Below are 144,179 nucleotides of genomic sequence, written 5' to 3'. Positions count from 1 at the left end.
TGTGTCTTTGCACTCCCCAGGATATGGCAGTGGGCAACCCACCCGCTGTGGAGACTTGAGAGACTGTGGCTTTGCACTCCCCAGGATACATCAATGGGCATGGTGCCCCGTCGTGGATCTGGCTTTGCACTCCTCCGGCTGAGGTGCCCCCCCCCCTTCCCTTCCCCCTGAGGTGCCTGTAGTATTTCGATCTGATGCCCCGGCAGTGTTCTCTCAGTGTGTGGACAGGTATCTTTTGTGGGCCTCGCCCATGTATTTTTGGACTAGTGGTGCACAGAAATTGATATGTGCATATCTGCACTACTTTTCGGAATGTATATACTTTTGTATGATTTTCTAATATATCTGTATATTTTTGAGACATGTATATTGATACATTACAATGTTTGGACTGATTTCGTTTTGTCTTTGCATTCTTCTGGGGGGGTTGTGGGTTGTTACTGTGATTTTTGTGAATGCATTGGTGTGTGTGTTGTAATATGCGAGGGTGGGGTGGGGGTGGGGGTGTTGCGTGTGTGTCCCCCTAACTTTTGCCTCCCCCCTCCCCTATGTCATAGGTGCAGTACTCACCGTTGTCGTCGCCGGCGCAGGCGTTGCTCTTCGTAGATGAGTAGGAATACAAGGGCCGGTAGGATTTGGAGTTCCGGATCCATGGATTCCTCCTTCCTCGTGGGATGTGTTCAGGTGAGCGTTTTTCCATTGCAAAAGCTGTTTCCGCCGTGTTTTTATCCACAGTGAATCCGCCCTGGAAAAGGTGGCGGATTGGCGGGTTGTGATACTATGGGCGGTACATTGTCTTCCGCCTGTCTGTTGGCGGTGACCGCCACGCTGCTTGTCTGTACCGCCGTGGTGGGCGGTGTGTTAAAGTGGCTGTCTTTGTTGGCGGTTTCCGCCAGGGTCATGATTCCCTTTTTTTGGCCGCCGGCCTGTTTGCGGTATTACCGCACCTTTAACACCGTCCGCCAATGTTGTAATGACCCCCTTAGTGTCATATTTAGCCAACTTTAATCGTCTGGTCACTGAGACATCCTGGCCAGAGGAAAAACAAGTGGCCTTGTTTTACAAGGGACTCAAAGAGGAGTTAAAAGACATCTTGTAGAAATCGACCCCCAACCTACAGACTGTCAAGAATTAATAAAGCTTGTCTTGAGGCTTGATCATCGTTTAAATGAGCGAAGAGGAACGTGTAAAAAGACAGAAAAATATTCCTGGCGTGTTCACGATAACAGAGACTCAAGAAATCTGAAAGAAAGAACGCCTGAACCGATGGAGATTGGAACCATCAGGAGACCTTTGACCAAAGAAGAAAAGGACCTACGCAGAAAAAATGGACAATGTCTCTATGTGGGCGGAAAGGTCATTTTGTCAAAGACTGCTCAATCAAACCAAAGAACAAGCGAGGTCCAGTTCAGAAGGTTGCAGCCCATGCATCAGTCAAGTCAGAAAACGAAAACACCTAGGATGCAGAGAAGGGTTGCTCTTGGGTGTCACTGTGGACCCTTCACAATCTAGACATCTAAAACTGGGAATAAGAGTTCAGGTTAAGAAAAATACCTATTTCAAGAAGGCTCTAGTTGATTCTGGTGCTACCGGTAACTTTGTTGACGCCCAATTGGTTTGTGCATGGGGGATCCCATGTATTGAAAAGAAGACCCCAGAAATCATCCAGGCAGTCTATGGAAAACTCTTGACTGGAGGTCCGGTAACCCTTCAGACTGTCCCCTTGTCGGTGATTTGTGAAGATAAAAATCAAAGAAAGAAACATAAAGAGAAACTTATCCTTGACGTGATCCATGCTCCCCTGTATGGAATTATCCTTGGCTTGCCATGGTTAACTCATCACAATCCAGAGATTATTTGGGCAGAACGAAAGGTCATGTTCTCATCTGTGCTATGTAAAGAACGATGTCTCCAAAGGTCTCAAGAATCGGAAGTTCACAACTCTTACATAGCTGCCGCCGCAGAGAAAGAAGTTCAGTTGCCCAAACAGTATTCATCGTATGAAGATGTATTTGATGAGAAAGAAGCAGAGAACTTACCTCCTCATAGATCTTATGACTATGATTGTTCAAATTGATCTAGTCCCAGGTGTGATACTTCCCAACTGTCCTGTGTATGCCCTGTCAGAACATGAAAATCAAATTTTACGAAAATACTTGGATCAATTCTTAGAGAATGGTTTCATCCGCCCTCTTAGTCTCCTGCAGTTTCTCCTTTGTTTTTTATTCCGAAGGCGAATCGAGAGCTTCGAACTTGTATCGACTAGAGGGGTTTGAACTAAATCACCATCAAGAACAAATATCCTTTGCCTCTAATTCCGGTCTTACTGGAATAAGTAAAGAAAGCAAAAATCTACACAAAGCTTGACCTTCGAGGTGCTTATCACTTGGTCAGAATGAGAGAGGGTGATGAATGGAAAACAGCATTCAAAACAAGATATGGCCTTTTTGAATACACCGTCATGCCTTTTGACCTGTGCAATGGTCCAGCAGCATTTACATTTTTCCTAAATTATGTTCTTAGAAAGTACCTCTATATCTTTGCCACAGTCTACATTGATGACATTTTGATCTACTCAGACAATGAAAATGAACATGTCCAACATGTCAAGAAAATTCTGGCAGCCCTTTGTAAACACCATTTATATTGCAAACTAACCAAGTGTGACTTTCATGTTACCACAGTTGAGATTTTAGGGGTTATCCTTACCCCTCAAGGTATGGTGATGGCAAAAAAGAATGTAAAAGCCGTATCTGATTGGCCCACCCCAAACACTGTTCATGATGTACAATGTTTCCTGGGGTTTGCAAATTTTTACCGGAGGTTCATAAATCATTTTTCCCAGACAGTGGCTCCAATTACTACGCAATTAAGAAAGAAAGAAAAATTTGTATGGTCCCCAGAAGCTGACCAAGCCTTTTTAACTTTGAAAGAAGCTTTCTCCACTGCCCCAGTCTTGACTCATCCAGATGCGGATCGACCTTTCATAGTGGAAGCTGATGCTTCAGATGTGGCGATAGGAGCAGTCTTGTCACAACAAAACAAAGACACTGGTCAGCTTCATCCTGTAGCTTACATGTCTCGGAAGTTGAACGAAGCCGAACAGAACTATGTCATTGCTGAAAAAGAGCTTCTGGTGATTTGTGACGCTTTTAAAGAGTGGAGACATCATTTGTTGGGTGCCAAGTACACTGTCACAGTATATACTGATCATCGCAATCTCCAGTTCATGAGTTCCGCCAGACTTTTGACTCCTTTGGCAATTACGCTGGATGCTGTTTTTTTGCTAAGTCTGATTTTGTAGTAATCTTCTGGCCTGGTAAAGATAATCGCAAGGCTGATGCCTTGTCCCCTCAAGAGTCTACCACGTTGCCTGCAGTTCAAGCCTCCAGAGCTATCATTGCTCCTGACAAGGTTCTATGTATCATAAAAACAGAAGATTTCTTTGAAGACATCCGCATTTCATTCACTGTTGAAAAATCGCAGACGTGGGCCCAAGCAGATCCCAAAAGGTCAATCAAGCAAGGATTACCCTTTCATGATGCTCGTTTGTTCGTGCCCACTACCAAACTTCGCAAGATAGTGTTTCATTGGTTGCATGTTATACCTGCGGCAGGTCACCCAGGTACTCCTAAAACTCTTGAATTAATCCAACACTATTTTTGGTGGCTTACCTTAACAAAGGGTGTAAAAACAATGGTAAACAACTGTGAAGTCTGTGCTTGCACTAAAACAAGTCATTCAAAACTGAAAGGGTTGCTACACCCACTCCCAACCCCAAGTCGTCCGTGGGAGCACATTTCTTTAGACTTTATTACAGGTCTGCCAGTGGTTCAACAGCATTCAGTAATTCTGGTGGTAGTAGATAGTCTCACGAAATATGGACATTTCATTGCCTGCAAGCAATTGCCCACCTCTAGTGAACTGGCAACTATCTTACTGAATAGAGTGGTTCGTTATCATGGACTGCCAAAAGTGATCCTCTCTGATCGGGGGTTGCAATTTGCCTCCAACGTCTGGAAGACATGGTGTAAAACACTCCAAGTGACATCTACACTATCTACTAGCCACCATCCTCAAACAGATGGTCAAACGGAGACACTAAATCAGACTTTGAAGCAATACCTACGTGCTTACGCTGAAAAAGCACTTCATTCTTGGACATCAATGCTCTGGTTAGCTGAGTTAGCCTGCAACAACTCCTTCCACACTTCTACTGGCGTTACACCCTTCTTTGGTTTGTTTGGCTATCATCCTGACACCTTGCCCATCACAATTCCTCAAGATAGTTCTCTTACTTCAGCTGTGTCAGAAACCATTCAACATTTGCATCAAACCCAGAAATTGATTCAACAACATTTAGAAAAAGCCAAACAAAAATACAAAAAGCATTATGTCAAGAAACATTGTGAGGGACTGCAGTATCAACCAGGTGACAAAGTGTGGCTTCCCACAAAACATATAGGGGGTCATTACAACATTGGCGGTAAAAGGCGCTTACCGCCGTGCAGAAGACCACCAATACACCGCTGCGGCGGCAGTAGTCCGCCACAGCTATTATGACACACATCTCGGAATCCGCTGAAATACAGACACCCACACAACTCCGCCACACTAAAGGTCAGAGTTAAAGTGGCGAAAACAAAACCTCCACTTCCACGCCAACAGAAACATGCCCATGCTATTACGACCCACGAATCCACGCGGCGGTCTTTCCACCACGGTATTCCATTGGCGGTACACACCGCTGCGCTCAAAATACACACACATCTCCAAAGCACCGCCACATTGGACAATTCAAAATACACACACCTGATACACATACAAATATCACTCCCACACACCCAACTCTATATAAAACACACCCACATCACCCACAAACCCCTACGACCAAAAATCAGAAAGAAGGCCAGAGAGAGAGCACAGCCAAGACAACACCACCATACAGAGGCACACAACAACATCACCCACACCACATCCACGCACAAAACACCACACACCACTACACATCACCACACACATCAACACTCACACCGCCCCACACATCACACACATCACCCCATGTCACGCCAAAGACACCCCCGCTTCTCCGAGGATCTTAACTATCATATCCCCCACCCTACCTGTATGCCATCACACGCCCCAACCCTCATCCCCTCCCCTATCACCCAAAATCCTCACTAATGTACTAAGAACACAAACCACCCATCCCAACACCAAGCCCTGCATGACCCAACTAAGCATGGACACCCAGCACTAAAGCATGCCCACTGCACATAGCCAGAACAACCCCCTAACCATCATCACACAAGCCCCCACACAGGAATGCCTGCACTGGGGTACACAGAAACCCACCCATTGCACACCATCACACACACAAATGGATTAATCATGCTCTTATGCCCCTGCAGGAACCCGAAGGACCGTCACCACATCAGAGGGTCCAGACAACACCACTCCACCCCCAGAAGAGGCCCACAGTGACGATAGCAGCTCTGCCCTACTGGATCCTGATGACCAGCCCGGACCATCGTGGGCCTCGGGACAGTCGGTTCCCCTTGCACAGGCACAGCCCAACACTGACCTTCAACCCTCTGGTAACACCAGCACAGCACCCACCTAGCGGGCCCAAACCTCCCTACCCAGGACAGGTCAATCAGCGGTGTGTCCACCACTACAGGGAACCCAGGATAACCCACCACCCCAAAAACAACAGGGACCTGGGGGCAGTGGTAGTGGGCACACAGTCCAGGGGACGGAGGCCCAGGAACACAGGGGAACTGGGAGGGCTGCTGTGCGACAGGGGGCGGACAGGCCAAGGGAACCTACTCTCCACGAGGCCCTATCCTCCATCATGGGAGCATACCACCACTCCCAGGAGACGATGGCGACGGACCTGGCCAAGTTTCAGGAGACCCAGCGCCTGCAGGAGAAACAGTATTTGGGGTTCAGGGAGGAGCTCAGGACCATCAGCTCAGCCCTAGGCACCATCGTAGGGGTGCTGAAGGACATACAGCAGACCCTGAGGGACATCGTGGCATTCCAAGGCGCCCCTGACACTAGCATGGATGATGAACTGCCCACCACCTCCGCCGGCGCAAGTGGACAGGACGCCCCGCCACAGGACCACCACACCAGCACCCCACCCCCTGCAGACGGACAACCACCACGCAAGCAGTCCCTGAGAGCCAGGAACAGGACAGAGCAAGATGGCAAGACCCCCGCCAGGAAATGAGACCACCCTGATTGTCCTCCCACTGACCCACTTTGTTACCCTGTCCATACTTGAACTGCCCCAGCTCCACTTCCTATGCCCAGATGGGCAGTGCACCTGTGAGACTAATATACTGGACTCTGCCATGGACATTCCTCCGCCATCACCCATCCTCATTTTACAACCCCCTCCCATTTCTGAGCACTTCAATAAACACCCTTGAAACACAAAACAATCTGGAGTCAGTCTGTGATATTGTAAATATGTATTATCAATGACAGAGTCATAATGCGTTTCCCATTGTAAAGCCAACATACCTATGTCACACATCACAAGTCCTTGAAGGATGCAAGCAGATGACACACGTTGGTAACCACACCTGTGAAACCGTAATGGAAAGGTACAACTCAGTAACCAAATACTGCTTGAAATCGACAGACAGGATAGAGGTAGACGTGTGAAAGTTAATGTAAAGGTAAAAATTAAAATATTCTCACCTGTGTCTCACTGGAAATATTGCTGTATGACTGACTCCTTGTTGTCGTTGTCTTCTTCCTCAGCTTCCTCCTCATCACTGTCCACAGGCTCCACAGCTGCCACAACACCGTCATCTGGACCATCCTCCTGCAGAAAAGGCACCTGGCGTCGCAAAGCCAAATTATGAAGCATCGAGCAGGCAATGATGAACTGGCACACCTTCTTCCGTGAGTAGAATAGGGAACCACCTGTCATATGGAGGCACCTGAACCTGGCCTTCAGGAGGCCGAAGGTGAGTTCGATCACCCTCCTAGTCTGCCCATGGGCCTCATTGTACCGTTCCTCTGCCCTGGTCCTGGGATTCCTCACTGGGGTAAATAGCCAGGACAGGTTGGGGTAACCAGAGTCCCCCAATAGCCATACACGGTGCCTCTGGATTTGAGCCATCATATCAGAGATGCTGCTATTCCGCAGGATGTAGGCGTCATGCACTGAGCCAGGGAACATAGCATTTACCTGGGAGATGTACTGGTCTGCCAAACAGACCATCTGAACATTCATGGAATGATAACTCTTCCTATTTCTGTACACCTGTTCACTCCTGTGGGGGGGGACCAGAGCTACATGGGTCCCATAAATGGCACCTATGACGTTGGGGATATGTCCAAGGGCATAGAAGTCACCTTTAACTGTAGGCAAATCGTCTACCTCAGGGAAAATGATGTATCTCCTTACGTGTTTCAGCAGGGCAAACAACACTCTGGACAAAACGTTGGAAAATATAGGCTGGGACATCCCTGTGCCATGGCTACTGTTGTCTGGAATGACCCACTTGCAAGGAAATGGAGCACTGACAGCACCTGCACGTCAGGGGGGATGCCAGTGGGATGGCGGATTGGTGACATCAGGTCTGGCTCCAACTGGGTACATAGTTCCTGGATTGTGGCACGGTCAAACCGGTAGGTGACGATGACATGTCGCTCTTCCATTGTCAACAGGTCCACCAGCGGTCGGTACACCGGAGGATTCCGCCATCTTCTCACATGTCCCAGCTGACAGTGCCTACGAAGGACAACAGCGACGAATCAGTAATTTTTCCTCCAGGTATGTACCCACAGTTACACACAAGACTACACCAATCACAAAACCCTTCCTGTATGTGTGTTGAGTGTAGGCCTAGCTATGTGTGACGCAGAGGTAAATCAAGCCATGTGGGCCCCTGAAATGGTGGCTGCCTGACCTCTAAACTGGGAAAATGGGATTGTGGGGTAACAGCGCTGGCGTTGCACACCGTGGCGGTAGGCGGTCGTAGACTGCGGCGCAATGCTGCATTGGTTAACATTGGACCCTATGGGTCCCAGGAGCCAATGAACAGGTGCAGCGGCGGTGATGATGCGCACCACCATGGACGTTACCGTTGCGGACGTCACCGCCATTTTCTATCTGTTCAATCACTAGATACCTGACCTTCGACAGGAGAGGACCTACACTGCAAGTGCTGCTGTGACCTTGTTCTGGAAGTGACGATGGTTGCTGCGTCTGGGGAAAGGGCCCCTGCCTTCACTGCTCAGGAGTTGGTGAAACTAGTAGACGGGGTCCTCCCCCAGTACACGCTACTCTACAGTCCTCCAGACCAACAGGTTAGTACACAGGGAGCACGTTGTATGGGCTAGGCCTGGGTGGAGAGGGCTGGTTGGAAGAGGGAAGGGGGCAGAGTTCATAGAACATTAATGCATGTGAATGAATGGGCCACATGGCCAGAGTAGGGAGGGGGCCACTCACATCGACAGTGCAGTTGGTAATGACTGTTCCTCTTCCCTTGTGCATGTCATGTAGGTCAGCGCCCACCAGAAGAGGGACATTTGGCGTGCCATTGCAAAGGAGGTCCGGACCCTGGGGACCCAACAGAGACGGGGCACCCACTGCCGTAAAAGATGGGAGGACATTCGCCACTGCAGCAAGAAGACGGCGGAGGCTCAACTGGGGATGGCCTCCCAACGTGGGAGGGGTGCCCGTCGCACCATGACCCCCCTGATGTTCCAGATCCTGGCGATGGCCTACCCGGAGTTGGATGGGCGTTTGAGGGCATCACAGCAGACACAAGGGGGTGAGTACAACCTCATTCTGCTGACTTTGCGCGCAGTAGATGGGTCTGGGTGGGGGAGGAGGCCTGTGGGTGTACCTAGGCTAGCTAGAAACACAAAGACTAGGCCCCTCTGTAATGCAGCACATGTGGCACTCTACCCCACCTCAATATAGTGCCAAGTCGAGGTATAGTTGCCCCTGTGGCATCCATGTGTGCAGATGTCCACCATTGCCATGTAGGCCATATCCCAGAAATTGCATATGCAGAGGGCAGGAGCACGGCGTAATGCAGGGGGCTTCTGTGTCTGTCTTGTCTGCCAACGGTAGCGCTATGCCATGCACTCAACCTGCCTTTCTTCTGTCCCCCCCCCTTTTTCCACTCTCCCTGTTCTTTTGTACATCAGCATCATCAGGCGGAGGTACAGTGGCACCCGAGCACGAGGGAGCTGCATCCCACATGGCCATGGAGGGCCACACCACGGACTCTGAATGCACCAGTGGGACGGAGGGCGAGGGGAGCTTCACGTCGGCCACCGGATCACCAACCAGCGACACGGACTCGTCCACCGATGGGGGCTACCTTGTGGTGGCGTCACCATCTGTGCGCCCCACTTCTAAAGGTACAGCCGCCACCTCCCCTACCAGCACCGCCCTCCCAGCAGCCCCTCAGCGTTCGCCCCGTGCCCGCTCACCCAGGAGGGTGGGCATCACCTTCGCCCCAGGCACCTCGGGCCCTGCCCCTGTCATCCCTGCTGCCCTCAGTGAGGAGGCCATTGACCTCCTCAGGTCACTCACTGTTGGGCAGTCTACCATTGTGAATGCCATCCAGGGTGTAGAACGAGAGTTGCAACATGGTAATGCATTCCTGGAGGGCATTCATTCTGGTCAGGCTGTCCTTCAGCGAACCCTGCAATCTCTGGCCTCAGCACTGATGGCAGCCATTGTCCCTGTGTCTAGCCTCCCCCCTCCAACCTCCTCCACCCAGACCCAATCCCCTGTACCCCAGCCCATCCCAAGCACACCTACAGACCAGCATGCACACAAGTCAGCACACACAAGTAGCTCAAGCAAACATAGGCACCACACAACCCACAGGCACTCACGCAAGCCTCACCCACATACAGACACAGCAACATCCACTGCCTCCACTGTGTCCCCCTCCTCCTCTTCTCCCTCCTCCCTCCCAGTCTCGTCTACACACACACCTGCATGCACCACATCTACAGGCACCATGAATCGCACAAGGACACCCAGCACCCCAAGCCGCTCACCTGCACTCACCACCTCCACTCCCATTTACACGTCCCCTGTGTCCTCTCCCAGTGTGTCTGTGATGCCCCCTCCCAAAGTACACAAACGCCGGCAACCACACACCCAACATCCATCCACCTCACGACAGCCTCCAGTACCTGTACCTTCACCCAAAACACCTAAAGTGACACCTCCTACAACCACCTCCTCTTCCTCCACTCCCAGACCCCCTCCAACTACCCATCCCAATGTTCATCAGAATCTGTCCCTCTGTAAAGTTGACCTTTTTGCCCCCACCCCCCCTCCAATTCATCAGTCCCGTCGTAGCACCTCAGCCAAAAAGCCTCCAATACCAGTGGTGCCTGTACAAGGTATGTGGAGTGCACTGGCCACCAGGGCAGGCAGTGTGACCCGGAGCCAAGGCATGGCAGCCCACCCCCTGTAAAGGCTCTGAAATTGGAGAGTGGACGACGGGACCGTGTGACGACTCCTGGTGGGAAAACAACTCACATGGGTTCCAAGGGGATTGGAGAGTCAGCTGTGACTCCACCAAAGGTGGGGAAGGGCCAGAGGAAGTCTGCCCAGCCTGTTGTGAGTATCACGGCGGAGAAGGGCGGCATCGTTCCCGGCAGTCGGGACGCCACCGCCAGCACCGTCGTCACTGGTCAGGAGACCGCCGCCAGAGTCATAGCCCAGGAGGGCCCAACTATCGTTACTGGTCAGGAGACCACCGCTGGAGTCATAGCCCAGGAGGGCCCAAGTATCGTCACTGGTCAGGAGACCACCGCCGAAGTCATAGCCCAGGAGGGCCCAAGTATCGTCATTGGTCAGGAGACCACCGCCAGAGTCATAGCCCAGGAGGGCCCAAGTATCGTCACTGGTCAGGAGACCACCGCCAGAGCCATAGCCCATGAGGGCCCAAGTATATTCATTGGTCAGGAGACCACCGCCAGAGTCATAGCCCAGGAGGGCCCAAGTATCTTCACTGGTCAGGAGACCACCGCCACTGCCGGAGTCAGTGCCCAGGAGGGCCCCGGCTGCCACAGCCCAGGTGGGCTATGAGGGAACGTCATGCCACACACCAATGCCCAGTCTAGGTAACGTCATGCCACACACCAATGTCCGTACCAGAACCGCCATGGCAAAGCACCGCTGAACAGGGCAAAGACCGCCATGGCAAAGCACCGCTGAACAGGGCAACGACTGCCATGGCAAAGCACCGCTGAACTGTCCAGAACCGCCATGGCAAAGCACCGCTGAACAGGGCAAAGACCGCCATGGCAAAGCCGTGCTGAACAGGGCAAAGACCGCCATGGCAAAGCACCGCTGAACAGTCCAGAACCGCCATGGCAAAGCACCACTGAACAGGGCAAAGACCGCCATGGCAAAGCACCGGTGAACAGGGTAAACACCGCCATGGCAAAGCACCGCTGAACAGGGCAAAGACCGCCATGGCAAAGCATCGCAGAACAGGGCAAAGACCGCCATGGCAAAGCACTGCTGAACAGGGCAAAGAACGCCATGGCAAAGCACCGCTGAACAGGGCAAAGACCACCATGGCAAAGCACCACTGAACAGGGCAAAGACCTCCATGGCAAAGCACCGCTGAACAGGGCAAAGACTGCCATGGCAACCCACCCACTGTAGAGACTTGAGAGACTGTGGCTTTGCACTCCCCAGGATGGTCCAGTGGGCAAGCCACCCACTCTATAGACTTGAGAGACTGTGGCTTTGCACTCCCCAGGATGGTCCAGTGGGCAAGCCACCCACTGTATAGACTTGAGAGCCTGTGGCTTTGCACTCCCCAGGATGGTCCAGTGGGCAAGCCACCCACTGTAGAGACTTGAGAGACTGTGGCTTAGCACTCCCCAGGATGGTCCAGTGGGAAAGCCACCCACTGTAGAGACTTGAGAGACTGTGGCTTTGCACTCCCCAGGATGGCACAGTGTGCATGGAGCCCTGTTGTGGATCTGGCTTTGCAGTCATCCGGCTGAGGTGCCCCCCTCCCCTTCCCCCTGAGGTGCCTGTAGTTTTTCTATCTGATGCCCCAGCAGTGTTCTCTCCGATTGTGGTCAGGTATCTTTTGTGGGCCTCGCCCATGCATTTTCGGACTAGAGGTGCACGGACATTGATATGTACATATCTGCACTACTTCTCGCAATGTACATATTTCTGCCTGATTTTCATATGTATCTGTTTATTTTTGCAAGACATGTATATTGATACATTACAATGGTTGAACGGATTTCGCTTTGTCTGTGCATTATTCCGGGGGGATTGTGGGTTGTTACTGTGATTTTTGTGGATCCATTGTTGTGTATGTTATAACATGCGAGGGTGGGGGTGGGGGTGTTTCATGGGTGTCCCCCTAACTTTTGCCTCCCCCATGTCGTAGGTGCAGTACTCACCATTGTCTTCGGCGCCTACGTAGATGGTGGTCGTAGAGGAGCAGAAAGACAAGCGCAGGGAGTATTTGGAGTTCCGGCTCCATGGAGTCCTCCTTCCTCGTGGGATGTGTTAAAGTAAGCGTGTTCCCATTGCAAAAGCTGTTTCCGCCGTGTTTTTATCCACGGTGAATCCGACCCGGAAACGGTGGCGGATTGGCGGGTTGTGATACTATGGGCGGTACATTGTCTTCAACCTGTCTGTTGGCGGTGACCGCCGCGCTGCTTGTCTGTACCGCCGTGGCGGGCGGAGTGTTAAAGTGGCTGTCTTTGTTGGCGGTTTCCGCCAGGGTCATAATTCCCTTTTTTTTTCCGCCGGCCTGTTGGCGTTATTACCGCAGCTTTAACACCGTCCGCCAGGGTTGTAATGACCCCCATAGAAAAAAAGAAGCACATGTTCAACCCCAAATTTATAGGTCCTTACACTGTCCTTCAGCAAATCAATCCTGTGACCCATACACTGCAATTGCCCTGATCATTACGGATTCATCCAGTGTTCCATACTTCCCTCTTAAAAAAGGCAGTCCAAAAGGTCCGCCCTCATCCAGCTCCTGTTCTAGTACAGGGGGAAGAAGAATACGAATTCAAGAAAGTGTTGGATTCTAAATTGAGAGGGGGTAACCTATGGTACTTAATCTCATGGAAAGGTTATGGTCCTGAAAGTAACTCATGGGTTGCCGCATCTGATAATCATGCTCCAGTACTTGTGAGATGCTTTCATCGTCTCAATCCAGACAAACCAGGCCCTAGAGCACGCCTGGAAGAGGGGAGCACTGTCAACACAGGACAGTGCGCGCTCTACGGGCGACTAGAATGCAAAAACCCAACACTCTCAAGATAATGTAATTTATGCATTGTACTGATATGTTATTGTTTAACCTTTTGCATTGCAGAATTCAATCCAGAAGATTCATTCTTAAGGTGATTATAAATACTGTTCATTTGCAATGTATTGCTGCAGGTTTTCAGAGTGAGTCAGGGTGTGGTCCCTTTCCAGGGCCTTCTAGAAGCTTTCCCTGCAGCATGCCTGGGTCTGGTTGTGGGCTGGGCCAAGACTCTATAAAAGGGAGTCAGCCCAGCTCCACGTGCTCACTATTCAGAGGTCCCCATGCAGAGCAGCAGCAACTTCCTGAGCTCCTGTTCCGTGGCCTACCTTAACCTTCCAGGCCTCTGCGCTTCATACTACAGTGGTGATCCTTAGTCAGGGCGGTAAGACGGAGGTTGGGTTGGGCCCCCGACCCCGTAATGGAATACAATTGAATTCCTGGGCCTAATCCTTCATGTTAAAACAATTTGCTCTTGCGCGTGTAATTATGCGTTTTGGATTTTTCATGGTATTTGCATGCTCGCATTCGATTCGGAAAGCAGCGCGATTCTTTCCTTGTGAGTAATTCTTGATATTTATTGTATGCTACCATTTCCTTGGCAGTTTCATGGTGGCATTCGAATCAGCAACACGTGCGATTCTTTCCTTGTGTGTAATTCTTGATATTCATTGTATGCTACCATTTCCATGGCAGTTTCATGGTGACATTCGAATCGGCAAGACACGCGATTCTTTCCTCGTGGTTAATTCATGATATTCATTGTACGCTACCATTTCTTGGCAGTTTCATGGTGGCGTTCAAATTCGCTTCCTAGTGACTTAACGCCCTACTAAAGAAACCTACAGCTGACCCGAGCGACCTGAAAAACTTCCGCCCCATCTCTCTTCTGCCTTTCCCAGCCAAAGTAATAGAGAAGACCGTCAACAAACAGCTGACCACCTTCCTGGAAGACAACAACCTGCTCGACCCCTCACAAACCGGATTCCGAACCAACCACAGCACTGAAACCGCCCTCATCTCAGTCACAGACGACATCAGAACCCTGATGGACAACGGTGAAACAGTCGCCCTCATTCTTCTCGACCTCTCGGCTGCCTTTGACACCGTCTGTCACCGCACCCTAATCACCCGCCTCCGCTCCACCGGGATCCAAGGCCAGGCCCTGGACTGGATCGCCTCCTTCCTCGCAAACCGCTCCCAAAGAGTTTACCTCCCTCCGTTTCGCTCAGAACCCACCGAGATCATCTGCGGCGTACCTCAAGGCTCATCACTCAGCCCGACACTCTTCAATGTCTACATGAGCCCCCTCACCAACATCGTACGCAAGCACGACATCATCATCACCTCCTACGCCGACGACACCCAACTTATACTCTCCCTCACCAAGGACCCCGCCAGTGCCAAGACCAACCTACAAGAGGGTATGAAGGACGTCGCAGATTGGATGAGGCTCAGCCGCCTAAAGCTGAACTCTGAAAAAAAGGAAGTCCTCATCCTCGGCAACACCCCGTCCGCCTGGGACAACTCCTGGTGGCCCACGGCCCTCGGCACCGCCCGACCCCCACAGACCACGCCCGCAACCTCGGCTTCATCTTGGACCCTCTTCTCACCATGACCAAGCAAGTCAACGCCGTGTCCTCCGCCTGCTTCCTCACCTTCCGCATGCTCCGCAAGATCTTCCGCTGGATACCCGCCGACACCAGAAAAACCGTGACCCACGCCCTCGTCACGAGCCGCCTGGATTACGGCAACACCCTCTACGCCAGGACCACAGCCAAACTCCAAAATCGCCTGCAACGCATTCAAAACGCCTCAGCCCGCCTCATCCTCGACGTACCCCGCAGCAGCCACATCTCCGCACACCTGAGACACCTGCATTGGCTCCCAGTCAGCAAAAGGATCACCTTCCGACTTCTCACCCACGCACACAAAGCCCTCCACGACAAGGGACCGGAAACAGACGCCTCAACTTCTACGTCCCCACCCGCCTCCTCCGCTCCTCTGGCCTCGCACTCGCTGCTGTCCCTCGCATCCGCCGCTCCACGGCGGGTGAGAGATCTTTCTCCTTTCTGGCGGCCAAGACCTGGAACTCCCTCCCCACCAGCCTCAGGACCACCCAGGACCACTCCGCTTTCCGGAGACTCCTAAAGACCTGGCTGTTCGAGCAGCGATAACCTCCCCTTTTCCCCTAGCGCCTTGAGACCCGAACGGGTGAGTAGCGCACTTTATAAATGTTAATGATTTGATTTGATTTGATTTGACTTAACCTTTGATTTTCATTGTGCGCTACCATTTTTTGGCAGTTACATGGTGGCACTCGAATCGGCACGACGTGCGATTCTTTCATCGTGCTTCATTAATGTTATTTACTGTGCTCTACCATTCTAAGGCATTTTCTTGGTAGTATTCGAGTTGACAAGTCGCATGATTTAGTCCTTGAATCTACGTTGTGTGATTTCATGGTGCACAATCCTTCTATGGTGTTTAATTCATATATAAAAACCTGCAATGTGCACAATTCATTTTTTAAGAAAGTACTTGAATCTGAAAGTTTTATCTAACTTCTTTTGTTTCCTCCACAGGTATTCAGTCATCTAAAAAGCCTAGTCATTTTAAGACTATTCTAAGGTTGTTTATGTTTTAAGAATGATGATGCTGAGAGTCATAGCATAGTACTGATTTCATGAGATGTAATTTGGATGTTGTGTGTTTTATCCTTTTGCTTCCTACAGGTCTCCTTCCCAGCTGTTCCCTTCCTAATCCCCTTTTCCCCACTTGGACTCTCTTAGACTCTGTGACAAATCTAATCAGAGTATTGGAGCTGTCTTGTGGTGGAAGTGTTGGGAACGTACACAGACCCCGAGGATCTGGTGACTCTGACAGTTTGTGGTCTGAATGTGTATACCTGTGTACTGCCTAACTGTGTCACTGAGGCTCTGCTAATCAGAACCTCAGTGCTCATGCTCTCTCATCCTTTAAATTTGTCACTATATTTACCAATTTCAATTAGCATACTGGAACACCCTTATAACTCCCTAGTATGTGGTACCTAGGTACCCAGGGTATTGGGGTTCCAGGAGATCCATATGGGCTGCAGCATTTCTTTTGCCACCCATAGGGAGCTTAGACAAACCTTTACACAGGACTGCCATTGCAGTCTGAGTGAAATAGCACACACGTTATTTCACAGCCATTTTCACTGCACTTATGTAACATATAAGTCACCTATATGTCTAACCTTCACTTGCTGAAGGTTAGGTGCAAAGTTACTATGTGTGAAGGTACCCTTGCACTAGCAAAGGTGCCCCCACCTAGTACAGGGCAAATTCCACGGACTTTGTGAGTGCGGGGACACCATTACACACGTGCACTACATATAGGTCAATACCTATATGTAGCTTTACCATGGTAACTTCGAATATGGCCATGTAACCTAGGCCTATTGCATCCTATTGTATTCTACAGTGTTTGCCCTATTTTCTGACTGTTTTACTTACCTGATTTCGTTAGTTGTGTAAATTTTGTGTATGTGCCTTACCTCCTAAGGGAGTATATCCTCTGAGATATTTTTGGCAGATTGGTGGTCATTACAATCCTGGCGGACAGTGTTATAGCTGCGGTAATACCGCAAACAGTGCGGCGGAAAAAAAAATGGAATTATGACCCTGGCGGAAACCGCCAACAAAGACAGCCACTTTAACACACCGCCCGCCACGGCGGTACAGACAAGCAGCGCGGCGGTCACCGTCAACAGACAGGCGGAAGACAATGTACCGCCCATAGTATCACAACCCGCCAATCCGCCACCTTTTCCGGGGCGGATTCACCGTGGATAAAAACACGGCGCAAACAGTTGCTGCAATAGGAAAACGCTCACCTGAACACATTCCACGAGGAACGAGGACTCCATGGACCCGGAACTCCAAATACTCCCTGCCCTTGTCTTTCTGCTCCTCTACGAACATCATCTACGTAGGCGCCGAAGACAACGGTGAGTACTGCACCTACGACATGGGGGAGGGGGAAGCAAAAGTTAGGGGGACACCCACCAAACAGCCCCACCCCCAACCTCGCATGATACAACATACACACCAATGCATCCATAAAAATCACAGTAACAACCCACAATCACCCCAGAAGAATAAAAAGACAAAGCGAAATCCGTTCAAACATTGTAATGTAGCAATATACATGTCTTACAAAAATATACAGATATATACGAAATTCAGTCAGAAATATATACATTACGAGAAGTAGTGCAGATATGTACATAACAATGTCCGTGCACCAACAGTCCAAAAATGCATGGGCCAGTCCCACAAAAGATACCTGACTGCAATCGGAGAGAACACTGCCGGGGCATCAGACAGAAATACTACAGGCACCTCAGGGGGAAGGGAAGGGGGGGCACCTCAGCCGGATTACTGCAAAGCCAGACCCACGACGGGGCTCCATGCCCATTGATGTATCCTAGGGAGTGCAAAGCCACAGTCTCACAAGTCTCTACAGTGGGTGGGTTGCCCACTGTGCCATCCTGGGGAGTGCAAAGCCACAGTCTCATAAGTCTCTACAGTGGGTGGGTTGCCCACTGCCATATCCTGGGGAGTACAAAGCCACAGTCTCACAAGTCTCTACAGTGGGTGGGTTGCCCACTGCCATATCCTGGGGAGTGCAAAGCCACAGTCTCTCGAGTCTCTACAGTGGGTGGGTTGCCCACTGCCATATCCTGGGGAGTGCAAAGCCACAGTCTCTCAAGTCTCTACAGTAGGTGGGTTGCCCACTGCCATATCCTGGGGAGTGCAAAGCCACAGTCTCTCAAGTCTCTACAGTGGGTGGGTTGCCCACTGGACCATCCTGGGGAGTGCAAAGCCACAGTCTCATAAGTCGATAACATTCTCCACTGGTTCTGGGGGGGACTGGTGCCCAGACTGGATGAGTCTCCCTGTGAAAGTTCCTGTCCTGTCAATGTCCCAGCTGCACATGGGATAAGGATGCCTGATGTGGTGGTCTATTCATTCCTACCCGGTGCATGCCCTGTTCAGCGGTCTTCACCACTGCGGTCTTTGCCCTGTTCAGCGGTGCTTTGCCATGGCGGTCTTTGCCCTGTTCAGCGGCCTTCACCATTGCGGTCTTTGCCCTGTTCAATGGTGCTTTGCCATGGCGGTCTTTGCCCTGTTCAGCGGTCTTCACCATGGCAGTCTTTGCCCTGTTCAGCGGTCTTCACCATTGCGGTCTTTGCCCTGTTCAGCGGTCTTCACCATGGCGGTTTTTGGCCTGTTCAGCGGTGCTTTGCCATGGCGGTCTTTGCCCTGTTCAGCGGTCTTCACCATTGCTGTCTTTGCCCTGTTCAGTGGTGCTTTGCCATGCCGGTCTTTGCCCTGTTCAGCGGTCTTCACTATGGCGGTCTTTGCCCTGTTCAGCGGTCTTCACCATTGCGGTCTTTGCCCTGTTCAGCGGTCTTCACCATGGCACTCTTTGGCCTGTTCAGCGGTGCTTTGCCATGGCAGTCTTTGCCCTGTTCAGCGGTGCTTTGCCATGGCGGTCTTTGCCCTGTTCAGCGGTCTTCACCATGGCGGTCTTTGTCCTGTTCAGCGGTGCTTTGCCAGAGCGGCTCTGGTACGGACATTGTTGTGTGGCATGACGTTCCCTACACTGGGCATTGCTGTGTGGCATGACGTTCCCTACACTGGACATTGGTGTGTCGTATGATGTTCCCTACACAAGGCATTGGTGTGTGGCATGATGTTCCATCATAGCCCACCTGGGCTGTGGCAGCCGTGGCTCTCCTGGGCACTGACTCCGGTGGTGGTCTCCTGACCAGTGACGATCCTTGGGCCCTCCTGGGCTATGACTCCGGCGGTGGTCTCCTGACCAGTGACGATACCTGGGCCCTCCTGGGCTGTGACTCCGGCGGTGATCTCCTGACCAGTGACGATACTTGGGCCCTCCTTGGCTGTGACTCTGGCGGTGGTCTCCTGACCAGTGACGATACTTGGACTCTCCTGGGCTGTGACTCTGGCGGTGGTCTCCTGACCAGTGACGATACTTGAGCCCTCCTGGGCTGTGACTCTGGCGGTGGTCTCCTGACCAGTGACCATACTTGGGCCCTCCTGGGCTGTGACTCTGGCGGTGATCTCCTGACCAGTGACGATACTTGGGCCCTCCTGGGCTGTGACTCCGGCAGTGGTCTCCTGACCAGTGACGATACTTGGGCCCTCCTGGGCTGTGACTCTGGCGTTGCTCTCCTGACCAGTGACGACGGTGCTGGCGGTTGTGTCTTGACCGCCGGGAATGATGGCGGCCTTCTCCACTGTGACACTCACAGCAGGCTGGGCAGATTTCCTCTGGCCCTTCCCCACCTTTGGTGGAGTCACAGCTGACTCCCCAATCCCCTTGGAACCCATGTGAGTTGTTTTCCCACCAGGAGTCTTCACAAGGTCCAGTCGTCCAATCTCTAATTTTAGAGCCTTTACAGGGGGTGGGCTGCCAGTGCTTTGCCTCCGGGTCACACTGCCTGCCCTGGTGGCCGTTGCACTCCACAAACCTTGAACAGGCACCACTGGTATTGGAGGCTTTTTGGCTGAGGCGCTACGACGGGACTGATGAATTGGGGGGGGGGTGGGGTGGGAGCAAAAAGGTCAACTTTACAGAGGGACAGTTTCTGACGCACACTGGGATGGGTAGTTGGAGGGGGTCTGGAGTGGAGGAAGAGGAGGTGGTTGTAGGAGGTGTCACTTTAGGTGTTTTGGGTGCAGGTGCAGGTACTGGAGGCTGTCGTGAGGTGGATGGATGTTGGGTGTGTGGGTGCCCGCATTTGTGTACTTTGGGAGGGGGCGTCACAGACACACTGGGAGAGGACACAGGGGACGTGTAAATGGGAGTGGAGGTGGTGAGTGCAGGTCAGCGGCTCGTGGTGCTGGGTCTCCTTGTGCGATTCATGGTGCCTGTAGATGTGGTGCATGCAGGTGTGTGTGTAGACGAGACTGGGAGGGAGGAGGGAGAAGAGGAGGGAGGGGACACAGTGGAGGCAGTGGATGTTGCTGTGTCCGTACGTGGGTGAGGTTTGCATGAGTGCCTGTGGGTTGTGTGGTGCCTATGTTTGCTTGAGCTACTTGTGTGTGTTGACTTGTGTGCATGCTGGTCTGTAGGTGTGCTTGGGATGGGCTGGGGTACAGGAGATTGGGTCTGGGTGGAGGAGGTTGGAGGGGGGAGGCTGGACACAGGGACAATGGCTGCCATCAGTGCTGATGCCAGAGATTGCTGTGTTCGCTGAAGGACAACCTGACCAGAATGAATGCCCTCCAGGAATGCATTACTGTGTTGCAACTCTCGTTCTACACCCTGGATGGTATTCACAATGGTAGACTGCCCAACAGTGAGTGACCTGAGGAGGTCAATGGCCTCCTCACTGAGGGCAGCTGGGGTGACAGGGGCAGGGCCTGAGGTGCCTGGGGCGAAAGTGATGCCCACCCTCCTGGGTGAGCGGGCACAGGGCGAACAGTAAGGGGCTGCTGGGAGGGCGGTGCTGGTAGGGGAGGTGGCGGCTGTACCTGTAGAAGTGGGGCGCACAGATGGTGCCGCCACCACAAGGGAGCCCCCATCGGCGAACGAGTCCGTGTCGCTGCTTGGTGATCCGGTGGCCGACGTGAAGCTCCCCTCGCCCTCCGTCCCACTGGTGCATTCTGAGTCCATGGTGTGGCCCTCCATGGCCATGTGGACTGCAGCTCCCTCGTGCACCAGTGCCACTGTACCTCCGCCTGATGATGCTGATGTACAAAAGGACAGGGAGAGCAGAAAAAGGAGGGGAGACAGAAGAGAGTTTAAGTGCATGGCATACCGCTACCGTTGGTGGACAAGACAGACACAGCAGCCCCCTGCATTACGCTGTGCTCCTGCCCTCTGCACATGCAATCTCTGGGATATTGCCTACATGGCAATGGTGGACATCTGCACACATGGATGCCACAGGGGCAACTATACCTGTACTTGGCACTCTGCTGAGGTGGGGTAGAGTGCCACATGGCCTGCATTACGGAGGGGCCTAGCCAAGGAAATCGCCCTAGCCTAGGTACACCCACAGGCCTCCTCCCCCACCCAGAACCCTCCACTGCACGCAAAGTCCGCAGAATAAGGTTGTACTCACCCCCTTGTGTCTGCTGTGATGCCCTCAAGTGCCCATCCAACTCCGGGTAGGCCACCGCCAGGATCCGAAACATCAGGGGGGTCATGGTGCGACGGGCATCCCTCCCAAGTTGGGAGGCCATCCCCAGCTGAGCCTCCTCCTCTTCTTGCTGCAGCGGCGAATGTCCTCCCATCTTTTCCGGCAGTGGGTGCCCCGTCTCTGGTGGGCCCCCAGGGTCCGCACCTCCTTGGCGATGGCATGCCAAATGTCCCTCTTCTGGGGGGCGCTGACCTACATGACATGCACAAGGAAAGAGGAACAGTCATTACCAACTGCACCGTCGTTGTGAGTGGCCCCCTCCCTACTCTGGCCATGTGGCCCATTCATTTCCATGCATAAATGTTCTATGAACTCTGCACCCTTCCCTCATCCACCCAGCCCTCTTCACCCAGGACTAGCCCATACAACGTGCTCCCTGTGTACTAACCTGTTGGTCTGGAGGCCCGTAGAGTAGCATGTACTGGGGGAGGACCCCGTCTACCAGTTTCTCCAACTCATGTGCAGTGAAGGCAGGGGCCCTTTCCCCAGACGCAGCAGCCATCGTCGCTTTGAGACCGAGATCACAGCAGCACTTGCAGTGTAGGTCCTCTCCTGTCGAAGGTCAGGTATCTAGTGATTGAACAGATGGAAAATGGCGGTGACGTCCGCGGCGGTGACGTCCACGGCGGTGCGCATCATTACCGCCGGTGCACCTGTTCATTGGCTCCTGGGACCCATAGGGTCCAATGTTAACCAATGCAGCATTGCGCCGCAGTCTACGACCGCCTACCGTGACGGTGTGCAACGCCAGCGCAGTTACCCCACAATCCCATTGTCCCAGTTTAGAGGTCAGGCAGCCGCCATTTCAGGGGCCCACATGGCTTGATTTACCTCTGCGTCACACATAGCTAGGCCTACACTCAACACACATACAGGAAGGGATTTGTGAGTGGTGTAGTCTTGTGTGTAACTGTGGGTACATACCTGGAGGAATAATGACTGATTCTTCGCTGTTGTCCTTCGTAGGCACCGTCAGTTGGGACATTTGAGAAGATGTTCGAATCCTTTGGTGTAACGACCGCTGGTGGACCTGTTGACAATGGAAGAGCGACATGTCATCGTCACCTGACCATGCGGACTATGAGGGTGATCGAACGCACCTTCGGCCTCCTGAATGCCAGGTTCAGGTGCCTCCATATGACAGGTGGATACCTATTCTACTCACCTAAGAAGGTGTGCGAGATCATCATCGCCTGCTCCATGCTTCATAATTTGGCTTTGCGACGCCAGGTGCCTTTTCTGCAGGAGGATGATCCAGATGACGGTGTTGTAGCAGCTGTGGAGCCTGTGGAGCCTGTGGACAGTGATGAGGAGGAAGCTGAGGAAGAAGACAACGACAACAGGGAGTCAGTAATACAGCAGTATTTCCAGTGACACACAGGTGAGAACATTTTCATGTTTAACATTACATTAACTTTCACAGGTCTACCTCTATCCTGTCTGTCGGTTTCAACCACTATTTAGTAACTGAGTTGTACCTTTCGATTACTGTTTCACAGGTGTGGTTACCAACGTGTCATCTGCTTGCATCCTTCAAGGACTTGTGATGTGTGACATAGGTATGTTAGCTGTACAATAGGAAACGCATTATCACACTGTCATTGATAATACATATTTACTAAATCACAGACTGACTCCAGATTGTTTTGTGTTTCAAGGGTGTTTATTGAAGTGCTAATTATTGGAGGGGGTGGTAAAATGGTGAGGGGTGATGGTGGAGGAATGTCCATGGCAGAGTCCAGTCTATTAGTCTCACAGGTGCAGTGCCCATCTGGGCATAGGAAGTGAAGCTGGGGCAGTTTAAGTATGGACAGGGTAACAAGGTGGGACAGTAGGAGGACAAACAGGGTGGTCTCATTTCCTGGCGGGGGTCTTGCCATCTTGCTCTGTACTGTTCCTGGATCTCAGGGACCGCTTGCATGGTGGTTGTCCATCTGCAGGGGGTGGGGTGCTGGTGTGGTGGTCCTGTGGCGGGGCGTCCTGTCCACTATTGCCGGCAGAGGTGGTGGGCAGTTCATCGTCCTGGCTAGTGTCAGGGGCGCCTTGGAGTGCCACGGTGTCCCTCAAGGTCTGAAGTATGTCCTTCAACACCCCTACAATGGTGCCCAGGGTGGAGCTGATGGTCCTGAGCTCCTCCCTGAACCCCAAATACTGTTCCTCCTGCAGGCGCAGGGTCTCCTGCAACTTGTCCAGGACTGTCGCCATCGTCTCCTGGCAGTGGTGGTATGCTCCCATGATGGAGGATAGGGCCTCGTGGAGAGTGGGTTCCCTTGGCCTGTCCGCCTCTGTCACACAGCAGCCCTCCCAGTTCCCCTGTGTTCCTGTGCCTCCGTCCCCTGGACCGTGTGCCCACTACCACTGACCCCAGGTCCCTGTTGTTGTTGGGGTGGTGGGTTACCCTGGGTGCCCTGTAGTGGTGGACACACCGCTGATTGACCTGTCCTGGGTAGGGAGGTTTGGGCTCGCTGGGTGGGTGGTGTGCTGGTGTTACCAGAGGGTGGAAGGTCGGTGTTGGGCTGTGCCTGTGCAAGGGGAACCGACTGTCCCGAGGCCCACGATGGTCCGGGCTGGTCATCAGGATCCAGTCGGGCAGAGCTGCTATCGTCACTGTGGGCCTCTTCTGGGGGTGGAGTGGTGTTGTCTGGACCCTCTGGTGTGGTGATGGTCCTTCGGGTTCCTGCAGGGGCATAAGAGCATGATTATTGCATGTGTGTGTGTAATGGTGTGCAATGGGTGGGTGAGCATGTACCCCAGTGCAAGCATTCCTGTGTGGGAGCTTGTGTGATGATGGTTTAGGGGGCTGTATGGGTGTGTGCACTGAGCATGCTTTGCTGAGGGGTGACCATGCTTAGTTTTGTCATGCAGGGCTTGGTGTTGGGATGTGTGGTTTGTGTTATTAGTACATTGGTGAGGATTTGGGGTGATAGAGGAGGGGGTGAGGGTGGGGGTGTGTGATTGCATGCAGGTAGGATGGGGGATATGATAGTTAAGATTTGACTTACCATTGTCCCATCCTCCACCGACTCCTCCGAGGCCCTCTGGATGCATGATGGTCAAGACTTGCTCCTCCCATGTTGTTAGTTGTGGGGGAGGAGGTGGGGGTCCGCTGCCAGTCCGCTGAACCGCGATGTTGTGCCTGGAGACCGTTGAACGCACCTTCCCTCGTAGGTCGTTCCACCTCTTCCTGATGTCCTCCCTATTTCTTGGGTTCTGTCCCACAGCGTTGACCCTGTCCACGATTCTGTGCCATAGCTCCATCTTCCTGGCTATTGATGTGTGCTGTACCTGTGAGCCAAATAGCTGTGTCTCTACCCGGATGATTTCCTCCACCATGACTCTGAGCTCCTCCTCGGAGAAGCGGGGGTGTCTTTGTCGTGACATGGGGTTGTGTGTGTGATGTGTGGGCTGGTGTGAGTGTTGATGTGTGTGGTGATGTGTAGTGGTGTGTGGTGTTTTCTGCATGGATGTGGGTTGGGTTATGGTGTTGTGTGCCTCTGTATGGTGGTGTTGTCTTGGCTGTGCTGTCTCTCTGGCCTTTGTCTCGAAAATGCGGTCGTAGGTGTTTGTGGGTGATGTGGGTGTGTGTTTTATATTGTGTTGGGTGTGTGGGAGTGGTGTTTGTATGTGTATCAGGTGTGTGTATTTTGAATTGTCCAATGTGGCGGTGTTTTGGAGATGTGTGTGTATTTTGAGCACGGCGTTGTGTACCGCCAATGGAATACCGCGGTTGAAAGACCGCCGTGTGGATTCGAGGGTCGTAATAGCATGGGCGTGTTTCTGTTGGTGTGGAGGTGGAGGTTTTGTTATCGCCAGTTTATCACTGACCTTTGGTGTGGCGGTGTTCTGTGGGTGTCTGAATTTCGGCGGATTCCGAGATGTGGGTCATAATAGCTGTGGCGGAATTCCGCGGCGGCGGCGGTGTATTGGTGGTCTTCTGCACGGCGGTAAGCGCCTTTTACCGCCAATGTTGTAATGACCCCCATTGTCACTAAAATAAAGTACCTTTATTTTTTAGTAACTATGAGTATTGTCTTTCTTATGATATAGTACCTATATGATATAAGTGGTATTGTATGAGCTTTGCATGTCTCCTAGTTCAGCCTTGGCTGCTCTGCTATAGCTACCTCTATCAGCCTAAGCTGCTAGAACACTACTACACTCTACTAATAAGGGCTAACTGGACATGGCGTAAGGTGTAAGTTCCATTGGTACCCACTACAAGCCAGGCCAGCCTCCTACAGAGTGTTTTTTTTCAAGGAAGTTGACACTAGGTTTAGTGGTGGAACGTCCACATCTGATATTACTGCGATGTGCATTAATGCTAACCTTCACTGGTCTAGTGGTAATGCCCACATATCGTAAAAGGCAGAGGCATGTGATCATGTAGATTCAATTACGAGTATTACAGTTAGTATGTTTCAACAGGCGCCATTTGCCAATAGGTTCCAAATCGAAGGTATCGACCCGCTTGGTCAATGAATAGGCATTGCATCTACCACATGGGTGATGGCCTGATACCATGGAAGGTGCCAGAGAGTCACCTGACTGTGTCCTGAACAGACTGTCCTAGGGTGGGTGTGGACTACTAGATCCTTGATGTTGGTAGTGTTTTAAGGCAAAGTGAGGTTTTTGTATTGCCGCTCCGCCACTTCTGAGTATAGACCATCGGTTGTTAATAAGTTTCTTGATAGTATTCAACAATGGGGTTATGTGGAGACGCAAGTTAAGCGAGTATCAGAGTTCACGGGTTCAGTTGTCAGCAATGCCTCTCTGTGATTATTGTATGTGTGTGTAGTGTAGTGTTAATTACTTTTCGTGGATAATGTCTTTCTTGCAGCTTGGCTGAGAGGTCCTCAGCTTGTACTGCAAAAATTGAAAAGCCACTGCAATTGCAACGTAGTCGTAGAAACAGACCATAAGGTAAATTGTCCCGTAATGCCTTCAGATGGTGAGTCTCATATAGTAATTGACTATTGTGTTCAGTTGTCTTCTGATAGGTGCGGGTCTCCAATTTGCCCTGGTTGATAGTAATCATGAGATCCCATACACAGAAACAGTTGAAGTGAACCTTAGGCCGTGAATAAATCGACCTTCTGTATCTGACCCTGCCAAATAATCAAAATGTTGTTGATGTATCAACACCACAGTCTGATGTTGTCAGCAAACGGATTGGTGCTGTTGAGTATAAACCGTTGTTCAAAATGATACATGTACAGGCAGGCCAGGCTAGGGGCAAAGGTGCTGCACATAGAAGTCCCGTGTATCTGGTGATACAGCTGGTCCTCAAAATGGGAAAAATTCTCAGTCAAGGCCAAGGATGCACATTGCATGATAAAGTGAACAGATGTCGGGGAAGTCCATGTACTGCTACACAGAGCTTCTTCAACCACCCGTAGTGTAGCTTCTTAGGTTATGTTAGTATGTAAGGCCTACACGTCAAGACTTATTAAGGCATTCACGTGTTCGGTGGCATTGATTGAATTGATAAGGTTAAGGACATCTTTGGTGTCTTTAAAAAATGTGGAGGTCTCCCTTACTAAGGCTTGGAGTAAGTGGTCACAGAAGGTGGAAAGGGGTTCTAGGACAGATCCCATTCCTAAGACAATGGTACATCCAGGTGGGGGCAACCCCAAGCTTAGACTGAGAAGTGTCTTCATGCCTTTTTTCTTTCTTCCTCACAGACACTAGAACTGAATTCTACATGTGTGAGCCCGATCTGATTTGATGAAGTGAATACCTCCTACTGCTGATACTATGTGTGACCATCTCTGATACACTGAATACCTATTATGCTGATACTAAATATGACCCTCCCTGATGCATTGAATGCCTACTACCGCTAATACTATGTATGACCCTCTCTGATACATTGAATACCTCCTACCGCCGATACTATGGTGGTCATTCCAACCCTGGCGGTCGGTGTTAAAGCAGCGGCAAAACCGCCAACAGGCTGGCGGGAAAAAAAATGGAATTCCGACCCTGGTGGAAACCGCCAACAGAGACCGCCACATTAACACACCGCCTGCCACGGCGGTACAAACAAACAGCGCGGCGGTCACCGCCAACAGACAGGCGGGAGACAATGTACCGCCCACAGTATCACAACCTACCAATCCGCCACCTTTTCCGGGGCGGTAGCCCCGCCGATAAAAACACGGCGGAAACAGCCATTTCGAAGGGAAAACGCTCACCTCCATACACCCCACGAGGAATCAGGACAGCATGGAACCCGAACTCCACATACTCCCAGCGATAGTCTTCCTGCTCCTCTACCAGGAGCACGAATGCCGGCGCAGAAGACAACGGTGAGTACTGCACCTACGACACAGGGGAGGGTGGAGGGAAACAATTACGGGTACACAAATACACACATCAATGCATAGGAACACATCAGCGTTACACCCTCCAAACCTCCCGGAAGAATGCAAAGACAAAAGGAAATGATTCTAAACATTGGAATATATTGCAATACTGGCAAATAATTATATATACACATCAAAAACTCTTATATACAGAAATGTACAAGTCCGAGCATTGTAGAAGGCATTGTTCGTGGACCACTGAGCCCAAATCACATGGGCAAAGCCCACACAGGATACCTGACTCTAACGGAGAGAACACTGCAGGGGCATCAGATAGCAAAACTACAGGCACCTCAGGGGGAAGGGAAGGGGGGGCACCTCAGCCAGATGAGTGCACGATGCCAGATCCACGAGGGGCCTCCATGGCCACTGTTCAATCCTGGGGAGTGCAAAGCCACAGTCTCACAAGTCCAGACAGTGGGTGGGCTGCCCACTGTTCAATCCTGGGGAGTGCAAAGCCACAGTCTCACAAGTCCAGACAGTGGGTGGGCTGCCCACTGTTCAATCCTGTGGAGTGCAAAGCCACAGTCTCACAAGTCCAGACAGTGGGTGGGCTGCCCACTGCTCAATCCTGGGGAGTGCAAAGCCACAGTCTCACAAGTGGATAACAGTCTCCACTGGTTCTGGAGGGGGCCTGGTGCCCAGAGTGCCTCGTGCAGCCCTGCGCGACACAGATGCGGGCCAGCCCCTGCCTCTCATGGGCCAGCGGTGCCTGCAATGGAGTGGCCAGTTCAGCGGTGCTTGAGACGGCGGTGCCCAGTGCAGCGGTGCTTGAGACGGCGGTGCCCAGTTCAGCGGTGCTTGAGATAAAGGGCCCAGTGCAGCGGTGCTTGAGACCGCGGTGCCCATTTCAGCGGTGCTTGAGATAAAGGGCCCAGTTTAGCAGTGCTTGAGATAAAGGGCCCAGTTCAGCAGTGCTTGAGACGGCGGTGCCCAGTTCAGCGGTGCTTGAGATGAAGGGCCCAGTGCAGCGGTGTTTGAGATGAAGGGCCCAGTGCAGCGGTGCTTGAGACGGCGGTGCCCAGTTCAGCGATGCTTGAGACGGCGGTGCCCAGTTCAGCGGTGCTTGAGACGGCGGTGCCCAGTTCAGCGGTGCTTGAGAGAAAGGGCCCAGTGCAGCGGTGCTTGAGATGAAGGGCCCAGTGCAGCGGTGCTTGAGACGGCGGTGCCCAGTTCAGCGGTGCTTGAGACGGCAGTGCCCAGTTCAGCGGTGCTTGAGATAAAGGGCCCAGTGCAGCGGTGCTTGAGACGGTGGTGCCCAGTTCAGCGGTGCTTGAGATAAAGGGCCCAGTTCAGCGGTTCCTGCCATGGCGGGGAGGTCATTTGCCACCTGTCCTGTGGCTGGCGGGGCCCTCCTGCCCATCTGTCCTGTGGCTGGTGGGACCCTCCTGGGCAGCTGTGCCGAGGCTGTTGGTGGCCTCCTGACCACCTGGGATGGGGCTGGCTAGGCCCTCCTGGCCAGCTGGGCTGATGGCGGTGTTGTTGGGCGTGCTGCCCTTCCCAGCCTTCCCTGATCGCCTGTGGCCCTTCCCCACCTTGGGTGGTGTGCCAGCTGTCTCTACACTCCCTGCCGGAGCCCTGGTAGGGGTTTTAGTCCCTGGTGTTTTCACCCTCTCGCGCCGGCCACTGCCTGTCTTTGGATGTTTCTCCGGGGGGTGGGCTGCCCGTGCCTTGGCTTCGCACCAAACTGGCTGCCCTGGAGGGTGGGGCACTCCACAGTCCATGGCAGACTGTGATGACAGGGGCCGGTTTTGTCGTGGCTGAGGTGCTGACTGTAGTCCTATGACATGGACGGGGTGGGGGAGTTGGTGGAAAGAGGTTGAGTTTAGACAGGAAAAGCTTTTTAGGAGCAGTGGGACGGGTAGGTGTAGTGGGTATGGGAGTGGAGGAAGAGGTTGTGGTTGTAGGAGTTGTAAGTCTGGTGGCTTTGGGTGCAGGTGCTTGGGCTGGAGGCTGTCGTGAGGTGGATGGCTGTTGGGTGGGTGGCTGCCTGCGTTTGTGTATCTTGGAAGAGGGGGTCACAGACACACTGGGAGAGGATACAGGGGACGTGTAAATGGCAGTGGGGGTGATGACTGCACGTGTGTGGGGGGTTCTGGTGTGTGTGCTGCTGAGGGACGTAGTGGCTGAAGATGTTGTGCATGCAGGTGTGAGTGGAGACGTGACAGGGAGGGAGGAGGGAGACGAGGAGGAGGGGGACACAGTGGAGGCAGTGGGTGTTGGTATGTCTGTATGTGGATGTTGCTTGTGTGAATGCCTGTGTGATGTGTGGTGCTTATGTCTGGCTGAGCTTCCCTTAGGTGTTGAGGTGTGTGCAGGCTGGTCTGATGGTGTGTCTGGGATAGGCAGAGGTACAGGTGATAGGGTATGGGTGGAGGAAGTTGGAGGGGGGAGGGTAGAGACAGGGACAATGGCTGCCATCAGTGCAGAGGCCAGAGTCTGGAATGATCGCTGAAGGGCAGCCTGACCAGAATGAATGCCCTCCAGGTATGCATTACTCTGGTGCACCTCCCTTTCTACACCCTGGATGGCATTCAAAATGGTAGACTGCCCAACAGTGAGCGTCCTCAGGAGGTCAATGACCTCCTCACTGAGGGCAGCAGGGGTGACTGGGGCAGGGCCTGAGGTGCCTGAGGTGCCTGGGGCGAAGGAGATGCCCACCTTCCTGGGTGAGCAGGCACGGGCCAAACGCTGAGGGGCTGCTGGGAGGGCGGTGCTGGTGCGGTGGGTGGCGGCTGTACCTGTTGTTGCGGGGGGCACAGATGTTGCCGCCACCACAAGGGAGCTCCCTTCTGAGGATGAGTCGGTGTCACTGATGTCTGCCCGAGTCCCCGCTGTTGAGCTCACCTCGCCCTCCGCCCGACTGGTGAATTCGGAGTCCGTTGCGTGGCCCTCCATGGCCATGTGGGATGCAACTCCCTTGTGCTCCGATGCCACTTCTCCTCCGCCTGATAATGCTAATGCACACATGAACAGGAAGACCACAAAAAAGGGGGGGGGAGAATAAAGACATGTTGAGTGCATGCATTGGCGACACCGTTTGCGGACAGGACAGACACAGAAGCCCCCGGCACTACGCAGCGCACTTGGGGACGACTACTCAATCCGTGGGACATGGCCTACAAGCCTATGAACAACATCTGCACACATAGATGACACAGGGCCATGATTAGCTGTACTTGGCACCCTACAGAGGTGGGTGGCGGGGGCACAGGGCCATGCCTTACGGAGGGGCCTAGCCTACAGAAATCGCCCTGGCCTAGGGATACCCACAGCCCTCCTCCCCCACCCAAACACCTCCACTGCACGCAAAGTCAGCAGAATGAGAGTGTACTCACCCCCTTGTGTCTGCTGTGATGTCCTCACGCGCCCATCCAAATCGGGGTAGGCCACCGCCAGGATCCGGGACATCAGGGGGGTCAAAGTCCGACTGGCACCCGTCCCACGTTGGGACGCCATCCCCAGCTGAGCCTCCGCCGTCTTCCTGCTCCAGCGGCGGATGTCCTCCCATCTCTTTCGGCAGTGGGTGCCCCGTCTGTGGTGGACCCCCAGGGTCCGGACGTCCTTGGCAATGGCACGCCAAATGTCGATCTTCTGGTGGGCACTGAACTATATGAAATGTACAGGGGGAGAAGAATAGTCATCACCTTCTGCATCCTCAATGTGAGTGGCCCGCCATCCCTACCCTTGCCATGTGGCACATGCTCTCACCGTCGTTTGATGCATGACTCAATAGCTCCCCTCCCCCCCATCGTTCATCCACCCCACTCAACACAGGCATAGCCCATAAAGCATGCTCCCACTGTATTTACCTGTTTGTCTGGAGGACCGTAGAGTAGCGCGTACTGGGGGAGGACCCCATCCACAAGTTTCTCTAACTCCTCCGCAGTGAAGGCAGGGGCCCTTTCCCCAGTCGCATGAGCCATTGTCTCTTCCAGACCGAGGTCACAGCAGCACTTGCAGTGTAGGTCCTCTCCTGTCGAAGATCAGGTATTGAGTGATTAAGCAGTTAGAAAATGGCGGTCACGTCCGCGGCAGTGCGTGCCATTACCGGCGGTGCACATCGTCATTGGCTCCTGAGACCCATAGGGTTCAATGTTAACCAATGCTGCATTGCGCCGCGGTCTTCGACCGCCTACCGCCACGGTGTGCAACGCCAGCACATTTACCTCACATCCCATTGTCGCACTTTACAGGTCAGGCAGCTGCCATTTCAGGGGCCCACATGGCTTACTTTTTACAGCGTCACACATACCTAGGCCTTGCATCAACACTCATACAAGCCATTCTATGCATTGAGAATCGTGTTCTGTGCAAGCTGTGGTTATGTACTTGTGGGTTGATTGACTCTGTGCTCGCTGTTCTCCTTCATAGGCACCGTCCGCTGGGACATGCGAGGAGATGGAGGCATCCTCCGGTGTACAGACAGCTGGTGGACCTGTTGACAATGGAGGAGAGACATGTCATACTGACATACAGGCTTGACAGTGCCACTATTCAGGAACTGTGTGCCCAGCTTTAGCTTGACCTGTTGTCAGCTATCCGCTTACCCACAGGTTTCCCCCCTCAAGTGCAGGTGCTGTCAGTGCTCCATTTCCTAGCAAGTGGGTCATTTCAAACCACAGTGGCCATATCATCAGGGACTTCCCAGCCTATGTTTTCCAAGGTGTTGTCCAGAGTGTTGTCTGCCCTGCTGAAACACATGCGGAGCTACATCGTTTTCCCAGAGGTGGGGGATTTGCCTACAGTGAAGGGTGATTTCTATGCCCTTGGACATATCCCCAACATCATAGGTGCCATTGATGGGACCCATGTGGCTTTGGTCCCCCCCCACAGGAGTGAACAAGTGTACAGAAACAGGAAGAGTTATCATTCCATGAATGTGCAGATAGTGTGTTTGGCAGACCAGTACATCTCCGATGTTAATGCCAAGTTCCCTGGCTCAGTGCATGACGCTTACATCATGTGGAATAGCAGCATCCCTTACGTGATGGGTAAACTCCAGAGGCAACATGTGTGGCTAATTGGTGACTCTGGTTACCCCAACCTGTCATGGCTACTGACCCCAGTGAGGAATCCCAGGACAAGGGCAGAGGAACGCTACAATGAGGCCCATGGGTGAACTAGGAGGATTATAGAGCGGACCTTCGGCCTCCTGAAGGCCCGGTTTCGGTGCCTCCATATGACAGGTGGATCCCTATTCTACTCACCAAAGAAGGTGTGCCAGATCATCGTGGCCTGCTGTATGCTTCACAACCTTGCTTTGCGACGACAGGTGCCTTTTCTGCAGGAGGATGGTCCAGATGGTGGTGTTGTAGCAGCTGTGGAGCCTGTGGAGAGTGAAGCCGAGGAAGGCGAAGAAGACGACATAGACAACAGGAACACAGTAATACAGCAATATTTCCAATGACACACAGGTAAGAATACACACCGGCATACTACATGTACTTTAACACTACTACCTCTCTACTGTCTGTCCTTTTCACCCAATGTATGGTAACTGAGTTGTGACTTTCCCTTCCGATTTCAGAGATGTGGGCCCCACTGTGTGACATCTGCTTTGTTTCCCCATGGACTACAGCTGTGTGACATTGGTATGTTGGCATCACAATGTAAATAAGCATGTTGGCACGGTAATGTCTAATACATATGTTCAATATCACAGCCAGACTCCTGATTGTTTTGTGCAATAACTGTGTTTATTACAGTGCTCTATATTGGTGGGTGGTTGCAAATTGGTGAGGGGTGATGGTGGAGGAATGTCCATGGCAGAGTCCAGACTATTAGTATCACAGGTGCATTGTCCAAATGCCTGTGGAAAGTGGAGCAGGGGCAGTTTAAGGATGGACAGGGTGACAATGTGGGACAGTGGGATGACAATCAGGGAGGTATCCTTTCCTGGCGGGGGTCTTGGCATCTTACTCTGTCTTCTTCCTGGATCTCAGGGACCGCTTGCGGGTTGGTTCTCCTTCTGCAGGGGGTGGAGTGCTGGTGGCCTGTTGATCCTGTGGCGGGGCCTCCTGTCCACTAGCGCCGGCAGAGGTGGTAGGCAGTTCTTGGTCCATGCTAGTGTCAGGGGCCCTTTGTGGTGCCACAGTGTCCCGCAATGTGGTGACTACCAGATTCAGAACCCCTACGATGGTGCCCAGGGCGGAACTGATGGATCGTAGTTCCTCCCTGAACCCCAAATACTGGTCCTCCTGCAGGCGCTGGGTCTCCTGAAACCTGGCCAGTACCATCGCCATCGTCTCCTGGGAATGATGGTACGCTCCCATGATGGAGGTGAGGGCCTCGTGGAGAGTGGGTTCCCTGGGCCTGTCCACCCCCTGTCGCACAGCAGCCCTCCCAGTTCCCTTGTTTCCCTGGGCCTCTGTCCCCTGGACCGTGTGCCCACTACCACTGCCCCCAGGTCCCTGTTGTTGTTGGGGTGGTGGGTTAACCTGGGTGCCCTGTAGTGGTGGACACACCGCTGATTGACGTGTCCTGGGGACAGAGGTATGGGGCCGCTGGGTGGGTGCTGTGCTGGTGTTCACAGAGGGGGGAAGGTCTGCTGTGGCCTGTGGCTGTCTGAGGGGAACCGACTGTCCCGAGGTCCCCGATGGGCCGGGCTGGTCATCTAGATCCAGGTCGACAGAGCTGCTGTCATCACTGTGGGCCTCTTCTGGGGGTGGAGTGGACATTTGTGGACCCTCCAGCGCGGTGACGTGGCGTTTGGGTCCTGCAGGGGTATAAAACCATGATTATTGCATCTGTGTGTGCCATGGTGTGCAATGGGTGGGTGCCCGTGTACCCCTGTGCTTGCATTCCTGTGTGGGGCTTTTGTGACGGTGGTTTGGGGGGGATGGGTATGTGCAGTGGGCATGCTTTGGTGATGGGTGTCCATGCTTTGTGGTCACATGCAGGGCTTGGTGTTGGGATGGGTGGGTTGTGATGGTGAGACATTTGCAAGGAGTAGGAGTGATGGGGGTGAGGGTGAGGGTGGGGGTATGAGTTGGCATGCTGGTGGGGTGGGGGGAATGAAGTAGTGAAGATGAGACTTACCAGAGTCTATTCCTCCAGATACTCCTGCGAGGCCCTCAGGATGCAGGATCGCCAAGACCTGCTCCTCCCATGTTGTAAATTCTGGGGGAGGAGGTGGGGGTCCGCCGCCAGTCCGCTGAACCGCGATGTTGTGCCTGGATACAGTTGAACGCACCTTCCCCCGTAGGTTGTTCCACCGCTTCCTGATGTCATCCCTATTTCTTGGGTGCTGTCCCACAGCGTTGACCCTGTCGACTATTCTGCTCCATAGCTCCATCATCCTGGCAATGGACGTCTGCTGCACCTGTGTTCCAAAGAGCTGTGGCTCTACCCGTACGATTTCCTCCACCATGACCCTGAGTTCATCCTCAGAAAACCTGGGGTGTCTTTGCGGTGCCATGGGGTGGTGTGAGTGATGTGTCGGGTGGATTGTGTGGTGCTAAGTGTGGTGATGTGTATTGGTGTGTTGTGTGAAGTGCGTGGTAATATTGCTGGGTGAAGGTAATATGCGCGTCTGGGTGCTCGGTTCTCTATTTCTCTGTGAGTGGTCCCGATTCTCTAGGAGTGGGGGTTTGTGGGTGATGTGGGTGTGTGTTTTATATTGAATTGGGTGTGTGGGAGTGGTGTTTGTATGTGTCTCAGGTGTGTGTATTTTGAATTGTCCAATGTGGCTGTGTTTTGTAAGTGTGTGTATTTTGAGCGCGGCGGTGTGTACCGCCAATGGAATACCGCGGTTGAAAGACCGCCGCATGGATTCGTGTGTCGTTATAGTGTGGGCGTATTTCTGTTGGTGTGACTGTGTCGGTTTGGTTATCGCCAGTTTATCGCTGGCCTTTGGTGTGGCGGACTTTTGTGGGTGTCTGTATTTTGGCGGTTTGCGTGTTGTGGGTCAGAATTACCGTGGCGGTTTACCGCGGCCGCGGCGGTATGTTGGCGGTCTTCTGACAGCGGTATGCGCCTTTTACCACCAAGGTTGGAATGACCCCCTATGTATGACCATCTCTAAAACATTAAATACCTCTTAGGGTTGATTCTATGTATGACCCTCTCCGATACATCGAAAACCTTCTACAGCTGATACTATGTATGACCCTTTCTGATGCATTAAATACCTCCTACTGATGATACTTTGTATAGCCCCCTCTGATACACTGAATACTTCCTACTGCTGATACTACGTGTGACCCTCTCTGATACATTGAATACCACCTTCCGCTGATACTATGTGTGACCCTCTCTGACACATTGAATAGACCCTACTGCTGATACTATATATGAGCCTCTCAGACACATTGAACAGACCCTACTGCTGATACTATATATGAGCCTCTCTGACACATTGAATAGACCCTACTGCTGATACTATACATGAGCCTCTCAGGCGCATTGAATAGACCCTACTGCTGATACTATATATGAGCCTCTATGACACATTGATTACCTCCTACTGCTGATACTATGTATGACCCTCTCTGATACATTAAATACCTCCTACGGTTGACTCTGTGTGTGACCTACTCTGATGCATTGAATACCCTCCTACGGCTGATACTATGTATAACCCTCTCCGATACTTCTACTGCCGATACTACGCATGACCCTTTAAATACCTCCTACTGATGATACTTTTTGTAGCCCCCTCTGATACACTACATAGTTCCTACTGTTGATACTACGTATGACCCTCTCTGATTCATTAAATATCTCCTACACTAATACTATATATGACCGTCTTAGATTCATTGAATACCTCCTCCCGCTGATGCCATGTATAACCCTCTCTGATACAATGATGCTTCATACTGCTGATGTATGACCGTCTCTAATACATTGAATACCTCCTACCTCTGACACTATGCATAACCCTTTCTGATACATTGAATGGGTCCTACAGCTGATACTATGTATGACCCTCTCTCATACATTGAATACCTCCTAAGGCTAATACTATGTATGACCCTCTCTGATTTGTTGAATACCTTCTACTGCTGATACTATGTATGACCCTCATACTTCCTACGGCTTATACTATGTGTGGCCCCTCTCTGATACATTGAATACTTCCTATGGCCGATAATATGTATGGCCCTCTCTGATACATTCAGTAGACCCTATGGCTAATTCTATAGTACGATCTCCTATACAATCAATAGAACCTACGACTGATACTATCTATGACCCTCTCTGATACGTTATATGCCTCCTATGGCTAATACTATGTATGACCCTCTCTGATACGCTGAATCCCGCCTACTGCTGATACTCTGTATGACCCTCATACTTCCTACGGCTTACACTATGTGTGGCCCTCTCTGATACATTGAATACCTCCTATGGCCGATAGTATGTATGACCCTCTCTGATACATTCAGTGGACTCTATGGCTAATACTATAGGACGCTCTCCTATACAATCAATAAAACCTACGACTGATACTATGTATGACTCTCTCTGATACGTTATATGCCTCCTATGGCTAATACTATGTATGACCCTCTCTGATACGCTGAATCCCGCCTACTGCTGATACTATGTATGACCTTCTCTTATAGTTTAAATACCTCCTACGGCTTATACTATGTATGACCCTCTCTGATACGTTATATGCCTCCTATGGCTAATACTATGTATGACCCTCTCTGATACGCTGAATCCCGCCTACTGTTGATACTATGTATGACCCTCTCTTATAGTTTAAATACCTCCTACGGCTTATACTATGTGTGACCCTCTCTGATACGTTGTATATCTCCTATGGATGATAGTATTTATGACCCTCTCTGATACATTCAATAGACCCTACGTCTGATACTATGTAGGACCCTCTCTGATACAATCAATAGAACCGACGGCTGATACTACGTATGGCCGTCTCTGATACATGAAATACCTCCTCCAGCTGATACTATGGGGGTCATTCCTACCCTGGTGGTCCGAGACCGCCAGGGTAGGGGACCGCGGATGCACCGCCAACAGGCTGGCGGTGCATCCCAGGGCATTCTGACCACGGCGGTACAGCCGCGGTCAGAAACGGAAAACTGGCGGTGTCCCGCCGGTTTCCCGCCGCCCTGAGGAATCCTCCATGGCGGCGCTGCAGGCAGCGCTGCCATGGGGATTCCAACCCCCTTATCGCCAGCCTGGTTCTGGCGGTTTTGACCGCCAGAACCTGGCTGGCGGTAACGGGTGTCGTGGGGCCCCTCGGGGCCTCTGCAGTGCCCATGCCACTGCAGGGGCCCCCTAACAGGGCCCCACTAAGATTTTCAGTGTCTGCATAGCAGACACTGAAAATCGCGACGGGTGCAACTGCACCCGTCGCACCCTTCCCACTCCGCCGGCTCCATTCGGAGCCGGCATCCTCGTGGGAAGGGGTTTCCCGCTGGGCGGGTGGGCGGCCTTCTGGCGGTCGCCCGCCCGCCCAGCGGAAAACTCAGAATAACCGCGGCGGTCTTTTGACCGCGCAGCGGTATTCTGGCGGTTCCCGTTTGGCTGGCGGCACCCGCCGCCAGCCAAACTTGGAATCACCCCCTATGTGTTACTCTCTCTGATACATTTAATATCTCCTATGGCTTATACTATGTATGACCCTCTCTGGTTGAGTCTTAGATATCAATTGAACAGGCTTCACCAAGAGCATGAGACACCAGTAGTACTGTCCTTTCTCAAGGACGGATTCGTAAACCCACCCGTGGCCCGTTATCTGAATCACTGGAAAGCACACCACAGAAAGGTGAATATCTGAAAGTGAATCCTGAAAATGAGAAAAATCAAGTGGAGAGACAAACTTAATTCCTCTCTTATACGAGGAGTCGACTGACAGTGACGATTATCAAAAATAAATGTAGTTAGCTGTGGCTTGATGTAAACAGACAAGGGCTTCAGCTTGAATCCTGGCAATAACAGGCAAAAGCAATCTGATCAAAGTCTATTTCAGATTAAAAGAGATAACATTAATTTTAATCTATTCATCCGGGTTATCTAACCTAAAAAAGCATCGGCAAAGCCAACAGGTTTCAGTGCTCAGACCTACTGTCTTGGCCAAAGTTTGTTTGCTTATTTATTGCCTAAATACAATTCAAATGACACAGGGGGTCATTCTGACCTCGGCGGTAAAAGGCGCTTACCGCCGGTCAGAAGACCGCCATAACACCGCCACGGTCATTCTGACCCGCAACTGGCAAACCGCCAAAAACCCGACATCCACAAAAGTCTGCCACACCAAAGGTCAGCGAAAAACTGGCGATGACCAAAACTCCACTGTCACGCCAACAGAAAAACGCCCATGCCATCACGACCCACGAATCCACGCGGCGGTCTTTCAACCGTGGTATTCCATTGGCGGTACACACCGCCGCGCTCAAAATACACACACCCCTACAAAACACAACCACATTGGACAATTTGAAACACACACACCTGATACACATACAAACAACACTCCCACACACCCAAAACAATATAAAACACACACCCACAAACCCCTTCGAAAAAAAGAATCGTCAGAAAGCCAGAGATAGACAGCACTGCTTAGACAACACCATCACAAAGAGGCAAACCACACCATCACCCACACAATATCCACGCACAAAACACCACATATCACCACACTCACCACACTCATCAACACATACACCACCCCACACCTCATCCACATCACCCTATGGCACCCCAAAGACACCCCCGGTTCTCAGATGCCTAACTCCGGGTCATGGTGGAGGAAATAGTTTGGGTAGAGCCCCAGCTCTTCGGGACACAGGTGCAGCACACCAGCATTGCCAGGAAGATGGAACTATGGCAAAGGATAGTCGACAGGGTCAACGCTGTGGGACAGCATCCACGAAATCGGGATGACATCAGGAAGCGCTGGAACGACCTACGGGGGAAGGTGCGTTCCATGGTATCAAGGCACAACATCGCGGTGCAGAAGACTGGCGACAGACCCCCACCTACTTCCCCAGAATTTACAGCATGGGAGGAGGAAGTCTTGCACATCCTGCATCCTGAGGACCTCGCAGGAGTATCTGGAGGAATGGACTCTGGTAAGTCAAATCTTAACTACTTCTTCCCACCCCCACCCCACCTGCATGCCAGCACATACCCTCACCCCCATCACACCTACTCCCTGCAAATGGCTCACCATCACAACCCACCCATCCCAACACCAAGACCCGCATGCATCCACAAAGCATGGACACCCATCACCAAAGCATGCCCACTGCACATACACATCTCCCCCACAAGCCACCCTTACAAACGCCCACACACAGGAATGCGAGCCCTGGGGTACACAGGCACCCACCCATTGACCGATATGGCACACACTGAAGCAATAACCATATCTCTATACCCCTGCAGGACCCGAACGCCTCCACACCGCCCAGGAGGGTCCAGAAATGTCCATCCCACCCCCCGAAGAGGCCACCAGTGATGACAGCAGCTCTGTCTCCCTGGACCCAGATGACCAGCCCGGACCATCAGGGACCTCTGGACAGTCGGTTCCCCTCACACAGCCACAGGCCACAGCAGACCCAACCCCCTCTGGGAACACCAGCACAGCTCCCACCCAGCGGGCCCATGCCTCTGTCTCCAGGACACGTCAATCAGTGGTGTGTCCACCACTACAGGGCACCCAGGTTAACCCACCACCCCAACAACAACAGGGACCTGGGGGCAGTGGTAGTGGGCACACGGTCCAGGGGACAGAGGCCCAGGGAAACAGGGGAACTGGGAGGGCTGCTGTGCGACAGGGGGGGGACAGGCCAAGGGAACCCACTCTCCACGAGGCCCTCTCCTCCATCATGGGAGCAAAATGAATTTCCACTGCTGTTAAATATATTGTGCACAGGAAATAAATTTATCTCAGATGTTGATTTATTTAATTTTGTAATCTTGGTAGGTTAGCGTAGTTTGTGACATTGACCTCATGTTGGTGGTACACTTTTTTTAATGACGTTCATCATGTTAATGGCATGCAGTCAGATTGAAACTAGGGATGGTGTATAGTCATATGTGTGAAAAAGAGAGAATTTTAAGCAATTTTTAAAGTAAATTCAATTGATGAGTAGGGAAAGATATAGGAAATGTTTGGACTTTTATCTATAGAGAATATCTTGTTTAAAAATAAACATTGCCCAGGTAAATTCAAATCTATTTGGGCTCATTTCCTTGTCTCCCCTCTGACATCACATGACTTTATATGATCAGTATTTAAATGGCTGTTTGAGGTTGTATCCGTGTTTCCTCCTCACTGATATTTACAAAGTCCTCTCGTTTTTTAGATTTTACTGTGCACATACCTTTGCAAAAAAGGGCTTTGGAATTTGATTTTTATACATCTTGCTGTGGTTTAGCTATGGTAAATACCATTAATGAAAGAACTGGAATGAGACCAGAAAAGGTGACAGTTTTTCAATCAAAATCCTAATTGGACCTAGGGGCGGTTATGAAAATTAAAGCTTATGTGATCAGGCACAGTCATGTTTTTAGGAAGAAAGTTGTGATCTGTCATAAGGGGATGAGTGAACAATCTTCCTTTGCATTTGTATAAAAAATATGAATTTTCTGATAAATTATTATATGAAAGTGAAGGTGCATTCTTGACATTCTTGGCTTATATGTGACTTTCTAGCAATAACTTTGTTCTCCCTTGTTCCAAACATATTGGTCCTCAACTGACTTCCTACCAGGTTTCTTGACAACCTCTGTTTCTGACATGTCCCACTGCCTCCTTTAGTTTGTTTTTTCTTTAGGATGAGATAAACATGTTTGTATGAGAATTCATAGAAAGAAAAGTTGCAAAAAGGAGAATACAGAACTTATGAACTGAACACATGGTAATATTATTATAAGCTCTCACTTTCGAGCCCTTGGAGCATCCCATATTGAACACTGATTTGAAGCCACATCTGCTCAGAAACCCACATCTGGAAACCATCAGATGAGTCTCCTGAGGCCTAAGGATATCTGGCCGACATTGCTTCACTATCTTCAGGATGGATCCGTTGTCAATTTTGTTAAATAAACCATTATTGTTTCATGGCAGTGCTGTATACTAGGCCCACACTGCTAGGTTGCCTCTCCTTTATAAAGCTTGGGGGCCTGGGGACCCCGTAAGCACCTGTTTATCTGTCTTGATAAAAAATCATAAGACCTGAATCTAAATACAACATTTGAGAACTATCTTGTCCCGTCTTCCTTACTAAACCTCAAAATGTGCATATGTTGTTTAATTCTCCCACATACTGAAGATTTGATCTTGGCACCATCTCATTCTGGAATCCTTGACATCCCTTATCTCATACAATAAGGATAAATTTGGAGTAATCATTTTCAAGTCACACGCCTCTGTAATAACATTAGGTACATCTAGCAGTCTTGCTCTTGATAGCCAGATGAGTGAGTCTGTGTGCTCAGTTCCACCACCCCTATGTGTGTCATCATTCCCTACCCATGTCAGCATGGTGGTCCTCTGCATAAGGGAATACCTAGAAGCTATACAACTCTGCCTCATTTGTGTTTGCAGCATTTGTGTTTGTACCCATGTGGAAGTTTCCTCAGGGTGTCAGCTTCTTCATTCTCACCTACCTTCATTTGGAAAACCATAATTCCCTCCACCTCTATTCCTTTTAATGCTCTGGAGCAAGGGGTAACTTCCTATTATGCTGATGTCCCACTCTCCAGAAGTTGCTGTGACTGATAGAGCATTGCCTTTGATCTTGTATTCCATTGGGGTAAAGCTAGTGCTCTTCCTTTCTTCCCCCAGTCCCTTGCAGCTTCAGGCAACTCGATAAGTATGGACATAGATAAGAAAACAACCCTGACTTTTGATGCGTACAGAAACATTTAGCCTATGCCCATCACTCTCAATTTTTGTTTTAATCTATCAGACAATTTTATCAGCTGTTGAACATGTTCTGGGGGACATATGGTTGTGTTTGAATGACACTGAATGTTGGGTGCACAATGTCATCAGAATTTTGCAGTTCAAAAATGTCTCATTCATTTATATCTCTGTGTCTGTATTTCATGGTCTTGACTGTCTGTATTATACACGGGTCCCCTGGTGGTGTCTCTGTGTCAGTGCATGATGTGCTCACTTTTACCTTAAATCTGGAGGAGAGCTGTCTGTTTGAACAAGCTCACTGAGTCAATTGTTCAGGAATACCCCTTACTGCATTGCCCCACAATGCACTGGTTATTTCACATAAGTGGCATCCTCTCCTAATTTTTCCTGGTTCTTTGTGGTGGTCATTAGCTGTTGTAACTTTTCTTGTACGATTTTACGCCCTTTAGGCTTGAGACACGATCATTTGCCTCAGTCCGTCTGTTTAATGCATTGCTGAGGTCTTGACACAGGAAACTAATACCTAGGCCGCCTTCCAAGGTCTTGGTCCTACGAGGGGTATGTGAGGGCTTAGGGCCTGATTTAGAATTTGGCAGAGGGGGTTAATCCATCACAAACATGACAGCTAGCCTACCTGCCTTATCACAATCCCATAATAGACTATGGAGATTGTACTCAAACTCAAACTCAGGCCCTAAGTTGCCAGTAAAATATTTTCCGTGGATGTCAACTGTTTTAAATCATCCACCCTGGCACCTGTTTGGCTTGAGCTTCTCCTGGAAATGCCAGGGCTAGGGCTTCATCGTTTTTAGTGAATTTGTCAGTTTTGCCCGGATGGGATATGTTTTTCTTGGTATCCGGCAGCATTTCCCAGATCACCTTTTTCCAGCTGTGCCATCAGTGAACTTGGTGCAGCCATATCTGAGGTTACTCTCCCAGCTAGTGAATTTCCACTGAGCCTTATTGTTCCCTGGCTGCGGTCACTGTTGGTGTGCTGCCCCAAGTGTCATGTGTCTGGTTCGTGGGAACTCTCTGTTTGTTACATTTGCAGTCTCTATAACCACAGTGGGCCCTGTCACTATCCTTGTTGCACCAGAAGGCTTTCCTGAATAAGGGGCTGGTGTATGCAGACCTCCTATGAACACTCAAACTTCACATTTATCATTGGAAACTTGACCTCTATTTACAAGGCCCCTCTTTCACCAAAGTGAACCCACCAGAGGAAATGGGGAATGATGAATCATCTCTCCTCTCCCTACTCACTGCCCGTCCTCCACCATGGACACTAGTAGGAAGCCTGCACTGTAGACAAAGCTGCAAGCCTCTGTCCCATACCTGTCTTGCATTCAGCTGAGCCAAAACTAGTAACCCCAATACCTCCTTCTTCAATGGCCATTGTCTATTGATCTGCTTTTCTCACCACAGGTATATTTCATAATGGTCCTGAAGGGTGTATACCACACCGCTTTCCATGGACATTATTTCACATCTGATGCTCTGTGCCTATCTGATCCTTGGTCCCTGTACACCCATCTTGGTCAATAGTTCCTTCTAAAACCTGTCTAACTACTGTAGGAAGAATGTGGGGATTTACTCTGCCAATACTCAGCTCTCCTGTCTCCATTTAGGAGTTAGAGTCACATGCTTCAGACTGGGTGCCCTTCTTCGTTACCTGTACCTTCTCCATCCTGCTGACTCACTCTCTGGTTGTAGCCACTATTGGTTGTCACTCTAGTGGTGTTCACTTCACACTCTCTCCCTATCGTTTGCCGTCCTCCTCATTGAACCATCAAGGTGGAAACGTAGTCTCAGTGTCTTCTTCCTCAAGGACTCAGAAACTGCACTTCCATCTACTCCAGCTCAGGTACTCTGTTCACTTCTCTGTTGCCTTTTCTTGCCACTCCCCTTCTCACAAACCTCACTTGTCCACAGTCGATAAGAAACATGAGCAGCCAGTCAGGTGCCATTGCTAAACTTCTTCTTGATACACAATGGCTGTAGTTGTCAACTGCACAGAAGCAGATCTTCAGATGATGACGCATGCAAGGATTCTACAGAATGTTTGAGTGGTAGGTCAGAGATCTGTTTAGAAGCTTTTGCCATGTTGGCCATCCAGGACCAGCCCCATTAGTGAGTACAGTTGTGTCTTTTGTCCCATGCATTCACCACTGATTCGCTAATGTTTAGGTTCCTATATGCCATTTGGAGCAAATTCCTGTTTGAAATGAAGTAGTTGCCTACCTACAGAGATTCTATATTGTTTTTTTTTTTTACTGTACATTAATATGTTGATGGTCTAATAGTGTTTGGAGTCATACATCATCAGCAGGATGCACAGGGATCTTCTGAACCTGTGAGTGTTTCGATTTATGCCGCTGTTGCCTTGATGTTGTTGAAATCTTTCCAACCTGTTTCATTGCCAGTTCCACATGCCATGTTACTGCCTCTGGCAGGATGTGGTTACTCCAAGGTGAAGCACACCCAGTCCACTGACACTCACACACAAACACACACCACACCCACACACACTAACCCACAGACACATACACGTATAAGCACATACACACAAACACACTCACCACACCTACCCACCCAAGCACACACACACCCATACACACACAGGTCCACAAACACACTTACACACACGTTCATGCACACACCACATACACACCCTCATACACGCACCCACATACAAACTCACACACATCACATTCATACTCAGGATATGGACCAACCACAAACTCTCAAGACAGAATTTATCTCAGTTGTTTTTGTTTGCACTCCCAAACATGGGCCATCCCCCACCCCAACGGGTGAGTCATCCACACCAGACGAAAGCGTCTCTTACTCAGCCTGATTCCTATCTGACCTCATAGAACAACTGGTGTTGGAGGAGTCTTCTTTGTTCTCTTTGTTCAGTTCCGCAACTAGACTTGCTCAGTTCAAAGTTAAGTCGTTGAATTTATGAGAAAGTCACAAGGTCGCTCTGTGATGAGACAATTACAAAATACACTCTGAGGCAATTTCCTCTTTTTTGCAAGTTCCCAATGGTGCTTCCTTCTTTCTATCCATCCACACAGTTTGTGTTTATTTTTCAGTAATCTTCCCCACTCACACGTTTAATAGCCACTCTTCATTGGGACATTACGACGGGGATTTCTGAATATTTATTCTCACTGCAAAGCAGCTTGGCATACAGCACTCAGAGGCCGGCTCAGCACACAGCGTGAATCTACCATCCCAAGAGTAGATCCTGAGGATTCACCACTGAGGGCCCAGGGATCTTTACAGAGACACGTCTACCCCAGGAGCTCCCAAAACACCCACCTTCAAAAGGGACAGAGCATCTTCTCCACTTGAGACAGGAGCCAGGTAAGTGTCTGAGCCACTCTTATCCAATCGTATGGACTGGGAATCAGGTGCTTGGTAGAGGAACTCTCTACCAAAGGATAGGTCAATAGATGGAATTCTATCTATTGGTTAATCACTACCAGGTGAAATGACATAGGGCCTGATTTAAATTTCGGCAGAGCGGTTACTTTGTCACAATGGTGATGGATATCCCGTCTGCCGAAATATAAATCCCATAGCAACTAATAGGATTTATATATCAGTGTATGCGATATCCGTCACTGTTGTGAGGGAGGAACCCATCCACCGAAAATCTAAATCAAGCCCATAGTCACATCAAACAAGCCACTTCCAGCCATGGGGAGAGGTGGGCAATGTGACAAGCGCAGCCACTGTCGGCTACAAGAAATGAGACAGCAATGCTAAGTGTGACATAACATATATCTGTCATAGGAAAGGACATGACAATGTGACATCTGGCAGAATCACTCCTTGCCTAGAGAAAGGAAAGGGTAATCTGACTTCTGGCACAGCCCTCCTCAGCCAGGAGAAATAATGGGTCTATGTGACTGCTGACAGAGCTACTCTCAGTCAGTAGAACATGGAGAGCAATGTGACATGTGACAGAGCCACCCCAGCAAAGTGGCATTTGACCGAAGCAGGAATAAAAGACTTGTGACAGAGCCAGTGTCAGCCTCAGGAAGAGGCAGGAGCATATGGCGTGTGACACAGCCAGTGTCAGCCTCAGGAAGGGGCAGGAACATATGACGTGAGACAGAGCCAGTGTCAGCCATGAGAAGGGGCAGGAAGATATGACGTGTGACAGAGCCAGTGTCAGCCACGAGAAGGAGCAGGAGGATATGATGTGTGACAGAGCCAGTGTCAGCCACGAGAAGGGGCAGGAAGATATGACATGTGACAGAGCCAGTGTCAGCCTCAGGAAGGGGCAGGAAGATATGACGTGTGTCAGAGCCAGTGTCAGCCTCAGGAAGGGGCAGGAAGATATGACGTGTGTCAGAGCCAGTGTCAGCCTCAGGAAGGGGCAGGAAGATATGACGTGTGACAGAGCCAGTGTCAGCCTCAGGAAGGGGCAGGAGAATATGACATGTGTCAGAGCCAGTGTCAGCCTCAGGAAAGGGCAGGAACATATGATGTGTGCCAGAGCCAGTGTCAGCCTCAGGAAGGGGCAGGAACATATGACGTGAGACAGAGCCAGTGTCAGCCACGAGAAGGGGCAGGAAGATATGACGTGTGACAGAGCCAGTGTCAGCCTCAGGAAGGGGCAGGAGGATATGACATGTGACAGAGCCAGTGTCAGCCACGAGAAGGGGCAGGAAGATATGACGTGTGACAGCGCCAGTGTGAGCCTCAGGAAGCGGCAGGAAGATATGACGTGTGCCAGAGCCAGTGTCAGCCTCAGGAAGGGGCAGGAGGATATGACGTGTGACAGAGCCAGTGTCAGCCACCAGAAGGGGCAGGAAGATATGATGTGTGTCAGAGCCAGTGTCAGCCACGAGAAGGGGCAGGAAGATATGACGTGTGACTGCGCCAGTGTCAGCCTCAGGAAGGGGCAGGAAGATATGACGTGAGACAGGGTCAGTGTCAGCCACGAGAGGGGGAGGAACATAGGGAATGTGTCAGAGCCAGTGTCAGCCACGAGAAGAGGCAGGAACATATGGCGTGTGACAGAGCCAGTGTCAGCCTCAGGAAGGGGCAAGAAGATATGACGTGTGTCAGAGCCAGTGTCAGCCTCAGGAAGGGGCAGGAAGATATGACGTGTGTCAGAGCCAGTGTCAGCCACAAGAAGGGGCAGGAAGATATGACGTGTGTCAGAGCCAGTGTCAGCCACGAGAAGGGGCAGGAGGATATGACGTGTGACAGAGCGAGTGTCAGCCTCAGGAAGGGGCAGGAGCATATGATGTGTGACAGAGCCAGTGTCAGCCTCAGGAAGGGGCAGGAAGATATGATGTGTGACATAGCCAGTGTCAGCCACGAGAAGGGGCAGGAAGATATGACGTGTGTCAGAGCCAGTGTCAGCCTCAGGAAGGGGCAGGAGCATATGATGTGTGACAGAGCTAGTGTCAGCCTCAGGAAGGGGCAGCAGCATATGATGTGTGATAGAGCCAGTGTCAGTCTCAGGAAAGGGCAGGAGCATATGATGTGAGACAGAGCCAGTGTCAGCCACGAGAAGATGCAGGAAGATATGAGGTGTGATAGAGCCAGTGTCAGCCTCAGGAAGGGGCAGGAACATATGACGTGAGACAGAGCCAGTGTCAGCCACGAGAAGGGGCAGGAAGATATGACGTGTGACAGAGCCAGTGTCAGCCTCAGGAAAAGGGCAGAAGGATATGACGTGTGACAGAGCCAGTGTCAGCCTCAGGAAGTGGCAGGAAGATATGACGTGTGACAGAGCCAGTGTCAGCCTCAGGAAGGGGCAGAAAGATATGACATGTGTCAGAGCCAGTGTCAGCCACGAGAAGGGGCAGGAAGATATGACGTGTGTCAGAGCCAGTGTCAGCCACGAGAAGGGGCAGGAGGATATGACGTGTGACAGAGCGAGTGTCAGCCTCAGGAAGGGGCAGGAGCATATGATGTGTGACAGAGCCAGTGTCAGCCACGAGAAGATGCAGGAAGATATGAGGTGTGATAGAGCCAGTGTCAGCCTCAGGAAGGGGCAGGAACATATGACGTGAGACAGAGCCAGTGTCAGCCACGAGAAGGGGCAGGAAGATATGACGTGTGACAGAGCCAGTGTCTGCCTCAGGAAGGGGCAGAAGGATATGACATGTGACAGAGCCAGTGTCAGCCACGAGAAGGGGCAGGAAGATATGACGTGTGTCAGAGCCAGTGTCAGCCTCAGGAAGGGGCAGGAGCATATGATGTGTGACAGAGCCAGTGTCAGCCTCAGGAAGGGGCAGGAGCATATGATGTGTGACAGAGCCAGTGTCAGTCTCAGGAAAGGGCAGGAGCATATGATGTGAGACAGAGCCAGTGTCAGCCACGAGAAGATGCAGGAAGATATGAGGTGTGATAGAGCCAGTGTCAGCCTCAGGAAGGGGCAGGAACATATGACGTGAGACAGAGCCAGTGTCAGCCACGAGAAGGGGCAGGAAGATATGACGTGTGACAGAGCCAGTGTCTGCCTCAGGAAGGGGCAGAAGGATATGACATGTGACAGAGCCAGTGTCAGCCTCAGGAAGTGGCAGGAAGATATGACGTGTGACAGAGCCAGTGTCAGCCTCAGGAAGGGGCAGGAGCATATGACGTGTGTCAGAGCCAGTGTCAGCCTCAGGAAGGGGCAGGAACATATAACGTGAGACAGAGCCAGTGTCAGCCACGAGAAGGGGCAGGAAGATATGACATGTGACAGAGCCAGTGTCAGCCTCAGGAAGGGGCAGGAGGATATGACATGTGACAGAGCCAGTGTCAGCCACGAGAAGGGGCAGGAAGGTATGACGTGTGACAGCGCCAGTGTGAGCCTCAGGAAGGGGCAGGAGGATATGACATGTGACAGAGCCAGTGTCAGCCTCAGGAAGCGGCAGGAAGATATGACGTGTGACAGAGCCAGTGTCAGCCTCAGGAAGGGGCAGGAGGATATGACGTGTGACAGAGCCAGTGTCAGCCACGAGAAGGGGCAGGAAGATATGATGTGTGTCAGAGACAGTGTCATCCACGAGAAGGGGCAGGAAGATATGACGTGTGACTGCGCCAGTGTCAGCATCAGGAAGGGGCAGGAAGATATGACGTGAGACAGAGTCAGTGTCAGCCACAAGAGGGGGAGGAACATAGGGAATGTGTCAGAGCCAGTGTCAGCCACGAGAAGAGGCAGGAACATATGACGTGTGACAGAGCCAGTGTCAGCCTCAGGAAGGGGCAGGAAGATATGACGTGTGACAGAGCCAGTGTCAGCCTCAGGAAGGGGCAGGAAGATATGACGTGTGTCAGAGCCAGTGTCAGCCACGAGAAGGGGCAGGAGGATATGACGTGTGACAGAGCGAGTGTCAGCCTCAGGAAGGGGCAGGAGCATATGACGTGTGACAGAGCCAGTGTCAGCCTCAGGAAGGGGCAGGAAGATATGACGTGTGTCAGAGCCAGTGTCAGCCACGAGAAGGGGCAGGAGGATATGACGTGTGACAGAGCGAGTGTCAGCCTCAGGAAGGGGCAGGAAGATATGATGTGTGACAGAGCCAGTGTCAGTCACGAGAAGGGGCAGGAAGATATGACGTGTGTCAGAGCCAGTGTCAGCCTCAGGAAGGGGCAGGAGCATATGATGTGTGACAGAGCCAGTGTCAGCCTCAGGAAGGGGCAGGAGCATATGAGGTGTGAGAGAGCCAGTGTCAGCCTCAGGAAGGGTATGAGCATATGATGTGTGAGAGAGCCAGTGTCAGCCTCAGGAAGGGGCAGGAGCATATGACGTGTGACAGAGCCAGTGTCAGCCACGAGAGGAGGCAGGAAGATATGACGTGTGACAGAGCCAGTGTCAGCCTCAGGAAGGGGCAGGAGGATATGACATGTGACAGAGCCAGTGTCAGCCTCAGGAAGGGGCAGGAGCATGTGACGTGTGACAGAGCCAGTGTCAGCCTCAGGAAGGGGCAGGAACATATGACATGTGACAGAGCCAGTGTCAGCCACGAGAAGGGGCAGGAAGATATGACATGTGACTGTGCCAGTGTCAGCCTCAGGGAGGGGCAGGAAGATATGACGTGTGTCAGAGCCAGTGTTAGCCTCAGGAAGGGGCAGGAGCATATGATGTGTGACAGAGCCAGTGTCAGCCTCAGGAAGGGGCAGGAGGATATGACATGTGACAGAGCCAGTGTCAGCCTCAGGAAGGGGCAGGAGCATGTGACGTGTGACAGAGCCAGTGTCAGCCTCAGGAAGGGGCAGGAACATATGACATGTGACAGAGCCAGTGTCAGCCACGAGAAGGGGCAGGAAGATATGACATGTGACTGTGCCAGTGTCAGCCTCAGGGAGGGGCAGGAAGATATGACGTGTGTCAGAGCCAGTGTTAGCCTCAGGAAGGGGCAGGAGCATATGATGTGTGACAGAGCCAGTGTCAGCCTCAGGAAGGGGCAGGAGCATATGACGTGAGACAGAGCCAGTGTCAGCCTCAGGAAGGGGCAGGAAGATATGACGTGTGACAGAGCCAGTGTCAGCCTCAGGAAGGGGCAGGAAGATATGACGTGTGTCAGAGCCAGTGTCAGCCACGAGAAGGGGCAGGAGGATATGACGTGTGACAGAGCGAGTGTCAGCCTCAGGAAGGGGCAGGAGCATATGATGTGTGATAGAGCCAGTGTCAGCCTCAGGAAGGGGCAGGAAGATATGATGTGTGACAGAGCCAGTGTCAGCCACGAGAAGGGGCAGGAAGATATGACGTGTGTCAGAGCCAGTGTCAGCCTCAGGAAGGGGCAGGAGCATATGATGTGTGACAGAGCCAGTGTCAGCCTCAGGAAGGGGCAGGAGCATATGAGGTGTGAGAGAGCCAGTGTCAGCCTCAGGAAGGGGTATGAGCATATGATGTGTGACAGAGCCAGTGTCAGCCTCAGGAAGGGGCAGGAGCATATGACGTGTGACAGAGCCAGTGTCAGCCACGAGAAGAGGCAGGAAGATATGACGTGTGACAGAGCCAGTGTCAGCCTCAGGAAGGGGCAGGAGGATATGACATGTGACAGAGCCAGTGTCAGCCTCAGGAAGGGGCAGGAGCATGTGACGTGTGACAGAGCCAGTGTCAGCCTCAGGAAGGGGCAGGAACATATGACGTGTGACAGAGCCAGTGTCAGCCTCAGGGAGGGGCAGGAAGATATGACGTGTGTCAGAGCCAGTGTTAGCCTCAGGAAGGGGCAGGAGGATATGACGTGTGTCAGAGCCAGTGTCAGCCTCAGGAAGGGGCAGGAGGATATGACGTGTGTCAGAGCCAGCGTCAGCCACGAGAAGGGGAGGAAGATATGACGTGTGACAGAGCCAGTGTCAGCCACGAGAAGGGGAGGAACGTAGGGAATGTGACAGAGCCACTCTCAGCTAGCAGAAGTGACAGGAGTATGTGATGCATTGTGACAAAGGCCTCTTTTTTATAAGGCCGTCCAGGGGATTCCATACATGACAGAACGAGATTCAGTCAGTAGAAGGTTTAGTTCAGTTTGCCTGTCTCTTTTCCTGAAATGGAAAAATCGACAGATACCCTGAAAGTATGGGAGCCGGTCTTATACTGCATAGGAGAGAGGGAGAGGGGATGGGGTGAGTGACTCCTTGGCAGGAGAGGGCCATAGGGGAATCTACCGATGCCATGTGCCTGGAAATAGGCACCTAAGAGACATCACTTCTGTCTGTAGAAGAGAGGGAGCAGTAAAGAGCTTATGTGCACACATCCGGCTGTCACAAAGAAGTTTAACAATAGAGTGTGGAAGAAGGGATTTGTGCTCAATCACTCAGGTTCAAGATCTCAAGCCAGATATGTCACCTTCTCTCTTTCACTGTTTACAAATGGTCCTCATTCTATAGGAATGAACTACTCCCTTCATTCTGAGTGTGCCTCTGGTGCGTAATGGAAATGAGAATGCATCAGGGGTGAAAGCCAGTAAAGTTGGGGTGATGGGCACTGAGGGGCAGTGAAAGCCAGTAAAGGAGGGGTGATGGGCACTGAGGGGCAGTGAAAGCCAGTAAAGTTGGGGTGATGGGCACTGAGGGGCAGTGAAAGCCAGTAAAGTTGGAGTGATGGGCACTGAGGGGCAGTGAAAGCCAGTAAAGGAGGGATGACGGGCACTGAGGGGCAGTGAAAGCCAGTAAAGTAGGGGTGATGGGCACTGAGGGGCACTGCCGTGGACCTCGGGTCTATCAGGACCCTTTATGATGGTCCCAGGGGATCACGGGGCCATTTGAAGCCACCTGACGCCCCCTGAGGCACACAGAACTGGGTGGGCAGCTCAGGTTCTACATTTACCTGTCCACTAGCTGGGTACCAGTATATGCCAGCTGGAAGCTGCTTGCGGATTACCTAGAACCAGTCGAGAGCCAGCTGGGGCTCTTTGGGTGCTGGCCGAGGGACCCTGAAATCAGCGCTTTCCCGAGGGTCTTTATAACAGGGCTGTGACTCCGTCAGGCTATTGTCTGGGGATTGCAGCGCTGACTCAAAGTAGCTCTGTCGGTGTCTTCACGATCAATGACAATGTGGCGACAAAAATATCATTTAACAAATATTGTTTACCACAATGTTGTGTTCTCTTACTTATAATGGGAGGTGGAAAATATCAGAAAAATCTATAGTGTACAGCAATAGCGTCCAAAAAGATACACAAATATATATGCTTTAATATATGCACGGTTGAAAATAGTAAAAACTGAAATATAATATATTTAATTACATCAAAGGAATCCCACTAATATTTTATAATCTACAACAATAGTAATTAAATACGAACATAATGCATTTGACATTATATTGTTTAATATGTTTAATATATGGATGTTACTACAATGCAATCACATAGATGTAATATATATACATATGTATACATATATGTGAAACAGAAGAGGGAACTCTGGGTAGTTCCCAAGTTTAGCTGGAGAGCAGCTCTGGTGGGCGGTGCCCGGCAGCACCCGCGACACTCTAGATCTGCCCTCCTCAAATGCCGCTAGTTATAGTTATCCTAGGGCGCGAGTTATAGTTACTTGAAAGAATTCCAACTAGAACTGCTGACTTTCGATTGTTTTGTACGAGTAAATTCAGAACCTAACTATAACGGTCAAAAGTGGAGCACCTCTCGCTGCTGCAAACAACGGGCTTGACCGCACCCCAAGCATCAATACCGAAAACCCTCCCACTCTCAGGAACTGTTCACTCTTCTGTATCTGCAACATCAGCCTCCAACGCCACCGAACTCCACCAACGCGTTTGGACCTCCATCTTTTTCAAAGTAGAAGGTTGTAAATGGATCAGTCCGATTCATCTCCTGCATGTTTTTATATCACCTCCAGGGGCACTATGGTAGTCGTAGTCCAAAGAGTGCATTTACACAGTTCCCACTCATACTGATGAAAAAGTTCAAAAAAATCTGTTCCATTCTCGATTTAGTAATGCCATTCTCTCTGTGCCCCATTAAAAATCAAAGTCACTCGTTATGCACACACTGGCATTTGCCCATCAATTTCACAGGTAAATTACCTCCTCCTTCATACCTCACCAGCTACTTAGCGGTAACACCACTAAATATTGAATTAGGAGCCAGGGCCGCATCGGCACACAAAGGCAACACATCCAGCTCACTACTATGTGATGCCGGCTCAGTGTCCTCTACGGTGTTTACAGTCCAGACCTTCCAGGTTCTCTTGGGCTTCAAGTGCCAAAAGCACGAATCCAGGGCCAGGGCCATAGGTGCCTCCATGAGGGGGGCTGTGTTAGAAGCCCCGCAGAGGTGGTGATTCCAAGAGCTTAGGGGTCTCAAAGGGACACTCTTTCTTTTTAAATTTCTTGCCAGAGGGTGGTGGTGATCCCTGGGGCAGCACGAGGGACCCGTGGGTCCTGCATATTGTTTATAAGCCCCGGGGAGGTGGTGGACCCAGGGGCAGCAGGAGGCCGCCAGGTAGCACCCCCAGCATTATTCAGCAAATGCCCCCAGGACTTGGCCCACCCGGGGGCTTTATAATAATGAATTGCTTCACTTTTTTTGTAATTTTTAGGCTCAGACCGTAAAATTTAAAAAAATAGCTTTTTAGCTCTGGGGTGGAGGGGTCCCAGCAACAGAGCCAAGGGGTCAGGGTGTATGTATCCTGGCCCTTATTCTTTTTTTTTAACCTTTTTTTCGGAGACTCGGCTGAGCTGAGTCCCAACACGGCTGCGGACACTTCAGCGGCTTCCCTGTTGAAGTGTTGTCAGCCAATCAGATCTCAGCACGAGATAGGGAGGGGTAGCGAATCCTTCACGTCCCTATATAAACAAATTTATTTTCCCCTTAATTTCTCAAAAACTACTAAACGAATATACACCAAAACACAAAAGGTCTCTTTCTGGACCGGACCTACCTTCCTGCCAAATGCGGTGTGATTCTGGCCAGTAGTTTTGGCTCTATCGCTGTTCACAATTCCTATTTCCCATGTAAAAATGAATGGGGAACAAGTGTTTTGGGACCCCCCTTTTTCTCGGCCCCAAACAGATCACCCTGAAACTTTCCAGACAGCAGCTGACGTGATAGCAAATGTTTTTCTAACGTTTCATGAAGATTTGTGAACGGCGCCAAAGGTATAGGCAAGTAAAAAAAAGCTTTTTATATCGGAACTAGGTCCTAACTATAGCTATTTAGTGGCAACTGCCATATTTTTTCTCTCTGTAAAAAACAAAGATAACAGGGACGTTATAGTTAGGTTCCGTATTTACTCACATAAAATGAGAGAAATTCAGCAGAGTTATTTCAAGTATAACTCACAGTCTAAGGTAACTATAATTCCGGTCGATGCACAGTTTTTTCTTCAATGTTTGATTGATATGTTTATTGACATTATAAAAGTTGTCATGAGTGCTGTATTATCTGGAGTAATTGGCAGTGCATGGCGAGGGCATGTGATATAGTTATCTTTGGCCACAAGTCCGAGGTCGCAGGACAGCTGTGTGGAGGTCTCTGTTCTCCCCTAGGAGCCAATCGATAACCATCTGTTAACTGGCAGTGGGGGTCTGCGGACAGGGCAGGTGTCTTCTGTCTGGCTGAGAGGCTCTGAGGGTCTTTAATGTAAAGTATATTTATAAAGATCACCCTCATGCACCCTCTGTCTGGCTGAGAGGCTCTGAGGGTCTTTAATGGGAAGTATATTCATAAAGATCACCCTCATGCACCCTCTGTCTGGCTGAGAGGCTCTGAGGGCCTTTAATGTATATAAAGATCAGCCTCGTGCACAGGGGCATCTTGCTGCAGAATAACAGATCTTTATTGTTGCCAATCTCATTTTGTCAACTTGGACTGCATGAAGTGTTGAATGGACTCAATGGGATATGAACCTGTGGCCATGAGGTCAATGTCTCTCTTATGCAGTGGATGCAGGAGTCCACTGGGCCACCAGTCTTTAGAGATGCTTGAGGGGCTAAGAGATTTTTTTCAATGTCCAGCTGGGTGTCTCTGAGACTAAGCTGATGGTGTCAAAGGATCTCTGGAAGCAGGCTGAGGGTCTCGAGACAAAGAAGGGACTGCAAAATATGTTAGAAAGGTTCAGAGTATATATAAGACCTCTGAGATTCAGCTGGGGTATGTGAAGGTATTATGAAATGAGGGAAGTCAGCATTCAGCTTTGTTTCTTGATATTGCATGGATGAAAATTACATTTTGAACAAAGTTAGGTGTGTTTTAAGAAAGCGGGGGCTGCATTCCCACTTTTTAAAAAGTAACAGTTAAATTGTTGTACTATCTGTGCATGCATGATCATTCCAAGTGCAAGAAAGGGAGACAAATTGAACTGTGCAGAACACATAGAAAGAGGGAAAAAACTCTCAGGGTTGTTTTTTCTACACAAAAACAATGCTGCATGGAACGTAGGCGCCCTTCCACCATAGTGCAAAGGTGCCTGCAATGGCGCTAGGCAGCCAATTGTGCGCCAGCACTGGGTGAAGGACAGGAATGCACCACATCGCATAAATACAGTGCATTCCTGCTCTTTCACATTGGCGTAACACCGATTCCCCACAAATATGGCCCTTAATATCCTGCATCGAAGAGCTGATACTGTTCGATTCTGTTCAAGAACAGTCCTGCTGTGCTGCCTTCACTGGCTGTACTGGCCTGCAGTCGAAAGTCACTGAGGACACATAGCTGCCAGGCTGCCTGTCTCTCAAGTGAAGTCCCTTGGAGGCATCTTTACTTACAGACCACCTGGTCTGAAGAGCCTTACCTTTCATTACTATTAGAGAGCCCCACACTGGGGGATACATCCTGTCTAAACTCATGATTTCTACACTGGATGTAGTGTTTACATTTTCCTAGTTGGGGCTCGCAGACACCACAATGGTGGTAAGGTGGAAGTGGTATTTATACACTGAGAGTAAGGAAATTGGGTTTTGCTGTTATTGTCACCCTTACTCATACCCCTGACTTATGACTTATAATACCTTTGATAAAGTGTTTTCAATGCAACAAAGCCCATGTCCTCTGCATTGATTTGGCGTATGGACTTTGAGAATAATGAGTGGGAATAAAAAAAAAGTATCAAGTTGGTATTTATGTATGTAGCATATGAAACCCCTTAAGTCTTGAGAATTGTGGTGCCCTGGTGTGCTAAAAGATGGTTTAGGAACAGACTCTGCTTGCAGCTGGATGGAGGGGTTCTAGCACACATTATGAACGTAACTTGTAGGCCTGGGCGGAGTTCGCGGAGTTCTGCTACACGGAGCTCAGTGAAGTGCTGAAAAAACTCTGCCTCTCTAATCGGTGTTCCGTGAGGGGCAGGGTTCCCGTGAGTTGTGCTGTTAGCGCTGATTTTCAGAGCCTGGAGCCCTAACTTCTTTCTGCAGTGTGAGTAGATTTTCTGTTCGAGTGGCAGCTTCCTCAACACGAGTAGCAGCTTTCTCATCGCAACTTGCCGCAACCACCTGCATTCAGAAATCTTGCTTGCCAACACATAGATTTTTCTCACTCATGCTTGCCAACTTAACGCTGGCAAGCCATGCAAGAGAAAAACACTTCACGGAGTTCTTCAGAACTGTGCGTCGAGCGCGGAGTGGGCAAAACTCTGCGAATCTGTGAATTTCTCCGGCGGAGTAGAATTTTTCACCCACCCCTAGTAACTGGCAGGACTAGAGTAGAGATGCGCACCATCCTTTGAGTCACTGTTGTGTTTTTAAATAACATCTCAAGATGCTACCTTACCTTTCTACCTATAAGTAATTGACCAGCAGGTCATTAGGTCTGGACTCAAGCAGGGATGCTCAAAGTGTCTAAGGTGCTGCTGCCCGGCACTCTTTGCTTTATTCTGCAGGTGGGTCTGGAATTTTCCAAGACCATCTCTTGGAGGTGTTTACTGTAGCTGGGCTCTAGTGACCACTGGGCTTGGAGTGACACACCCTTTCCTTTGTCTCATTTGGAAGTAAGACCTGGATTATTTCTGCCTCTTGCCCTGGATTGTCGGGTTTCAGGAGCCCTGGAGCAGGGGTGTCTTTTCCTGTCAAAGGCAATGAGAGCTGTAAAATACCTGGACAAGTGGGACCTGCTGATAGTGAGAGAGGATTTCTGCATCATCAATAACATATTCTTTTGACAGTCTGACAGAGTATGGGCCGCCGGAGGTTAACCATCCGACCATCCTTTATAGCTATACCACATCTGATGGTAGCCGCGTGTCCTGTGGACAGAAGTAGGCTGTACAGGATTTTTTTAGACAGCAATGGTTGAATTCTTTGACTTGTAGCTTCACTTTTAACATTAAAAAAAACAACTTAAATGTGAGAGGGCAGTTGCATGCGGGTAACTTGGCAACTATGTTTCTGTGAGGCCAATAGTAAAAAACAAAACAAAAAACTAGAGGTTTTTTGAGTTTTATGTTGTGCAGTGTGCCAGATCTTTTTATCTGTGAGTTTGCATAACTCATGCAACACACACCATAGACTCACCTACATAGCTCCATTAGTTTGAGCTGTTCCATACAATGGGAGATTACTCTGGGATACGTTGTACAAGTAACCACTTAGCATAACTTTTTCTATGGGGGTAGAAAGTGGAGTTCATTTGGCCCTCGAGTTAGCCTTAGCCTACACTGATGGGTAAAGGTTCACTTCCACAAGCCGCAAAAACTAGCTCTCCATCCACTGAAGATGCTCAGAGAGGTTATAGGTGGCCATCTCCCGCCAGCATCTGTGGGGTTCTACAACTCACCCTATCTAACAGCTCTGTACATGCTTTGTGATTTGAGGATGTAAACCCCAGCACTAGAATGTGTGAATCTAATCAGTAGAGGGTATAAATCCATTCACTAGAGGGTATGACTCCATTCACTAGAGCGTACGAATCTGTTCACTACAAAGCATTAATCCATTCACTAAACTGTATGAATCCATTCACTAGACTGTATGAATCCATTCACTACAAGGCATGAATCCTTTCACTAGAATGTATGGATCCATTCACTAGAGGGTATGAATCTGTTCACTACAAGGCTTGAATCCATTCACTAGACTGTATGAATCCATTCACTAGAGGGTATGAATCCATTCACTAGAGGGTATGGATCTGTTCACTGCTTGTTATGAATCCATTCAGTACAAGGTATGAATCCATTCACTAAATTGTATGACTACATTCACTAGAGGGTGTGAATCTGTTCACTACTAGGTATGACTCCATTCACTAGACGGTATGACTCTATTCACTAGAGGATATGAATCTGTTCACTAGAGGGTATGAATCTGTTCACTACTCAGTATGAATCCATTCAGTACAAGGTATGAATCCATTCACTAGATGGTATTACTACAGTCACTAGAGGGTATGTGTTGGAAATGGCCTTTCTGCAGGGTCACCCTCAAACCTTTTGCCTTCCTCCTCCTTTTTTTCTGACCTCATTTTGCTGGCTTTAGGACTATGCACACTTTACCACTGCTAATCAGTGCTAAAGTGCATATGCACTCTCCTTAAAACATTGTGGCATTGGCTCATACAAAATTGTTTAATTATTTAATCTACTTGGAATTCCCCAGTAAAGTGCACTACGTGTGCCCAGGGCCTATAGATTAAATGCTACTTGTGGGCCTGCAGCACTGATTGTGCCACTCTCATAAGTAGCCTGCCATTGCAAGGCCTGTGTGTGCAGTTTCACTGCCATTTTGACTTCACATTTAAAAGTAATTGCCAAGCCTTAAACTCCCCTATTTCTACATATAAGTCACCCCTAAGGTAGGCCCTCGGTAGCCCATAGGGCAGGGCGCTATGCAGGTAAAAGGCAGGACATGAACATGTTTGTTCTATATGTCCTGGTAGTGTAAAACTCCTAAATTAGTTTTACACTGCTGTGAGGCCTGCTCCTTTCACAGGATAGCATTAGGGCTACCCTCATATACTGTTTGAGTGGTAGATCCTGATCTGAAAGTGGTAGCCAGGTCATATTTAGTATGGCCAGAATGGTGATAGAAAGTTCTGCTTTCTAGTGAAGGTGGATTTTAGATTACTATTTTAGAAATTCTACTTTTAGAAAAAGAGCATTTATCTACACTTAAATCCTCCTGTGCTTTTCAATCCAGGTCTGGCTAGGTTTAGTTGACAGCTCCCTTGTGCATTCACTCAGACAACCCTAAACACAGGATGCTCTGTCACACTTGCACACATTTTCATACTGAATGGGTCTTCCTGGGCTGGGAGGGTGGAGGGCCTGACGCTTACATGTCAAAGGACAGTAGCCTGCCCTCACACAAAGGACTGCCACACCCTCTACTGGGACCCTGGCAGACAGGATGGAACTGAAAGGGGACCTGGTGCACTTCTAAGTCACTCTTTGAAGTCTACCCCACTTCAAAGGCACTTTTGGGTATTTCAGCAGGGTCTCGGACCCTACCAACTCAGACACTTCTACTTCACAAGACACCTCTACTACACAAGACACTTCTGAAGTCAGACACTTCTGGACGAGATACCACTGGAGAAGAGACCCTGAACCAGAACTTGCAACCTGCCAAGAGGAACTGCCTAGCTGCCCCATTGACTCATCTGACTGCTTTTTGCAAAGAACTGCTGCCCTGCTGTTGCCCTGCTGCCTTGCTGTCCTCTGGCTCTGCTGAGAAGTGCTCTCCAAGGGCTTGGATAGAGCCTCCTCTTCCTTGAAGTCTCAGGACCAAAAAGACTTCATCTCTGCAAAAGAACTCCTTGTGCGTTGAAAATCGGCGCAAAGCCTGCATGAAAAGATGCACAGCCTGCATCGCAGTGAGAAAATCACTGCACGGCGAACCAGAATGACACAGTCCGACTTCCCGAAAAGGAGATCGACGCAGCACCAGCATTGCGACTGGAAATTCAACGCACAGCCCATTGGATTCACGCAAAGCTGAACCGGAATGACGCAGCCCGACTTCCTGCAAGAAGAATCGATGTAGCACCTGCTGTGCGGTAGAAATTTCCACGCATCGGCCACCGGATCAAAGCAGCCCCTGTGACTTCATCTTGCACGCCCAGGATTTCAACGAATCATCCCCGGGGCATCCGAAAACCCTGCAACCCGAAGAGGATCCCAGTCTACGCACTGGAAATCGATGCAAAGCCTGCCCGCGTTAAAATTCAATGACGCACACCTCCCTGTTTTCCACGTATCTCCTCCTCTGCAGTCCCCTGCGGAGGATTTGAACGCAAACCAGATATTTTGTGCTTTCAAGGGACACTTGTTACTTTTTAAAGACTAAATACACTTTATATCATTTTTACAGTGATATTTCAACGTACACTTATTGATTCTTGATCGTTTTGACCTGCATTTAACCAGATAAATATTATAGATTTTTCTAAACACTGTGTGGTGTATTTTTGTGGTGCTATTCCGTGTTATTGCCCGATTTATTGCACAAATACTTTACACATTTCCTTCTAAGTTAAGCCTGACTGCTCAGTGCCAAGCTACCAAAGGGTGGGCACAGGATAATTTGGATTGTGTGTGACTTACCCTGACTAGAGTGAGGGTCCTTGCTTGGACCCTTGACCCTAGGGTAGGTCGCTTCCCCCGCCGCTGCAGCTCCACCTGCCCAGGCTCCTGACACCTCCCAGCAAGACCAGCTAAACCGTAAGTACTCCCACCGCCCAGCCCCTCGCCCAGCGCCTCGTTACTCACCTCTGTTTTTCTGAACTTCTGTCTTCTGTTTTCCGCTCTCCCCTCCAACCTTTCTTCGCACCTCTGCTGTCCTCTCTCCGTTCATTTCCCTTCGCTTTCTGCTCCTCCCTCTGGTAGCCATCTTCCTCCGCTCTCTGCTCCTCTTCTGCAGCCCACTTGCTGTGGGTTCTGATATTCTCCTGTGTCCTTCTCTTCCTCCTCACCGCACTTTCCTCGTGTTCTGCTCTTCCTCTGTGTCCCGCTCCTCTTCCTCACTGCATTTTCTTCCTGCTCTGCTCTTCCTCTGTGTTCTTCTCTTCTTTTCTCTTCTTCCTCACCGCTTTTTCTTCCTGCTCTGCTCTTCCTCTGTGTTCTTCTCCTCCTGTGCACCCCATCCTGCGTGTTCCTTTCTTCTTCTGCATTCTTCTGTGCTCTTCTCCTCCTCTGCACCCCGTCCTGCGTGTTCTTTTCTTCTTCTGTGCTCTTTTCCTCCTCTGCACCCCATCCTGCGTGTTCTTTTCTTCTTCTGTGTTCTTATGTGCTCTTCTTCTCCTCTGCACCCAGTCCTGCGTGTTCTTTTCTTTTTCTGTGTTCTTCTGTGCTCTTCTCCTCCTCTGCACCCCATCCTGCGTGTTCCTTTCTTCTTCTGTGTTCTTCTGTGCTCTTCTCCTCCTCTGCACCCCGTCCTGCGTGTTCTTTTCTTCTTCTGTGTTCTTCTGTGCTCTTCTCCTCCTCTGCACCCCATCCTGCCTGTTCCTTTCTTCTTCTGTGTTCTTCTGTGCTCTTCTCCTCCTCTGCACCCCATCCTGCGTGTTCCTTTCTTCTTCTGTGTTCTTCTGTGCTCTTCTCCTCCTCTGCACCCCGTCCTGCGTGTTCTTTTCTTATTCTGTGTTCTTCTGTGCTCTTCTCCTCCTCTGCACCCCGTCCTGCGTGTTCTTTTCTTATTCTGTGTTCTTCTGTGCTTTTCTCCTCCTCTGCACTGTGTTCTTCTGTGCTCTTCTCCTCCTCTGCACCCCGTCCTGCGTGTTCTTTTCTTCTTCTGTGTTCTTCTGTGCTCTTCTCCTCCTCTGCACCCCGTCCTGCACGTTCTTTTCTTCTTCTGTGTTCTTCTGTGCTCTTCTCCTCCTCTGCACCCCATCCTGCGTGTTCCTTTCTTCTTCTGTGTTCTTCTGTGCTCTTCTCCTCCTCTGTACCCCGTCCTGCGTGTTTTTTTCTTCTTCTGTTTTTTTCTGTGCTCTTCTCCTCCTCTGCACCCCGTCCTGCGTGTTCTTTTCTTCTTCTGTGTTCTTCTCCTCCTCTGCACCCCGTCCTGCGTGTTCTTTTCTTCTTCTGTGTTCTTCTGTGCTCTTCTCCTCCTCTGCCCACCATCCTGCGTGTTATTTTCTTCTTCTGTGTTTTTATCTGCGTGTTCTTTTCTTCTTCTGTGTTCTTCTCTCCTCTTCTTCTGTGGTCTTCTCCTCTTCTACTGTACTCTTCTCTCCTCTTCTTCTGTGGTCTTCTCTCTTTCTTCTGTATTCTTCTCTCCTCTTCCTCTGTGGTCTTCTCTTCTTCCTCGTCTATTCCTCTCTTCTTTTCTTGCTGACTCCTCTCCTCCTCCGTAATCCCCCCTTCCCTATCTTCTTTCCCTTCCCCTCTATCTGACCCCCCCGCCCTCTGCTTTCCCATCGCCACCTCCCGCTCAGCCCGCCCCCCCTGCTCCCATTCGTCACCCCCCCCCCGCCCCCAGCTGACCCCTCCTCCCCCCCTCCTACCTCTTATGGTGCCCGCTGCGCGGCAGACACAGCGACCCTTGACCCTAGGGTAGGTCGCTTCCCCGCCGCTGCAGCTCCACCTGCCCAGGCTCCTGCCACCTCCCAGCAAAACCGTAAGTACTCCCTGCGCCCCCCCCCCGCCCAGCCCCTCGTTACTCACCTCTGTCTTCTGAACTTCTGTCTTCTGCTCTCTTCTCCAACTTTCTTCGTACCTCTGCTGTCCTCTCTCTGTCCATTTTCCTTCGCTTTTTACTCTTCCCTCTGGTAGCCATCTTCCTCCGTTTTCTGCTCCTCTTCTGTAGCCCACTTGCTGCGTGTTCTGCTCTTCTCCTGTGTCCTTCTCTTCTTCCTCACCGCATTTTCTTCGTGCTCTGCTCTTCCTCTGTGTTCCGCTCCTCTTCCTCACCGCATTTTCTTCGTGTTCTGCTCTTCCTCTGTGTTCTTCTCCTCCTCTGCACCCCATCCTTCATGTTCTTCTCTTCTTCTGTGTTCTTCTGGTGTTCTTCTCCTCTTCTGTGTTCTTCTCTTCTTCTGTACTCTTCTCCTCCTCTTCTGTGTTCTTCTCTTCTTCTTTACTCTTCTCCTCTTCTTCTGTGGTCTTCTCTTCTTCTGTACTCTTCTCTTCTCTTCTTCTGGGTTCTTCTCTTCTCTTCTTCTACTCCTCTCTTATTTTCTTCTGATTTCTCTCTTCTTCTCTAATCCATCTCTTCCCTTCCCTATCCTCTTTCCCTTCCCCTCTATCTGGCCCCCCCGCCCTCTGCTTTCCCGCCGCCACCACCTGTTCGGACCCGCCCCCCCTGCTCCCATTCGTTGCCCCCCCTCCCGCCTCCCACCCCCAGCTGACGCCCCCTCCCCCCCTCCTCCCTCTTATGGCGGCCGCTGTGCAGCCGCGCCGCTGGCGCGCCGAAGGCAAGCCCGTCTGCGCCCGTCCGCGCCTGGACCGCACCCAGCGCCATGACCCCTAGCCCCCAGCACTCCCAAACCCCGCGGCGCCGCTACGATCCCATCTCCCTCCACGCACTCAACCCGGGACGCTCTAGAACCTGCTTCCAAGCCAACCCGAAACGCACCCATGGACCCTTCGCATGCCTTACCTGCAAGCACACCTTCCACCGCGACTGCACCCCGCCCGCCAGCCCACGCACCAATAACCACCTCAAATGCATCCTCATCAACACACGCTCCGTCCACAAGCACGCCATTGAACTTTGGGACCTCCTGGACTCCACCCCGCCGGACGTCGCCTTCATCACTGAGACCTGGATGAACGCCTCCTCGGCCCCCGACATCACCATAGCCATCCCCGACGGCTAATAAATCACCAGGAGAGACCGCACCAACCAAGTCGGAGGAGGAATCGCCATCGTTTTCAAGGACTCCATCAACGTCACCACCTCCACCGAAGACACCCCCCTCGCCGCCGAACACATGCACTTCCATAGCCACACCGACCCCAGGACCACCCTCAGAGGAACTCTCATCTACAGACCCCCTGGACCACACGCCCTCTTCAGAGAATCCATCGCCGACTTCATCTCCTCGCACGCCCTTGCCTCGCCGGACTACATCCTCCTCGGAGACCTCACCTTCCACTTGGAGCAGAACAACGACCCCAACACCACCACCCTGCTTGACAACCTCGCTGTTAGACCTGACAGCCTTAGGGTAGTCACCCCTAACTTTTTGCCTGCCTCCCTCCACTTTTTGGACACTGTTTTTGCTGGTTTATAGACTCGGCGCACTTTACCCCTGCTAACCAGGGCTAAAGTGCATATGCTCTCTCCCCTAAAACATGGTAACCTGGAATCATACCTGATTGGACTATTAATTTACTTATAAGTCCCTAGTAAGGTGCACTTTATGTGCATAGGGCTGGTAAATTAAACGCTACTAGTGGGCCAGCAGCACTGGTTGTGCCACCCACTTAAGTAGCCCCTTTTCCTTGTCTCAGGCCTGCCATTGCAAGGCCTGTGTGTGCAGTTTCACTGCCACATCGACTTGGCATTTAAAAGTTCTTGCCAAGCCTAGAACTCCCCTTTTTCTACATATAAGTCACCCTTAATGTGTGCCCTAGGTAACCCCTAGGGCAGGGTGCTGTGCAGGTAAAAGGCAGGACATGTACCTGTGTGGTTATATGTCCTGGTAGTGTAAAACTCCTAAATTCGTTTTCACACTACTGTGAGGCCTGCTCCCTTCATAGGCTAACATTGGGGCTGCCCTCATACACTGTTGAAGTGGTAGCTGCTTATCTGAAAAGAGCAGGAAGGTCATATTTAGTATGGCCAGAATGGTAATACAAAATCCTACTGACTGGTGAAGTCGGATTTAATATTACTATTCTAGAAATGCCACTTTTAGAAAGTGAGCATTTCTTTGCACTTAAATCCTTCTGTGCCTTACAATCCACGTCTGGCTGGGCTTGGTTGACAGCTCCTTGTGCATTCACTCAGACACACCTCAAACACAGGGTACTCAGCCTCACTTGCATACATCTGCATTTTGAATGGGTCTTCCTGGGCTGGGAGGGTGGAGGGCCTGCTCTCACACAAAGGACTGCCACACCCCCTACTGGGACCCTGGCAGACAGGATTGAACTGAAAGGGGACCTGGTGCACTTCTTAGCCACTCTTTGAAGTCTCCCCCACTTCAAAGGCACATTTGGGTATAAAACAGGGCCTCTGCCCTACCTCATCAGACACTTGCTGGAGAAGAAACCTGAACCAGAAACTAAATCCAGAAGAACTGCCTGGCTGCTCAAAGGACTCACCGGTCTGCTTTCTACAAAGGACTGCTGCCTTGCTGTTGCCCTGCTGCCTTGCTGAACTCTTTTCTGGCTGTGAAAGTGCTCTCCAAGGGCTTGGATAGAGCTTGCCTCCTGTTCCCTGAAGTCTCAGGACCAAAAAGACTTCTCTCTTTTGCTTGGACGCTCCGTGGGCCGACAATTTCGACGCACAGCTTGTTTCGCGGCGAGAAAAACGCCGCACACCGACGCTGATCGACGTGACGCTCTTGGGACGATCGAAGATCCGACGCACGGCCTCGCAAGGATAACGCCGCCCGACCTCTAGAGGAGAAATCAACGCAACGCCTGCCGTGAGATCGTAATTTCAACGCGCAGCCCCGCAGATCGAAGTCTAGAGGAGAAATCAACGCGACGCCTGCCGTGAGATCGTAATTTCGACACGCAGCCCCGCAGACCGACGCGCAGCCGGAGAACAAGCAGGAAAATCCACGCACAGACCCGGGACATCTGGTAATCCCCGCGATCCACAGAAAGAGACTGTCCGCGCGCCGGAAAACGACGCCCGACTTCCCAGCGTGGAAAATAACGACGCAAGTCCGTGTGTGCTGGGGAGAAATCGACGCACACATCCTTTTTCCACGCACCTCTTCTCTTGTGGCCCTCTGGGGAGATTTTTCCACTCCCAACCAGGTACTTGTGCTTGAAAGAGACTTTGTTTATATTCTAAAGACTTAAGACACTTTATATCACTTTTCAGTGATATTTCTACAATTTCCCATTACAACTTTATTCTTTTTGACCTACAATTATCCTGATAAATATTATATATTTTTCTAAGCACTGTGTGGTGTATTTTTGTGGTGCTATATGGTGGTATTGTATGATTTATTGCACAAATACTTTACACATTGCCTTCTAAGTTAAGCCTGACTGCTCGTGCCAAGCTACCAGAGGGTGGGCACAGGCTAATTTTGGATTGTGTGTGACTTACCCTGACTAGAGTGAGTGTTCTTGCTTGGACAGAGGGTAACCTGACTGCCAACCAAAAACCCCATTTCTAACATTGGTGATCAGCGGTGAGGATAGGACTTGTATTTGTGCAGTGACATACAGTAGCTAAGTATTTCACTACCTACCCACAGTTGAAGGTCAACTTGGTTTTTATCTCTTTTTTGAAAACCCGATTTTTTTCCTGACAATTTTCAAAAACTAAATCCTCACTCAACATGTCTCTGACTGGGTCTCAGACAGGGGACTTTGACCTAGTCCAGTTGGATGCATATACGGTCAAACAACTAAGAGGATTCTGCAGGGCATTGAGGGTACCCACCCAAGGGGCCTCCAGAAAGGAGGACTTTCAAGTGGCGCTGAGGGCCTGGGCAGAAGCCCATTTAGAGGATGATGAGGAAGAGGAGCCAGAACATGGCCCCTCAGATTAATTTTCACTATCTGTGGATGGTGTTACCACTGCAATTGTGCCCCCTTCCAGACCAGTGAGCAGTGTCTCTATGCAAAGCCTGACCGCAGAGGAAAGGAGAGAGGAAAGGGAGTTCCAATTGCAAATGGCAAAACTGAAAATTGAGGCTCAACAGGAGGAGAGGAGGGCAGAGAGAGAAGCCAAACAAGCTGAAGCTGAAAGAACAGCCAAACAGGTGGAAGATGAAAGAGCTTTGGCTAAAAAGAAACTATTGTTGGCTCATGAACTGAGTCTCAAGGAGCTGGAGATCAAGGCGAGACAGTCTGAATCCAGCAATAATGGTGGCAGCATACAGACAGGACCTGCTGGAGAAAAGAAGGTTCGTATACCCAAAAATGTGGTGCCCAGTTTTGTGGTGGGAGATGACATAGATAAATGGTTAGCTGCTTATGAAGTTGCACTCACGGCTCATGAGGTTCCTGAAGGGAAATGGGGGGTAACTATGTGGGGTTATGTGCCGCCATTGGGGAGGGACACACTTCTCACATTGGATCCACCTGATCAAAACACATACCCACTTCATAAAGCCACTTTACTTGCCAAGTTTGGGCTGACCCCTGAGGGATACCGTCAGAGGTTCAGGGACAGCACCAAACAAACCACACAAACATGGGTAGATTTCTTTGATTTCTCCAGTAAGGCACTGAATGGATGGGTGCGGGGCAACAAAGTAGCAGATTATAGAGGTTTATATGACTTGATTCTGAGAGAGCATATGCTTAATACTACTTATACAGAGTTGCGCCAGCACCTAGTGGATAGTAAGCTGACTGATCCCAGGAAGCTTGCTGAGGAGGCGGACCTCTGGGTTAGCACCAGAGTGTCCAAGAAGGTACCTGGGGGGGGACTCCCACAAAGGTGGTCAGGGTTCCCAACAGAAGAAAGAGGGGGGAGATAAACTTGCAGATAAGGAACTCTCCAAAGGCCCCCAAAAGAATTCCCAGGGAGGGGGTGGCAACCCTTCCTTTTCCAAATCTGGGAGAAAGCCAGGGACATATGACAAATCAGGGAAACCTAGCCCCAAATGCATGGAGTGTTACCAGTATGGTCACTACAAAGGCGATCCACAGTGCCCCAAGAGGGCACCGTCCACTACCGGACAGGCACCTGGTTTGACTAGTGTAGCCCTCGGGGGGAGATGGACCCAAATAGATTTGGGGAGCAGGTAGAGATTTCCCTAGTGTCCCTGGGAGAAGGAGAAATGGTGCCCAAGGCTCACATGCCCAAAAATACTTCCAAGTACCGGCAGTGGGTCACCATTGAATGGGCAGAAGGTGGAGGCTCTGCATGACACAGGAGCCAGTATGACTACTATCAAGAGTCAGCTGGTGTCAACAGAGCAGATAGTCCCTAATACATTCCACCAGGTCATAGTCGCTGACAATCGCGAGAGTCACCTACCGGTGGCTCTGGTTCCCTTTGAGTGGGGGAGTCTCTGGTACTCGGAAAGTAGCTGTGAGTCCTGCCATGCCTGTAGATTGTCTGTTAGGCAATGATCTTGAGCACACTGCTTGGAAAGAAGTGGAGCTCAGGTCTCACCTGGAGATGTTAGGGCTACCTGAGTGGGTCTGCATGACCACACAGTCCATGGCTGACCGAGAGGGAAGTCAAGGGCATCTGGAGCCTGGAACGATGGCCCAGAGAGCTGCCAGGAGGAGGGACCAGGGGCGCGGGAAACTGGCCCCAGAAGTTCCTGCAGTGGCTGACGGGGCTCCTGAAGAGGAGGCTCCCGAGCCAACTGGGGAAGACATTGCCACCCTAGGTGACTTACCTGAGCTTGCTGGCTGGCAAGTTGAGGGTGGACCCACCAGGGAGGAATTCTGCAAGGCGCAGAAAGAATGTCCCACTCTGGAAGGTTTGAGGAAACAAGCCTCAAACCAGGCAGCAGGTGACGCCTCTGGCGATCACCACCTATATTGGGAGAATGATCTCCTCTACAGTGAGCCTAAGGTTCCGACCTTTGTGGCAGCACGTATGGTGGTGGTCCCCCAATGTTACCGAACCTTCCTACTGGGTCTGGCTCACGACATTCCCCTGGCAGGACATTTGGGGCAGGGCAAGACCTTTAACAGGCTTGTCACCCACTTTTATTGGCCCAAAATGAGGACAAACTCAGATAAGTTCTGCAGATCTTGTCCTACCAGCCAGGCCAGTGGTAAAGCAGGAAAAAGGGTTAAAACCCCCTGATTCCACTTCCTGTCGTTGGCACCCCCTTTGAAAGGGTGGGCATCGACATTGTTGGTCCCTTGGACCCCAAAACTGCCTTAGGCAACAGGTTCATCCTGGTTTTGGTGGACCATGCCACCTGTTACCCAGAGGCAATCCCTCTGAGGACCGTAACTGCACAGGTAGTGGCCAGAACCTTGATGGGGATATTTACCCGTGTGGGATTCCCCAAGGAAATAGTGTCTGACAGAGGCACTAACTTCATGTCTGCATACATGAAGTCTCTGTGGGATGCGTGTGGTGTAACTTACAAGTTCACCACACCCTATCACCCCCAGTCTAATGGTCTTGTGGAGAGATTCAACAAGACCATGAAAGGCATGATTGGGGGCCTCCCTGAGGCCATGAGGCGTAAGTGGGACGTCCTCTTACCATGCCTTCTCTTTGCTTACAGAGAGGCCCCCCAGAGGGGGGTAGGGTTCAGTCCCTTTGAGCTTCTCTACGGGTACCCTGTCAGGGGACCCTTAAGCATTGTCAAGGAGGGATTGGAGAAAGCTCCAAAGACACCCCCTCAGGATGTGGTCAGCTATATGTTGGCCCTCCGCAACCAGATGACCCGCTTCTGGAAAGAGGCCCAAAGTAACCTTGAGGCCAGTCAAGAGGTAATGAAACACTGGTATGACCAGAAGGCCACCCTGGTAGAGTTTCAACCTGGAGACAAAGTGTGGGTAATGGAGCCAGTAGAGCCCAGAGCTCTCCAGGACCGCTGGTCTGGCCCATTTGAAATAAAGGAGCGGAAAGGGGAGGCCACTTACCTAGTGGACCTCCAAACCCCTAGGAATCCCCTAAGGGTGCTCCATGTGAACCGACTAAAAGCTCATTTTGAGAGGTCGGAGTTCAACATGCTTCTGGTCACAGATGAAGGAACTGAAGAGGAGAGTGAACCTCTCCCCGACCTCCTCTCTGCCCAAGAAGGTGATGGGTCAGTAAGCGGGGTCATTCTGTCTGACTCCCTGACTCTAAACCAGAAAGGAGACTGCAATGAGCTGTTGGAGCAGTTCTCCCCCCTTTTCTCCCTTACTCCTGGACTGACCCACCTCTGTGTTCATGATATTGACACTGGTGACAGTCTCCCTGTGAAGAACAAAATTTACAGGTTATCGGATAAGGTGAAGGCCAGCATCAAGGAGGAGGTCTCCAAGATGTTGACTCTAGGGGTTATCGAGAAATCCAGTGGTCCCTGGACCAGCCCAGTGGTGTTGGTCCCTAAGTCTACTGCCCCAGGTGCGAAGCCAGAACTCCGGTTCTGTGTGGACTACCGGGGTCTCAACTCAGTCACACGGACTGATGCTCACCCCATCCCCCGAGCTGATGAGCTCGTGGACAGGCCAGGCGCTGCCAAGTTCCTGAGTACGTTTGATCTTACTTCAGGGTACTGGCAGATCGCCCTGACTGAGGGGGCTAAGGAAAGATCCGCATTTTCAACCCCTGAGGGCCATTACCAGTTCCGGGTGATGCCGTTTGGGTTGAAAAATGCCCCCGCTACCTTCCAACGGTTGGTTAACGGGGTCCTAGCTGGCAAGGATGCCTTCTGTGCAGCCTACCTGGATGACATAGCTGTCTACAGTTCCAGCTGGGAGGAACACCTGCTTCACCTCAAGGAGGTGCTTCAGGCCCTGCAACAGGCAGGCCTGACCATCAAGGCTAGTAAGTGCCAGATTGGGCAGGGTTCCATGGTGTACTTGGGACACCTAGTGGGTGGTGGCAAGGTGCAGCCACTCCAGGCCAAGATTGAAACTATCAAGGCCTGGCAACCACCGCGAACGCAGACTGAGGTGAGAGCCTTTCTAGGCCTCACAGGATACTACCGCAGATTTGTCAAGGGCTATGGTACCATTGTAACACCCTTGACAGAACTCACTTCCAAGAAACAACCTAGGTTGGTGAATTGGACAGAGGCTTGTCAGAAAGCCTTTGACGCCCTGAAGGAAGCCATGTGCACGGCCCCCGTGCTCATGGCTCCTGACTACTCCCAGGAATTTATCGTGCAGACAGACGCTTCAGAGCATGGCATAGGGGCAGTCCTAGCACAGCTGAATGAGGAGGGCAGAGATCAACCGGTAGTCTTTATTAGCAGAAGGATATTACCACAGGAACAGAGGTGGAGTGCTATTGAGAGAGAAGCTTTTGCTGTGGTCTGGGCACTGAAGAAGCTAAGACCCTACCTGTTTGGGACTCACTTCCGGGTTCAGACAGACCACAGGCCCCTCAGATGGCTCATGCAGATGAGGGGTGAGAATCCAAAACGCTTGAGGTGGTCCATTTCCCTACAGGGGATGGACTTTACGGTGGAACATCGCCCAGGGGTTGACCACGCCAATGCTGATGGTCTCTCAAGGTACTTCCGCCTTAGCGATGAGAGCTCCCAGAAGGTCGGGTAGCTCTCCCCACTTTCAGCTGGGGGGGACACATGTTAGACCTGACAGCCTTAGGGTAGTCATCCCTAACTTTTTGCCTGCCTCCCTCCACTTTTTGGACACTGTTTTTGCTGGTTTATAGACTCGGCGCACTTTACACCTGCTAACCAGGGCTAAAGTGCAAATGCTCTCTCCCCTAAAACATGGTAACCTGGAATCATACCTGATTGGACTATTAATTTACTTATAAGTCCCTAGTAAGGTGCACTTTATGTGCATAGGGCTGGTAAATTAAACGCTACTAGTGGGCCAGCAGCACTGGTTGTGCCACCCACTTAAGTAGCCCCTTTTCCTTGTCTCAGGCCTGCCATTGCAAGGTCTGTGTGTGCAGTTTCACTTCCACATCGACTTGGCATTTAAAAGTTCTTGCCAAGCCTAGAACTCCCCTTTTTCTACATATAAGTCACCCTTAATGTGTGCCCTAGGTAACCCCTAGGGCAGGGTGCTGTGTAGGTAAAAGGCAGGACATGTACCTGTGTAGTTATATGTCCTGGTAGTGTAAAACTCCTAAATTCGTTTTCACACTACTGTGAGGCCTGCTCCCTTCATAGGCTAACATTGGGGCTGCCCTCATACACTGTTGAAGTGGCAGCTGCTTATCTGAAAAGAGCAGGAAGGTCATAATTAGTATGGCCAGAATGGTAATACAAAATCCTACTGACTGGTGAAGTCGGATTTAAAATTACTATTCTAGAAATGCCACTTTTAGAAAGTGAGCATTTCTTTGCACTTAAATCCTTCTGTGCCTTACAATCCACGTCTGGCTGGGCTTGGTTGACAGCTCCTTGTGCATTCACTCAAACACACCCCAAACACAGGGTACTCAGCCTCACTTGCATACATCTGCATTTTGAATGGGTCTTCCTGGGCTGGGAGGGTGGAGGGCCTGCTCTCACACAAAGGATTGCCACACCCCCTACTGGGACCCTGGCAGACAGGATTGAACTGAAAGGGGACCTGGTGCACTTCTTAGCCACTCTTTGAAGTCTCCCCCACTTCAAAGGCACATTTGGGTATAAAACAGGGCCTCTGCCCTACCTCATCAGACACTTGCTGGAGAAGAAACCTGAACCAGAAACTACATCCTGCCAAGAAGAACTGCCTGGCTGCTCAAAGGACTCACCGGTCTGCTTTCTACAAAGGACTGCTGCCTTGCGGTTTCCCTGCTGCCTTGCTGAACTCTTGTCTGGCTGTGAAAGTGCTCTCCAAGGGCTTGGATAGAGCTTGCCTCCTGTTCCCTGAAGTCTCAGGACCAAAAAGACTTCTCTCTTTTGCTTGGAAGCTCCGTGCGCCGAAAATTTAGACACACAGCTTGTTTCGCGGCGAGAAAAACACCGCACACCGACGCTGATCGATGCAACGCTCTTGGGACGATCGAAGATCCGACGCACGGCCTCGCAAGGATAACGCCGCCGACCTCTAGAGGAGAAATTGACGCAACGCCTGCCGTGAGATCATAATTTCAACGCGCAGCCCCGCAGATCGAAGTCTAGAGGAGAAATCGACGCAACGCCTGCCGTGAGATCGTAATTTCGGCGCGCAGCCCCGCAGACCGACGCGCAGCCGGAGAACAAGCAGGAAAATCCACGCACAGACCCGGGACATCTGGTAATCCCCGCGATCCACAGAAAGAGACTGTCCGCGCGCTGGAAAACGACGCCCGACTTCCCTGCGTGGAAAATAACGACGCAAGTCCGTGTGTGCTGGGGAGAAATCAACGCACACATCCTTTTTCCACGCACCTCTTCTCTTGTGGCCCTCTGAGGAGATTTTTCCACTCCCAACCAGGTACTTGTGCTTGAAAGAGACTTTGTTTATATTCTAAAGACTTAAGACACTTTATATCACTTTTCAGTGATATTTCTACAATTTCCCATTACAACTTTATTCTTTTTGACCTACAATTATCCTGATAAATATTATATATTTTTCTAAGCACTGTGTGGTGTATTTTTGTGGTGCTATATGGTGGTATTGTATGATTTATTGCACAAATACTTTACACATTCCCTTCTAAGTTAAGCCTGACTGCTCGTGCCTAGCTACCAGAGGGTGGGCACAGGCTAATTTTGGATTGTGTGTGACTTACCCTGACTAGAGTGAGGGTTCTTGCTTGGACAGAGGGTAACCTGACTGCCAACCAAAAAACCCATTTCTAACACTCGCCAACCTCGGTCTCAAGCAACTGGTGAACACCCCCACCCACATCGCCGGACACACGCTCGACCCCATCTTCTCCGCCAGCAACCACGTATCCTTCAGCCACTCCTCCGTAATACACTGGACCGATCACAGATGTGTCCACTTCACCTTCAGACGCAAGACTCTCCACCTCCGCACACAACCCATCCCAGGCAGACATTGGAACAAAATCCCCATGGAACAGCTACTCTCCACTCTCAGCGACAACCAACCCACCTTCTCCACCAACCCCAACAACGCAGTCCTCAGGCTCACTCATTGGATCACCAACTGCGCGGACAACCTCACACCCCTCAGACGCCTCCCAAGACAGACCAGCACCAGGAAACCTCAATGGTTCACAGACACCCTCAAGGAATCCAAAAAAACCTGCCGTACCCTCGAGAAAGCCTGGCACAAAGACCACACCGTAGAAAACATGTCTGCCCTCAAAAACGCCACCCGCGAACACCATCAGCTGATCCGCGCCACCAAAAGAACTTCCTTCACAGACAGACTGGACAAGAACACTCACAACAGCAAAAAACTCTTCAACATCGTCAAAGAGCTCTCCAATCCTAACGCCAACTCCAACTCCATCACGCCCTCACAAGACCTCTGCAACTCCCTCGCTACCTTCTTCCATCGTAAGATCACCGACCTACACGACAGCTTCGGACACCAGACCCAGCCTACCACCACAGAACCTACAACCCCACCCATCACCCTCAACGCCTGGACTCACATCAGCGCGGAGGAGACCAAAGCTTCCATGAACACCATCCACTCCGGTGCCCCCTCGGACCCCTGCCCACACTTCATCTTCAACAAAGCCGACGACATCATCGCCCCTCATCTCCAGACCATCATCAACAGCTCGTTTGCTTCTGCCACCTTCCCCGAGAGCTGGAAACACGCGGAAGTCAATGCCCTCCTGAAGAAACCTACGGCGGACCCCAGCGACCTGAAGAACTTCCGCCCCATCTCGCTCCTCCCCTTCCCTGCCAAAGTCATCGAGAAGACCGTCAATAAGCAACTGACCAATTTCCTTGAAGACAACAACCTACTCGCCCCTTCCCAGTCCGGATTCCGAGCCAACCACAGCACAGAAACCGCCCTCATCTCAGTCACAGACGACATCAGAACTCTGATGGACAACGGAGAAACAGTCGCCCTCATACTCCTCGACCTCTCGGCTGCCTTCGACACCGTCTGCCACCGAACCCTAATATCCTACCTCCACTCCACCGGTATCCAAGGACAGGCCCTGGACTGGATCACTTCTTTCCTCTCTAACCGCTCCCAAAGAGTCTACCTCACTCCGTTCCGCTCAGACCCCACCGAGATCATCTGCGGCGTCCCACAAGGCTCCTCGCTCAGCCCGACTCTCTTCAATGTCTACATGAGCCCCCTCGCCGACATCGTACGCAAACACAACATCAACATCACCTCCTACGCCGACGACACTCAGCTGATACTTTCCCTCACCAAGGACCCAACCAGCGCCAAGACCAACCTGCAAGATGGAATGAAAGACATTGCAGAATGGATGAAACTCAGCCGTCTGAAACTGAACTCAGACAAAACGGAAGTCCTCATCCTCGGAAACACCCTGTCCGCCTGGGACGACTCTTGGTACCGCACCGACCCCCTCAGACCATGCACGCAACCTCGGATTCATCCTGGACCCACTTCTCACCATGACCAAACAAGTCAACGCCGTATCATCTTCCTGCTTCCTCACTCTCCGCATGCTCCAAAAGATCTTCCGCTGGATCCCCGCCGACACCGGAAAAACTGTGACCCACGCCCTCGTCACAAGCCGCCTGGACTACGGAAACACCCTATATGCAGGAACCACCGCTAAACTCCAGAAACGTCTTCAGCTAATACAAAACGCCTCCGCCCGCCTAGTCCTCGACATACCCCGCAACAGCCACATCTCCGCCCACCTGAGACACCTGCACTGGCTTCCCGTCAACAAAAGGATCACCTTCCGGCTCCTCACCCACGCACACAAAGCCCTCCACAACAAGGGACCCGAATACCTCAACCGTCGCCTCAGTTTCTACACACCCACTCGTCAACTTCGCTCCGACAACCTCGCACTCGCCGCCGTCCCCTGCATCCGCCGCACTATGGCAGGTGGGAAATCCTTCTCCTACCTGGCGGCCAAGACATTGAACTCCCCCCCGCCAACCTCAGGACCACCCAGGACCACCCTGCATTCCGGAGGCAGCTCAAAACCTGGCTCTTCGAGCAGCAGTAACCCCCCTCCCCTAGCGCCTTGAGACCCTCACTGGTGAGTAGCGCGCTTTATAAATGTTTTTGATTTGATTTGATTTGGACAGGGGGTAACCTGACTGACAACCAAAGACCCCATTTCTAACAGTATGAATCTGTTCACTAGATGTTTTGACTCCATTCACTAGACGGTATAACTCAATTTACTAGAGGGTATGAATCTGTTCACTAAACAGTATGACTCCATTCACTAGAGGGTATGACTCTGTTCACTAGACTGTATGAATCCATTCACTAGAGGAGATGAATCCACTCACTAGAAGGTATAACTGCATTCACTAGAGGGTATGAATCCTTTCACTACAGGGTGTGACTCCATTCAACTGTGGGGTTCTACAACTCACCCTATCTAACAGCTCTGTACATGCTTTGTGATTTGAGGATGTGAACCCCAGCACTCGAATGTGTGAATCTAAACAGTAGAGGGTATAAATCCATTCACTAGAGGGTATGACTCCATTCACTAGAGCGTATGAATCTGTTCACTACAAGGCATGAATCCATTCACTAAACTGTATGAATCGATTCACTAGACTGTATGAATCCATTCACTACAAGGCATGAATCCTTTCACAAGACTGTATGGATCCATTCACTAGAGGGTATGAATCTGTTCACTACAAGGCATGAATCCATTCACTAGACTGTATGAATCAATTCACTAGAGAGTATGAATCCATTCACTAGAGGGTATGAATCTGTTCACTGCTTGGTATGAATCCATTCAGTACAAGGTATGAATCCATTCACTAGATGGTATGACTACATTCACTAGAGGGTATGAATCTGTTCATTAGAAGGTATAACTCTATTCACGAGAGGGAAAGAATACATTCATTAGAGAGCATGAATCGAGTCAATAGATGGTATGAGTCCACTCACTAGAGAGTATGAATCTATTCACTGGAGGGTATGAATCCATTCACTAGAGAGTATGAATTAATTCACTAAAGGGAATTAATTCACTCACTGGATGGTATGACTCCATTCACTAGAGGATATATATCCATTCACTAGACAGTATGAATCTATTCATTTGAAGGTATGAATCCATTTGATAGATGGTATAAATCTATTCAATAGAGGGCAAAAACCCATTCACTAGAGGGTATAGATCCATTCACTAGACAGTGTGAATGCATTCACTAGAGGGGATGAATCCATTCACTGGAGTGCATGAATCCATTTACTAGAGAGTATAAATTAATTCACTAGACGGTATGAATCTAGTCATTAGAAGGTATGAATCCATTCGATAGAGGGTATAAATCCATTCAATGGAGGGAAGAAATCCATTCACTAGAGGGTATGGATCCATTCTCTAGAAGGTATGAATCTATTCTATGGAGGGTAGGAATCCATTCAGTAGTGGGTATGAGTTCATTCACTAGACAGTATGAATCTATTCATTAGAGGGTATAAATTCATTCACTAGGCGGTAAGAAACTATTCAATAGAGGGTATGAATTCATTCTCACTTAACACCACTGGGTGTGCCCTTGACTGTGTAAGGGGTTTTCTAAATCCAACAACACCCACTGTTTTCCCTCATGGTCAGTACTGCTGGGATGCTCGTGGTGTTGGAAGTGAGGGCTCATCTTTCAATACTGCCAGTAAGATAGCTCAGTGGATTAGTGCAACCATTGTAGAGATCTCTGTTGAACCTAAACATTCCAGCTCAAAGTCCCAGTGTGTTCACTCAGCCTTTCATCCTTCTGATAAGGACATCCACTTGGGTAATATTTAACATCTGGTATTAGTGATTAGAGTAGAGGTAAATCATACCGTGTGCCTAATAAATGTACTAATTAATATTTATTCTTGAAAATGCAGACTCTGGCCTGGGTTACATTTACTTCCAAGATGATGACAATTTGCAATGTTTTAGCACTATATTATACAGTTGTGCTGTTTTGCTCCACTTGCTTTCTTGGATGAAATCTAGGTTTCTTTTGTGGCTGAAAAAATGAATTTTCACAAGTTACAATGGCTCAAACACTGCCTGCTCACCATTCAGACCTGAATGTCCAGCACCTTTCTGAAGTGGAACCTACTTGAGACAGAATTCCTAATATTGCCAAGAATAAAAACAAAAAACAGTACAAACCTGTCTCAATGACATGAGCCTTGATGGATTTGAACCCCAACGTTCACTGAATGCCCGTCACTTGGATTCACCCTGGACACCAGCCTCACCCTCGCTTAACACACTGTCATAAGCCAATGATGACCTGGTGTCAGCTCTTGCTTCTAAGTGAAGGCAAAGGGCCTGATTTAGGTAATGGTGGATGAGTCTGCCAATATCTAAATCCCATAGGATACAATGGGATTTAGATATTGGTGGACGGGATATCCATCTCCGTTGTGATGGAGTAACTTGTATACTAATATCTAAATCAGGCCCAAAGTGTTTCTTTCACAAAAGAAATTTAGAATTGCTGTACAAGACCTTGTAGTCGTGCATCTGAATTGTGGCTACTCCCAGCTCTATTACTTTCTAGACTCCACATTGGTATCCCTTAAGGGCATCTTCGATGCCACAGCATGTTTCATTCAGGGCCTGATAAAATACAGTCGAATCACCCTCATCTTGATTGATTGCTGTTAGCTCCCCTTTCCGGCCCATACCGTCTTCAAAATCGGCTGCATCATCTACAAAGCCAACATGACCACAACCTCTATTTATCTTGCAGAGAAGCTGACCATCTATGGTGGTTCTTGGCACCCCCCCAGCCTGAACACCATCAGACCACAGAATAAAAAATGTAAATTAGCAAAAACAAGATGGCAGGCCTTTTCCAAATATGCACACAGAAACGTGGAATAACTAATCTGCATCAATTACCAGCTCAAAGATTTTTCAATTTAGGAAATAGTTGAAGACTCACCCCTTACATCAACCATCAATAACCCAGAATCCAGTTGTCTTTCCTATCACTCACTGACATTATGCTTGTCTTGTACAGCACTCCACTAGGTTCCCATTATGGAAAATACCATATACATACATACAAAATGTTGTGTCAAAAAGGGAAACAGAAAAGACAATTTTAATTACATTTTAATTCATAAATGGGCAGGGATCTGACCTGATTCTCAAGATAAGGACTTATGCCTGCTCTGATATACTTACATGTGCAACTTTTCCATACCCTCCTCTAGGACCAGCCAGTTTTATCATTCTTACTTCACCCGTATATTTGGATAACAGTTTTTTGCATATATTTGGGTAGCAACTATTCATTCTCCAAACATTCTCATGGAGAAGCCACAGCCAACCACTACCTCCATAAAATTATGAGCAGTTGTAACTACTACTACTGGCTCAGTGAACTTTTTACTTGTGACGTTTGCCTTTGCGTTTGAAAAGAACATCCAAGCCCCTCTGTAATATTTATATTTTTATTGTATTTTGATCCATGTTACCACCCTAATTTCTATTTTTATGTATTTCTTTATTATGTACAACAACTAGCAGAAATAATCTAGTCTCAATGCACACAGTAATAGAGAAGATGTGGAGAGGAGGTGGCGGGAAGGAGGACAACAGCGGGACACCTTAAAAGTGATGATGTTACACAGTAATGTCAGGCATGCTTTGTGCTTCAGGGGTAGGCCTGGGAGGAGTGAATGTAGTCTGGCTTCGGTGAATTCCGTGGAGTTGAAAAAAAACTCTGTGGAAATCCACAAAGCCGGAGTTCCGTGTCCCGCGGAGTCCTTCTGAATGCACCCATCTTGGAAGCGTTAGGCTTCAGGAGGGTCTCTTGTGCATTGTTGCGTCCTGTGTGCACTGCACATGGGGCAGGTCGGTGCACAAGAGGCCTGAAACAGCAGCTTTCTTTCACTGCCTACAGCCCTGGCCTGAATTTGTCATCGTTTGTGCACACTGGTTCACAAACAAGGACTGAAATGGCAGCCTTTGATGCTGATGCCCCTGGCTTGAAACGGCAGCCTTCAAGACAAAACAAAGAAAGAGACGAGGACATACCTGGGTCTTCCTCTCCTCATTGTCCGATGGTGATGATGAGTCTTTTCAAGCGGCTGCCTCCCTCTTCTTCTCTGGTGCACATTTAAGCCCAGTTATGGGCTGCATAGCGCACACTGTATGTTCTTGAGCTGTGCAGTCCATACTGGGCTGCAGCACACACCTGGTGTGCTCCCCTATGCCGGCGGGGCTAGCTGAGTTTTCCGGACTCTGCGCTCCAAGCCAGCGAAGCAAAGCTCCCCACACACCCCTAATCAGGGGCTGCATTACATAAAGTGCCCTTGGGGCACAACAGGTATTTGGTTCTGCTTTATGTGCCCCTGGGCACTTTGGTATTACAGAAGGGGACACATATGCTTGTGAGGCCCATTTTTGTAATACCAATAGCGCTGGCACACATATAGTGCCAGCGCTATCATGAGAGGCATTGCCTCATTTGCATGGGGGTGTGGCCCCACGCAAAAGAGGGTATCACTGTGCCTCTGTGCTCGCACCATATTACTAACGTGGTCGCCGAGGCAACAATGCCTTTAGAAGGCTCACTGAAAGTGCACTACAAAAAAGTGGCTTACTTACAGTGCGCCTTCTGAAGAGAGCCCTCTGACATCCCTTGCAGGCGGGTGAAGTCACTCACTGCACCCGCCTGAAATGGAATCTCTTATCCCCCTTAAAAGTGGTGGCAGGATGTCACCTGCACAGAGAAACACAAAGCAGCTTTTAAACAGCTGCTTCCAATTTCTCGTAAATGCACTGTTTCAAGGGCAGAACAAGTTCACAGCTGTCCTGTGTGTAGTGCATACATAGCACATTTTTAAAGTTGTGCCCGGTGCAAACAAGGAGAGGGTGCTGTATTCTGTAATACAGTTCCACGAGTTTTTACAAACAGTTGAGGGGCTATGTTATATATTGGGTGCACTGTTCATGTTTGCTGTTCGCCTTTAAACAGATGTGCTGAGAGCAACCATAAACAGTGCACCCCATTACAATGAATGTGCTGCTCTTAGAGCAGCTGCAAACTTTGAGCTGCCCTGGGGGCAACATATTAAGTAAAACAGGGAGTGGCTGCTTTAATCAGCTGCTCCATGTGCAGGGATGTAGCTTTAAGAGGGTGTTACATCCTCTCCTTCTAATGAATGTATTTTCAGGAAAATAGTTGGGTACAGGTGTTTTCATTAGGGCATGGTGAGGTGTCTGTCTGATTTCGCAAGAAGTATCTACATCAATACAGACAAAAAAGCACACACACTCTGCCCCTCTGTGCTTTGAAAGTATCAAAAAGTGTTGGCTACTTTACAAAATATTGTTTTCTTCACTTAGTAATCCTTCTAATCTGGTTTTGTCTCCCTTTCCACTTCCCTTTTAGTTCCTCTAATGTGGCCTGTTTGACACATAATTTATTTTGACATTGTACACCAGCATGATTGTTGGGAAATCTGAAGCTCACCCCCTCCCATCTTACTGTTAAAGCTACACCCTTGTTCATGAGTCACAGTGATGGCAGCACCTACCCTCACGTTAATGAGGGGCTATAGATCCCACTGCAGGCAGGTGGGGTGAGTGACTGCACCCACCTGCAAAGGGATGTCTGTAGGGTTCATGGACCCCCTTTATCCCCTACAAAGGGGTGACCTTCAGTGGCACAATGACAGTTTGCCACCGTTTTGTGGTGCACTGTCGGTCCACCTCCTGTCAGCTTCTTTGCATTTGAACCCACGTCCATAATATAGCACGGGCAAAGAGGTAAAGAGATTCCCTCATTTCCAGGGGATCACACCTCCATGCAAATGAGCGAATGCCAAGGGTCCCCTGTGCATGGCCATTGCACCCAGAGCCATTTCTGGGGGCTCATTTCAGGCCCCCCAATGACACTTTAAAAAATAGATGAAACTATCTCCCTCAACTTACCTCTACTTACCTGGGATGGGGTCCCCTATCCTCTGCTGTCCCTCTGGTATGGGTGAGGGTGTTCCTGGGGCTTCAGTGGGGCACCTGTGGGCTCTTTCCATGGTCCCCCAATGCCTGCCCTGACCTATGCATTAAATAATGGTGTTAGGCAGGCTTAGCGCCAATATTTAGGCCCACCTCCCTCCCATGCACCATTTCGAATGGGAGGATAAATAAGACGCCTGAGCCTTAGAGTCATTTTTTGCCCGGGAATGCCTACCTTGCATCTCATTGACGCAAGGTGGTTTTCTGCAGGCAAAAATTACTTAAACAGCTCATGTGCACTCTATTCATGAAGAGTCTTTACGAACAGCCCAAGTGCACTGTGTGCATCAGGCATCTTTACAAACAGCCACTCTATGCTTCAGGAATCTTTACAAACAGCCCAAGTGCACTCTGTGGATCAGGAGTCTTTACAAACAGCCCAAGTGCACTCTGTGCATCAGGAGTACTTACAAACAGCCCGCCCAGATGTTCTCTGTGCTTCAGGATGCTCACTTTCTCTGGTTACGCCCGGCACACCTGAAAACAGGTGCGCAGTGTGCAAACAGAGAAGGTGCATCCTATTATGATGAATGAGCTGCCCCCAGGGCAGCCGCGAATGTGTGCTGCCCTGGGCAAAGTGCATTCATGTGTAAAATGGAGCAACTGCTTTGAAGCCGCTCCGTGTTTCACAGTGCAGACGGCAACCTGTCTGCGCTTTGAAGGGAGGTTAGAGATCCCCTGCAAGCTGATGCAGTGAGTGACTCCAACCACCTTTTAGGTGGCGAACTGGCAGTGTGCCTCCTGAGAGCTTCTTTGCCTCTGTGCCCGCATCTGTTACATGGCACAGGTGCACAGGCAAAGGGATGGCATGGGCCCACGCCCCCATGCAATTGAGGGAAGGCCCTCTGATGATAGCACTGGCACTTTATGTGCACCAGCACTATTGGTATCACAGAAAGGGACGGTCAAGTGTCTGCTGCCCCTTCTGTAATACCAAAGTGCCCCGGAGTGCACAGAGCAGGCGCAATTGCCTGTTGCACCCCAGGGGAACTTCAGTGATACAGCCCCAAAAGTCTTTACAAACAGCTAAGGTGCACTCAGGAGTCTTTTAAACATCCCAAGTGCATTGTGTGCATTGGGAGCCTTTACAAACTGCCCAGGTTCGCAGTGTGCATCAGGAGTCTTTACAAGCATTCCAAGTGCACTCTGTCAATCTGGAATCTTTACAAACAGCCACTTTGTGCAACAGGAGCCTTTACAAATGGTGTTATAAACTGTTTAATTCTGCATTTGTAGTATTTATTAAGGAAGTGTCAAAAGAGGAAGAGGAAATGAGGTACAGGAAGGTACTGGGATACACCCTTGTAAGTTAAGAGAAAACCCCCATCTTCAAATAGGATAAATAACCCTCTGGAGAACTGTCCACACCCATCCGTACTGGACCAGAACATTGTACCTGTCACAGCCACCTACACTGGATTCAGCCATCATTGTTTGCCATAGGAGAACCGAAAGAAGGGCCATGTCCTTTCTGCAAGAAGGAGAACATTGACAATGGCTAACCTGGTGACATGCTGATTCACCAAAACAAGAGCTGCCTCACTACTTTAACTGATATTTTCGGGCACATTTACAAACCTTTTGCGCTGGATTTCTGTCACAAAAATGACACAAACCTGTGCAATAGTTTTTTGTTTGCTTAAATTTTGACTGAAATATTGTCTGAAAGAAACATAAAGCAGAGCAAAGCACTCCTTTGTGTTACTCTAGGTCAAGTGGCATTCCACACATAGCACATGGGCATTCCCATACAATCACTCCTTGTTTTTGGTGCACAACCCCCATGTACTAACATTGTTTGACAGAGCTCTGCATCAACAAATTGACTGCTACTTTAATGCAAGTGTTAAAAAGCAAAAATGCTTTTATTTCTCCTAACGTTTCCCACATTTCTTGTGTGTAACACACATGTGAAGTGCCAAAACTTTTAAAGCTAGCCTAACCATTGTATTCAATACTTGAAGGGTACTCTTCCAGTACAAAACCTATGCTAGAATCACACACATGGTGCTCAGCAGCCTCATTGTGTACCAGCACTAGGGAAATATCAGGATATTGACATATCTCTACAGATATAGCACTTTCCTGTTCTCTCCGAGTCACACACCACAGTTCAGTAACTTTGGTTACTATACTGGTCACACTCACACAAACTCGCCACACACACAACATGCCACACTTGCATACATGCTCCTCAACACTCCCTCGCTCACCAAACACACCATGGAGAGAAGGGACCTACTGCACGCACACGCCCTGGACCAGCTCTTCCTCACAAAACCATGGCGGAACCCAACATCTGCACCAGATATTGCTACAGCCATTCCTGCCTGCTACAAGATTGCCAGGAAAGACCATCAGCACACGTCAAGAGATGTGTTACACCTCTCTTCATCAACACCAGCATCTTCATCCCTCTTGTAGACCTTATCTTTCACCTAGAAGAAGATTGCAAAATTCCAAACACTATGGCCCTTCTAGAAAACCTCAGCCTCACCTAGCAAGTTACCGAACCAATCCACACCACCAGATAACTATTCACCTACTGGACCCGACTATCTTCTCTATTGGCAACATCATAGTCATCAAGCCAGCAACTATGACATGGACAGATCACACCCTGGTCAGGTTTAACATACGCATCTCGCACCACAACAGACTTACCACCACCGAACCCACTTGCGAAAACTGGAAAACTGGAAAACTGGAAAAATATCACAGAAGAGGAGTGAACTTTGTCCTCTCTGCTCACCAGCTCAAGCACAGCAGCAACTTTCCAAAAGCTATCAATAACCTCAACAGAAACACCCTGGATCCCTTTAAGTGCAACATAATGGCAAAGGCCAACCCACAGGCCACCAAGGCTGATGAAATGGCACTGCAAGCAAATAGAGAGCAAATAGAGATTAAATCAAGATACTGTAGAGGAAGATATCTTCAAATCTGCCCTTAGAAGCTACCAACAGCAGATCCCATGGACAACAGCAGTAACAAAAGCAAGAAAACGTTTTTCATCATCAAAGATTTCACTGAGCTGTCTTGCTGCTTTCAACTCTGTCACCCCTTCACAAGACCTTTGCTACAACTTCTTTGAATTGATGAAAATCACCTACATATATGACTAATAATTTGATGCTCATCCTGTTCCCACCCCCATCAAAACTCATTTTCCCATCATGGCCAAAGAACTAAATCTAACCTTGTGGCCCACCATCACCATCATTGAAACCCCTGCTACCACAAAGGCCATCCAAGCAGGGACCCAAGTGACCCTTGTCCCCACCACGCCTTCACCATATGACTCCTGTTGATCAGGAAAACACTAAAACCCATCCTCAATTCCTCCTTTGACTCAGCCACATTCCTGAACTCCAGGAAACATGTAACCATCACACCGCCTGCTCAAGTAACCATCCATTGACCCAGTCTTGTTTTCCAACTACAGACACACCTATTTCCTACCATACCTGGCAAACACCTTAGAGAAACTAATGAACCAACACTGTAATGACCACCTCAGCAACCACCAGCTACTCGATTCCATGCAGTCCAGATTCAGGTCCAACCACAGTACAGAAACAACACTCATTGGCTCCACAGATAACATCCACATGATCCGGGACCACAGAAACACACCACCACTCTTTCTAATGGTCCTCTCTGCAGCATTTGATACAATCTCACATCCCATCCTCATGAGGCATTTGCATGAGATTAGCATCCAAGAACCTGCTTGAACCTGGATATGCTCCTTCTCAACAGATAGAACACAAGTTGTCAGTCTTACACCTTACTCCTCGGAATCCATCAAACTCGTTTGCAGAGTGCCTCAAGGTTCATCCCTCAACCTCTCCCTCTTCAACATATACATGATCCCTCTGACCAACATAATCTGCATACATGATGTTATCATTCTCTCCTACTCCAACAACACTAATTCATACTCCCCCGCATGGACAACATCAACAACACAGCAAACAATTTCACAACCTACATTACAAAAGTTGCTATCAATATGAAAGTTCAGCTGTCTCAAACTCCAAACTGAAAACACAGAAGTAGTGATCTTTGTCAAGAAAACCTCATCATATGAATCTAATTGGTGGCCAGCTGAACCCGAATCCACGCCCACACACAGCACCCATACCAAGAACCTAGGAACCATAATCAACAGCAAACTGGACATTACAGCCCAAGTCAACATTGTAACTGCATCCTGCTTCTACGTCCTCAAGATGCTGAGGAAGATATTCAAATGACTCCCAAGCAACACTGGAAAAACTGTCACTCATGCCCTAGTCACCAGCAAGTTGGAGCACAGGAACAACTCCTAAACTGCGTTCACCAAGCAACTTACCAGAAGACTACATACCATCCGGAATTTGGCAAGCAGACTCATCCCCAACCTCTTACACAAAGCTCACATCACAGCACACCTTATGGAGCTCCACTGGCTCCAGATGCACAAACCCATCCATTTCAAACTCCTCACATAGACATTAAAGGCATAACACAACTCAGGCCTCACCTACCTGAACACTCCCATATCCTTCCACCAACCACTCAGACACCTCTGCTCTTCATGACTCGCATAAATCCCATGCATATACAGAACCAGTTAAGGAGGATGGGTGTTCTCTTACATCACTGCGAAAGTGTGAAACAACCTCCCAATTCACATCAAAGCGTATTCTTTTTTCTTAAAGTTTGCAAGAAGCTGAATACCTGAGTTTTCATTTCAACAACCTAATATAGGCAGGGCTAGGAACACACACCTGTTCAGTGCCAGGATACCATTGTGGGTGATATTGAGCTTTACAAATACACATAACTTTACATCACTACAAAACCTACTTGAAACTCAGTAAGTGGGATGCTGATCTTCCCTTTCCCCTTGGTGGAGGGGTAACTTGGCCTCTTGGTGAGCTGTAGGTGGTGACCAAGCAGATGACCTCAATTCAGTGAGCTAAATATAATGTACTGACCCTCCTGGGGCTGCTGTCACCTTGCAGGAGCTCAGCTGGACAATCATTATGTAGTGGCAGGCCGGCAACCTGGGGTTGGATTAAAAAGCACTACAGGTGAGAGGTACTCATGTACCAGTATAGATACTGACCTACAAAAAAGGAAAAATTTCAACACACAAAATTCCAGCTAGTGGCCCACAGGTTAGCGTGGCTGGGATGGTGATATCTAAAGTAAAAAAAAAATCCTGGTTATGAAGGGAATTGCAGTGCCACAGGTGCAAGACTTGGAAATGGATAAGCCTTTACTTAGGCCGCTGGAGACTGCCAGAGATAGTCAGATGGAGCAGTTTGTGAAAATCCTGGGGTGAATCTCTGACATGAGAGGGACAGTAGAGGCCTGACTCAATTGTGTGAATGATCACTAGATGTGGTTCTGCTCTGGATGTATCTTAGGAAGCTTGCGATGTGGGTCCCAGGCCCCCGAATAAAATTCCATTAATTGTGCCCAAACTTAAATATCGACATCTACAAGTTAAAGACCTGATGAATGCTGTGACACATCTCCAGAACCAGCTAAGGAAGCTGAAGACCGCTCATTCCAGAATACCATCCAGATCATTGGACTCACTGAGAAAATGGAAATTCCAAGCAGGGAACTATTCTAGTAATATTGCTAACACTAAACATCTAGGATGGAACACTCTCAAATTTCTTCACTTTGGAATGGGCACATTGGGTGCTGCAATCCCCTTGGCCTGAGGTCTCCGCCTAAACACCTGGCCACCAGAATTTGAGCGACAAAGACTGCATCTTGCAAGTGGCAAGCAAGCAAGACCCCTGGGCAGTGGAAGGACAGAAGGTACACTTGTTCCTATACTACACAGTCCTTGGTCAAAGGGTGAGAAACCCCTTTTGTTAGATCAAGGCTAAAGTGAGATGACTGGAATTGTCGTAAGCATCTCTATACCCTGAAAAACTCAGGGAAGTATTTATGAGAAAGTGGTGCATCGGTTCTGATGCGCCTCTTCTTTTGCATCCCCCTTGCACGCTCTAACAACATTGTGGTTGCGCCATATGTACAATATGGCACACCATGGTGGTGTGAGAGGAGGCCTCTTTTTGCTTCGTTAGCCCCCCACTTTTTGCCTGATGTTGATGTGTTCTAGAAGTTGGTAGTGCCCAAAGCCCCTGCCAACCAGGTTCCCTGGGCCAGAGCTCTTTCCCTAAATCTGTTGTGATGCTTGGCACAATTGGATACACTCTTAAATATAATTGTAAGTCCCTAGTAAATGGGTATACCTATACCCTTGGCATGGTATAGTAGGGGTAGGCCCCTGAGGGCAGCAGCACTGATAGTGCCACCCTTTAGGGCCCTGCATCCAGATACCCTCAGCACTACCAGTGCAGGCTGAGTGTCCTGGTGCATACCTAAAATACAACCTCGACATGGCACACTTCATGTGTGCCCTGTCCACCATACACTGCATTTACTATGGGTAAGACACCACTCTGGCAGGCCTTAGAGCCCCAAGGCAGGGTGCTCCATACTATATATGAGGGTATAGCTGCATGAGCAATATGCCCCCACTGTGTCCTTGCCAAACCTGGGACAAAGTGAGTGAACAGAACAGCCATTTTAAGTGCATGTGCTGAAAACTGGTCGAACATGGGTTCCCCAGCTACTTGATGGCCACTCTGAACCCTGGGCTGTTTGGGTTCAAACAACTCAGAATATTAAATCCAAACTGATACCAGTGTTGGATTTAACCCTACATGTACCCAAGGGTCACCTTAGAGGTGCCCCCCGCAAAAGCCAACCCTAACTTGCATAGTTGCTGACTGGTTCCATCCAGCCTGCCGCTCTAGACGGCCAATATACAAATCTGGAGAAGAGCTATGGGTCTCTGGTTTGTAAGACAACGCCCTTCTTCCATGGAGGAGCTAACACCCCCTCCCTCAGGAATGTGCAACACCCTGGCGGTGAGCTTCAAAGGGCTACTGACCCTGAACCTCAAGCCTCCAGACATCACCAACAACAGCTCCCCCAGACCTTCAACTGGACCAGGAGGAAGCCCCAGTCAAGGGACTTCAGTGACACCCTTGATCTCCCACCAGAGCGCCTGCAACGTCCTGTGAGACCTCCAGCTCCAAAGGGCCCATTTGCGCACAGCATCTAAGACCTCCAAAATGCCCTGCACCTGGCTTCCCTTTCAGTGTGCCCCAGATCGCCAACCCCTTGTGAATTCCACAGCCCAAGGGGACACCCAAGCACCCACCTTAAACATGCACACCAGCCCCTTTTCCAAGTGGCCCCTCCAGGTGGCCCTGTGCCTGTGCCAAAAGGTTTTCCAACGCTGCTCCCACCGGAACCAAGAGCCACCTGAGGCTCTCCAGCTGGTACAGTGTGCCCACCGACCACTCCTGCCACCCTGCAAGAGAAGAGACTGGTGACCCAACTGTACAATGTTTTACTGTATTTTTAAAGGTGAAGGTGCATTGATTCCAATGGTGCGTAGTTACGCACAGAAAAACTAACTTTATTAACACTTCAGAAAAGCTATAACTTGAAAAGTACTTAATGTATTTTAAAGATCCTGGTCTTAAAATGTATATAAAAGTCTGAAGTATTTTTATAAATTCAGGTCTCAAGTTATTCATTGAGTGTGTGTGGTGAATGATTGGGTTTCTGAGTACAGAAAATACTTAGCACGTCTACTGGATTAGCCTAACTGCTCGACCAGCTACCCTTAAAAATTGGAGTATTAGGTGGTCTAAATTTTATCTTTTGAAACCAACGTGTGGTCACCCGGACCCTCTGCATAGTGTCCTCGATTTTGTACACTACATAGAGGGCCAGCTCCTACACAAATGCCATCCAACCGGAGCAGCGATCTGGTAGTAACCTCACCTTCCCCTTGTCCCGCATATTTTTATTATTATATTGTGCTCCCGAACAAAGCATCTGCTGCTCCAAAAGGTGTGACCAAAAAAGGTCCAAAGTCTATATATTATCCATGGAGGGACACCAACAGAATTTAAGGAAACATAGAATCATCTAGGCACGATACTCCAATGCAGTCTTTATTTACTTCAATACACCAAAGAAAACAGCCAACACGTTTCGTTCACCACATGTGAACTTCTTCAGGGCTGTGAAACAAACATACATGAAGTGTACCCAATTTTCATATAGAACACACACATATCACCATGATTCAAAATATGTGATGACAAAAAATACCCAAGATATCCAAATGTTTTAGAGACAGTAATAAAGAGAAGAGCAGAAGACAATGTCAAAATACACCTTAATAACCTTACAAACATTCAATTGATAAAACCTCTCCTCTAAACATATAAATTATTGCTAAAAATACCAAATGCCTACATGAGACACAATGTAATAAAAAAGCATTGAAATACACTATTCCGTTTAATTTTTTTATCTCTGGAGAGCAAACAGCTCAGGTCTTCATTTACAATGCCCTATCTGCACATTGCACCACCGAAGTGTTATGTTTTTGCCGCATAGCGTGAGTTTCCATGGCCTTGTAAATATGGGCCCCTTTCATGTAGAAAACTACGTGAAAGGGCAGTTCTATTGGTGTTGCTGTAGCTGTTCTTATGCAGTACCCATTGAACGCTAAGGAATCTGACACATTCCCAGATTTACGAGTCTGGGAATGCGTCAGATCCCTGCGTCACCTCTAGTGATTGCTTTTGTGAAGGAAAATGTTCCTTCCTGCACAAAAACAATCACCCCCACAACGCAGGCATCCTTGCACCATGGTGCAGGGGTGCCTGTGTTGGTGCATAGCAGCAAATTGTGCACCAGAGAAGGGGGAGAGAAAGAAATCTTGTAGATATGACGCATTTCTGACTTTTCTTTGTGGTGCAGGGAGGCGCAGAAAAGCACAACCAGAAAGAGATAGTATCTGTATGTTTTAACACACAGGGATTCAGACTGTACTTAAAAATGTATCAAGCAAGGAAGCCTTCATTGACGGAGTAAATAGATGTTTGTGAGCAAATACAGACCAGGTTCCTGCTACAGTTCATGTGAGGATTTGAAAAGAATCTGTTGGAACTTAAGGTAGTTTAGAGCTTATCAATATATGTAGGCCAGAAATCTTTTACTTCCTATGTGAATGTTCTCAACCATGCCCCTGGGATCCTGTGTAAGCCAAGTAGGAGCAAGCCAATGTGTCTCACTTCTGTTTTCTATGGACAGGTACCTAAGTGCGGTATCCTCGGACAGCTATCGCCCACCACATCTGCACACAGGTAACCGCACAACGTATCTGTGCACAGACATCCTTGGATGGTGGAGTTCTGCACCCAGCTCAAACAGCAAGGCCTTCTAGCAAGGAATATGCAAAGCCTGTGCTCCCGTGGGGGCTCGCCAAGGCATAATCTGAGGATCCAAGGATTAATTTTTTTAGGTAAGACATCTACAAGGAATGTTAAAATGGAGTATCATTAAATGTGTCTGTAGTATAAAGAATTGTTATATTGAGCATTTTCTATTAATTTATCATTTGGAAATGCCTCCCATTATACTGTATAGACAGGAATTTTGGGTCATATTTACAAGCCCCATGCACCGCCGGTGCATCACTTTTTGTGTTGCACCGGTGACGCACAGTGCAGACCCATATCTACAAGGCCACGCAAAGCCACATTGCTTAGCTTTTTATGGCCTTGTAAATATGGTGTAAGGTATTGTAGCGCAAGTTGCTAAATTGCCTTACACTCCGTCAGGGAGGCGTTCCATTTTTGTTGTGGTGCGTGTTCCCATGCAACACACATGGGTTTTCATGCATTCCCAGATTCACAAGACTCTAAAAACCCGGGAATGTGTCAAAATTATATGCCTCCCCAGGACAGGCACTATGAGGAGAATTTGCTTTATCTCTCCCTGTTATTTCCTCTTTCCTTGTGTGCTGCATTCGGCAGCACACATAGAAAAATGAAAATGCCTCTCTGGATTGGTGTTAAGCAGGAAGGTGTCTCTTCCTGCACAAAAATAATCCTGCTGACAATGCAGACACCATTGCACCCTGTTGCAAGGGGACATGCATTAGCGCTCAGCAGCAATGTATGCGCCATTGCAGAGGGAGAGGACAGAAATGCACTGTATCTTGTAAATATGGTGCATTTCTGCCCTTCCCATGTGGTGCAGGCAGAGCAGCAAGGTCACTTGCTGCACTGCCCTGTGCCACGGGGCTAGTAAATATGCCATGGTAGACCTGACAGCCTTAGGGTGGTCATCCCCCAACTTTTTGCCTGCCTCCCTTCATTGTTCTGACCCTGTTTTTGCTGGTTTTAAAGATCTGTACACTTTACTACTACTGACCAGTGCTAAAGTGCATGCATTCTCTCCCCTAAACATGGTAACATTAGCCCCTACCCAAATGGCATATTTATTTACCTATACGTCTCTAGTTAAGTGCAATAGATGTGCCCAGGGCCTCTAAATTAAATGCTGATAGTTGGCCTGCAGCACAGATTGTGCCACCCACATTAGTAGCTAGTGCTTAATTTGTAAATAAAAAAGTGCCAGTGCCCAAAACCCTCCTCTTAAACATGCGGTTGCTGCAATTAAATGTGCAAACACAGAATACAGAGGCAGCATAATCCTGAAGCCATCTTGTGCCTCTTCAATCATTTAAGCCACTCCCTGCCCCTTTAGCTCACTCTTACACCTTTCTGCTTTCTCCCATTGTTACGCTTTTCGTGTTTCTCTTACTCTGTCCTTTTTATATGTGTCTTTTGTTTGCAGTAAATTCTTAAGGCAGAAAAATAAGTGCCGGCCCTCAAAAATAAGTGCTGGTGCTCTGCACCGGAAAAAGCAAGCACAAATTAGTCACTGTAAGTAACCCCTTAATCATGTCTCAGGCCTGCCATTTGCAAGGCTGGTAGGTGCAGTTTCAATGCCACTTTGACTTGGCATTTAAAACTACTTGCCAAGCCTTAAACCCCCTTTTTTCTACACATAAGTCACCCCTAAGTTAGGTCCTAGGTATCCCATAGGGCAAAATGCTATGTAAGTAAAAGTCAGGACATGTACTTATGTACTTTACATGTCCTGGTAGTGAAAAACTCATAAGTTTGTTTCTCGCTATTGAGAGGGCTGCTTCTCTCATAGGCTAGCATTAGAACTGCCCTTATATACTTTTAAGTGGTAGATTCTGATCTGAAAGCAGTAGCCCTGGAGGACATGCCGCCCTAAGAAACTTACAGGGGGACAATGATTTGATAATTAGAGAAGCAGGCAAAGGGGGCAATCGACAGGATTATGAACAAGTGATATACACCCAATTAAATGAAACAATCTGTTATGAGAAATTATCGTTCAATCCCATTTGGGATCTTACTAGTCGTATTAACAATCTTTTGAAAACTTGTTTTGAAGAATGTTTGTTAGATGAGGATGAGTCCTTGTACTTGAGAATAGAATGTCCTAGGTTTCCTTGTCTTTACACCATTCCTAAAATATATAAACATCTTCCTTTTCCTCCGGGCAGGCCTATAGGTTCTGGCATCGGAGCTCCTACAAAAAGGCTAACTGAATTAGTTGACACTGTTTTACAACCTACTGTCTCAAATACCGGATCAAGACTGATTTGCATATGGCTGGGTCCAACCTGGGGTGGCATGGTGAGCAAAAGAATGATGGATTAAACCCAGATCTGTGACTAGGGGTGAGTGTTTGCATTGTTCAGCACTCCATCCATCATCCTTTTGTTTTGCTAAAGTTGCCCTAAGTGGGAAGGGTATGCCCAGACGTGGGTCCCTTGCTCACTGTGCCACTGGATTCAAGCTAGCCTGTCTGATGAAGGGTGGTACCCTGAAACCGGTCCCAGGATGCTTGTCTCTGATCTGGGAAGGACCTGGCTTGGCAGTTCGGGCTGGACTGTTCCCATGAGGAACAGAGTAGAGACTGATTTGCATATGGCTCGCTCCATCCTGGGGTGGCATGGTGAGCAAAAGAACGATGGATTAAACCCAGATCTGTAACAGGGGGTTAGTGTTTGCATTGTTCAGCACTCCGTCCATCGTCCTTTTGTGTCTCAAATTCCATCTTTTTTAAAGGATACAAAACATATACTAAGCATCCTAGGAGATATTCAATAGGAATTGGGCATGACCTTAGTGAGATTGGATGTAATATCAATTTATACAAGTATCAGACATTTTATGTGAATACAAGCATTAAGGCATATTCTAAACACTAGATCAGCGAGTCTATGGGGTCATACCGAGATGCTATTGGGCATGACTGATTTATTATTGAACAACTTTGTTCTCATCAACAGTTAGTGGTATAAACAAAAACAAGAAGTGGCTAGGGGCTCCAGATTTTCTCCCTCCTATGCAAACCTCTTCATGAGGTGGCTGGACGAGGAGTTGATCTGGGGCCCAGATGAAAATGCACAACTGCATTTAGGATGCAGCCTGTTGTTGATATAGATCTTTTAAAAAAAGGAAATATATTTCTGTGGATCCTGGAGCTGGCCCCTGTCTGTCGCTTTGTGGTGCTGGCCTGCTGCTGCTTCATCTGCCTTAAGAGGGAAAAGACTGGCCTTTGCTTTCTGAAAACCTACTTGTGAAGTTTCTCCAAGGGCTTGTACTGAGCTTGCCCCCTGTTCTAAAGTCTCAGGGCCATTAAAGACTTCACCTGCCAGCACCTGGGTAGTCCTGTTAAGGACCCTGATTTGCCAAGTGGTGCCAATCCAGTCCCTGGGCCCTTGGGAGTGAAAGCTGTCCCGAGACCAAGAAAATAAATGGTGCACAGACTCAGGACAACTCAAAAACTGGCACCGCTGCACAACTTCGTGCTGCTGCCTGCAATTTCAAGCCGTGGTCCCCACTAGAGTGCGATGAGCCCTACTGACATGGCAGGTCCGACGCTGCCACAGCCTTGCTGAAGTCCCGTGACAATGTGAGTCCTGAGTGCTGTGTCACCGATGTCCGTGACAACCAACTCTGCCGTGGCGCCTGTAGCTCTGTGGTGTGACCGCAACCCCGGGAGGTTGCTCCACCATGAGGCGTGGACCTTTCAAATTCTCTATTTCTTAGCTGGGCTGAGGCTGTGTCTTGTTATTGCACGCATCCCACATCGATTTCTCTGAGGAAGGCCATCATGGTTGAGTCAAGGTACCAATGGTAAGCCGCAGTTTCTTCACAAAGGAAAATTTATTTTTGTGTGCCAGATTTATTGAGCCTTAATACGTTCAGTCACTTCTCACATTAGACTTTGCCTGATTCCCTATATTTGGTATCAGAGACTACTTCACACATATGGCCAAGTGCATTAAGTAAGATTAAAAACTCTTCTAGAAATGCTAAGTAAAACTGACATGTTTCCTTAATTAACAAGCATTTGCAATGCACTAGGGTCTCGCATTTGTCGGAGTTCAGCTGTTCACAGTTGTAAACTCCCAACCGGATTTTTCTTGCATTAAAAGAAAAAAACAGCACGATCGCGCTGCTACAGTTCACACGTAATAATACCTATTGGCAAAAGTGCAATTATGAACGTAACAGGCAAAAGTGCAATTAACTGTGTAACAAGGTCGATAGTATGCAAAGCGCTCTACTTCTGCCCAGCGAGACCACGCTGCGAAAACAGAGAAAAAGTAGTCCACAAACCCAGCGAGCCTCGCATGTTTTCTGTACTTGGCCGCTGTGCTCGAGGAGGGCTAACCACAGGAAAAGGCATGTCGTATGTGTGCCTTCCACTAATGAAAAGAAGCGGATTCTAACAGGCAAGCAAACTTGCCAATGAAAGACACTGACGTGACGTGGACGGGGCTCCGAGCCCTTTTCTAATACCTAAAGCGTCTCGCTAGCGATACGCATGTACGAGCGAAACGCAGGCTCAACCCTAAAAATGGAAGAACTCTACAGGCCAGTCCACTGTGAGAAGCTGATACTTTTATCCCTTAAAATTCTAAATTCTACAGTGTATCCATCTAGGTATGTCTCTGCTGCTTTGTGTCTTTCTCTTTGTGGCCTCTTCTTCTTGAAATATCAGTACAACAGTGACCAGACCTTTCAGTCCCTCTGCTGCCTCCATGACTTGTGGGGCCATCAGACATATACACATCCAAGCCTATAGAAGCATGTGCTGGCCTCATTGTAAACCTAAGAGACAACATTGATGGAGTGTCCTACTCTACTTTAACCTCTTCTGTTCTTCCCTTTCAGGCTGGCTCTGTGTGTGGATCCGGCAGACCTTGGGACAGGAAGCCGGGAGAGTTGTTTATAACGCCAGAGTGGGAGAGTCGATAACTATGGATACCCCATTGACTGTGGCTGTAAGCATTGTTTCATGGTACAGAGGCACAGGCAAAACTAATCAAAATCTCATCTTACGTTACATTGTGCCATTGCCCCAAAGGAACAAAGGACCTCAGCACACGGGCCGGGAGACCCTACTGACTGATGGATCCTTACACATCAGAGACTTGAGGTTGAGTGACGCCGGTGACTACATAGTGGTGGTGGAGAGTATAGGAATAAAAACAGCTGGTAGCAGACAGCTGGAAGTCCATGGTAAGTGAAGAAAACTGCACACAGGCTGCAGTGGCAGGCCTGAGACTTGGTTTGAAGGGCTACTTAAGTGAGTGGCACACTATGCGCTGCCAACCAACTAGTAGCATTTAACTTATAGGCCCTCGGTACATGTTGTACAACTTTACCAGGAACAAATATATGTGCCAATCAGAAGTAGATCACTTTTATCATGTTTTAAGGAGTGAGCACTGGTTAGTGGTGGTAAAGTGGCTACAGTCCTAAAGCCAACAAAAACTAATTTTAAGAAGGCAGGAAGGCAAACCATTCTGGGGAAGATCGCACCAAAGGCTGTCAGGTCCAACTCCTACCAAACACAACAATAATTAAGGCTATGTTTTGAGTGAACAGGAGTTCAGACCCAATGACCTAGATAGGAACAGAGGTGATGCTCTTTGCCTCCAGGATAGTCTGTGCTGTCATTCCAACCCTTGAGTTGGCTGTATGGGCCGCTTGTGCCTCATCCTGAAAATCCTTGACATCATTGTGCAATATTGGATGGCACTTGCAGGACGGAAATCAATTAATACTTTACATCATAAGCAGCGTTCATCACATTAAACACATGATAGCAGAGAAACAGTAAGAATCTAAATAAATACCTCTTTTTTTTTTACCTAAGAAAGAAAACTCAGAAAAGGTAAATGTTAAAGGACTCTGTTACATTGTCAGAGTGGGGTCCAATGAACACACATGCCCCAGAGAGTGAAAGCTTTCGGGTGACGTGCATACACATGGCAGGCTGTATAGTGGTTGCTGGAAGGGACATAGCTTAGTTACAAAAATTCATGGGGTGTCAATCTAAAATTTCCCACATAAAAAAAAGAGATAGGCTGTAGAGTGGCAGGGTGCTTCAGAGTTTAGGGAGCGGTACTCTATTGCAACGGTGACAGAGTATCCTGTCCACCAAAGTCAAGGTCCACCCACCATACTTTCAGTCAGACTGATCCCATATTTTATGCAGACAGAGTAAAATTTACTCCACCAGTGTAAAACATCCTCAGATGGCCTGGAAGAGTAGGTGCCAGGATAGGGCAGTAAAGAAATACAATTACCTCAACAACATAGGAAAAAACGTTCATGGTGTGGAGGTCATTATTTTTTTTATTATTTAAAAAAAACAGATTCCCACTTTGTAAGTTTGTTTTTAAATTGAAAGGCTTCGGAAAAGTTTGACCACCTGTCAAACCTTTCCTGCATTGACAACAACCACCACAATGGTGGTTCCTACCAATGCACAGAGATGTCTGTGGGGCCAGCAGATGTTTATATATTTGGCTGGTGGACTGAAGGCACAGTAGTGGATGTAACGTCTACCATCCTGTCTGCCTTCACTTCTTGTGCCAAACCCTAAATTAGCCCCCATGTTTAGAGTGACACAGTGGACAAAAAACAATGGTTTGGAATTCTAACTAGAGTGACTGCCAGTAGTTAGACTATTTCTAAGCATTTGTTCCATCACCTTTTGAGAGTTTAATTGCTATTAATATGGGGCATATATATACTTTTTGGTGCAAAACTGCACTAACGCAGTTTTGCATCAAAACATTTTGCACTGGCTTGGGCCAGCTGAGCACCATATTTATGGAGTGGTGCAAGCGGGTGCAAAGGGTAGGCTAGTGTAAAAAAAATGACGTTAGCCGGGTGGGGGTCGCAGTATGGAAGAAGAGGGTTTTGCATCAAAAAATGACATTAGGCAGGTTAGAGTAAAAAAATGACTCTAACCAGCCTAACATCATTTTCTGATGCAAAACCATCCATACCACATAACTCCTGTCTTAGAAAAGAAAGGAGTCATGCCCACCACCCCAATGGCCAGCAAAGCGGACCAGGGACCAGGGTCCGCTGGGCACGGCCATTGCACCCAGTACCATGTAGGGGGGCCCATTTGAAAAAAAAATACTTACCTGTATTTACCTATGCTTACCTGGGATGGGGTCCCCCATCCTCCGCTGTCCCTCTGGGGTGGGTGGGGGTGTCCCTGGAGACAGGGGAGGGCACCTCTGGGCTTATTCCATAGTGTTTCACCAATTTGCATAACAAAATGATGCAAATTCTGCGAAAAACAATTATACATTTGCCCTAGGTCTGGAAACCTGAGACTGGTGTAGCTTTCCACACCTACTACTGCTAATGTTTATGAATTAAAAAAAGAAGTACATTTGTATTCATTCAAGGAGTACCTCTATGGCTGCAAATCTGGTACTTTGTTGAAAAACTAAACAACTCTTGGACCAAAAAAATTTACAAATTACAACCTCTTAGTAAAATAATGACGATGAGAAAAACAAACACAGACATGGCAGGTCCGACACAGGGCCCCAAGACCCCAGTATAAAGCCAAATATTAAGGGGGTATCACACCCGAAACAGCCCCCTAAAGCTACGCCCCTGGTTGTGTGATGTTGGCAGAGCTCTTTCCACAGCCAAGTGATAAATGTCCACTGGTGGGCTCTAAGTCCAGTGATGGCCATAACACTGTTGTCAGTACTGTATCATGGCTTCCTGCAAAGAGTCCCAATTTTCTTGCAGAGACCCTTTTTTTATTTCAGTTTGAGTATATTTGTTATTGAACATTTAACAAGTGATGAATTTTCATCTAATAAAATGTGCATTTCAGGCATGTGCCTTTATTTTGTAAATGTGCAATGAATATCTCTGATAAACAAGTGCAATCAAAAACACATTCAGTGATAATTTCGTGACTATGGGGGTCATTCTGACCCCGGCGGTCTTAGCCAGGGTCGGCGGGAGCACCGCCGACAGGCCGGCGGTGCCCCGCAGGGCATTCTGACCGCGGCGGTTCAGCCGCGGTCAGAAGAGGCAAACCGGCGGTCTCCCGCCGGTTTACCGCTGCCCTTAGAATCCCCCATGGCGGCGCAGCTTGCTGCGCCGCCATGGGGGATTCTGACACCCCCTACCGCCATCCTGTTCCTGGCGGTTCGCCCGCCAGGAACAGGATGGCGGTAGGGGGTGCCGCGGGGCCCCTGGGGGCCCCTGCCGTGCCCATGCCAATGGGATGGGCACGGCAGGGGCCCCCGTAAGAGGGCCCCGCAAAGTATTTCAGTGTCTGCTAAGCAGACAATGAAATACGCAACGGGTGCAACTGCACCCGTCGCACCCCTGCAACTCCGCCGGCTCAATTCTGAGCCGGCGTCCTCGTTGCAGGGGCATTTCCTCTGGGCCGGCGGGCGCTCTTTTGGAGAGCGCCCGCCGGCCCAGAGGAAATGTCTAAATGGCCGCGCGGTCTTTTGACCGCGGTGCGGTCATTCAGCGGCGGGACCTTGGCGGACGGCCTCCGCCGTCCGCAGGGTCATAATCAGGCCCTATGTAGCTTAGATATTAGTGCAGGAATGTCATAAATCCTATGACCGTTTCCCACCATAATTCTATTACTTTATCTATTTAAATCATTTGCTTTTAGGCTTCTTTCTTTTCGTTTTTAGCTGTTAAACAAATACAGGACAAGTTCCATATTAGCTATAGTATCCATTTTAGTTAGCTTGTCCAACTTGCTTACCTTTGGTCCTGAATCAATCCTAGGTAATGGAGGTCACCATCTTTGACATTGGTGACTACCATCCTAGACTATGGAGGCTACCTTTTTCCCTCAAAGTATGCAGAGTTATCAACATGTCTGCCTTATATGCAGATGTTGTCTGTGCCCATCTTTCGAAGAACTGTGAAAGTGTCAAGTTATTCAGATACAGACATCAACAAAACCCCTAGGGTGACATCAGTCTGGGACAGGTGCTTTTTCCAAGGTCATATAACATCCATAACCCACATGATGTAGTCTATACTGACATATTTTTACCTTATTAGTATATCCACTGTTGTATATAATTATGTTAAAACATTCATGATGTGATATTGCACAGTCCATCTTAGATAAGATGCAATCTATAAGGATTACCACTATACCACCTAGTTAGGAGAAAGACTTCACCCAGGCTGCAGATGCAAATCGCAGATGCAGATGAGCATGACACCAAATCCCATTTCATCAGAGGAAGCCTCCAGCAAGACTCCCTTAGGCTCTGCAAAGCTTTACTCTCTGCCTTCACGAACTGGTGCGTGTATTGTGTTCTCTCACAGATGCAATATTCTAGCTCTTGCCTTGTGCTTGAAATAGCTGGCAAGCTAAAACGAACAGGCAACAAACCCTGTTGTCCAGTTATATGCACAAACTCTGAAATTCAGTGCCTATTATTTATTCATCTACTAGAACTAGCATAGTGCTTAGAGGTAGCACAGTGAAGGTTCAAGGGCTATAAATTGTGATGTTATGATTCTTCCCTGTTTTCATTGTTATTGAACAACTTAGTTGGTTTTTATTATCTTCAGTGATGTTACTAAAATTATATGCACTAGATCCCAGCATTTTAAAATAAATATTTAAAAATAAATATGTTGAAAATACATATTCCATTTCTAGTGATCTTGAGTGTGTAAATCATTAATGAATGATCGTTTGGATTACCACTGCTCCCTGTTAGCAACCCAGAAGCATTGGCACCACCTTATTATGCACTGGGTAAGGATCTGCGGGGCTACAATAACCTGCTTTTCGCATTCAGTGCTGGTGCATTGAACTAAGTTCACTCGTGTCACCCGTGGGTGTGGAAACAAACCTTGTACTACTGAGTCAGAGTCTCAGTTTATGCAACACAGAAGCCTGGCAACCACATATGGATGAGCAAAGTGTGACTCTCCACCAGGTTTCAATCTGGGAGTAAATGACAAAAGTGCACATAAACCAAAAAAGTAGTAGAACTCGAAGTAATAATTTGCGTGAGGCTAAGAGTACAGAGGGGTCCTGGATCCTTTCATGATGCATAGCCTCTGCTGCATGAGTGAGGTGTTTAAAGGGGTTTCTTTGGCAAGTTCTAGAATGAGCAGAAGGAAATGTGACAGGTTTTACACTCTTTGCACCATGTCCTGGTTTCAGGCCACATTTTCAGGGCATTTAGTACAACAGCACATCTTGGATCCAACAATACAACAGGGTCTGGATTCACCAGTTAAACAGGTATAGTGTCAATAAAACCACTGGATTGCTACAGAGGTCCAAACATCCTTCAGTGTTTTGGATCGTCAGATTGAGATTGAGAGATCCCCGAGCAACAGTTTCCTATGTGATTTTTTTTCCCCAGTGTGACTATCATCTGTGACCTCCAGGATCCACAGAAAGAAATTTCCTTTTTCAAAGAGATCTACATCAACTACAGGCTGCATCCTAAACCTAAACGGAGTCTTTTTGATTGGTCTAGCAATGTCAGGAGCACATGACATCAGGAGACAATGAGAGATGACGGTCCTGGTTTACATTTACTCTCCATGAGTCATCTCGGTGAGACTTGCAATCGATCTTGACCTATATCAGACCAGAGTGTGACTTATTTCAACAACCAGCAAAGTTGCTTTGTGGTCCCTTTCTCCATGGAAGGCATCAAGAGCTGCATTGGAGCAGGGGCTAGCCTATCATGATTAAGGGCCTGATTTAGATCTTGGTGGATGTGGTTACTCAAATGTGACGAATATCCCGTCCACCGTATTACAAGTTCTCCTATGGACATCGTAATACGGCAGACAGGATATCCATCAAATTTGACGGAGTACCCAGTCAGCCAAACTTTAAATCAGACCCTGTATTAGCGAAAGTATTTCTGTGGAATATTAACTTTCACTAGTCCTCCAGAGTGACACAAAAAGAGTACAAAGAGACTTCCACTCATGAAGGAAATGAGTGAAACATTGCACCCTCACAGAAATGAAGCATTTTCAGCAAATCCAGGACTACAATCCCCAGCTTCCTCTGGAAATATGTACTCCTGGTGCAGGAAGATAAACCACCGAAGAGTGGACAAAGCCAAAGCGATTGGCTGTGATAGAAGTTGCTCACTCAAATCTGGAAAATGCTGGCCAGGGTGAAGTTTAAGGGAAATAGGAGCAGGGAGTGCTGACTCAGTGAGCATACACTCTCCAGGTTCTAACTCCCTGTGAGGATCTGGAAACAAGTTGCTGTATTCTCACATGCAGGGGACATTGATGCCCATGGAACAAAAATGAAATGGGGCATGTCAATCTGGCGGGATTTCTTATGAGTGACCATAGTTAAGAAGCTTTGGAAGGAATGCAACACTGAAATACTAACCACAGCTTTAGCTGTATGGAACATTTTAGGTTTTCATGGGTTTACTTGGATGCCTAGCCATAACCCATCAGCGGCACCTAGAATTCTGCTGGGTGGTTGAGTGATGGGCAAGGAATGGAAACTGCAAAAAGTAAACAGCTCTTAGAAAGCTCTGTTCACTTTTTGTCCAAGGCAATCGATGCACTAGCAAACTCTGGTGACCCATACATGAAATATGTGGTGCCTTATGTGACAATAGACTGTGGATAATGGACAGTCGTGGTCAGTTAGGTTACTGAGCAGAAGTATACATTCTTGTAGCCGGTATTGTAAGTCTGCCGGCTAGACCAGAGTCATGAACTCTGCTTGCATCTGTTGTGTGAAAGGCATGAAAGGCCTACAAGGGGCTGAGAGGAAGATTTACTGGACTGTGGACCTAAACTAGCAAGAGTGAGGGACACCGACAGGCAAGGAGAAAGCTGGAGATATTCAGAGGGCTTTGGAGTGTCTGAGAACATTGGAGGTGACCAAAAACAAATGTAATGTACATTGCCTAGGAAACATGCGACAGGAAGAATGGAGGGTGTAGGCTTAGAAAAGGTCCATGTAGGGAGCGGTCATTGGAGGCAACAAGTGAAACATGATGTTACAGGTGTTTGTGGAGAGTGCATATTGTTTCTAGTTAGTGATGTTGCTCACTATACCAGAAAATGACATCTCAAATGTGGTTGAATGAAAGCTAGCCTATATTTCACCTCTGAGCTCCCTTTGGAGGACCCAAAAGACCAGATCCTCTGTCATCCCCATTACCAGTTGCTTCACTTGCCCAATACTATGCCAGGTCTGGCAGGCTTGTATATGGATATAGATGTATATTCTGGGTGCACTCGCATGATCCAACAATAGGCAATGAATGTCTTCCTGTATTTGAATGAAGCACCAGACTGAGGTACATATACTCACAGACTGTTTTCATTCCGCAGAGGCTTATCCTACTCCTCCCACTGCTACAACTAGCATGTGCTCCTGCCCCTCCTTCTCCTCCTCCTCCTGGCAGGTGGCCCTGGGCGTGGCCTGCGCAGTTCTCCTCACTGCTGCTGCTGTCCTGATAGCGGGGGTGGTCGTACATTATGAGAGGCGTCTGAACCAGAGGGGGACCCAACAAGGTACCACTGCCCCTTCTCCACCTGGTTTTATGTCAGTGTGGAGGAAGCCAGGATGCCAGACCAACCCTGTGTTTTCTGTTGTTTTGTAGGTGAGGCCTCGTATGTGAACAGCAACATGGTCCAGAGCCCTGAAGTACATTATGAGAACAGGAGGGAAGGAGATACGGGACATGCTGCAGTGAGTAGCTCACTCTGACTTTCTATTGGGAGAGGTCAGCTTAGCCAGTGCTTCAGTCAATCAATCAATCAATCAAACTGGATCTATAGAGCATGGCTAATCACCCCGAAGAACATCCAGGCACTGATAATACTTGTTCTCTATTGGTCTTCTCCTCAAGGGAACAAGGTGCATGGTTGGTGACTTTTAAAGTGCAGTTTCTTATAAGACCTCTATAAGTGCTTTTGGAGTTCAGTGGGAGCCTGCAGCCATTTGTGGGTACTCTGGGTTACTTCTGTAATACAAAAGAAGCTGCATAACCTCCCTCTGCCAAACTCATTGCTCTGATACACATTTAGCAGCCAAGCTACCCGCAGAAAGTGCTCCCTACATACATGGAACACACACATACAGATATGCACTCAGCTATGCCTACACTGCCTCCACTGAAATGCATTGGTGTCAGCAGTGTTCTTTAACACAAAAAGGAAGTCTGAGATGTTGGGCAGCAGTGAAAGGTTCCATCACACTACCAAACCGATGTGTGTCTCACCTTTCTGTTAGTTACCACCTCTGTAGGGGGCACTTTCATAGTGAATTCATAAACACTTACCACATGTGTGGTACTGAGTGAACTGAACACAGTCAATGTTTTCTCAACTGCATGTCAATTCCCCTTTGTTGATAGCCAGGCATTGACGTGTGATTTGTCATCAGTGACTAAGGCACAACAGTAGTTAATGAAGTTAGCGTGAATACCTTCTTAGTGGTGCAAAAACTCATCATCAGATTTGTTCCAACCCTACTCCTAACATGTCAAATGTCCTAACTGTTTTACTTCTCTCTCCCACAGACTCAAGCGCCAGTTGCCGACTCTGTATATCTGGTAGGTATCTTCCACAGCACTGCTCCTGAGTCGCTATACATAAGGCCCTGCCAGGGAGGTGTACAGGCATTTGTATGCTGATTTACACTTCTTTCCAAGAAGGGGCATTCCATATGTGGTATGTCAGCGTTTCCATGCAACTATCCATGGTTTTTTATCACAGCATACGTAAAGTTTAGGAAGAGATTTTCTTTCTTACATCTTTTCCAGCATTGCATGAGTGCAAACGTGCTTGACATCACACACATTCATATGGTATCGTGCACTATGGTGCAAGTGTGTGCACTGGCACAAGGCAGTAAACAGTTTGTTACTGCAGAGTGAGAGAGAAACTGAGCCTATAACTGTAGATGTAGCTCTATTGTACTCTCTCCATTTTACACAACTCGGTGCAACACCTTTTCTTGAAGGGCTGCATTGTGTGAACATTTTGTAACTCTGGCCCTTAGCATTGAATACTTCTCATCAGCTGTTTCAGTCACTAACGTAACTTCCTGTTAAGGAAAACATGACAGAAACACACCTCAACCTCTTATTTTATACCTTATGTGAAGATGTTGCTATATATGGATCTATCAAGTGAAAGAAACAGCCCAAACATTCTTACCAGTCTGCTGTTTAGTGTGAAGTCCCTCTCTGCTCCCTTTGGAATACAATCCACACTCTTGGTTAGTGGCAGGTGCATTGCATGCCCAGTGCTGTCTTCTTTAGATGATGTATTTTCAAAATGATGTAATAGAAGCACAAGCCACCATAATCGTGACATAATGGCATGTTAGCGGTGACAGCACGTTTCCACCGGTGTGAACTGGTTCTGCTGAGTCATATTAAGAATGGTGCCATCTTTCTATTGTTATGAGTAGGTTCTGGTGTGTCATGTTAAGGATGTTGCCGTGTTTTCATTATATTGAACTGGTTCTGCTGTGTCAAGTCAAAAATCAAGGCAAAATAGAATAAGATCTGAATGGCATTACTCTGTTGAATAAATAATAGGGTCAAATCCATCATGGCGCCTGGGTGTTTTACTGTGCCTTTGGCTATTGGGGGTAGAACCTAATCCATCCGTTCACCAATCTGCTCCCTGAAGCTCTGTATGAGTGCTGTGGGAGCCCAAGACAATGCCACCACACTGTTTCCACCAGGCTGACCTGCAGAAATATTGTAATTGTGTTGTTTCCGCCTGTCAGCCTGGTGGAAACGGCGTAATACAACAAGAGTGAGGTCGCCTAGACCTGATCTTTCCTTTAGCAAATCAGTGCATTCTGGTAGTTGTACTAAAGGATACCTTTGGTTGAACCAAAAGAACTAAGAGCTGTACCTGACACTGCATCCTTGGTGGTCCGACTGCCAGATTATGATGCTGGCAATCGGAGCGCCACAAGTCTGCCACCACCACCACCAGGATCTTGGATCCCAACGCTTTGGAGGTGGGGAAAGCAGTGGTTAAACAGGGCGACGCCAATGTTAGCACCGCTGTGCTGATCACAACTTGCATTTTAGCCGTCAGAAAGGCTGTGATGGGGCCTCAGTGGGTCCCCTGCACTGCCCATGCCCATACGGGCACCATGGCAGTCGCTAGACCAATAGTGTCATCATTTTTTATGCTATTGTGACGCTTTGCTCCACTAGCAGCAAAAATGTTGACACTAGTGGAGCAAAGTGCAAGGAGACCCATTCGTTCTAAACGGTGCGTCCTTTTAATGCCTGCTTCAGGCAGGCATTAATAATGATGCCAAAAACGGCACAATGAAATCTTGTAGATTTTACTGCACCATTTTTGCGAGACTCCTAACCCCGGAACACTCCCTTGCATACATTGTGCCACTTTGTAAATCTGGTGCAGCTAATGCCACACTAGCGTAAAAAAAACTAAAAATGACTAATGTGATGCAGGAAGCTGCTAGGGGCTTGTAAATATGCCCCAAAGACTGCTAACTTTGCATTCACTATTGGAATTCAGAAAATAAAGGGCTTGTGAGAGGACTAAAAGTGACCTGAGTAAAGGTCATTTAAAGGTCAGCTAAAGGTGTGGGTTTATGGAACAGATCTCATCTTATCAAAAAGACTGGTGACCACTGGTAGGACGAGGTTCCAGGGCACATCCCTGAGCCGCTGTCACCAGACACAGAAGGTTTTTACCTGAATCTCAAACACTTCACTCATGATTGCTTCATTAGTTTTGAGAAATATATGTTGCAACTTTGAGCTAATATTGGAATTGTGTATTGACCATGCTTTATTTTCCTTTATCAATGTAGACAATAATTTGAGAATTGAACCCATTGTGGTTTCTCCCTTCCCTGGCACTGCCCCATCACAGATCGATCTGTCTGATGCCTTGTGTGTTTCTAATGATTGATTATTGATTATTCCCCAGGATTTGAGCCATCAAGACCAGGCAGCTTACGAGCAGATAAACAGGTATCTTCCATTTGCTCCTCTGTTACTGTGCTTAATGTCGCCCCCAAGGATGCAGGAGCATCATATATCATACGTCACACATCAGACAGATGAGAGATTAAAAACAAATGAACAGGACATATTTAGATCCCTTTCCCAGGTCTAAAATGGCATTCCTCTTTCCTGCTGACCCTGTGCACTCACACTGTGTGTGCACCTTGGATGGCTCGAAGGGCAGGGGGTGATGAGGTTGCAGTGATTGTTGTGCAATCACACTGCTTCCTCACTGCCTCCCCCGTCTTCAACGCAGTACTTACAAAACCTTCATACACTGCTGAGTATACACAGTGCCACAAAACAGCAGTATAAGTCATAACAAGCACCTTAGCTGTCCACTGATCCCATGGCATGTTACATTGTTGTGGAGTTCTTGGTGTCCAGCTCCCCTAGATCAGTGTGTGGTTGATTCTATTGATCTGCTTTAGTACTACTCAGTATTGGGTTATGCCTGGGTTTGGTTTGCAGATGCTCGTGGTTCTCCTCCTCCACACACAGGTGGTTCTTTCAACTGCCTTATTGGTACTTGAGTGTCTGCTTCTCAGCAATCTTCATGTGGCCCGATGTCCCTTAGGATTGGGTTATTCCTGCTCCCCTTTGGTTTTCAGATGCTCGTGGTTCTCCTTCTCCACACACAGGTGTTTCTTTCCACTGCCATGTTGGTACTTGAATGTCCGCTTCTCAGCAATCTTTATGTGGCCCGGATTTCATCAGGATTGGGATGTGCCTGCTCCCCTTTGGTTTTCAGATGCTCGTGGTTCTCCTCCTCCACACACAGGTGGTTCATTCCACTGCCTTGTTGGTACTTGAGTGTCCGCTTCTCAGCACTCTTTATGTGGCCCAGATGTCATCAGGATTGACGTGCGCCTGCCCCTGTTTGGTTTTCAGATGCTCGTGGTTCTCCTCTTCCACACACAGGTGGTTCTTTCCACTGCCTTGTTGGCACTTGAGTGCCCGCTTCTCAGCAATCTTCATGTGGCCCGATGTACCTTAGGATTGGGTTGTGCCTGCTCCCCTTTGGTTTTCAGATGCTCGTGGTTCTCCTACACACACAGGTGGTTCCTTTCCCTGCCTTGCTGGTACTTGAGTGTCCGCTTCTCAGTAATATTCATGTGACCCTGATGTCCCTTAGGATTGGGTTATTCCTGCTCCCCTTTGGTTTTCAGATGCTCGTGGTTCTACTTTTCCACATGCAGGTGGTTCTTTCCACTGCCTTGTTGGTACTTGAGTGTCCGCTTTTCAGCACTCTTTATGCGGCCTGGATGTCATCAGGATTGGGGTGTGCCTGCTCCCAATTGCTTTTCAGATGCTCGTGGTTCTCCTCCTCGACACACAGGTGGTTCTTTCCACTACCTTGTTGGTACTTAAGTGTCCGCTTCTCAGCAATCTTCATGTGGCCCTGATGTCCCTTAGGATTGGGGTGTGCCTGCTCCACTTTCCTTTTTAGATGCTTGTTGTTCTCCTCTTGCAGGCATAGAGGGTTCCTTCGAAAGCCTTGCTGATACTTGATTATCCACTTCTCAGCACACATCAAGTAGCCTTGATGTCCCCAGTACTGGGCTGGCTACTTTGCATTGGTCATGCATGTTCTGGGTGACTCTTCCATGTGTTTAGCTTTGCCTCATAACAAAGAGGGCTGATAGCAGGTCCTTCTTCTTGCCAATTGGTGTCAGGCTGCATATTGTCTCAATAATCCTTGCCTCTTTCTGGGTCACATGTCAGTGATTTCATTGATGTTTGTGGCTTTGGTTTAGTTTAGCTTCTCAGATTTCCATCCTGGCTGTTTTTAATATATCTCCTGAGTGGGTACTCAGAAGAGGAGATTGAGAATAAAGGGGCTTTTCTGATTGCTTACTGGTTATCTTCATTACTCTTTGACCAACTCTTCCACCCACAGTCCTTACAGTGTGTCCAGTCGCCCTCTTCTATGCAGATGTGATAAGTTCAGGAGAATGGAGGCCCTCATTAATGGCACCCTACGAGGATGGACGCAGCATGTGTTCTCAACTTTCCACTGGAGTTTCTTTTCGCAGATGTAGGATTTACCTCTTGAGTAAGGACGCATGGATAAAAAGTACCAAAGGACACTGGTCAGTAACTTGGGGCCAGATGTATCAAACATTTTTGCATTCACAAACGGTGCAAATCGCAAAATTCGGCCATTTGCGAACGCAAAAATCCAATTTGGTGGTAAGCATGTGCAATTTTAAAAAATGCATTATGAATGCATTTTTGAAAATGACATGCATTCACATTTCCAGAAATATTTTTTGGGGGTGCATCAAAGGGGGCCCTAGGCCCCCAGCACACTGGGGTTTGCATTACCTAATATGCGAATTCCTAACAGGAATTTGCAAATTAGGTAATGCAAAAACATTCGCACCTATGAAGGGATGAATGGAGTCCCATTCCCTAATTGCGATTGCAAATTTTAAGAAATCGCTATTACCGAATCACAATTTAAACACATCTCATTTTGCATTACTTAAATAACGATTTCTTAAAATTCGCTATTTAGAAAATGCAAACCGGGAGCTTGATACATCTAGCCCTTGGTCTGTATCACACCATCCCTTGTTCACACATTTTTATTTCGATACCTTTCTATACTCTAATCATGCGACTCTCCCTCCTTATTCCAACTCGGCTTGTAGATGTGGTTGGCCAAACAATTGCAAAATTCTTCTGAAATTGTCATGAAGTAATTGCCTACTTCAGTGCAGTCAGGGGTGCAATTAATATAGCCTTACATATCTGTATGAACATTCTTAAGATATTTTTTCCAAGACGGCGGTGACATGGGTGTATGTTCCACAAAGTGCAGAACAAAGAGTTCTGACCAAGGAGCTGAAAACTATTTTCTTAGTTCACTAACTAGATCCTTAAAGATAACTAAATGTAAACAAGGACCCATGACATGAGTAGGCAGGGTAGAAGCGCCTTTGAAATCTCCATTGCAGTGATTGAACCAAGGCATGCAGTAGAATTGGGATGCGAACTCTGCCACCCACATTCTAACATCCCCTACCAAAAGCAGTTAAAAGGGTGAAGAAACCACCTTGATAGAGACCTAGTCAAGGAGTGGCGCAGCTGGTCTAGGAGGATGCAGATCAGAGGTTAAATGACTGTCTGGTCATTGACCAGATAGTCCTTAAAAATAACTATATTGGGTCAAGCATGGGGTCTTATTAAATGTCTTATTGGCAAAGCCATCCACCTCCAAGATTGAGATCAGAAAGATCAGTTGTTAGACAACAAAGTCTATATTGCTAAACACTTTGAATGAGATCTAGAGTATGAATTGTGCAAGAGAAAAGGGAATTAATATCAGTGAGTGCACAAGTCTTCTGAAACGCAGCTATGCAGTGAATAATAGTGGGTTCTATAGAATAAAACACAGTTAGCATTTGTGTGTGAAAGTAGTGGAATTCCACCTGAGGAGAATTATTCATAATCTGTTGTTTTCTATTCTAGACCTAGTCCTGTGTTTAAAAAAGATCATCAGATATCTGAGTGAAGAGACCGAAGATCTGGGAAGACAGGAATATGTTACTTCATCACTGAACTATCTCATCAGCTAAAGGTGATTTAACCAATCCTGCCAAATGCCTGGAGTGTCTACCAATCAAAAGACTGAGCCTGCCTAGTACCTGTAGCATCTCATGACTGTAATACTGATCCTGTTAATACCTGCAGTACCTCCTGATTATAACACTGATCCTGACTAATATTTTTAGAGGCCCTTGATGATAGGACTGACCCTGACTTAGTCCCAGAGTATTTCCTGGTCATAAGATTGATCCTACCTAATTTCTGACGTATCTTCTGACGTATCTTCTCATCTTAAGTCTGATTCTGTTCAAGAACTGTAGTATCTCCTTACCAAAAGACTAATCCTGCCACAAACTGGACGATATCACTTCCATGCTCAAAGAACCCACCTTCTTTCTCGTCATTTCCTGCATATGATTTATGTCAAGTTGTATAATACACAAGGTCTTCCACATCAACCAAACAGATTACTTGATGCAGAAACCCTCTTCCTCATTTCTCTTGGTGTTCTATAATGACAAGTTAAAGCTGAAACTGGCATTGTTGCTCCAGTCCATCAGGAAGGAGCTCAATTCCTTCTGCATGTGCTTGCCTTCCACCACTCCCTTTGCTTTCTTCATTTTCCCATAGGACCTCTAAGACTTCCATGACAATTACACCTCAATATTGGCTAGATAGGCTGCAGTGCCCAAAATTGTAGAAGTGACTGGCATTGAGATTCCCCTGACACCGCTGGTCTACCTCTTGGGAGCGGTGGCGCAGCCCAGGAGATGAATGATGCATCATAAGATGTCCCAGCTGGGTCTGTTGCTGACCCAAAGAAGAGCGGCCATTTGTTGGATGAGTACCCCTAATGACTTCATGGCGATGGGACCTACTTGAGTGGGGAGTGGCAGGGGAGGTACATATGCGTACTGCCCGTAGGGACAGGGGAGCCTTAGATGCGATCATGTTGTGGTGGTGTGGTGGTTTCTCCCAAATAATTTTGAGGCTGAGGATGTAAATGATTGAACAGAAGATTCTACTGAGGAAGAGTGATGTGGGACCCTTGATATACCAGTAATGGGATTATGACAACACACTGTGTAACTTTGTGAAAAGCTGCCTAGTAGACTTGGCCTCGAGATATCCCGGACCACTGGGGGTCATCTTCGGTAGGCACCTTGACCTGGTTATATGTACTGCCATTCTTGAGTGTACTGTCATGATTATAGAGTTGAACTCTCCCTCCTATTGATGTGTCCATATGCACTGATTGATGTTCTTATTGTGCTGTTTTCTCATCACAAAAACAATTTTTAAAAAAAGTTTTAAAAAAAATATTGGCTGCTCAAAATTCCTGATGCTCCATTTGATATTATTTGTTTGTAGCCCATCTTGTTTGTAGGCATTGGGATAATCTGATTGTGTAATTTGTTCATCTTCAAGTGTTCATCAGTTAATGATGTAATTCATGTCTTAACACATATATCACATGTTTATGTAAGTCACTAGACTGCACTTTAAAAGAGCTACAATATATAATTGCCCCCAATAATAACACATAATAATGAAATATTTAAATATGTAATGATGATCATGCTGTCAGACAGACTTGTCTATCTCACAAAGTCCTCTACACCTGTACGTCTGGATCCAGCACCCATCTGCTTGATCCTGCCACCCCTGACTTTATTTGAGGCCTGATAGATAGTGGCCCCGGGTTTTACTTTTTCATGCATACTTCTTTTGTCTGATCCCTACAGGTCATCATTCACACACTAGACTTTTGCTTATTTAACTGCTCTCCACCTGGGGCACCTATGGCCAGATCTCAACCACATGCACTTTTAACTGAGGACAGTTCCCTGGCCTTGTGATGCATCACTTCAGATGCCTGTTCTGGATTATGAGTTCTGTATTTCTGAACATGCACATTCCTTTCTCATCCTAGCCACATATGGCTTCTGGTGACCCTTGTTCCCCACTACGAAACTTCCGATTGCTTCCTAAAAGCCTATGGGGTTACCCATCTGTTCCAACAGCAAATCCACTGGTCACTTGATGAGACACTTTTCCATTCCCCTTCCTGCTCCATGACAGTTCGCGACATCCAGACATCCCTATCCACAGCCTAGTGAATCCCAAGCATCCGCCTTAAAATCCAATTCAGCACCCACTACCTATCCGCACCCTATGTTTGACCTACCAGATGCTCTCTCTACGCTCTACTTACCTGGGATGGGGTCCCCCATCCTCTGGTGTCCCTCTGGTGTGGATGGGGGTGTAGGTGGACACAGGACCTTCCTTTTTTCACCTGTTAAACAATGTGATGAAGAATCAGCGTTGGTACCTAATGGCACTTGCCTCTGAAGCAAAGGTATGTTTCCTTCAAGGAAACCACTGCCTCTTCATATGTGCATCTTCAGAACGGTTATGAAGAGAGAACTGGTCTTCTGTTAGTCCATGAAGAGCATAACACGACTGTCAAATTAGGTAGGGTCTCAATTCTTGAGAGTTGACCACCATCTTGGAATGCACAAATTTGACATGACATTATACTAGTCATTCCGCAATCCTTCTGTAGGCTCAAGAGGATATTATTTCATGTCTGGATGTCATTAAAGGGAAGTTATTCATTGTGCTATAGAATATTTGAAAATAAAACAGTGCTTATCCATAATGTTGATGAAGGTGTTAATAGTGACTGTAGCACAAAACATAAAGGGATATCCATTCTCCTTACCTCATGGTGTCACTAACCATTAGTTCCTAGTCTGTTATCACTTGTGAGATGTGAGTGAAAGACAAACTGAGCTTGTATGGGTTTGAGGAGTTGTATGACTGTGCATAGGTAAGGTTATGTGACAAGTAGATGGAGTAACACAGTTGAAAAGGTGAGGTTGGTGTATGAGATGGTGAGGGTATTTGGTTAGAGCCACTCATGTCAAGAACATGATTGGTCACTTAGCTATGTATGTTATAACATGTTTCTCATATGCCAGTGTTTGACACTACTTTGATTATTGCATTGTCTAGCAACCTGTTTTTATCCATATAGATGTGGGTCCCACCCATGTGCAACCATGGAGATGTAGTTGTTGATGTTCTACTTTCTCTACTATTGTGTTCTATTTGTAAAAACAACTAGTATATGGGTGGAGAGGGAGATGAGGCATTGATAGTACCTTCACTTACACATTTTGGGGCTTATTTACAAGCCCCTTGTATCGCCGGAAAGTCACCTTTAGTGACAGTCCAGAAGCGTATACACCTCAGCTCCATTTCTACAGTATAAGGCCATGTAATACCACCCTGTATGACTTTTCATGGCCTCGTAGATATGGAGTAAGTTAATGCAGCCCAAGTTGCTGCGTTGCCTCACACTGCGATAGGAGGTGCGCAATGGGCTTTATTGTGGGTGTTCCCATGTAATACCCTTGGCATTTGACATATTCCCAGATTTGCGCGGTTTCATAATCTTAGGAATGCGTCATAAGCCTATGGCTTCCCAGGTGGAGGCGTAAGGGAGGCACAACGAGGACAAATTACATTATTTATCCTCGGTTATTCTTCTTCTGTGTGCTGCATTTTGCAGCACACATAGAAAGAGGAAAACGCCTCCATCGATTGTTTTAGTGCATGAAGGTGTTCCTTCCTGAACAAAAAACAATCCTGCCAACCACGCAGAAACCCTTGGTGCACCATGGTGCAAGGGTGTCTGCACGGGTGCTAGGCACAAATTTGTGCGCGGGCGCAGGCAGAAAGGACAGGAATGTGCTGTATGTCATTAATATGTCGCATTCCCACCCTTTCTTTCGGACACAGGGCAGTGTGCCAAGAAGCCTTACGGTGCTGCCCTGTGCTAAAAAGTAGTAAATGAGGCCCTTTAAGTCATGTTAGGTTTTGTGCTGTAGCCACTGTTGACACCCCTGTGAACCTGAACTTTCATTTAAATTATTTTCGTTGGGGATGTTTGGTTGGTTTTTACAGATTTGCAGATTCAGGTAATCATCATTCCTTTTTCCTTCGCTTTTGTAGTTAGAGATCATTCAGTCTACTCACCACACGAACTATCCACAGACATCATATGTATCAATACATCCCTTAAGAAGTTGATGGAAGCTATTGTGATTTTTTTAAAGAAGTCCACAAGCTACTTCAGGGTTCCCTGTGTGGACTTGTTTGGCTGATTATCAAATACCAAGGAATTAGTTCATTTTTTTAACTAAACATAACCTGTGACCTGTTTGTGTATGTGATATGTGTAAACTTAGAGCAAGTTTGTTGATGTCTTTAGTTTAATATTCTTGAAGATTAAGGTGTGTATTTTTTAACGCACAGTCACTTCAGTGGGAAGGTGCACCAGGTTGTAGGCTTTTCAGGGTTTGCAGTCATCCAATGCTGTGTTGTTTGCAACATGTACGGTGGTGAGTTCAGGGTGAGCCAGTTTCCAGACAAAAATATGCATTTTAGGCTGAGCACCACTCTGTCCAAGACACTAACATCCACTGAGGTTACACTGAACACAGCCTCACAAACCAGATCTCCCTGCAATATTGCATGCTCCTTCTGGGTTTGAGTGAGCATGAAGACATGGATTTACAAAGATTTCACGCAGCGCAGAGATCTCCATATTCACACAGATATGGCGCAGTTCAGCTCTCCACGCACTAGTACACTTTAGGCTGCCAAGTGCCAAAGGGGGCACCCCTGTGCCATGGCCCAAGCGTGCCTGCTTTAAGGTCAGGATAGTTTTTGTGCAGGAAGGTGTATCCTTATAGACATATTCTCCTTTGTATGTGTGCAAGCAGAATGCAGTACAAATGGAAAGAGGAAGTCACAAAGAGAAATGAAGTTATGTCTCCGTTACACCAGCGTCAGGTAAACACACAATATAGGCACAAATCCTGTTTACAAGGCTTCATAAATACAAAATCTGAGTGATTCCCGGCTACAGCTCGCGTCCCTTAGCAAACCACCTTGTAACCTATCAGATTGCGCAGAGGGGACAGTTTCCAATCTTGCCAACATCATCTCTTTCCGGGAGATGTTTTGTTCACAAGGCAGATATGCATGTCAACATGTCAAAGTCTGCATCTGGACAGGTATGGTTCATTTTTAATGTCTTCACCTCTCTAGGGTCCCCTTGTACATGGTCTGGTGAGTTAGACTGATACAGAGAACACAAGTACCGTGGCTAGAGTTACTCTAGGTCACTGACTTGGTCTGAGCCCACACTTATTAAGCAAAGATTAAGGGAAAGGAAGGAGTGACAACAACCATATGAGCATCTCACCCAACCGAGGATTGTCTAGTGAGGGCCACGGGGGCCATAATAGAGCTGCAGAATCAGATGCTGTTTCCCAGTTCGAATCGTCTCAATCTGAGAGGACAGTGGTCACCTTACTGCTTTCATTCTGCCTGACTTTCCATGTTCTGCGCTGAGCAGGTGATGCGTGAAAGAGATGGGCAACACCAGTCAGAAGAGCGCAACCTAAGCTGAGGTCAGACACAGCGTTGGTACGCTTCTGACCCGTTCATTGAATGGACTCTGTTTCCTTGTCAATGCTGTTCTCAAAGCTACAGGTAGAGACTTTGTAGCAGATCTACTAACTTTTTGTGCTGTGGCTACCCTCCTTTTTTGGTGCAGTCACAATACAAAATGGTAGTAGAGATTTACATAGCCATGCAAAGGCCAATTTGCTGCACCTTGCATGGCTTTGTAGAACAAAAAGTAACGCAAGGCAGTGCAACCGCTACTTTGTGTTAATTTGCATCTGCAAGGTGGAGCATGGGTGAAGGGTGGGCGTTCCCATTATTTCCTGCCATGGATTTTTTTTTTTTATTAAAGGTAAAAACAGTACAAATATATATAGTGAATATTTTCACAATTTTTTCTTTTTCACATTAAACATTTCTGTAATAGGTACATACACGAATGCAATCTAACAACAATTTCTAGCCCAGTAGATGTGACATCATATGCACATTCGGGATGGTAGTCTTGCAGCAAAGGAGCGATGAATAGTGGTGTCTTATGGGTTAAGAGTGGTGGAAGATAAAGAGAAAAGGGGGAGAAAGGGGGGATCAGGAGGGTTAGGGGAGGGAGAGGGGTTGCTGAGTGTGAGGACTATTGGATGTATAGGGGAGGGGGGTTTATTGTCCCCGTGTCAGCCGTTATGCTCCGTCTGTCGTGGCTTCTCCCTCGAGGACGATCGGTTTTAAGGTTTGAGCCCCCTATTTTTGATATGGGATGACATGAGGGTGAGGGTTCCTGCCTCTATTGGGGATTGGTGTTGAGAAGAGACTGCATAGGAGAGGGGGTGGTGAGGCCGTCCGTAGCGGGTTGTTCATTATTACAAAGTCTCATTTTAAGTTGTATGTTCTTCTTGCGTATTTTGATATCCTGGGATAGGTTATATGGGGAGACTGGGAGAAGATGTTTGCTTGTTCAATCCTGAGTCTAATGTAGTTATCTAAGTGGGACAACTGGGAAGTGAAAAAAGGAGAGGAGAGAGAGTGGGGTGAACAGTCATATAGGAGAGGGGAAGAATAGAGGAGGGAGGTGTGAGGAAGTAAACGATATGGGTTATAAGTGGAATCATTATTTCTCTCAAACCTTTAGTCATTGGTCCTCCGCCAGCTGTTTTATGACTTTGTCAAAAATGGATGCCAGACTTCCTCAAATTGTTCTGTTTGGTCCTGTAAGTTATAGATCACTCGTTCATGGGTGGCTGTTTGATACATGGCATCATCCATTCTGTCGACGTGGGGGCAGTGCTAGCCCTCCAGTGCCGGAGTACACATATTTTGGCCGTGGCAAATGAAGTGTGTAGTAACCTTTTTTGGGCACGTGTTAGGGAGGGGAATAGGCGTATGTCATGTAGGAGAATAAGTGATGGAGGAGTCGGGTTTGGGATCTGTATAATATCCAGCAGGGTATGACGTACTGCATCCCATAAGGGCTGAATCGTCGGACAGTGACATAGGATGTGGAGTAAGTCGCAATTGGGTTCTATACATCTCCAGCACTGTGCATGTGTTAGCAATCCAGCCCTAAAAAGTTTGACGGGGGTCCAGTACCAATCTTGTAGAACTTTAAATAGGCAGAATTTTAGTCGGGCTTCGCGTACTCCCCTATCGAGGGCTTCTAGTATGTCTGACCGGTCTTCTTCTGTGTAGGTTAACCCAAGTCTATCCTGCCATTTTAACCATAAACGTTCAAGGAGGGGTTGCGAGTAGAGATGATTTGTTAGTTTGGCGTAAAGGCCCGCCATAACGCCTTTGTGTCGGCCCCATTTCTGAAGATAAGTAACAATGGGTGAGGTTTTACACGTCCATGGGGGAGCCCCTAGTGAGCTGAGCATACAATGTTTGAGCTGCAGGTATCTCCATTCTTGATTACTATGGATGCCGAACTCTTCCTGGAGAGAGGCAAAAGCTCGTAAGTTATTTCCGTCTATTATATGGGATATGTTATGGATTCCTGCCTCAGTCCATTAGGGCCACGAGAGGGGTCTCCCTCCTATTTTTATGTTTTTATTCCCCGCTATAGGGGCCTGGGCGTGTAGAGAGGGATGTATGTCCAGCAGGCGATGGGCTCTGCTCCATGCTGTGTCGGTTGCTTTGAGGATGGGGTTAGGTGGGGAGGGGTGGTCGGTGTATACCCCTCCCATCGTATGCTGCCCTCTTAGGAGTCTCTCTGTGACCACCCATTGTGGTGGATCGAGCGTATCTGGGAGAGTGTATGCTAGCTGTGAAAGTTGTAAAGCTAGTGAGTATTGTTCTATTGAGGGTAGGCCTAAACCTCCATAGGGACGTCGGGCCAGGATAGTTGCCGGCTTCAGTCTCGGGCAGAGGGAGCCCCGCGCACAGGCCCTCATAGATGCGTCAATCGAACGAAGAATCGGGAGGGGTACCTGTAGGGGGAGCATGCCCAAGACTTATGTAAAGCGTGGTAATGTAGTCATTCTAACTGCTTGAGTCCTTCCCCACATCGACTGACCCAGTAGTGACCATTTAGCAAAATCCAGTTTCATTTTTGATATAAGGGGATCTAGGTTATCTCTAACTATATGTTCCAGGCCTCGGTTGATATACGTTCCTAGGTATTTAAGGCGAGTCGGCGTCCATTGGAATGGCAGACAATGCACTACTGCTCTCGTTGTCATGCGGGATAGAGGCAGTGCTTCACTTTTGTCCCAGTTTACCCAGTATGCAGATATAGACGCAAATTCCTCTATGGTGGAAAGCAGTGTTGGTAAGGATGTTTCTAGGTCAGTCAGGGTTAGTAGGATGTCGTCTGCATAGAGACAGATTTTAGATAAGCCCCTGGTCATTTGGATACCTTTTATCAGTTGGGAGTTCCGTATTGTAGGTGCCAGGGGTTCCATGGCTAGTAGGAATAGGAGTGGTGACAGGGGGCAGCCCTGACGAGTGCCTCTTCCAATGGGGAAGGGGTCTGATAAGAAACCTCCACAATTAACCTGTGCTGAAGGGTGGTCATATAATAAGCGGACTTTGGAGATGAATTGTTCTCCTAGGCCAAAGTGTTTCATGGTGGCGAATAAATAGGGCCATTCGATGCGGTCAAATGCTTTCTCAGCGTCTAGGGATAATGCAAGGGCTTCGTTGGGCATATTTATAGCTTCCAGTAGTGTATGATAGAGAGTGCGCATGTGGTTTCTGGAGGAGCGGCCATGTACAAACCCCACTTGGGTGTTATGGATCAAAGATGGTATCATTTTACGCAGGCATGCTGCTAGAATGCTAGCTAGGAGTTTGACGTCTCCATTCAAGAGGGAGATGGGGCGATAGCTGCCACAGAGAAGGGGGTCTTTCCCTGGTTTAGGTAGAACGACAATTGTGGCCCTGTTGGATAAGGCTCCTAGGGAGCCTTCCTGGCATGCTTCGGTTAGTGCTCCATGGACTGCGTTGATTGCCTCTCCTCCGGCCCACTTATAGAATTCCGCAGGGAATCCGTCCTCTCCTGGAGATTTATGATAGGGGATGTTTGTTACAACTTGTGTTATCTCCTCTCTGCTTATATCACCGTCTAAGAGAGTTCTGCCTGCTTCCGACAAGCGGGGTAGATTGGCCATCCTAAGAAATGTCTCTAGCTGTGTCTGATCGGACGACGTTTCCGGCGTATAAAGGTGCCGGTAATATTTACCAAATTTGTTCACGATATCTTGTGGGCGAGTTAACACTGCCCCCGATGGGGATGTTATGGCCGAAATGGCAGAAGCTGCCTCTCTTTGTCGGAGCTGGGCCGCTAAGAGGCGTCCTCCTTTCTCTCTTTGTTCGTCATGATGGTCTCGCAGTTTTTGTAGTGCAAATTCTGCCCGGGACGTGAAGAGTTCATTGTGTGCTATTCTGGCTTGATCTAAGGAGCGGCGTAGTCTAGGGGACGGTTGGGTAGTGTACTGTTTAGTGAGATTCTGGATTGTGGTCTCTAGGATGTTTTGACGGGCAATTCTGTCTTTGTTGGCCAATGCTGCGTCTCGCATCATATTGCCTCTCAGTGTCGCCTTTGCAGCTGCCCAGAAAATCCTTTTGGAGGTCACTGTATCTTTGTTCTCTGTCATATATGTAGATACGTGTGCTCTTAATTGTTCCTTCCCTTGGGGGGAGCGATATCTACGCACGGCCCGGCGCCACGGTTTTCGGCCCGGAGGGGACAAGCCTATCTGAATCAGAGTTAGTACTGGGGAATGGTCTGAAAGGCCACTGTCTAAAATACTGGAATCCAGCACTCCGGGGATTACAGTGTGTGACACCAGAAAATAGTCCAGGCGTGATTGGGTGCCGTGGACGGGCGATAAAAAAGTGTATTCTTTGTCTTTCGGGTGTTGTGTTCTCCAACAGTCCACTAAGCCGACGTCCGTCGTTATGTCTGTCAGGAGAGCTCTATCATGGTTGTTGCCTATATCAATGGGACCTGTCCTGTCCAGTATTGCGTCTTGTGCTAGGTTCCAGTCTCCCCCGATTATATACCGGGCTGTCCCGATTTCTGTCAAAATGTGATTTAGTTGTAGGAAGAATGTGCGTTAGAACCGGTTGGTGCATAGACAGAGCCCACGCATAAGAAAGTGTTCCCTATTTTTAGTTTAACGAATGTGTATCTTCCTTCTGTATCACTCCATGTTTTAATGATTGTAATTGGGAGAGATTTTCGTATTAATATCGCCACCCCGCACTTGCGAGGTGTACTGCTCCTAGGTTCTTGGTTCGCCTGGCAGCAGCTATGAACGACCCTCCCTACCCAGTCCCGTCTAAGCTTTTCGGATTCTAAAGTATCAAGGTGGGTCTCCTGTATTAAGGCAATTTCTGCTTTTTTGGATTGAAGGTAAGATAATATTTTTTTCCGTTTAACATAGCTCGTCATGCCATGTACATTCCATGAGAGGATACGTAGTGGCCGTATCCCTTGGAGAGTTCTTCTCGACATCTTTGAACAGGTGTACCGGGTCACGCTTGTTTCAGTGTCAACCCTAGCCGGGAAGGGGGAGGGGGGAAGTGTCACCTAGCTCTTTTGTTCAAATAAGAGTTGTGTTTGTTATGATACAATGGGTTATGGAAGGAGGGGGTGCAGCTGGCGGGGGTCGGAAATGCACTCTATGGAATAGAAAATGAGAGAAAAGGTAGAGGTTGGAGGGGGGGAAGAGGCGAAATATGTAGGAGTAGAGGGAAATAGAAAGAAAGGGAAGAGAGAAGAAATGAAAAGAGAAAAGAAAGGGAGGAAAGGCTGGAGGACCTGCCTACTTAGCTAGTTCTGTAGACGGCGGGTCCGGTTCCTCTCGGGGCTCACGCGTCGACTGGATGGTCACTATCGGGGGCGGGGGGAGCACCGGGAGGGGAAGGGCAGTTGACAGTCGGTTATCCGCATGTTAATGACAATGAGGTGCGTAGGGATCTTAGCTGTGTATTGAGGGTCAGGGGACAAGTCTAACGCATGTTGCCGTTGGGTTGTAATGGTTGTCATGTTATGTTTGATCGTTTATATGACTAGGATATGTGGTATTGGGGGCAGGGAAGGTGGAAGGGTAGTAAGTTATCTTGTGGCTAGGTAGTATTGCCGTAGGTTACGGTTATCTGTTTGTGAGAGGTGGCAGCCGACTGGAGGGGAGGGGGAAGGGATGGACGGGAAAAGTTTGTACAGGGTGGGGCTTGGTGCATATTACATGATTTCTGGTGTTTCTGGAAATAGGGGGAGGTGAGGGTGTATATGAATGGTGTAATGGGGGGGGAGGGGTCCTGCGGTGGTATTGTCAGACGAGGATAGGGTTTACAGAGAGGAGAGGGTATTCAATTGGGAAGATTGGGGCGGGGAGGGAGTGGGAGCAGCAAGGGGGGGGGGGGGGGCGGAGTTATATAGCGTTAGTACCTTTGTGGATAGAGGTGCAGAGAGTTTCAGGTACACAGTATACCCCGGATCCCTCTACCTCGCCCCGACATCACATTTTTATCTGCTTCAACATTTTTATAACCTATTGATTCTTATTAACATTACACACATCCTTGTGGCTGTTATTACTTTGTTATGTTATGAGCTGTGGATCTGGGTATCGGTCTATGTGTCGTGCGGTGGGCAGTGAATGCAGCATAGTTCCGTGGCGTGCGAGAGCATTGTGTGGCCTGTCTTCTTGCTCATGTCCTATCAGGTATTATTACTTCATAATACTGTTATGGGGTGTATGATAAACGGGCGCCGACCGTTTAGTAGTGTGGTGCTTATTGCCCTTATAGTCGTTCTTTCTAGAAGGAGTTCGCAGGCGTTCGTGGTGAATGATCTGTGAGCGATTGAGTACATCCCGGATGGGGGGGTATGTACCTTATATGTGTTGCGATACCTTGATGCATAGGGTCCCGTGTAGTTGTACTATGCTATTTTGCATCTTTTTGTTGTGTGGGTTTGGTGTGTGGTGCTAACAGGTCTATTGATATTCTATGGGTCGTATTATGTTATATGTGTCTCGAGGAATAAATTAGAATATCCTTTTATATCCCAGTCGCGGTCCTGTAGGTCCTGGTCTAGGCTCTTATGGAGTCCGGGAGAAGGGGAGGGAGTCTAGTCCTTACGTAGGTATGTGTGTTCTGTCATACACCCAGGGCGGGTAACAGTTTTTTCCCATTGTAAGAACTTATACCAGGTTACAGTGTATGTGTGCTTTCGGAATGTCGAGTGTAGACGACTATATTAACGATCATAAGCAATTATAAACAATTATAAAGAAGGCAAGCATTTGTATGAACTAATTGGATACTCATCCGTCTCCAAGTTCAAGAGCTTCTACGATTGTCTTGGTTTAAGCAAATGTCTTTTTTGTGTGTGGGATCATGTCTTCTTCTCAGGGGGGCATAGTCGTTGGTTTCAATGGAGAGCGAGATTTGTCCCTTTCCGACAGCTGGGTGTGAGTTACCACTGCGTGCAATACTTGGCCCCTGTCATCATGAGATCTGACCATTCTCTCTATGTCTCTGCCTCTTTGTCCGACTCCAGTTTCACATTGGGCTGTGTCCGTCTTTTCCTGTCCTGGGGGTAGGTTTCCTTCATTGTCGCCTCCGTTGTCATGTGAGCCGCTTATGCTGGTAGAGTCCATTGATTGGGGTTGGAAGGAGTCTAGGAATAGTTGCAGTTCTTCGGGGTTGTAGAAATCCTTAGACACTCCGTTTTTAGTGACCCACATTCTTGCGGGATCGAAGAGGCCGTATTTTATCTCCAATTGGCGCAGTCGGGGTCGTAGAGCTAGGAAGGCCTTTCTGCGGTCATTTGTTTCCTTAGAGTAGTCGGCGGTTATGCGGATGTCATACTGATCCAGTTGGAAGGGTCCGTGTTTGCGCGCTGCTTGAAGTATTTGACGAGTCTGGTTGTGCCATAGTAAGCACGCAATGATTGGTCGAGGTCTTGAGGAGTTGCCGGGGTGCTTTGGTCCTACTCGGTGCGCCCGTTGGAATTCTATTGGTGGGTCAAAGTCCAATGAGGTCAGTTTTGGAAGGATAGATCTCAGGAAGGATTGCACGTCCACGCCTTCCTCATTTTCGGGTATCCCATGTAGACGTATGTTATCTCTCCGGCTCCTATCTTCCATGTCCGTTAGCTTACTCCTCAGATAGAGGAGGTCTTGGTCTCGGTCCCGAGACATGGTGGTCTGTGCCTCTACCAATCCCATGCGTTGTTCCAGTCCAGTCACTCTGGATTGGAAGCCTGCAATTTCAGCTCGCATGGATTTAGTCTCTAGCGTTGGTGAAGTTATAGAGGCGTCCATCCCCTCTATGCGGCGACTGACAGTGGTGATTTCCTGTAATATCCTATCCATTGTTGTGGAGTGGCTCTTTTCTGCCATTGTGGTGGATTCAGTTGGAGGTGATGATGTTTGGGGGTTGGCTGTGGTAGAGGCTAAACGTTTGTGTTGGAGTGCTTCAGAGAATAATAACTGTAGTGCAGGTTTACTGGTGGATTTTTGATTCAGTTTGTTACAGGGCATCGCCTCGATAGTCCGCCCGAGTCTTCTGCTTAGTGTACTGTTCTCCCTCCCCTAAGTCCAGTTGGGGCATGGGCTTTTCTTTGGCCATTGATTCTTACTTCTATTCTATCCCTTCCTTTTTTTTCCCCCTTTTTTTTCCCCCCGTCTCCTTGCCCTCCTCTGAGCGTTTTCTTTTATTCGTGGTTCTTCGCTTTCTTCCGTTGCCTTTTCCCCCTTTAACTGCTATGCCAAAGTTCAGCGACCTGACTTTGTTTTCGGTTACATCCTTGTCGGTTCCGCTATGGTAAAGTAGAGCTGGTGTGGAGATTGTCACAGCCCAGAGTATTTATGGGGGTTTGGTCGCTTTCCCCTGTACCTGACTCTTTTGTGGTTGTTGTTACGTGCAGGGAGAGATGGGTGAGTGTGGCCTCCTCTGAGTCCTTCGCCTGTCGTCTGGGCTGGTCGAAGTTGCACGTGGCTGCGTTCCTGTGGGGAGAGGGTTGAATGCGGTATATGTGCTTGTCGTCGCCTCTCTGCTCCTTGTCTGTCTCTCTGCCCCTTTTTTTCTCCACTTTACACTTTCCTTTTGTTTCCACTGTGCCCCCTCTTTTTGTCTCTCCACCTCATCCTGTTCGTCCCCATTTATTCCCCTCTTCCCCTCTAGCGTCTCCTCTGTCCTCTCTTATTCCTTCAATGGTTATAGGGGGGAAGAGGAGAGGTGATTGCGCTTGATATCTCCGTGGGGGGGGGGTGTTCCAATCTTCCGATGGTTTTCGGTTTATGGAGAGCGGGAGGGAAGGGTGACGATGGAGGTGGTAGAGAGATCGTACCTCCGTCTCCGTTGGTTTGTGCTTTTTCAGTCGTCCCGGCTCTTCTGCAGGACGGTCGTGTAGAATGCGGGTCTTCGACTCCTCGCCGGATCTCCTCGGGAGATCTAAGTATCTTGTGTAGACTACTCCTCACGGTCCCGCGGCTCGTCAGTCTGTTCCACGGCCGCACCGTGTGCGGCTCTCCTTTTAAGCGGCTCTGCCCCTCCAGCCAGGCCCTCTCCATCGGGAAGGAAGGGGCTTGGGCAGGTCGCGAGATCTTGGCTCCCCGGTCGCCCTCACGGTGTCTCCAGGCATCGGACCGGGGCACAACGGTTGTCGGAGCGGGTGTCGCCGTGCACAGTATGTTTTCTTGCCATCTCAGCGCCCCCAACGCCCCCGTGTTCGCCGCGACGCGGAGCTCTCGTATTAGGCGGTCATCTTTCTTCGTGGCCCGGCCACGCCCCACCTGCCATGGATTTTGATGGAATCTTAGATCTACTAAGGTCAGTAAACCTGGGATTCAACCAAAATGGTGCTTCTCCCAGATCCCGGGGTAACAAGGAGAAATATCCTTTGTCTACTAGTCATGCATTTGTCATCACTCATAGAAAAATAAAATACCTTCAAGCACTGTTTTTGTGCAAGAAGGTATCCCTTCCTGCTCATAATATAGGCACCATTGCAGTGAGGCTTAAGGGTGCGTGCATTGGCGCTCTGTTGCTTGAAACCGTAGCAAATCATTGCATGTATGTATGCAGTGGTTATCAGAGCGAATAAAGAAGCAACTGCACACAATCTTTGACTTACCCAGTGAGTGGTCCTATGGCATCGGTGTGAGAATAACCAATAAGACTACAATGGTGACAAAGAAACATAAAACATGTGTGCTCCCACCTCAGATTTGAACTTGCATGACAATGGTGGGCAAACACCTCACTCTGCACCATGGCCACACCATCATCATCATGAGGCAATGAAAAACCCAATGTTCATACAGGGACCAGCCATTCTGAAAACATGACATTGCAATCGTCAATACCCATTGCGATAAAGTACACCTAAATCACCATTGTTGGGCGCACCATTTCAGCTTGCCTGATACCAACAATCTTGGCTCTAGGTGATGCTGCTGGATAAAATACTCGATATGTTCACAGGAGCCCTTGAGATCAAAAAGGGCCTTGTTTGTCTCCTGATGAACTGTGTGGGTCCCAAACCCAATGATTTCATCCATCGTCATATGGAAGTCTTACGAAAGTCTAAAAGACAGTCTGATTACATACCGTCTGCCAAAAAGAAATGTTGAATGGCATTCATCTCAGTATCCAAAACTGAACTTTTTGCATCATGACATCATTAAATTAGCAGTAGAGCGACACTGTGCGTATTATCTATAGTACCCGTATCAAAGAGCCATGTGGATGGAAATATATACAGTTGGGTTCATATGCCCTAGCCCAATCAAGCAATTTTAATACTGAGGCACTGAGGCCATATTTATATAAAATGGCGCACAACTACCCTAACGCAGTTGTGCATCATATTATTTTTGTACCAGCTAACGCCATTCCTTAAAACCATCCATTCACCATATTTATGGAATGACGCACAATGGCTCTAAGGAATGGCTAGCATCAAACAAATAGAGGGGAGGATGGTGTTAGGGGGAATGGCGCTAGTGGGTCACAAATGACGTTAGGCTGGTTAGTGGCAACATTTCTGCTGCTAATAAGTCTAGCATAATTTTCAGACTCACAAGCTGTCAGAAAGTGACTCCTGTCTAAGTTTAGACAGGAGACATACCTACCACCCCAATGGCCACCACAGGAGACCAGTGTCCCCAGGGAAAGCCAGAAATACCCCGTGCCAGGGAGGGGGCCCCATGTCAGGGGCCCTCAATGGCACTAATAATAAAGTAAAATATACTCACCTAAACTTACCTGGGATGGGGTTCCTCCTCCTGTAGTGTCCCTGTGGTGTGGGTGGTGGTGTTGCTGGGGCTTAGGGTGGGCATTTTTGTGTGCCAATTCCATTGTGTTTAGCCATGGAAATGGGCCTGCCTGCACCCTGACGCCTGGTCTGATCCAGGTGTTAATTAATGGCTCTAAGCGGGCTTAGCACCATTATTTAGGCCTGTCTCCTCCTTGCGCATTGGTTCTGCGCATGGATATAAATATGGCGCTAGTGGTTTAGTGTCATGTTTAGGATGGGAGCGCCTACCTTGCATTTCATTGACACAATATGGATTTGTGCATCCTTAATGTGGGAAACTGCCACCTTCTTGCAGTACTCCCCCCCACTCTGGGCCAGAGAACAAAGCCCTTTCTGGGAAGAGGTGATAGTCCACCTCCCCACGAATGTGCACAGACCTGCCTAAGAGCTTCAATGGGCTTATCGCCCATGAAACTCGATCCCCAAGCCTGCTGCTAGAAGCAGATGGCCTCCCTATTGCAACTGCCTTTGGCTGAAGCAATAGTGAGAAACTCAAACAAAGGGTAGGAGGAGTGGCCCCACCAGGCATGCACCATCCGTAAGGTGGGCACTCCATTTCATTTTCCTCCATATTGTATGGAAGGAAAATAGACAATCAAGATAGGGAAGTGACCCTTCGAACAGCAAGCGTTCGCTTTAGTGGGTGTAGCCACCCAAAGGTAGATGACCAATTAGTCGCTATCAGATTCCCCCTAAAACGCCCACTAAATAGAGTATTTAGTATCCCCAGACCAGGAAATCAGATTCTACGGACAGAAGAAGACCAGCACCAAGAAGAACCAAGACACAAGAACTGTGGACCTGCTGCAACAAAGGAAAGGTGCCAAACCCTGCTTGCTGCCCCCAGGACCTGACAATCATTGCAGAGGAGCTGCTGGACAACTGGAAAAACTATAGGTTAGTCCTCTCTATAGAGGCTGCTCCGAGAATTAGTGAGTCTGAATTAAAAGAAATCAAACTTTTGGACCATGAAATTGAACAGGATAAAACAATCCAGGAAGCAAAACAACTTTTAGAGTTGGTAGGGAGAACTATAGCCGAATGTAAGATTTGCACTGTGAATCAGAAAACCTCTAAAGTAGAGAGAGATATACATTTTTTTAAACAGCTGAAGTTTACCCAAGGAAGATGTTTATAAATTCAATAATCCAAGCAATTTGAATTTGCAATTCAAACTAGATCACAAAGAAGATTCATCACATTTTCTGATACCTCATCTGACTCAGAACAAGACCCTATGATACATTTGACTCCCAAACCTCAATACTCAGTAGCCCAACCTTTTTTCAACAGCGGTGGACACAGAGGCCGAGGAGGTGGTCCATTAGGGAGAGTCCATTATCAGGACTAGGGAAGGGGACATTACCAAGAACAAGGAGAGTTTCGGACGAGGAGGCAATGTACAGATGATGACGATCAAATTTTATCAAGAGATAGACATGGTATCTATCTATAATCTGTCTAGCTATACACTCTCAGATGCAGAGTACCAAATATTAAGTAAAGGTTTGTTTTTCATACCAACTAAAATTCAAGATCCAGTTGATACTAAGACAGAAATGTTAAAATTTTTACGTAAAATTCAATTACGTGTTTTTTTTGCAGAGCAGTCTGGTATGCCAGAAACCGCCGTAGCGGTAGAAAACTGTAGTGGACTTAAATTGAAATCTACATTCTGTCTGGAATATAGTAATATGCCACCGGAAGTTCAGATTTTTGAAGACATGGGTGGTCATTACAAACCTGGTGGACGGTGTTAAAGCGGCGGTAAAACCGCCAACAGGCCGGCGGTAAAAAAATTGCAACACGACCGTGGCGGAAACCGCCAACAAAGACAGCCACTTTAACACTCCGACCGCCACGGCGGTACAAACAGCGCAGCGGTCACCGCCAACAGACAGGCGGGAGACAATGTTCCGCCCACACTATTCTGACAGGCCAATCCGCCACCTTTTCCGGGGCGGATTCACTGCGGATAAAAACACGGCGGAAACAGGAATTCCGAAGGGAAAACGCTCACCTCTACACACCCCACTAGGAACGAGGACACCATGGACCCGGAACTCCAAATTCTACCTGCGATAGTCTTCCAGCTCCTCTAACAGAAGCACGAATGCCGGCGGAGAAGACCACGTGAGTACTGCACCTACGACACAGGGGAGGGGGAGGGAAAAAACAGGGACACACACACGCAACACCCCCACCCTCACCTACTACAACACACACACTAATGCATATTAATACATCACAGTTACACCCCCCAAACCCCCTGGAAGAATGCAAAGACAATAGAAAATGAGTGTAACCATTGTAATATATTAAAATCAAGTAGGCAAAAACATATATATACATCATTTACAAAATATATACCAAGCATAGTAGTCCATGTAGTGCTCCAATTAAGTCCGTGGAACACTGGGCCTACACGGTATGGGCGAGGCCCACACAAGATCCCCGACCATGACGGAGAGAACACTGCAGGAGCATCAGAGAGCAAGCAAAGAGGCACCTCAGGGGGAGGGAAAAGGGTGGCACCTCAGCCGGTTGAGTGCACGACGCCAAATCCACGAGAGGGCCACATGCCCACTGTTCAATCCTGGGGAGTGCAAAGCCACAGTCTCTCAAGTCTATACAGTGGGTGGGTTGCCCACTGTTCCATCCTGGGGAGTGCAAAGCCACAGTCTCTCAAGTTTCTGCAGTGGTTGGGTTGCCCACTGTTCCATAATGGGGAGTGCAAAGCCACAGTCTCTCAAGTCTCTACAGTGGGTGGGTTGCCCACTGTTCCATCCTGGGGAGTGCAAAGCCACAGTCTCTCAAGTCTATACAGTGGGTGGGTTGCCCACTGTTCCATCCTGGGGAGTGCAAAGCCACAGTCTCTCAAGTCTATACAGTGGGTGGTTTGCCCACTGTTCCACCCTGGGGAGTGCAAAGCCACAGTCTCTCAAGTCTCCACAGTGGGTGGCTTGCCCACTGTTCCATCCTGGGGAGTGGAAAGCCACAGTCTCTCAAGTCTATACAGTGGGTGGGTTGCCCACTGTTCAATCCTGGGGAGTGCAGAGCCACAGTCTCTCAAGTGGATAACAGTTTCCACAGGTTCTGGAGGGGGCATGGTGCCCAGAGTGCTTCATCCTGCTAAGGACAGAGATAGTGGATATATCTCTCCACTGGTTCTGGAGGGGGCCTTGTGCCCAGAATGCTTCATCCTGCCAAGGACAGAGGTAGTGGATGTGATTCCCCACAGGTTCTGGAGGGGGCATGGTGCCCAGAGTGCTTCATTCTCCCCGTGACGGACTCATTAGCGTCAGTGCCCTTGGCGCTCATGGGCCAGCGGTGCTTGAGGCGGCGGTGCCCTGTTCAGCGGTGCTTGAGACGGCGGTGCCCTGTTCAGCAGTGCTTGAGACGGCGGTGCCCTGTTCAGCGGTGCTTGAGACGGCGGTCTCCATTGCAGGGACTCAGCTGCTGGCGGTCCTTCATGGCCCAGCGGGGCTTTTGCTGGCGGTCCTTCATGGCCCAGCGGGGCTTTTGCTAGAGGTCCTTCATGGCCCAGCGGGGCTTGTGCTGGCGGTCCTTCATGGCCCATTGGGGCTTGTGCTGGCGGTGGCCTCCTGGGTAGCTGGGCTGGTGCTGGTGGTGGCCTCCTGGGCAACTGGGCTGGTGCTGGCGGTGGCCTCCTGGGCAGCTAGGCTGGTGCTGGCGGTGGCCTCCTGGGCAGCTGGGCTGGTGCTGGCGGTGGCCTCCTGGGCAGCTGGGCTTGTGCTGGCGGTGGCCTCTTGGGCAGCTGGGCTTGTGCTGGCGGTGGCCTCCTGGGCAGCAGGGCTGGTGCTGGTGGTGGCCTCCTGGGCAGCTGGGCTGTTGCCGGCGGTGGCCTCCTGGGCAGCTGGGCTGGTGCTGGCGGTGGCCTCCTGGGCAGCTGGGCTGGTGCTGGCGGTCCTGTCCTGGGCAGCTGGGCTGGTACTGGCGGTCCTGTCCTGGGCAGCTGGGCTGGTGCTGGTGGTGGCTTCCTGGGCAGCGGGGATGATGGCGGTCTTCTCTGCCGTGCTGCTCTTCCCAGACTTGCCCGGTTTCTTGTGGCCCTTCCCCACCTTGGAAGGTGTCACAGCTGACTCCACACTCCCACCGGGACCCCTGGGAGCAGCTTTGGTGGGTGGAATCTTCCCTCTTTCCCGCCGGGCACTGGCCAACTTCTGATGCTTCACAGGTGGGGGACTGTCTGTGCTGTGGCTCCATGCCACACTGGCTGCCCTGGTGGCTGGTGCACTCCAGATTCTGGTGACTACAGGCACCACTGGAGCCGGAGATGTTGTGGCTGAGGTGCTAGTTCGGGACCTATGAGACGGACGGGGTGGGGGAGGTGTGGGAAAGAGGTCAAGGTTGGACAGGAAAAGTTTTTGGGACACACTGGGACGGGTAGCTGGAGGGGGTTTGGGAGTGAATGAAGAGGTTGTGGTTGTAGGAGGAGTTTGTTTGCTGACTTTGGGTGAAAGTGCATGCGCTGGAGGCTGTTGTGAGGTGGATGGCTGTTGGGTGGGTGTGTGCCTGTGTTTGTGTATCTTCGGAGTGGGCGTCACAGACACACTAGGAGAGAACACAGGGGACGTGTGAATGGTAGTGGGGTGGTGACTGCACGTGAGCGGGGTGTTGTGGTGGTCTGCTGGAGAGGGACGTAGTGGCTGTAGAGGTAGTGCATGCAGGTGTGAGTGTAGACGAGAGAGGGAGGGAGGAGGGAGACGAGGAGGAGGGGGACACAGTGGAGGCAGTGGATGTTGGTGTGTCTGCATGTGTGTGATGCTTGCGTGATTGCCTGTGGGATGTGTGGTGCTTATGTTTGCCTGAGCTTCCCTTGTGTGGTGACGTGTGTGCATGCTGGTCTGTAGGTGTGCTTGGGATAGGCTGAGGTACAGGGGATTGGGTCGGGGTGGAGGAAGTTGGAGGGGGGAGGCTAGACACGGGGACAATGGCTGCCATCAGTGCTGAGGCCAGAGTCTGAAAAGCTCGCTGAAGGGCCGCCTGACCAGAATGAATGCCCTCCAGGAATGCATTTGTTTGTTGCAACTGCCTTTCTACACCCTGAATGGCATTCAAAATGGTAGACTGCCCAACAGTGAGGGACCTGAGGAGGTCAATGGCCTCCTCACTGAGGGCAGCAGCGGTGACTGGGGCAGGGCCTGAGGTGCCTGGGGCGAAGGTCATGCCCAACCTCCCTGGTGAGCGGGCACGGGTCGAAGGCTGAGGGGCTGCTGGGAGGGCAGTGCTGGAAGGGGGGGGTGGCGGCTGTACCTGTAGATGGGGGTGGCACAGATGTTGCCACCACCACAAGGGAGCTCCCATCAGAGGACGAGTCCGTGTCACTGGTCTCAGCTCCTGTCCCCGCCTTGGAGATCCCCTCGCCCTCTGTCCTACTGGTGAACACCGAGTCCGTAGTGTGGCCCTCCATGGCCATGTGGGATGCAGCTCCCTCCTGTTCCGGTGCCACTGCTCCTTCACCTGATGATGCTAATGCACACAAGAACAGGGAGACCACAAAAAGGGGGCGGACACTACAGACACAGAAGCCCCCTGCACTACGCCGCGCTCTTGGGCTCCACTGTTCAATTCCTGGGAAATGGCCTACACGGCAATGGACAACATCTGCACACATAGATGACACAGGGGCATGACTAGGTGTAGTTGTCACTCTACAGAGGTGGGGTGGGGTGACACATGGCCTGCCTTACGGAGGGACCTTGCCTACGGAACTCACCCTGGCCTAGGGAAACCCACAGCCCACCTCCCCCACCCAGACCCCTCCACTGCGCACAAAGTCATCAGAATGCGAGCGTACTCACCCCCTTGTGGCAGCTGTGATGCCCTCAAGTGCCCATCCAACTCCGGGTACGCCACCACCAGGATCCTGAACATCAGGGGGGTCATGGTGCGACGGGCACCCCTCCCACGTTGGGAGGCCATCCTCAGCTGAGCCTCCGCCGTCTTCTTGCTCCAGCGGCGAATGACCTCCCATCTTTTACGGCAGTGGGTGCTCCGTCTGTGGTAGACCCCCAGGGTCCGGACCACCTTGGCGATGGCACGTCAAATATGTTTTTTCTGGTGGGCGCTGACCTACATGATTTGTACAGGGGGAAGAGAAAGTTATTACCAACTGCACCGTCAAAGTGATTGGCCCCCATCCCTACCCTTGCCATGTGGCGCATGCACTCACCGTCGTTTCATGCATGTGGCACTCTCCCCCTTCCTTCTTACATCCACCCCTCTCCACACAGGCATAGCCCATAGATCATGCTCCAAGTGTACTTACCTGTTTGTCTGGAGGACCGTAGAGTAGTGTGTACTGGGGGAGGACCCCATCCACGATTTTCTCCAACTCCTCTGATGTGAAGGCAGGGGCCCTTTCCCCAGATACTCGAGCCATTGTCTCTTCCAGACCAAGGTCACAGCAGCACTTGCAGTGTAGGTCCTCTCCTGTCGAAGATCAGGTATCGAGTGATTGAACAGATAGAAAATGGCGGTCACGTCCACGGCGGTGCGTACCGTCACCGCCGGCGTACATCGTCATTGGCTCCTGGGACCCATAGGGTCCAAAGTTAACCAATGCAGCATTGCGCTGCGGTCTTCGACCGCCTACTGCGACGGTGTACAACGCCAGCGCAGTTACCTCACATCCCATTGTCCCACTTTAGAGGTCAGACAGCCGCCATTTCAGGGGCCCACATGGCTTCATTTCCAACTGCGTCACACATACCTAGGCCTAGACTCAACACACATACAGGCCACTTTTTGAGTATGAATGGTGTTCTGTGTAAGCTGTTGGTACGTACCTCTTAGTTGTTTGACTCTGTGCTCGCTGTTGTCCTTCATAGGCACCGTCCGCTGGGACATGTGAGGACATGGCGGCATCCTCCGGTGTACCAACTGTTGGTGGACCTGTCGACAATGGAGGAAAGACATGTGATAATCACATACAGGCTTGACCGTGCCACAATCCAGGAACTGTGTACCCAGTTGGAGCCAAACCTGATGTCAGCTATCCGCCATCCCACAGGAATCCCCCCTCAAGTGCAGGTGCTGCCAGTGCTCCATTTCCTTGCAAGTGGGTAATTTCAAACAGCAGTGGCCATTGCATCAGGGATGTCCCAGCCTATGTTTTCCAACGTGTTGTCCAGAGTGTTGTCTGCCCTGCTGAAACACATGCGGAGCTACATCGCTTTCCCTCAGGTGGAGGATTTGCCTACAGTGAAAGGTGATTGCTATGCCCTGGGACATATCCCCAACATCATAGGTGCCATTGATGGGACCCATGTGGCTTTGGTCTCCCCCCACAGGAGTGAACAGGTGTGCAGAAACCGGAAGAGTTATCATTCGATGAATGTACAGATGGTATGTTTGGCAGTTACCTGGCTCAGTGCATGACGCTTACATCCTGCGGAATAGCAGCATCCCTTATGTGATTGTCAACTCCAGAGGCACCGTGTGTGGCTATTAGGTGAGCACCTGGAAGAAAGTCAGTGGGAATGGTTGTCTGGGTCTGGGGATATCCCTCCAGGTTAGTGTGAGTCTAACAGTTGACCCTCGCAATTTGTAGGTGACTCTGGTTACCCTAACCTGTCATGGCTACTGACCCCAGTGATGAATCCCAGGACAAGGGCAGAGGAACGCTACAATGAGGCCCATGGGCGAACTAGGAGGGTGATCGAGTGGACCTTCGGCTTCCTGAAGGCCAGGTTCCGGTGCCTCCACATGACAGGTGGATCCCTATTCTACTCACCAAAGAAGGTGTGCCAGATCATCGTGGCCTGCTGTATGCTTCACAACTTGGCTTTGCGATGACAGGTGCCCTTTCTGCAGGAGGATGGTCAAGATGGCAGTGTTGTTGCAGCTGTGGAGCCTGTGGACAGTAAAGACGAGGAAGCAGTGGAAGAAGACATGGACAACAGGGACTTAGTAATCCAGCAATATTTCCAGTGAAACACAGGTAAGAATACAAACCTGCCTACTACATGTACTTATACACTACTGCCTCTCTACTGTCTGTCTTTTTCACCCAGTGTATGGTCACGTAGTTGTCACTTTCCCTTACGATTTCACAGATCTGGGTCCCACAGTGTGACATCTGCTTTGATTCCTCGTGGACTAGAGCTGTGTGACATGGGTATGTTGACATTACAAATGAAAGAGCTGTTTGCCACAGTTATTGCTAATACAGTATTCCGAAATCACAAACAGACTCCAGATTGTTTTGTGCTTTAAGGGTGTTTATATTAGTGCTCAAAATTGGAGGGGGTAGCAAAATGGTGAGAGGTGATGGTGGAGGAATGTCCATGGCAGAGTCCAGTCTATTAGTCTCACAGGTGCATTGCCCAAATGGGCATAGGAAGTGGAGCTGGGGCAGTTTAAGGATGCACAGGGTGACAAAGTGGGACAGTAGGATGACAATCAGGGTGGTCTCATTTCTTGGTGGGGGTCTTTGCATTGTTCTCTGTCTTGTTCTTGGCTCTCAGGGACCATTTACGAGGTGGTTCTCCCTCTGCAGGGGGTGGGGTGCTGGTGTGGTGGTCCTGTGGTGGAGCCTCCTGTCCACTAGCGCCGGCGGAGGTGGTGGGCAGTTCATCATACAGGCTAGTGTCAGGGGCCCCTTGTAGTGCCACAGTGTCCCTCCTGCTGTTGAGTACTTCCTTCAGCACCCCTACGATGGTGCCCAGGGTGGAGTTGATGGTTCTGAGTTCCTCCCTGAAGCCCATATACTGTTCCTCCTGCAAGCGTTGGGTCTCCTGAAACTTGGCCAGTACCGTTGCCATCGTCTCCTGGGAGTGGTGGTAGGCTCCCATGATGGAGGAGAGGGCCTCGTGGAGATTGGTTTCCCTGGGCCTGTCCGCCCCCTGTCGCACAGCAGCCCTCCCAGTTCCCCTGTGTTCCCGGGCCTCTGTCCCCTGGACCGTGTGCCCACTACCACTGCCCCCAGGTCCCTGTTGTTGTTGGGGTGGTGGGTTAGCCTGGGTTCCCTGTAGTGGTGGGCACACTGCTGATTGATGTGTCCTGGGGACGGAGGTATGGGCCCGCTGGGTGGGTGCTGTGCTGGTGTTTCCAGAGGGGGGAAGCTCTGTAGTGGCCTGTGACTGGGTGTGGGGAACCGACTGTCCCGAGGTCCCCGATGGGCCGGGCTGGTCATCTAGATCCAGTTGGACAGAGGTGCTGTCATCACTGTGGGCCTCTTCTGTTGGTTGTAGTTTGGACTCTTGCTCTGGGCAAGACTGCTGGTTTAAGGATGACAGTACTTTTGTTTGTAGGCGACTGCGTCTTTCCTACAACAAGTCGTAACTGTTATCCCAACCTTACCAGCTCACTAGCAGCACCTCACCAGAAACACAATAGTAAAAGGTGATTTATGGCAGTCGTTTACGCATGGACTCAAAAATGAGATATCTCAGGGAGTGTAGTGGTTAAACGGAGATTTCCTTTTTCTCACAGATATATTATGTCTCATACAAACACAGTAAATGACACAGATGCAGTAAAGTTGTAATAGCTTTTTATTTAGCATAACTACAATTTGCGATAAGTTGCATGGACTGCAATGATTAGGATAATAAATATAGCAAGTAACAGTATTGTGAAGACAAGAGTCATTGTTACGAAGATCCCCACCATTTCGCAATATATAGGAAAGATATATGAGATGTAAGATGTCCTAATATCCTAATAAAGAAGGCATAACCTCCTACCTAAAGGAGAGCTGGGTTTGTTAAACCTAATCTGCCAATGTCGTGTCCCTGAGTGGAGCCCCCAACCCTCGTTACCTTGGAATGAGGTCTCTATCTCAGCCTCCGCAGGGACACGAAGACTGGGTCAGCGTCAAGACGACTGCAGCATCGGTATCAGCGATGGTGGCGATGCCCTCTGGTCGGAATCCCTCTGATTATCTGTCTAAAGTGTGATGTATTTATACAGATCTACAAGGTCCCCTGACGTAGGTGTATTCCTAAACAATAGATAACAGGCATGCTTGGGATGGCAATTAATATCAACAATCCCTCAAAAGTATAGAGAGGGAAAATCCCTAAGTGTGAACACCTACTGTTTGTTTGTCTTTGGTGCTTGATCTTGACGGCCTGGCGCGGTGACACTGATAATGTAACTCATAACAAGTGGCCTAACTATAAACAAGGCAGCCATCTTAGAAGAAATAAATAATTAAATGGGCTAACACAGAGCAAGCTAAGTAGGTTAAAAGTCACTAGGTGACGTGGGCACGAGTCTACAAGCCAGAGGCTAAGCTAACTCCTGCTATCCCATTAAAACGAACTAGGATTCACTACAGTGTGGACATGTGTGAACCCTCCTGTCCAGTGACGTTGGGTAGGGGTCCTGCAGGGGTATAAAGGCATGATTATTGCATCTGTGTGTGTCAAGGTGTGCAATGGGTGGTTGACCGTGTACCTCAGTGCTAGCATTCCTGTGTGGGACCTTGTGTGATGATGGTTTAGGGGGGGTGTATGAGTATGTGAAGTGGGCATGCTGTAGTGATGGGTGTCCATGCTTTGTTGTTGCATGCAGGGCTTGGTGTTGGGATGTGTGGTTTGTGATGTTGGGACATTTGTGAGGAGTACGAGTGATGGGGTGAGGGTGAGGGTGAGGGTATGTGCTGGCATCCAGGTAGGGTGGGGGATGTAATAGTAAAGCTTTGACTTACCAGAGTCCATTCCTCCACCTACTCCTGCGAGGCCCTCGGGATGCAGAATCGCCAAGACCTGCTCCTCCCATGTCGTTAGTTGTGGGGGAGGAGGTGGGGGTCCGCCGCCAGTCCGCTGAACTGGTCCGCTGGTGGTGTCTGGAGACCACGGAACGCACCTTCCCCCGCAGGTCGTTCCACCTCTTCCTGATGTCCTCCTGATTTCTTGGGTGTTGTCGGCCTGTGTTGACCCTGTCCACTATTCTTCGCCATAGCTCCATCTTCCTTGCAATGGAGGTGTGCTGCACCTGTGATCCAAATAGCTGTGGTTCTACCTGGACGATTTCCTCCACCATGATCCTGAGCTTCTCCTCCGAGAACCAGAGGTGTCTTTGCCGTGCCATGGGGTGGTGTAGGTGATGTGTGGGGTGGTGTGTGGGGTGGTAAGTGTGCTGATATGTAGTGGGGTGTTGTGTGAGGTGCGTGGAAATTATGTGGGTGATGGTTTTGTGTGCCTGTGGATACTAGTGTTTTTGATGGTGGTGTCTCTCTCTGGCTTTCGTTCGTGATTTGTGGTCGTAAGGGTTTGTGGGTGATGTGGGTGTGTGTTTTATAGGGTATTGAGTGTGTGGGAGTGGTGTGTGTATGTGTATCAGGTGTGTGTATTTGTAATTGTCCAATGTGGCTGTGTTTTGTATGTGTGTGTGTATTTTGAGCGCAGCAGTGTGCACCGCCAATGGAATACCGCGGTTGAAAGACCACCGCGTGGATTCGTTGGTCATGATAGTGTGGGTGTATTTCTGTTGGCGTGATGGTGGAGGTTTTGTTTTCACCAGTTTATCACTGACCTTTGGTGTGGCGGACTTGTATGGGTGTCTGAATTTTGGCGGATTCCGAACTGTGGGTCATAATAGCTGTGGCTGAATTTCCCGGCAGTGGCGGTGTGTTGGCGGTCCTGCACGGCGGTAAGCGGCTTTTACCGCCAATGTTGTAATGACCGCCATGGTATTAGGAGAACTCAATCAACTTAATAATAAAAAAAAAATCTTTAAGCATAATCGCACTCGAGAAGAAAAGATCGCTATAGTCCCAGAATGATAACATTATTATCAAGCCAGCTGTCAAAGAAGGCGGTATCGTTGTATGGGATGAAAGTAAATATGAAAATGAGGTATTAAGACAGTAAACATCTGTTATTCAGCGCCAAGATGCCTACGGGTGAACGTGCCATTTACAAATACACATGTTATGTTATGTTAATATGTGGATACTTTTCTCAAACCATTTGTGTAGACTACACAAGCTTATGTAAGAGATCCAATGTACATGATTAATAGACTTGAGGGTACTAACTTCAACTAACAAGTACAAATGTTTTATTTACACTAGATATTGAAGCTCAATATTCCACAAGATGGAGCCTCGGAACTCATGAGAACTTGGTTCGAGTCCAGGGACCCAACACATAGCGTCCCCACTACATTCATAAGAACACTTGCTTCACTCTGCCTTAAAAGTAATTTTTTTACTTTTGGGGATGATCTGTAGCTCCAAATAAAAGGTGTAGCGATGGGCTGTAACTTTGCTCCAGAGATTGCCAATCTTGTTATGGATTGCTTTGAAAGAAAGTGGATTTTTTGGCACCAGTAACCCTTTTCATACGCATGTCATGCGGTGGTTATGATATATCGATAACAGTTTCATGATATGGGAAGGAGATAAGGAGTCACTCTCTGCCTTCTATGTATGGCTCAACCATCGAACCTTTGACTTGAAATTTACCATGACTTATGTCTTCAGAAGGATCAATTTCTTAGACCTTTGGATAGAATCAAGAGAGGGTCACATCAAAGTGAATTTATATACCAAACCCACAGACAGAAACACACTACTACATTTATCTAGTAGCCATCCATGCACCCCGAGAGAAAACTTACCCTATGGTCAGTTTCTTCGTATTCAAATAAACTGTACAAATAAGGAAGAATATTTCACCAATGCTGAGAATTTGGTGTCCAGATTGATTGACAGAGGATATCCTAAGAAATTAGTAAAATGAGCCTGTAAGAGAGCTTGGTTCACTCTTAGAGAGTGTCTATTGACCCCTAAGGAACGGACAAGGGAAGTCCCTTTGACTTGTGTCCTAACGTATAACCCTAAAGCTAATAGAATAAGATCAATTATAGAGAGGAACTGGAAAATATTAGCTCCATTGGATATACCTAAACCTCTCTTTTCCTTTAAAAGAAGACGTAATATACGTAATATACATGCCTCACTAGTCCATGCTTCCTCACTAGGCCCAAAGAAGAAGGATCTCAGACAAATGCTGATTCTACCCCCTGTTATAGTACACTATAAGTGCAATACCTGTACAGCTTGCAGTTTCACAGAGAACACTACAAGTATCAATGTCAATGGTAAAACACACAAACAGTTCAGTTTTTCTAATTGCAATACGAAAAACATTATCGATTGTATAAGATGTCCTTGTTCATTGGTTCATATTAGTCAAACTGTACAACCAGTTAAATCACGTATTCTACAACGTAGGTACAGGATTAGGTGTACAATACGAGGGGCACCTCTGGTAGAACATTATATAGATAAAGAACAAAAAGAGGATGACATTGGTAGTCTGTATCATATGTGGCAGAAATAAAACAAGGAACGAAGGTGACAACCATTCTAGACAAAATGGAGGCCAGATTTATTGAGGTATGGCACAGCCAAACATGGGGTGAATGAATTAAATGAAATTTGGTCCCTCTTAGGATGTTCAAAACATTATGGATGCCATGATATACAAAGGCTTTAGTTGCATATGCACGAATGTAGCATACCATGTAGGTGTGCACCAACAAAATGTATGATTATCTCTTGATGTTCACTAGGTGTACTCCAACATATGTGTGAGACAGTGTATGCGGTTATGGGGTGAACATTTGTCCCTTAGCATTAATTGATAGGCCATGTTTTTTTTAGCGCCTGTTCTTTTTTTTAGCAGCTATCCGCCTAATTCCTTTCTATTACTTTCTCAAAATATGGCTTACAGTTTATGTTTAATAATTAGTTTTCATTTATAGGTGGTTTAGCACTTAGAAAGAGGACTTTTTATAAATTTATAATTTTCTTCCATTTCTTTAAATCTATTGTGATGAGGAGATATATAATAAACACATTTTGGGCTTCTCCTGCCCGTCTTGATGTATCTGTTCACCCGTAAATATGGCTGCCATATTACGCGTGAACCGCAATGCAGCGCTCAGGAGGAGTCACTTGCCCGTCTTTTATTTCATTTAAATATGGCTGCCTACATACGCGCTAGCCTCTCAGAAGTGGCTAACCAAAATTATGCAGGTTATAGCAAGAAAATTAATGCAAGCAGTGTAAAGTTACAGTAGATTGCAATAGGAGCACATAGGTATAGGGGCAACACAAACCATATACTCCAAAAGTGGAATGCGAACCACGAATGGACCCCAACCCTATGTGAGCTTGTAGAGGGTCGCTGGGACTGTAAGAAAACAGTGAGGGTTAGAAGAAAAGCCCACCCCAAGACCCTGAAAGGTAGGTGTAAAGTGCACCTATAACCCCCAGAGAGCACTGAAGTCGTGATAGGGGGATTCTGCAAGGAAAACAAACACCAGCAATGCAACAGCAGTGGATTTCCGGACCTGAGTACGTGTAAGACAAGGGGACCAAGTCCAAGAATCACAACAGTGTCGAGTGTAGGCAGGAGCCCAGGAAATGCCAGCTGAGGGTGCAAGGAAGCTGCCACTGGATGGAAGAAGCTTGGTGTTTTGCAAGAACCAAGAAGACTAGGAACTTCCCCTTTGGAAGATGGATGTCCCACATCGTTAAAAAGCTTGCAGAGGTGTTCCCACGCAGAAAGACCGCAAACAAGCCTTGCTAGCTGCAAGGGTCGCGGTTAGGGTTTTTGGATGCTGCTGTGGCCCAGGTGGGACCAGGATGTCGCCACTTGGACGAGGAGACAGAGGGGATGCCCAGCAAGTCAGGGAGCCCTCACAGAAGCAGGCAGCACCCGCAGAAGTACCTGAACAGGCACTTAGAAGCAAAGTGAACCGGAGTCCACCCGAAGTCACAAAAGGGAGTCCCACGACGCCGGAGGACAACTCAGAAGGTTGTGCACTGCAGGTTAGAGTGCCGGGGACCCAGGCTTGGCTGTGCACAAAGGAAATCCTGGAAGATTGCACAGGAGCCCGAGCAGCTGCAAATCACGTGTTATCCAGCAATTTAGTATAGCGTGGGGAGGCAAGGACTTACCTCTACCAAACTTGTACTGAAGAGTCACTGGACTGTGGGAGTCACTTGGACAGAGTTGCTGAGTTCCAGGGATTACGCTCGTTCTGCTGAGAGGGGACCCAGAGGACCGGTGATGCAGTCTTTTGTTGCCTGCGGTTTTAGGGGGAAGATTCCGTCGACCCACGGGAGATTTCTTCAGAGCTCCTGATGCAAGAAGGAGGCAGGCTACCCCCAGAGCATGCACCACCTGGAAACAGTTGTGAAAGCTGGCAGGATGAAGCGATGCAAGGTTGATGGTAGTCGTTTTGCTACTTTGTTGCGGTTTTGCAGGCGTCCTGAGCAGTCAGCGGTCAATCCTTTGGCAGAATGTGAAGAGGGAAATGCAGAGGAACTCTGGCGAGCTCTTGCATTCGTTATCTCAAGAATTCTCCAAAGCAGAGACCCTAAATAGCCAGAAAAGGAGGTTTGGCTACCAAGGAAGGAGGATTGGCTACCAAGAGAGGTAAGAGCCTATTAGAAGGAGCCTCTGACGTTACCTGCTGGCACTGGCCACTCAGAGCAGTCCAGTGTGCCACAGACACCTCTGTTTCCAAGATGGCAGAGGTCTGGGACACATTGGAGGAGCTCTGGGCACCTCCTCTGGGAGGTGCAGGTCAGGGGAGTGGTCACTCCCCTTTCCTTTGTCCAGTTTCGCGCCAGAGCAGGGCTGGGGGATCCCTAAACGGGTGTAGACTGGCTTATGCAGAGATGGGCAGCATCCGTGCCCATCAAAGCATTTCCAGAGGCTGGGGGAGGCTACTCCTCCAGAGCCTTCACACCTATTTCCAAAGGGAGAGGGTGTCACACCCTCTCTCAGAGGAAATCCTTTGTTCTGCCTTCCTGGGCCAGGGCTGCCTGGACCCCAGGAGGGCAGAAACCTGTCTGAGGGGTTGGTAGCAGCAGCAGCTGCAGTGGAGACCCCAGAAAGGCAGTTTGGCAGTACCCGGGTTCTGTGCTAGAGACCTGGGGGATCATGGAATTGTCCCCCCAATGCCAGAATGGCATTGGGGGGACAATTCCATGATCTTAGACATGTTACATGGCCATGTTCGGAGTTACCATTGTGACGCTATACATAGGTAGTGACCTATGTATAGTGCACGCGTGTAATGGTGTCCCCGCACTCACAAAGTCTGGGGAATTC

At 48.9% G+C, this 144,179-nt stretch overlaps 1 protein-coding gene across 3 annotated transcripts; it reads left to right on the top strand.

Moving 5' to 3' along the window:
- Positions 1-45,874: 45,874 nt before the first annotated feature.
- LOC138246675 (carcinoembryonic antigen-related cell adhesion molecule 16-like) lies at positions 45,875-114,522 on the top strand. Of its 3 annotated transcripts, XM_069201431.1 has the most exons (8): positions 45,875-46,116; positions 92,120-92,330; positions 97,102-97,449; positions 104,587-104,769; positions 104,859-104,947; positions 105,780-105,812; positions 108,190-108,233; positions 111,744-114,522. In XM_069201431.1, exons 2-8 carry the CDS (start codon positions 92,210-92,212, stop codon positions 111,784-111,786), a joined length of 861 nt encoding a protein of 286 aa, XP_069057532.1. In that variant the 5' UTR covers positions 45,875-46,116; positions 92,120-92,209; the 3' UTR covers positions 111,787-114,522. The 3 variants fall into 3 exon arrangements, with proteins under 3 accessions (XP_069057532.1, XP_069057534.1, XP_069057533.1); XM_069201433.1 differs by lacking the exon at positions 104,587-104,769; XM_069201432.1 differs by lacking the exon at positions 108,190-108,233 and having other exon boundaries at positions 111,744-111,855.
- The last annotated feature ends 29,657 nt before the right edge of the window (positions 114,523-144,179 follow it).

The sequence above is a fragment of the Pleurodeles waltl genome, chromosome 7 (assembly GCF_031143425.1).
Source record: "Pleurodeles waltl isolate 20211129_DDA chromosome 7, aPleWal1.hap1.20221129, whole genome shotgun sequence".
NCBI classification, from domain to species: Eukaryota; Metazoa; Chordata; class Amphibia; order Caudata; family Salamandridae; genus Pleurodeles; species Pleurodeles waltl.
Note: the sequence above shows the minus strand (reverse complement) of the source record. Positions and strands in the feature narration are given on the sequence as shown.

Bases quoted from the DNA above. Each gene is read 5' to 3' on its own strand.
- LOC138246675 (XM_069201431.1), top strand. From the start codon at position 92,210: ATGGTGGAGTTCTGCACCCAGCTCAAACAGCAAGGCCTTCTAGCAAGG. The intron at 104,770-104,858 runs GTACCACTGCCC...GTTGTTTTGTAG, and splicing joins CCAGAGGGGGACCCAACAAG to GTGAGGCCTCGTATGTGAAC. The intron at 108,234-111,743 runs GTATCTTCCATT...TTTCTATTCTAG, and splicing joins GCTTACGAGCAGATAAACAG to ACCTAGTCCTGTGTTTAAAA.